At 42.3% G+C, this 144,179-nt stretch overlaps 5 protein-coding genes across 8 annotated transcripts in view; all 5 read left to right on the forward strand.

Annotated features, from left to right (window-relative positions):
* Positions 1–6,107: 6,107 nt before the first annotated feature.
* LOC116880193 (membrane-spanning 4-domains subfamily A member 8-like) lies at positions 6,108–37,075 on the forward strand. The gene is made up of 6 exons (XM_032879055.1): positions 6,108–6,166; positions 8,484–8,536; positions 9,578–9,721; positions 19,072–19,128; positions 28,305–28,424; positions 36,879–37,075. Exons 2-6 carry the CDS (start codon positions 8,528–8,530, stop codon positions 36,966–36,968), a joined length of 420 nt encoding a protein of 139 aa, XP_032734946.1. The 5' UTR covers positions 6,108–6,166; positions 8,484–8,527; the 3' UTR covers positions 36,969–37,075.
* Positions 37,076–39,770: 2,695 nt separating this feature from the next.
* Positions 39,771–87,442, forward strand: LOC116880194 (membrane-spanning 4-domains subfamily A member 12-like). Of its 2 annotated transcripts, XM_032879056.1 has the most exons (7): positions 39,771–40,055; positions 50,246–50,341; positions 52,921–53,064; positions 55,093–55,149; positions 66,151–66,270; positions 70,289–70,409; positions 87,334–87,442. In XM_032879056.1, exons 2-7 carry the CDS (start codon positions 50,297–50,299, stop codon positions 87,375–87,377), a joined length of 531 nt encoding a protein of 176 aa, XP_032734947.1. In that variant the 5' UTR covers positions 39,771–40,055; positions 50,246–50,296; the 3' UTR covers positions 87,378–87,442. The 2 variants fall into 2 exon arrangements, with proteins under 2 accessions (XP_032734947.1, XP_032734948.1); XM_032879057.1 differs by lacking the exon at positions 55,093–55,149.
* Positions 87,443–97,856: 10,414 nt separating this feature from the next.
* Positions 97,857–107,560, forward strand: LOC116880195 (membrane-spanning 4-domains subfamily A member 8-like). The gene is made up of 7 exons (XM_032879059.1): positions 97,857–97,919; positions 98,646–98,868; positions 101,960–102,082; positions 104,422–104,481; positions 105,763–105,900; positions 107,065–107,178; positions 107,360–107,560. The coding sequence occupies exons 2-7, from the start codon at positions 98,650–98,652 to the stop codon at positions 107,462–107,464; spliced, it is 759 nt and encodes a 252-aa protein (XP_032734950.1). The 5' UTR covers positions 97,857–97,919; positions 98,646–98,649; the 3' UTR covers positions 107,465–107,560.
* Positions 107,561–125,341: 17,781 nt separating this feature from the next.
* LOC116880196 (membrane-spanning 4-domains subfamily A member 15) lies at positions 125,342–132,999 on the forward strand. Of its 2 annotated transcripts, XM_032879060.1 has the most exons (6): positions 125,342–125,566; positions 128,331–128,453; positions 129,431–129,487; positions 131,448–131,540; positions 131,883–131,996; positions 132,863–132,999. In XM_032879060.1, the coding sequence occupies exons 1-6, from the start codon at positions 125,342–125,344 to the stop codon at positions 132,977–132,979; spliced, it is 729 nt and encodes a 242-aa protein (XP_032734951.1). In that variant the 3' UTR covers positions 132,980–132,999. The 2 variants fall into 2 exon arrangements, with proteins under 2 accessions (XP_032734951.1, XP_032734952.1); XM_032879061.1 differs by lacking the exon at positions 128,331–128,453.
* Positions 133,000–138,180: 5,181 nt separating this feature from the next.
* MS4A10 (membrane spanning 4-domains A10) overlaps positions 138,181–144,179 on the forward strand; it is a 15,158-nt gene continuing 9,159 nt past the window's right edge. For both annotated transcript variants that reach the window (XM_032879134.1, XM_032879132.1), the window contains exons 1-3: positions 138,181–138,232; positions 142,754–142,954; positions 143,444–143,563. In XM_032879134.1, coding sequence (XP_032735025.1) covers positions 138,197–138,232; positions 142,754–142,954; positions 143,444–143,563 — 357 coding nt within the window. In that variant the 5' untranslated portion in view covers positions 138,181–138,196. The remainder of the gene's footprint in view (positions 138,233–142,753; positions 142,955–143,443; positions 143,564–144,179) is intronic.

Below are 144,179 nucleotides of genomic sequence, written 5' to 3' on the forward strand. Positions count from 1 at the left end.
ACATGAACAGACACTTCTCCAATGAAGACATACAAATCGCTCTCAGACACATGAAAAAAATATTTCTTGTATTTTTGATAACAGTCATTCTAACAGGTATGAGCTGATATCTCATTGTGGTTTTGATAGGCATTTCTTTGATGATTAGTGATATTGAGCACCTTTTCATGTACCTTTGCCAAATTTTGAATTAGATTTTCTTTTTTATTGTTCAGTTGTAAGAGTTCTTTACATATTCTCAATGCAAGTCCCTTATCTGATATATTATTTGCAAATATTTTCTTCCATTAGGTGCGCTGTCTTTTTGTTCTCTTGTTGGTGTCCTTTGCTACATAAAAGTTCTTAATTTGGATGAAGTCAAATTTGTCTTTTTTTTTTCTTTTATCACTTGTGCACTTAGTGTCATATCTAAGAATCTGTTACCCAATTCAAGGTCATGGATATTAGTACTTATGCTTTATTCTAGGCATTTTAGAGTTTTAGCACTACCATTTAGGTCCTTGGTCAATTTTGAATTAACTTTATATATGTTGTGAGATAGGAATCAAACTTCATTCTTTTACATATGGATATCCAGTTTTCCCAGAATTTGTTGAAAAGCCTATACTTTCTTCCATTGAATTGTCTGAATAGCATTGCCAAAAACCATAAATGTAAGCATTTATTTCTGGAATTTCAATTTTGTACCATGGATTTTTATGTCTGTCTTTATGCCAGTATCACACTGTCCTGATTACTGTAGCTTTGTAGTAAGCACTGAAATCAAGAAGACTATGAATCTTTCTTTTTTTCAAAATCACTTAAGCTATTCTGAGTCCCTTGTATTTCCCTAATTTAGGATTGGCTTGTCAGTTTCTACAAGAAATTCAGTTGAGATTTTGATAAGGATTATCAATGTGAGGATTACTATCCTCATAAATAGTAAGTGTTCTGATCCATAATGTATGTATATAAATGCAGTTAATTTTATGTATTGATGTGTTTCCTGCCAGTTTGCTGAACTTATTAGTTTTAATCATTTTTGTGGATTTTTCAGAATTTTCTATCTGTGAACAAAGGTAATTTTACTTCTTTCTTAGTTAATCTGATGCTTTTTATTTGTTTCTATTGCCTAATTTCCCTGGCTAGAACCTTCAGTATGACTTTGAATAGAAGAGGGAAGAATAACCATCCTTGTCATCTTCATCTCTTAAGGAGAAATAATTTAGTCCTTCTCCATTAAGAATGATGTTAGTTGTGGATTTTTCATAGATGACTTTCATCAGGTTAAAGAGTTTTTCTTCTATCCCTATCTTATTTAGTATTTTTGTCATGAATGTTTGTTTGTGTTTGTTTCAAAAGCTTTTTTTATCTGTTATCATCATTTGCTTTTTGTGCTTTATTCAATGAACAAGTGTATTATACTGATTGATTTTTCAGACATCAAACCAACCTTGCATTCCTAGGATAAAACCTGCTTGGTCATAGTATATAATCCTTTCTATATGTTGCTGGATTTGTTTTGTTGAGGATTTGTGTATATATTCATAAGGCATGTTGGTCTTTAGTTTTCTTTTCTTTTCTTTTCTTTTTGTGATGTCTTTGGCCTTAGTATCAGGATAATACTGGCTTTATAGAATGAGTTGGGATATTCTCCCTCCTCTTCATTATTGCTTTATACAATTGTCTTTTAAATAAAATAGGAGAATAAGAGTTAGAAAAATATATATATTTACATTGACTTTACATTTAGTCATCTAATAACCTTTATAAATAGCTTTTTATTTCCTTATGTAGAGTTGACTTAATATCTAGTGTTTTTTCTTTCAGCATGAAGGACTCCCTTTAGTGTTTCTTGTAGGGAAGGTTTGGTAACAATGAGTTCTTTTAGTTTTTATATGCCTGGGAATTTTTAAAGTTACTTTTACTTTTGCTAGATATAGAATTCATTTTGATATTCCTTTTCTTTCAGGAATTTGAGGATACCATTCCATTGTCTGCTGACCTCCATGGTTTATGATAAGTCAGATGTTTTTGTTTGTTTGTTTGCTTGTTTTTAAGATAAATCAGATGTTAATCTTACTGAAAATTTCTTGAACATAACTTGCTTTTCCTCTTGCTATTTTCAAGATTCTCTTTCTGTGATGCCTTTCAACGTTTTGACTTTGATGTGTTTAGATATTGACCCCGTTGAGTTTACTCTACTTGGAATTTCTTGTGCTTCTTGGATTAATATTTTTCATCAAACTTGGGAATTTTTTGGCTATTACCTTTTCAAATATTCTTTATGCCCCTTTCTTTCTCTTTCCTTCTCACTTTCCCATTATGCCTATATTGATATGTTGGATATTATACAGATCACTTAGACTCAGTTCATTTTTCTGTATTATTTTTGTTTCTCCTCATCAGACTGAATAATTTCAATTAACCCAGCATTACGTTTTCTAATTCTTTCTTCTGCCTGCTCAAATTTACTGTTGAGCTTCTCTGGGGAATTTTTCATTTCACTTATTGTACTTTTCCATTCCAGAGTTTCTATTTGGGTCTATTTTTACAATTTCAGTTTCTTTATTGATATTCTCTATTTTGTGAGATGTTGTTCTCAAACTTTTCCTTTTACTCTTTAGATATTGTTTTCTTTAGCTCTTTGAATAAATTCACAATAGCTGATTTAAGTCTTTTCTATTAGACTTATCATCCTCAGGAACACTTTCTATTATTGCCCCCCCCCCCCATTCTATGGCCTGTATTTCCCAGTTTCTTTGTATGTTATAATTTTTTGTTGAAAACTGGACATTCTAAACAATATAATGAGACAACTTGGGAAATCAGCTCTTGAGAGTTTTTATCAGAGTTCTATTATTTGTTGTTGCTGTTGTTCAGTGGCTTTCCAGGGCTAATTTTGTAAAGTCTGTATTTGTCACGTGTAATCATTGAATTTCTGCTTGATTAACTTAGTGCTCAGCTGATGACTGGAGTGAGATATACTTAAGTTGCTTGAGGCTACAGGTTTCCCACTCCTTACTGAAGGGATCTGCAAGTTATCAGAGAATGCCTTCAACATTTTGGGATCTTAAAACTCTGCCTTAGCCTTCACTTCTTATTCACACACAGCCTCAAGGCCATCCAGAGATTGGAGCCTTCTTGGGTCTTTTCTTGGCACTGCATAACCCTGTACATGCATGAGGCTTACTAGATGTCAAGGGATATGTCAGAGCTTTACAGTATCCTAGATTTTCACTTTTAAGTTTTTCATCCAATCTGTATTGCTGATATTATTACTTGTATTGCTTCCAGGTGGCTGGTATTGACAGTTTTTAAAAAGCCACCTATTGGTTTCACAAACACCCTGGAATAGGGCTTTTCTTATTGAACAAGCTCTGGGTCAGGTCAAATAAAGATAAGCACTGTGAATAGAGTTTTTCTAAGGAGGTGACATACTGATCAAATAGTGGCAATTCTATGGGAGGAGGACTTTTGGGAGAATTCTGAATCTGTTTTGCCCTCTCTAATGGCTGTTTGGCTGCTGGTTTTCACAGTCATCATCATTCTGAAACTGTGTTTTTAAAAGCTACCAGGAAGATGAGAGTGGAAACAGGTCAAATTAAAATACAACAAAGGTTATTACCAAAAATCAGACATTTTTCTTGAATAAACACTTCTCAGATTGTTGCAAGTCTTTGATTAATTTCCAGAATTCTGGAAAGTTGATTTTGACAATTTTTTTTCCAGTGTCTTCATTGCTTTTATGGAGAAGCAGATTTTTGCAGGTCCTTACTATGCCATTCCAGAATGCCTTTGACCTTTGACTTTCTTATACAAACTACTTTTGGAGAATGAAATAATTCCTCAAATGAATTTACTCTTTTCAGAAGAATATCAGACAATAAATTAAGGAAAATAATAAGATTAAGAAAGCCATCATTGTGGAATCTCCAATGGTATATAGATCTAAGTAAATATCTCAATAGATTACCCCTGAAACAAATAATATATTATATGTTAATTTTTTAAATTAAAATGAAAATTTTTTAAAAAATTGATGAGCAAATGTGTAGTGGGTAAATTAAGACAGAGCCTAATTGCACTCATCAATTTTTATCACTAAAGCAAGGCAATCAGTCAATCAACTGTCTCCCATGGTGATACAAAGGAAGTACATAGCTCCAGCTATCCAGCATTTTGCCAGAAAATCTGAACCTAAATCTAGTGAAGCCTCTATATATGACTCCTAGTTTATAGGATATATGAAGAATAGAGAAACAAGTTAAATGACACCACATAGAAGCAATTAGATAAATTCAGAATGTGGGAAATTAGAAGAGCCAAATGATCTAGCTACTTTTTTCAGTAAATACACAGCATTTTAAAAAGGAGGAAAACTGAAAGTTTTTAGAAGACTTAAAACATAAAGCAACCAGATGCAGTAAGTAGACCTTATTTGAATAGTGATTCAAACTAACCAACTACAAAAAGACATTTTTAAGACAATCAGTGAATTTCAGTATGAATTAGATATTAGATAAGATTAAGAAACTATTAATTTTATTGGGTTTAATGATGATATTTTCTTTTTAAAAAACTCAACTATTAGAACACACACTGAAATATTTAAAGGTGAAATTATATGTTGCCTGAACCAGAAAAAAATAAACAAGAAGGGTAATTGCTGGAAAACAAGGTTGCAAAGTATAATTGTTGAGGCTGGGTGATGGCTCTGTGAGAGCATCATATTTTTTTCCTACATATTTGAAATTTTCCGTGATAAAATATTAAATGTAAAACTTTCAGTAGTATCTCATCCTTCTCACGGGTAAAGCCAAACTCCTAATAAGGCCCTGTATGATCTGGCTTCCTTTCCTCCCTCCCTCTTCTTGCCACACCATTTTCCTTGAGCAGCATCAGACACTGTCCTGCTGCCTTTCTTTATCCTGGGCACTTTCTCTTCCCAGATATTTACAAGGTTCTCTCCTTCACTTTCTTGGAGCCTTTGATCAAATGTCCTGTTCGTAAGGAGGACTTTTGTGAATGCCCTACTTTACATTTCCATCTATACACATACCCAATTTCCCTCTGTACTTGATTGTTCTCTTTAGCGTGGTCACTTTCACAGTATAAATTTTTCTTATAGATCTTGCTTATTATTGGTTTCCCCCTTCTTAATAAAAGACCCCAACTGGGCACGGTATTTCAACTGTTTTCTTCATTGCTGTATCCCTCGTATTGAGAACAGTGCCTGGCACATACCAATGCACAGTGAAACCTTCTTGAATTAATTAACTGATAAAACACCAAACATAAAGGAATTTGACAAATATTAGTCCCCTCTGCTATTCATAATTAGCCATGTGATGCAAATAATTTAACAATTTAAGCTAGACTTGGTAGTCATTGATTTGTTCCTATCATGTATTGGGACAGTTAAACTGTTAAACTGAGCATAAAAAAATAATCTATCGGGTCCAACATGAAAGTACACACACACACACACACACACACACACACACACTTATTCTATATGTTTCTAACAATGGAATATGTCTGTAAAACAACTTGGTCTTCAATGCTGTATGTGATGAGCCTGTGAGGTACTTGTGCTGATATTATCTACACTTTACAAAAGAATAAACTGAGGACCATAGAAATTGTATGCACCACATCTTACAGAAGATTCTTGGTTGTAGGGGACTTCTGATGCTGAGGCTTCTTCCAAGGAGGGATCTCTGCAGTTAGGGATAGGAACACCGCAGGATCAGTCTGTGGGTAGCTTCAACCACAACCACCAAAGAAAGACAGAGTATGATGTTGACACAACCAATGAGGAACAGCATTGCTGTCATCCCACTACCCCGCCCTCATCATGGGAACTTGCAGCCTTCGTGAAACTGCAGGGATCTCACCACGTTGTGGGCGTCCACGTGGGACTCCTCGCGCAGTGATCCCTGACGCCGAGCTCTCGGCCACAACCGCAGAGTTAGAATCTTGCAACGGAGGACGAGGGCCTCAACCGAGGAAGTAGCGCCAGTCCATATGTCGGAGCTGCAAGACCCTGAATCAAGGACACGGCTCATCCAGATGTCGGAGCAGTAAGGCTCTGAACCAAGGGCAGGGCTCATCCAGATGTTAGAGCTGCAAGAACCTGAACCAAGGTCACCACATGGGATAATACGAACCAAGAAGCCTCCACGTGAGTGTAGGGAGCCTTAGCCAAGTTGTCACTGTTGCTAAGAATAAAACTACCCTAGGGGGCAGGTATTCCAATGACCCCTTAGTCAGAGTGCTTCCCAAACACAGTTGGGAAGAACCCCGATTAATACACTATTCTACTTTCTGTGTATTCCTTTCACTACCCCTTCTTCCATTGTGTGTTTCCAATAACTGACCTGTTTTACACACACAGCATCCTCTCAGATGAAGGTAGGTTGGCTAATTTGCAGGAGAACATAGGGTGTAGTGACTTGGGGATCCCAGGGTCATGGAACAAGTAGTAGCAATACTGACTCCTGCCCTCCACCTTTTGCTCATATTCCCATATTCTTTGTGGCTTAGTAGGAGATGTACACCAGATTTTGCTACAAAAATATATATAAGCATAATATTCTTCATGATAGGAATGATTGATTTTCAAGAACTGTGAGTTAAGAGTTTCTCTGTTTGTGTATCCTTTCCTGGCTGGGTTGGCAAGTATTACTTGGGAGAATCTTTAATCATGATTAAATAAGTAAATTCTTCCTTTGCTCACCTGGAGCAAGCCACAGAGAGTTCTCCATGTGAGAAGCGACTCTTCCGGGAATCACTTTCTGCAATCTTTATGCCCTGCCCATAGAAATTCAGTCTGACCCTCAACATCAAAACCAGAGCTCATTGTCCATACCTAACACCCATATGTCCCGAGGAGCCTGTTCTTTTTTTTTCTTGGATTCCCATGCTCTGGGGAATGACTCTATTTTTTCCAATAAAATTAACTCAATAAATGCCAGAGAATCTATGCTTTAAGGCTGACTTCCCAAACATATGTGACATGACTGATGTAAACAAATCTGTCCACTTATACATAATATGATTGTGTGGTTGATCAATAGATAGAAATTTAATCTTATTGGCAGATGGATTTAGCAAACAACTATCAAGTTCCAACAATTTAAATATACATTGCTAGAGCCAGACATTTCGACACTGTGAGGTTTTACAGCAGCAAAGATGTAAATGGAAGACACTTTAAAAACATGAGTTAAAGCCACATGATAATAATGTCAGTGGCCAAGAATGGATGGCGTACTATGTGGGGAGAAGGAAGTTGAGGCAAATCCTACCCAACTCTAATGTGCCACATAAAAGAATGTTCACTGAGGCCTGAGGGCAACAAGGAGCCAGTGAAAGATTCTGAACAGGTGATTTCCACATTTGATTCTCAGTTTAGAAATGTCTTTTTGGTCTCAGTATAGAGAGTGGACTTAAGGATTTAAGTTCCTCAGCTGTGTCTATTGGATTATTGTTTTGTATTTTTTTTATTCTTTAGCAAGTTGTAGTTAGGGGGGGGGATTTCCAATATCGACCATTAGACAATTGGGGGTCATGAAGCTGCTACAGTTGCATGGAGGGCTCAAGAGAAGCACCTGCTCGAGTTGTAAGGCAGATGCAGGCAGACAAAGCTCAGTCTCCCGCCTGAAAGAGCCATAAAGATGGCAGAAGCCACTACAGTGTTTGATGGGTTGTTGTTTCTAGACACTTCTCATGAGCTGGATTAATTTGGAGGCATGCTAGAATTGCCCACGCTAACCTGTACTAAACTCAAGAGGTGAGTACCATATCTTTGAACATCTTTTTTTTTCTTATTCATTGCTAAATTGTGAAAGCTACCTTTTCAAAGTTGAATCCAAAGAAGTTATATTCCCCAGCCTCCCCTGCAATGGTCATGTGGTCTAGTCTGCAAATCACTTACTCTTGCACTAGAGTTCAGTTTGAAAGAGAACAACAAAATAGACCCTACACCGAGCTTCAATGTTGCCTACACAGATGTTGGCCCAGGAAGGCAGGAAGGTTTGACCATCTGCCATAGAGTGCTGGGGTGGGAAGTAGCAAGGACACCTTTTCTTCAGTCTAAATCAGTGGTTTCCCTCTGGGCATTGGCTTACAAACTTAACTTTACCAGTGATTCTTTGAGCTCACTAATATCTGTTTTGCTTAAACCAGCCAGATTAAATTCTGTTGTCTGCCTCTAAGAATCCTAAGGATTCTCAGAGTGACTTTAAAGTTCATAAATGATGGATAAAATCTAATAGGAGCATTAGAGTTTTTAAGAGGTCATTAGCTATGTTCAAGAGAGCATATCAATGGGTTTATTTTAAATTATTTTAGAGAATTGTTTCATTGTGAAAAATTAGAAATGCAAGAATAAATTTCTCAATAACTTTTAAGTACCTTATTCAACAGTCACTATTTATTCTTTTACATTTTGTTCTAAAAATATGTTCCATTCATTCTATGTTTATGCTATATTTTAGGTCATAAGACATCATCCCACATTGTGTTGAAAGAAGAAACCAGAATGTTGGGGGTAAGGACTAAGTGCTACTTAAGTGGATAAACTACCAGTTTATTGTAAGTTCCAAATATTTTTTAAGAGAAGACAATGACTCCTCTGCCTCAACATCCTAATGAAAGAAAATTGATGGAATGAGTTCCAGCAATCCTACCCCTATAATTTTCTTTTGTCTAGGTATGTTTATGATTTAAAGTAAATCTGACACTGTAGGTCCTAAAGAAGATGATGAGGTTAGGGGTATATTCAAGAGATAATCTATATCACAGAGCTTTGTAGACATTGATCATCTCACAGCATTGCGTTCTTGGCACACTTCTTGTACATTTATCTTGGGGAAGGTGATATTCTGGAGCACTATTCCTACTCCTCCACCCCAACCACACCTAGCATGCTATATCTTTCTCTATCATATACCTTACCTAGTGGGCTCTTGAGTCAGATTAAAAACCAGGGCTGTAAGTTAAATCTGGGTTTAGGAAAGTGCCAAAGACCATTGGGACCAGAATCTTAGGATTCATCAGGCATGGTTGCAAGTGATCCTCTCATGGTGCCAAAAGTCAAAATTGCTAATGGAAGAAAATCACTGTCACATTATCTGGTTGAGGGGAATGGAGATGGTAGAAATGTATCAGAAAAAAGAACTGGCACTGAGCATACAGACAAGAAGAAGAGGCAGAATGGCCTGCAGAGACTACCGTTCTCTCAGAACTAGAGGGTGCTACGTATCTTCATTCATAAATAAGTCCCTAGACACCTTCATTTACTTGAAAGCAACCACACCTCCACAAATTGCTAGGAAATACTCATGAATAACCCCTGTATGAGGTACCTGTAGAGATTCCAAGCACTATTTGGCTGCTACCTTTCTCCATTACCTTGGCTTCTCCCCAGTTTTTGTAATTTCTAGAGCTAAACAGGAGTAGTGGCAAAGACCCCCTATGATTCAGAAACACAGAAGCTGTACTCCACCCATGCCCTTTCTGTCATCCAATTTGTAACTCTCTTGAAATTTTAAATGTCTGGATAACTGATTATGACATTCTTTTCTCACAGGCTGCCCAAGTAATGATTGGTCTGATCCACTGTGTTCTGGGATATTTCTGGATATACTTATATGTCAGAGAATTTGATTCAGTTTCAATAAATTACCTGCCTTTAACGTTGATGTCAGGATACCCATTTGGGGCATTCTTGATTGTGAGTAAATTATCTCACTGATGATCATGCATTCATTTATTCTATGTATTTGTGCCAGTTTCTGCAGCCAGGCAATAATTTAGAGATGCCACATGTGAAAATATACAATTCTTGCTGTCAGGAAACTCATTCTACTAAAGCTATTTTAAGATGATAAATTATTTATTTAAAATTCTTCTATATAAAAATTCTATTTAGTTGAATGAATATTAGGGACAAGGAATGGTAAGTTTCCTCAAAGGGCATTTGAGATAGGTAGTAAATGTTTACTTATAAGACTCATGTTTGCCAATAATATAGGCAAGCTGAGAGCCAGAGCTTAATGGTTGGGGCAATAGAATGGACTTTGAAAGTAGTTTGGCAAAAAGGTAAAGAAAGAGCAGGGGGCTATTGACCCCGGAGGAATTTGGAAGACTTCAAAAAGGATTTCCAAGGGATGTATATTGTCTTATAGCATGGTTTAAAATGTTCCGTCTCCTTCTATTTTCCCACAAACTTCTAAAAAATACCTGCCTATCTCACAGAAATATTTTTCACTCACTTGGCAAATATTCACTACCTCATGGAGGCTAAGCTCTGTTCTAAGTATGTCAGTTACAGTAGTGAACAAAAGAGACCAAGATTCCCTACCCTTGTAAAGTTTGCCTTCTAGCAAATGATAATGTATTAAAAGAAGAAAAGTACTGTGGGAAAAATAATGTAGAGGAGGATAAAAAGGTATAAGGTTGCAATTTTTATATTTTTTATTTTATATTGAATTCAAGCTTCATTGAGAAAAGACATTTGAACAAAGACTTGAAGGAGATGAAGTGAGAAGCCACAAGGGATGTCTGAAGAAAGAGTGTACAAGGAGAGGACCCTAGGCTGAGAGCAAGTATGGACCATTTACTGAACAAATGGCCAGTATGGATGGAGAAAATTGAGCTAAGAGAGATTGGTAGGAAAAGAGGTCAGTTATATGATAGGAAGTATGTTAATCTAAGGACCTGCAGTCATTAGATGTAATATTACTCCAAATAACCCTGAGAGCCATTGCAGGGTGTTGAACAGAGGAATGACATGATCTAACTTAAATATTTAAGAACCATTAAAAGATTGTAAAGGAGCAAAGACTCAAGCAAGGAGCCTTTTAAAAGATCTGATTATAGTTATGCAGGTGAGAGAGTATAGTGGCTCAAACCAGAGAGGTAATACAAGGAAAAGTTAATTCTGGATATATTTTTATATTAGAGCCCCAGAAATTTCCTGATGGCTTGGATATGGGATGTGGGAGGTGGGGGGAATAAAGGACTCTTCAAATTAATGAGTCAAGCAATTAAAAGAATAAATTTATCATCGACTGAGATGGGTAAGTCTCTGAGTTTAAAGGGGGTGGATTTTCACATGTTCAGTTTGGGGCATGTAGGGTTTGAAATCCGTTTTAGGTATCAGAGATGTCTTAGACATTAGAGATACCAAGTGTCCTGCTTATACACATGAGTCTGGAGTTTGGGGAAAAAACTATAAATATAAGGTCATTGGCATACTGATGGTATGCAATGATACAAGATGAAAATTCTAGCAAGAAGTTGTTCTAGCAAGAAGTTATCTTATTTGTGGAGAGGAGGACTATGGCCTACTCAGGCCGTCTGATACTGCGGCATCTCCAGCATTAGGTATTCAGATTGAAGAAGAGGGACAAACAAAGAAAACTGAGGAGTAAAACAGGAGAGTATACTATCCTGGAAGCCAAATGAAGAAGGTAGAGTCAAAGAGGGAGCTGTCAACTCTTAATGACTATAGATAGGTCAAGTTGGATGAGATAAGAGCTAAAATTGCCATTGGCTCTTGCAACATTGAGGTCGTGAGTGATCTTGACAAGAAGAGGTTCATTGTCAGGTGGTGCTAAAAACCTGATTGAAATTATTTTTAAAAAGAATCAGAAGACAGAGCCTAAGTTTAGAAAACTCTTTCATTGAGTTTTCCTGCAAAAAAGAAAAATAATGTGGTGTTAGCTAATGGAGCAAGTGCAGTATATACTTTTGTCCTGATACAGTGATTAACTGAGTCTGTCCTCAGAGTTATGGTGATAATCCAAGAGGAGATTGAGAGCATTGGTCACCCAATGTGGTGAGCCATGCTTGATTTACATATAATTACATGCCCTGTTTTTATGTTACCACACAGTAAGAAAGCTGCCACTAGCTAAGAGTCAAGAGTGAAGACAAGTTCTGTCCAGTCCTTTGATTGTTCAGAGACCCACACTAGAATTTCACTGGACTAAAATTACCCCTGGCCTCAGCTGATTATGTACTCTTTTTATCCCTAGTGTCTTTATTTATTAATTTTTTTTTATTTTTTTATGTTTTCATTTCTTTTTTTATTAACATACAATGTATTATTTGCTTCAGGGGTACAGGTCTGTGAATCATCAATCTTACACAATTCAGAGCACTCACCATAGCACACACCCTCCCTAATGTCCATGACTCAGCCACCTTCTCCTTCCCCCACCCCCCAGCAATCCAGAGTTTATTTCCTGAGATTAATAGTCTCTTACGGTCTGTCTCCCTCTTTAGTTTCATCTTCTTTGTGTTTTCATTTCTTTTGACTATATAACCAGGATGGAATTGCTGTGGTTACTATGTGTTTAAAGACTTGAGGAACCACTAAGCTGTTTTCCACCAGCAACACTGAGATTGAGGCCTGCTGTTTTTCTCCCTTCTCACCAGTGCTTATCATCATTATTTTGATTATAGCCATGCTAATGGGTAGAAAATAGTATCTCCTTTTGATTTTCTCTCTTTGACTATAGGTGTGGAGCATCCTTTCATGTTCATATAGACCATTTATCTGTCTTCTTTTGAGAAGTGTCAATTTAGATTCTTTGCCCTTTAAAAAAAATGGGTTAATTGTCCTATTTATTAATTTTTAAACCTAATGCCTGCATTTATGCAATTTATCTAAATTCAATTTTGAACTAAGGGGGTTTAAATAAATAAAGAGGCAAATGAATAGGTGTGTAATTTTTTTCAACATATTTGAGAGTTATTAGGAAAACATGGACCATAGGTACTTACAGCATCTGGCCATTAACAATGGGAGAATTCGCAGAGGGAAGTGCCCTTGCACTGAGGGTTAAGTCCTTTGCAGGAGCAGTTTCTTTTCCTGGGGACGATCATCCCCCAAGTTTTGATGCTTATTGTCAGCTTCAATGTCACCTTCTCTGAGAGATCATTTTGAAAAACCTCTTCAGATTCAACCCCCAAGGTATCCTCTATCATATCATACCATTTTATTTTCTTCGTATTTTGATAAGACACGAAAGTGTGTGATGGTCAAAGGCCCCATGTTTCTGAGGAAAGAACATGCACGGCTGCCCTCATTACAGACTGTGGATAGTCTTTTTTTAGAAAGGCTGCATGCATACATGCAGTTTATACCAATGGGGGGGGAACCATTCTTGATGTACAACTATGCACAACAACTATCTATTTTAAAATTATTTTTAATCAAGTGTAATTAACATACAGTGTTATATTAGTTTCAGCGCACAATATAATGATTCAACAATTCAATACATTACTCACTGCTTATCACAATAAAGGTACTTTTAGTCCCCGTCACCTATTTCACCCACCCCCCGCCCACCCACCTCCCCTCTGGTAACTACCAGTTCATTCTCTATAGTTAAGAGGTTTTTTTTGTTTGTTTTTCTCGCCTTTCTTCATTTTGTTTTCTTAAATTCCACATCCTTTGTGATGTGAAATCATATGATATTTGTCTTTCTCTGACTGACTTAATTTGCTTAGCATTATGCCCTCTAGATCCACCCATGTTGTTGCATATTGAAAGATTTCACCTTTTGAATGGCTGAGTAATATTCCATTATATGTTACACACCACTTCTTTACCTCAGTCATCTATGGTTGAACACTTGGGTTGCTTCCATATCTTGGCTATTGTGAATATGCTGCAATAAATGTAGGGGTGCATATATCTTTCCAAAGTAGTGTTTTCATATTCTTTGGATAAATTCCCAGTAGTGGTGGAATTATAGGACCATATACTAATTCTACTTTTAATTTTTTGAAGAACCTATGTACTGTCTTCCACAGTGGCTGCACCAGCTTGCGTTTCCATCAACAATGCACAAGCGTTCCTTTTTCTCCACATCTTCACCAATACTTATTGTTTCTTGTGTTTTTTATTTTAGTCTTTCCGATAGGTGTGAGGTTATATCTCATTGTGATTTTGATTTGCATTCCCCTAATGATGAGTGATGTTGAGCATCGTTTCAAGTATATTGGCCATCTGTATTTCCTCTTTGGGACAATATCTGTTCATATCTTCTGCCCATTTTTAATTGGATTACTTGTTTTTTGGTGTTGAGGTGTGTAACTTCTTTATTTATTTTAGATATTAGCTCCTTCTTGGATATATCATTTGCAAATATCTTCTACCATTCAGTAGGCTTTCTTTTTGTTTTATTGATGGTTTCCTTCACTGTGCAAAAGATTTTCAGAAACAACTGTCTTTCCATCCAATACCAGAAAATAATAAGATATTCAGGATAGGTGACTTTGGGGTGTTTCTTACATTTCAGAAATTAACTGCAGATTAAATGCTTTTTAAATGATATTTTCTGTTAATAAAATAGTTTTCACAGTTTGGCGACCGTGGCCATTGCTGCTATAAACATTGGGGTACAAATGTTTATAGCAACAATGGCCACGGTCGCCAAACTGTGGAAAGAACCAAGATGCCCTTCAACAGACGAATGGATAAGGAAGATGTGGTCCATATACACTATGGAGTATTCTGCCTCCATCAGAAAGGATGAATACCCAACTTTTGTAGCAACATGGACAGGACTGGAAGAGATTATGCTGAGTGAAATAAGTCAAACAGAGAAAGTCAATTATCATATGGTTTCACTTATTTGTGGAGCATAACAAATAGCATGGAGGACAAGGAGAGATGGAGAGGAGAAGGAAGTTGAGGGAAATTGGAAGGGGAGGTGAACCATGAGAGACTATGGACTCTGAAAAACAATCTGAGGGTTTTGAAGGGGTGGGGGGTGGGAGGTTGGGGGATCCAGGTGGTGGGTATTGGAGAGGGCACAGATTGCATGGAGCACTGGGTGTGGTGCAAAAACAATGAATACTGTTACGCTGAAAAAATAAAAAATTTAAAAAAATAGTTTTCAATAGCATTCTATTAAACATTCATGTGAGTGGACTCACTATAACAGTGTGTATTTTCTAGTAATAAAAGCTCATGTACTCAACAAGAAGTTTCTTTATTTTTTAGCATGCCAAGCCTTTTATTATGGAAAATTTCAAACATTAAGAAACAGAAGAGTATATTGACCCCTTGGACCTAGTTTAGACAATTATCAGCTCATATTTAGTCTTGCTTCATACATCCTTCCATTCACTTTCCCTGTTTTACTCAGATTATTCTGAAGCAGTTCCTAGACATCACATAATTTTATGTGTAAATATTTCAGCATGCATCTCTGAAAGACAAAGACTCTTAAAAATACAAATAACCTTGCAATGACCTGGATGGAACTAGAGCATATTATGCTAGGTGAAATAAGTCAGTCAGAGAAAGACAAACACCATAAAATTTCATTCATACATGGATTTTAACAAACAAAATAGAGAAACACAGGTGAAGGGAAGGAAAAATAAAATAATATGAAAACAGAGAGGGAAGCAAACCATAAGAGACTGTTAACTATAGGGAAAAAACTGGGGGTTGCTGGAGGGGAGGGGGATGGAAGGATGGGTAATTGGTGATAGGCATGTTATATGCAACTGATGAAACACTGAACTCTCCCTATGAAACTAGTAATTCAGTATGTGTTAACTAAGTTGAATTTAAATTAAAAACTTTTTAGAAATCGACAAGAAGTTCTAATTGAAACCAGTAAAATTGTATCTATCCTCCATGACATAAATCACATTAAAAAATTATTCCTTCCACAGTTTGGCTACCGTGGCCATTGCTGCTATAAACATTGGGGTACAGATGGCCCTTCTTTTCACTACATCTGTATCTTTGGGGTAAATACCCAGTAGTGCAATGGCAGGGTCATAGGGAAGCTCTATTTTTAATTTCTTGAGGAATCTCCACACTGTTTTCCAAAGTGGCTGCATCAACTTGCATTCCCGCCAACAGTGTAAGAGGGTTCCCCTTTCTCCACGTCCCCTCCAACACATGTTGTTTCCTGTCTTGCTAATTTTGGCCATTCTAAGTGGTGTAAGGTGATATCTCAATGTGGTTTTAATTTGAATCTCCCTGATGGCTAGTGATGATGAACATTTTTTCATGTGTCTGATAGCCATTTATATGTCTTCTTCAGAGAAGTGTCTGTTCGTATCTTCTGCCCATTTTTTGATATGATTATCTGTTTTGTGTGTGTTGAGTTTGAGGAGCTCTTTATAGATCCTGGATATCAACCTTTTGTTTGTACTGTCATTTGCAAATATCTTCTCCCATTCCGTGGGTTGCCTCTTTGTTTTCTTGACTGTTTCCTTTGCTGTGCAGAAGCTTTTGATTTTGATAAAGTCCCAAAAGTTTATTTTGGCTTTTGTTTCCTTTGCCTTTGGAGACATATCTTGAAAGAAGTTGCTGTGGCTGATATCGAAGAGGAACATAATCCTATGTTCTCCTCTAGGATTCTGATGGATTCCTGTCTCACATTGAGGTCTTTTATCTATTTTGAGTTTATCTTTGTGTACGGTGTAAGAGAATGGTCGAGTTTCATTCTCCTACATATACCTGTCCAGTTTTCCCAGCACCATTTATTGAAGAGACTGTCTTTTTTCCACTGTATATTTTTTCCTGTTTTGTCAAAGATTATTTGACCATAGAGTTGAGGGTCCATATCTGGGCTCTCTACTCTGTTCCACTGGTCTATGTGTCTGTTTTTATGTCAGTACCATGCTGTCTTGGTGATCACAGCTTTGTAGTAAAGCTTGAAATCAGGTAACGTGATGCCCCCAGTTTTATTTTTGTTTTTCAACATTTCGTTAGCGATTTGGGGTCTCTTCTGGTTCCATACAAATTTCTGGATTATTTGCTCCAGCTCTTTGAAGAATACCGGTGGAATTTTGATTGGAATGGCATTAAAAGTATAGATTGCTCTAGGCAGTATAGACATTTTAACAATATTTATTCTTCCGATCCAAGAGCATGGAATTCAAGTGAAGCATTAGGAGCACTATCTAAATGAAATTATAATGGAAAAAGAAAGAAAGAACCAAAAGAAATAATTGGACAAGTTTCTAAGGAAAAATCATTTATATCCATGTTGTTGTAAATGCTAGAGGGTATGTAATGTGGATAGAACTAGAGTGTGTTTTGCTAAGCAAAATCAGTCAGAGAAAGACAAATAACATATGATTTCACTTATATGTGGAATTTAAGAAACAAAACAGATGAACATAGGGTAAGGTAAGGGAAAATACGTTAAGATTAAAAACAGAGAGAGTCAAACCGTAAGAGACTCTTAACTATATGGAACAAACTGAAGATTGCTGGAGGGCAGGTAGGTGGGCAGATGGGGTAAAAGGGTGATGTTCATTAAGGGGAGCACTTATAGTGAGCACTGGGTATTATATGCAAGTGATGAATCATGAAATTCTACTCCTCAAACTAATACTACACTGTATTTTAACTAGCTTGAATTTTATAAAATCTTGAAAGAAAAAAAATTATTGTACTGGATTTGTTTTGAAGTGCTATTTATTAGATACTGGATTTTAAATAAATGATCTTATTTTTAAAAAATATTCCTTTATTCCATTTTAAATACATGTGTAACATTAACCCAATAATTGTTCCCTCCATCTCTTTAATAGAAAACCATGGATTTATTACTACGTGATTTTTCCAGGGACTACCATAGGACTACAATAGGAATTTTGGTGTTTCAGCCAAATTATTTTCAAACTTCAATTTCTCTTTGGATGAGGAAAAAAAAAGGAAAGAAGAAAGGAAAGGAAAGAAAAAAGAAAAGAGAAAGAAATTAACCCAGGTTCCTCAAGAAAGAGGAGGACTTTTACTGAAAAAACAATCTGAAGGGTTTGAAGAGGTTGGGGGGTGGGAGGTTGGGGGAACCAGGTGGTGGGTATTAGAGAGGGCACGGATTGCATGGAGCACTGGGTGTGGTACAAAAACAATGAATACTGTTATGCTGAAAATAAATTTAAAAAAAAATGAAAAAAAAATATTAGAAACTACTTTACTCTTTGAGGAATCTAAAAAATAATTGGGACAAAAGTGGGGAGAGAGCCCTCTGATATAAAATAGAGAATTTGGCTGGCTTTGACTCCCTGACTCCTGGGAAATTTCTCAAGTGATATGAGTGTCTTGGTTATTCCTGGGCCCCTTGCACCATACCTGAGTGTTCAAGAGCTGGTTGTGCCAGAAAGATCAACCACAGAAACATAATGTAACCCCATAATGAAATTGCAGAAACTGAGGCTCAGGTAGGTTTCCTGGTTGATTATATACATTGATGTGCCAGGAGGGTGATGCGTGCTCAGAACATGGAAGCTTCATGCTTCAGACCATTCTAGACCTCACCCTTGGCATCTCTTCATTCGACTGGTCCTGATGTGTACCTTTTCTGGTAACAGTGTAATTGTAAGTATAGCACTTTCCTGGGTTCTATAAGTCACTCTAGCAAATTCTCAAACCTGAGATGGGTAGTGGAGAACCTTGTATTTGTAGGCAGTTGGTCAGAAATCCAGGTGGTCTGGAAATCCCCAAGCTTATGGCTGGGGTCTGAAGTGAATGCAGTCTTATTGGAATTCCTGTGCCCTTACCCTGTGAAGTCTGAGCTAACTCTGGGTAGTTGGCATTACACTGCATTACACTCGCAAAGTAGAGACCACCAGAACATCACCAGGAGAGTGAAGGAGCTGAAGGACAGGAAACGTTTAGGAATTTTAGAAATTTGGGGATTTTACCTCACACCTCATCAAACCTATTTAAATGGTCTCGTATCCCCATATTAAATATCATTTTGCTTTGAAAAATTAAAAGTCTTCTTATGATTCTGGTTTTAGAAAATTATCTACAAATAACTCATTTAATGTAGTATTACATATACCTTCTCAGCAATCATTGTGGATACTTGGGAAATCCAAAGAAGTGAAAAATATCTAACTTATGAATTATTTTCTAATGTAATAAAGTTGTTATGGATTCTAAATTTAGCAGTAATGAAGTTAACATAATGTTACATTTTATAGACCTTTCATTAAACTTGTTATTAATTAATTAAAAGTTGTCAGAGGAATTTCTTGGGTGATAACAAAGTTGCTTACAGGTGCCTCTTTTTTTTTTCTCAGTTTATCATATCAGGAATTTTTGCAGTAGAAGCAGAGAAGACACGTTCCCCAAAATTGGTAAGAATAATTGAGGCAATTTCAAGGATAAAAATTTAACTTGTCAAAAACAAGGATACCAGTAAGGAGAGGATATCACTGCCTCTTAAATAGTAGAAATTTATTCAAAATACTAAAATGTAAAACATTGCCTTATAATACTTCACAATTTTTTAAATGGATGGACCCCAATATAATTCTTTGCTAATTTCATAAAACATTAAAATAACACAGAATGCATGAAGCAAACCAGGAAATCAGAAGTGAAAATTTAAATAGGCTATGTTATTTTTTTCAAATTAAATATCAAATATAATAGAAAACTTGTAAATGGATACTTTGAAGCAGTGTAAGGGAAAAAATGTGATTAAAACAGTGTTAAGATGTTTTTTTTTTTTTTAATTTTTTTTTTTTTAAGATTTTATTTATTTATTTGCCAGAGAGAGAGAGAGAGAGAGCACAGGCAGACAGAATGGCAGGCAGAGGCAGAGGGAGAAGCAGGCTCCCTGATGAGCAAGGAGCCCGATGTGGGACTCGATCCCAGGACTCTGGGATCATGACCTGAGCCGAAGGCAGCTGCTTAACCAACTGAGCCACCCAGGCGTCCCAAGTGTTAAGATGTTTTAAATGGCTTCTATTTCCCAGATGCCTCACTCAGAGTTTTTCTCTATTACCTCACAACAAACCCTATCAGGGTGGATTATATTATATACCAAGAGTATCAACAACCATCTCTAAAGATAGTTGACTTTCTATGCTTGACTTTTTTCACTTAGCAAAATCCCCTCCAGTCCCATCCATGTTGATGCAAAAGTTGGGTATTCATCCTTTCTGGTAGCTGAGTAATATTCCATTGTATATATGGACCACATCTTCTTTATCCATTCATCTGTTGAAGGGTATTTCAGCTCTTTCCACAGTCTGGCTATCATGAACATTGCTGCTATGAATATTGGGGTTCATGTGGCCCTTCTTTTCTCACTTATTTGTGGAACATAAGGAATAGCATGGAGAACATTGGGAGAAGGAAGGGAAAAATGAAGGGGGGGAATCAGAAGGGGAGATGAACCATGAGAGACTATGGACTCTCAGAAACAAACCAAGGGTTGGGGAGGTGGTTAGCCTGGTGATGGGTATTAAGGAGGGCACGGATTGCATGGAGCACTGGGTGTTGTGTATAATGTAGTGTTCCATGGCTCATTGTTTGTGTATAACAATGAGCCATGGAACACTACATCAAAAACTAATGATGTACTGTATGGTGGCTAACATAATAAAAAAAAAAAACTATCTCTAAAGATCTAGATTTTTAAATTTTTTTTAAATTCCATTTAGTTAACATATACTGTATTATTAGTTTCAGAGGGAGAATTCAGTGATTCATCAGCTGCATATAACACCCAGTGTTCGTTACATCATGTGCCTTCCTTAATGCCCATTACCCAATTACCCTCCAAAACTCCAAAATGGATTACATTATCCATTACATCATATAACATATGTTGCTATAAACATTGGGGTGCATGTGCCCTTCAAATCACTGTTTGTATCCTTTGGATAAATACCCAGTAGTGCAATTGCTGAGCCATAGGGTAGTTCTATTTTTAACTTTTTGAGGAATCTCCATACTGTTTTCCACAGTGACTGCACCAGTTTGCTTCCCCCCCAAAAGTGTAATAGGGTACCCCTTTCTCCACATCCTCACCGACATCTGTTGTTTCCTGACTTATTAATTTTAGCCATTCTCACTGTGGTTTTGATTTGTATTTCCCTGATGTGAAGTGACGTTTAGTGATTTTCCATATGTCTCTTGGCCATTTGGATATCTTCTTTGCAAAAATATCTTTTCATGTCTTCTACCTATTTCTTGATTGGATTATTTGTTTTGGGGGCAGGGAATGTTGAGTTTGATATTTTCTTTACATATCTTGGAAACTAGCCCTTTATCTGATCTGTCATTTGTGAATATCTTCTCCCATTCAGCAGGTTGCCTTTTAGTTTTGTTGACTGTTTTCTTTGCTGTGAAAAAGCTTTTTATCCTGATGAGGTCCTAATACTTCATTTTTGCATTTGTCTCCCTTGCCCTTGGAGAGGTGCCTAGTAAGAAATTGCTGTGGCCGAGGTCAAAAAAGTTGCTGTCTGTGTTCTCCTCTGGGATTTTGATGGATTCTTGTCATTTTGAGTTTATTTTTGTGTATGGTGTAAGAAAGTGGTCCAGCTTCATTCTTCTGCATGTGACTGTCCAATTTTCCCAACACTGTTTCTTGAAGAAATTGTCTTTTCTCCATTGGATATTCTTTCCTGCTTTGTCAAAGATTAGTTGACCATAGAGTTAAGGGTCCATTTGTGTTTTCTCTATTCTGCTCCATTGATCTATGTGTTTGTTTTTGTTCCAGTACCATACTGTATGATGGTCACAGTTTTGTAATACAGCTTGGAAGTCCAGAATTGTGATGCCTCCAGCTTTGGTTTTCTTTTTCCACATTACTTTGGCTATTTGGGGTCTTATCTGGTTTCATACAAATTTTAGGATTGTTTGTTCCAGCCCTGTGAAAAATGCTGGTGGGGACTGCACTGAATGTGTAGATTGCTTTGCGTAGCATAGACATTTTAATGATGTTCATTCTTTCAGTCCATGAGTATGGAATGTTTTTCCATTTCTTTGTGTCTTCCTCAATTTCTTTCATTAGTGTTATATACTTTGGGGTTTTTTTAAGATTTTTATTTACTTATTTGAGAGCGAGAGAGAATAAAAGAGAAAGAGAGAGAGCAGGAGGAGCAGGGAGGGGCAGAGGGAGAGGGATAAGTAAACTCTGCTGAGCAAGGAGCCTGATGCTGGGCTGGATCCTAGGACCTTGGGATCATGACCTGAGCCAACCAACTGAGCCACCGAGGTGCCCCAAATGTTCTCTAGTTTTCAGAGTACAGATCCTTTATCTCTTTGATTGGGTTTATTTCTAGGTATCTTATAGTTTTTGGTGCATTATAAATGGGATCAATTCCTTGATTTCTCTTTCTTTTGTCTCATTATTAGTGTAGAGAAATGCAACTGACTTCTGTGCATTGATTTTATATCCTATGACTTTGCTGAATTCCTCTATCAGTTTTAGCAATTTTTTGGTGGATGCTTTGGGTTTTCTACATAGAGTATCATGTAGTCTTCATAGATTGAAACTTTGAGTTCTTTACTGATTTGGATGCCTTTTATTTATTTTTGTTGTTTCATTGCTTATGCTACAACTTCCAGTACTATGTTGAAGAACAGTGGTGAGAGTGGATGTCCCTGTTGTGTTTTGTGTTTCTGACCTTAGGGGAAAAGCTCTCAGTTTTCCTCCAGTGAGGATGATATTTGCTATAGGTCTCTTGTATATGGCTTTTATGATATTGAGGTATGTTCCCTCTATCCCTACAGGGCAGAGAGCTTTTATCAAGAAAGGATACTGTATTTTGTCAAATGCTTTTTCTGCATTGAGAGGATCATATGGTTCTTGTCCTTTCTTTTATTAATGTGTTGTATTACATTGATTGATTTGCAGATGTTGAACCACCCTTACAGCCGAGGAATAAATACCACTTGGTCGTGGTGAGTAATCCTTTTATTGTACTATTGGATCCTATTAGCTAGTATCTTGGTGAGAATTTTTGCAGCCATGGTCATCAAGGGTATTGGTCTGCAATTCTCCTTTTTAGTGGGGTCTTTATCTGGTTTTGGGATCAAGGTTATGCTGGCCTCATAAGAAGAGTTTGGAAGTTTCCTTCCATTTCTATGTTTTGAAACATTTTCAGAAGAACAGGTATTATTTCTTCTTTAAATGTTTGGTAGAATACCATAGGGAAGTCCTCTGGCCCCAGACTTTTGTTTGTTTGGTTGGAGATTTTTGGCTACTGCTTCAATTTCTTTGCTGGTTATGGGTCTGTTCAATTTTTCTATTTCTTCCTGTTTGGGGTTTTGTAGTTTATAGGTTTCTAGGAATTTACCATTTCTTTCAGATTGACTACTTTTTTGGCTTATAGTTGTTCATAATATTCTCTTAATCGTTTGTATTTCTTTGGTGTTGGTCATGGTCTCTCCTCTTTCATTCATGCTTTTATTTATTTGAGTCGTTTCTCTTTTCTTTTTGATAAGTTTGTCCAGGAGTTTATCAGTCTTATTAATTCTTTCAAAGAACCATCTACTAGTTTCAGTGATCTGTTCTACTGTTCTTTTTTTTTAAATTTCTATATCATTGATTTCTGCTTTAATCTTTATTTATCTTCTCCTGTGGATTTAGGCTTTACTTGCTGTTCTTTTTCCAGCTCCTTTAGGTGTAAGATGAGGTTGTATATTTGAGACTTTTCTTGCTTCTTGAGGAAGGCCTGTCTTGCTATATACTTCTTTCTTAGGACTGTCTTTGCTGCATCCCAAAGATTCTGAACTGTCATGTTTTCATTTTCATTTACTTCCATGTATCTTTAAAATTCTTCTTCAATTTCCTGGTTGACCCATTCATTCTTTAGTAATGTTCTTTAATTTCCATATATTTGTGGTCCTTCCAAATTTTTTCTTGTGGTTGACTTCAATTTTCATAGCATTGTGGTCTGAAACTATGCACGGTATGATGATTTCAATATTTTTGTACTGGTTGAGATCTGATTTGTGACCTAGTATGTGATCTATTCTGGAGAATATTCCATATGCTTTCGAGAAGAATGTGTATTTTGCTGTTTTGTGATGAAATGCTTTGAATATATCTGTTAAGTCCATCTGATCCAGTGTGTCATTCAAAGTCCTTGTTTCCTTGTTGATCTTCTGCTTAGGCGATCTGCCCATTGCTATAAATGGGATCTTAACAGTCCCTGCTATTATTGTATTATTATCAATGTGTTTCTTTAATTTGTTATTAATTGGTTATATATTTGGCTTCTCCCACGTTAGAGGCATAAATATTTACAATTGTTAGATCTTCTTGTTGGACAGACCCTTTTGTTATGATATAGTGTCCTTCTTCATCTCTTATTACAGTCTTTGGTTTGAAATACAGTTTTCTGGTATTTTGGCAAGGATGGCAACTCCAGCTTTGTTTTGATGTCCATTAGCATGATAAATGGCTCTTTACCCCTCACTTTCACTGTGGAGGTATCTTTGGGTCTAAAAGAGTCTCTTATAAGTAACATATTGATGGGTCTTTTATTTTAAATCCATTCTGATACCCTATGTCTTTTGACTAGAACATTTAGTTCCTGTACATTCATAGTAAGTATTGAAAGATACGAATTTAATGACATAGTATTATCTGCAAAATCTCTGTTCCTCTGGATTGTCTCTTAAAGACCTAGATTTAGATGTAGATTGTATGTGATAGAGTTGGACTTTGAACCCAGATAGCTTAGTTCAGAATCCAAAATTGCTTAGAGGATATGGCTGGAGGAACAAATGCTTAAGCTACAAAGGCTGGGGCTAAAAATCAGAAGAGAGAATGTGAGCAGCAGGTCCTGATTTAGGATAAGATAATATGCAAGAATCCCATCAAAGATGGAATTCTCTACATCCACATCTACATCTACATCTATGCAATACTCTACAAATTAATGCATCCTATTTATTTAGACAGATTCACTTAATCTACCCTTTGTTTCTTTTCATTTCTTCTCGCATTTCAACATTTCAGTTTGGAATTCTCTTCCCTCTGGCTGAGAAACTTCCCTTAGTATTATTTCTTTCAACACAAATATCCTGAACAATATATTCTCTCAGCGTTTGTCAGTCTGAAAACAACCTTACACTACTTTTGCTTTGAAAGATTCTTTCACTGCGTATGGATTTTAGATTGACATTTTATTTTATTTCAGTACTTTTTAAATGTCAGTCATTGTGTTCCACCTTCATTCCATCTTTGACATTATGAAGTTTCTGTGAGCCTTAGCTATGCTCCTTTAACATGATGTGTCTGTTTTTCTCACACTACTCTTACAATGTTCCCTTTATCTTCAGTTTCCAACAAATTCACTATGCTGTACCTAGATGTATTTTGCTTTGTATTCATTTTATCTCGGATTAGCCAAAGGTATGTATCTATAAGGACTTGAATCTGAATTGATACTTTTCATCAACTTTGGGAAATTGTTGGCCTTTTGGTCTTCAAATATTGCTTTTGCCAAATTGCCTTCCCCTTCTCTACTTTTGGGACTCCAGCTAAAGGTAGATTAAATATTTTCACTATCCCCACGTTTCTCACAATTTTTTTCCCTTTTCTTTTATTAATTTTTCTCACTCTACTTTTGTTTCATCATTTTCTGTTGCCCTTCCCTCCAGGTCACTGATGCTGTTTAGATCTGTGTCTAATATGCAGTTATGGAGTTTTCTCTTTCAGTTACTATATTCTTCAAATCTAGAGCTTCCATTCAATTCTGTTTTTAGGTTCTAATTCTTCTGTGAAATTCTCTATTTGTTTATCTGTCTGCTCCATTCATTCCTATTTTCTCGAACATATTAATAGTTGTTTTAAAAATTGTATCAATAATCCCAATAACTGAATTATTTATGAGACTATTTCTATTGGATTTTCCTAGTCTTTAAAAAAAAAAAAGTAGGATCCTGTCTTTTAACCTATCTAGTAATTTTTTATTGAGTGCCAGAAATTGTGTATAGAAAAGCATAGCAATGTCAAGTGATGTTCAGTCTTTCCAGAAGGGTTCACCCATTCCTCTCCTCAGCTGATAAACAGGACTGAGGCTGGATGGCAATATGGATAAGAATAGATATGCCTCTCAATCATCTTCTACTTATAGCATAAAGCCCTCCAGGCTTTGCAGTTGAGAACCTGATATGTTTATGAGAAATTGTCCCCTAGAAGTCCTGATCCATGTTTCCACAGCACAATTATGTGGCCAAAAATTCTTCTTTACCTTTCAGATGCTTTCTTATGCAACTTACTGACCAGCAAAACTTCAAAATCTGACTAGCATCTTTTTTTTTTTTTTAAGATTGTATTTACTTATCTGACAGAGAGAACATGCGCACAAGCAGGGGGAGCGATAGACAGAGGGAGAGGGAGAAGCAGACTCCCCAGCTGAGCAGGGAGCTGGACGTGGGGTTTGATCCCAGGACCCTGGAATCATGACCTGAACCTAAGGCAGACGCTGAGTAGCATCTTAATAGAGTAATTGGTCACATAGCTGGCTCATTTCTTTGGCCTTCTATTTCCCACAGAGGCTTCTTTCCTCAATTTTACAATTTTATCTTTCCAGCCTGCAAGAACACCAAAAGCTATGATGATTCCTCTCTACCCGGCAATAACTTTCTGCTCAGGCAAAATCTGAAACCTCAGCCTCTTGCCCTAACAAATGCTCCCAAGGAAAAATTATCTGTAGAACATCTGCTCACCTCTCTGTGGTCTTCTTTCTCAGCATTCTTGGCCCCTTTATATTCTTCAGTGCCTTAGCACTGATGGTTTTCTTATGCTATTACATAGACAAAATACTTGCAGTATTGTATCCTGTTTTTCTAGCTGTTGTCAGAAGGAACATTCATCTGCCATAGCTTTTTCATCATACCAAAAGCAAAAATCTTCTCAATGTTTTGAGGTTCATAAGATATTATTTTCTTGTATTACCAACATTGATTATTTTGTCGTCTCTTTTTCTTAGCCAATCACACTAAAGTTACATTAGGTTTTTTATCTCAAAAAACCACATTTCGGGTTTTTTATGTATGTTTTTTTTTTCTATGGCATTACTTTCTATTTTTGTCTTTATATTTCCTTCTATTTTTATAGCTTCATCAGATTGATGCTTCATCAGATCTGTTGCATCTCTCAAAATTTAATATGTGGTAATTTCAGCATTATTCAGTTAAAATATTTTACAATTTACAATGTTGTTTTTCCCCGAATATTACTTTGTTGTTTGACTAACCAGTGTTTCCTGAAGTTCAATAATTTATTTTTTTGTTCTTAAACTGTTAAATTGAAATTTAGCACAAATACAGAAAAAAATACAAAACATAACTATCTATATCAATGAATTATCAGTAATTCATTGGAAAGTAATTCCAAGGAACTCCTTTTGAAATCAAACGTATCAGAAGCCCCCTTCATGTCTTCTTTCAGAAACTTTACCCTTTCTTCTTCCTAAAGGTAAATGTGACTTACTAAGTTGTGGCATATAAATATAATACAATACAATAGTGACTACATTTCAGTAAGAATGAATAAGACAGTGTTGAATGAATGAAACCAGAAAGATAATAATTAATACACATTGTATTATATGTGTATAATTAATTATATTTAAAATTTTATACAATACATACTGTATAATTTTTTAAAGTTTAAAATTTACCTCATTGCCAGAAATGGAAATTTTTATAGGATTTTAAAATTTTCATTTGGGACATCTGAGTGGCTCAGTCAGTTAAATATCTGACTCTTGATTTCAGCTTAGGTCTTGATCTCAGGGTCATAAGTTCAAGCCCTGTATTGGGCTCTGCACTGGGCATGGGCATACTTTTTTTAAAAAAGTTATTTTACATGTATGGGCTTAAATAATTAATTAATTAATTAATTTTGTTTTTCTATAATGAAGGTATATTGGTTTTTGTTTGTTTCATGTTTTTATTTAAATTTCAGTTAACATATCATTTAATACTCATTTCAGGAATAAAATTTAGTGATTCATCATTTACGTACAACACCCACTGCTCATCATAATTGCCCGGGGTTAAATTTATTTAAAATGTTTTGTCATTGATGATGAAAATAAAGAAAATTGGCAGATTTGTATGTATACATAAATGAATAAGGATTCTATATGATACAAAAACATCATTTTGTAAATTCTAAATTATACAAAGAAGCTGAAAAACACAAAAATAATGTATAGTCTGAAATACAGGTAGAGGGAAATGGTCTAAGGTCTTTGCATTGTCTAGAAAAATATTAAATTACCAATCATTATTATGCTTCAGCATTTAAGAATTTTGTATTATAGGAGTGAATGAAATGCAGGCATGCAACATCAAAAAAAAAAAAAAAACTGAGTTCTATTTGGATCCTGGTAAATTTGGAGAACAGGGAACGCATAGAGTGACGTGAGATTCTGGAAATGTTAGAAATGATAATAAATCGTCCCCTTTAACATACTTGCCAATAAGGCAAACTAACTTCATTCCAACTTGTTTTTTCCACATATAACTAGTTGACATTTTGTATCTATTCCAGTTGAGGTGCACCATAAGGGCAAATACCTACAGTTCTACCCTTGCAATGATTGGCCTATTTCTAATTGGATTTGAAATTACATTCTTTTTAGTGAAAAGAGAAAAAATTGTATGGATCCAGGTAAGTAAAAGATTTATAAATTTTTTTCACAATCAGAGGTTTATACGTTAAGTTTGTTTGTAAATGAGCTAATATTTTGGTTTTGAACAAATGTGGAAGTGGTAGAAATTATTCACATTTGGTATGACCACAAATATGGATTCAAATCACTGAACAGGGCTCTAAACCTATGACCACCAAAAATTCAAGAAATCAAATAAAGGGTATTACATAAAGTAAAATAATTAGTATCTACATTGATAAGATTCAGATGAAGGATACTGGTGAACACAGAAAGACCTTAAATAAGTAGATAACTTTTAAGGATAGATCTGAGATTGATAAGCTCATTGACTCCATGTCTTAGATATCTGTGTCTCCCCAGTGCCTATTACAATGCCTGGAAATTAATAGATGTCTAATAAATGTTAATTGAATGAATGAATGTTCTTTATTAAATATTCCTCTGATGGTATTCCAGGTTAGCATATAAAACATTTCTGAGAACTGATAATCAGAAGTTCTCTAGACACAATAATCAGATAAGTCCCAAGTCCCCTGAATATGCCATAAATTCACCTTTTCCTAACACAGCACTAACCATTTAATTTTTTTTTGTCTTTTTTTTTTAATTTTATTTTTTATGAACATATAATATATTTTCCCCCCCAGGGGTACAGGTCTGTGAATCACCAGGTTTACACACTTCACAGCACTCACCATAGCACATCCCTCCCCAATGTCCATAACCCCACCCCCCACTCCCAACCCCCCTCCCCCCAGCAACCCTCAGTTTGTTTTGTGAGATTAAGAGTCACTTATGGTTTATCTCCCTCCCAATCCCATCTTGCTTCATTTACTCTTCTCCTACCCCCTTAACCCCCCATGTTGCATCTAACTTCCTCATATCAGGGAGATCATATGATAGTTGTTTTTCTCTGATTGACTTATTTCGCTAAGCATGATACCCTCTAGTTCCATCCACGTCGTCGCAAATGGCAAGATTTTATTTCTTTTGATGGCTGAATAGTATTCCATTGTGTATATATACCACATCTTCTTTATCCATTCGTCTGTTGATGGACATCTAGGTTCTTTCCATAGTTTGGCTATAGTGGACATTGCTGCTATAAACATTCGGGTGCATGTGCCCCTTCGGATCACTACGTTTGTATCTTTAGGGTAAATACCCAGCAGTGCAATTGCTGGGTCATAGGGTAGTTCTATTTTCAACATTTTGAGGAACCTCCCATTTAATTTTAAACTAAATATACTGGAAATGTAAGTTAAAATGGAAGAAAGACCAACATACTGATCATCGGCTAAATTTTCATAGGATTCCCAGTTTCTTAAAGTTATGGAAGTATTTGTATTAGTATACTAACTCAGGATTTCAAAGACCTGGTGAAATTAGAACCAAAAAAAGAAGTCTGATTCTTATTCAGCAAATTTTCAAGATGAAAGGATAGTCGGGGCAAATAGTCACAATCCAAAATTTTTCTTATCATAAACATTGTTAGCATTTTTGTCATCTTAGGGCATGATTTACATTTTATGACACCATGTGTATTGTAACCCTTAAAGAATAGGAACAAGTCCTTAAGAAGTCTACCTGGGGCCTATCAGGTGTTTATATTTCTTCTTCAGTGTCCTGCCGACATATATGTCAGTTCAGTACATTCACGGAGGTTCTGTTTTTACAGGTAATAGGAATAAATAAGAACATTTTAAAATATGTGATCGAGCACCTGGCTGATAGGTCTTAGAAGGTACCACTTATATGTGCAAAAGCGCAAAAGATCTGGCGCAAAGCTGTAGAGCATGGTACACTCAGAGGTCAGCCCACCACACCCCCTGGAAGTTCATTATGTTTTACTCATGGTGCCTGAACCCTGTGAAGAAAATTAAAGACAAGAATGTTTGAGGTCTGGTGGCTTTTCATGCTTAAAACTATTATAGAGGTGTTGTAGGAACTGAAACCCGGTAGGGGCAGACAGGGCATAGAAAAACCTCTAGTGTGAGTGGCCAGGTGTTTACCCCAGAAAGCCTTCTTTCACTACTGATACAGGAACATGCCATACAGGAGGCCATAGGGTGTGTTCTCAGTTGCTAGCATCAACATTTGTGCCCAATAGATTCATTTCCAAATGCCAGAAGTCGCAGACTTTGTAAATATGTTTGTTGTTCAGGGCTGCTGCGTCAGACTTGCAAGCTCTGAGGCTAGGAGCAACCGCCAGCTTTCCCTTAGGGCAGACTCATTTGGAAACCACAGGGTCTCCTCTCCTTCTCTCCCAGGAGGCTTCCCTATGAAAACTTGCCCAAAATATCCCCAGCAACCAGCTTTGATTACTGGAAGCTACCAAAACAAGCAACTTTTGTTAGGCACTCTGCACTTATTCTCCTAAAGAAGCCATTCAAATGTTCCAACAAAGAATCAGAAAATATCAGTAACTTACTGACTCTTTCTAGACAAGGAAAGGGCAACAGCTTGTCTAGGTAAAAAGTTTCAGTTTCTTTTCTTTCTCCATAGGCACACAGCTAGGTATTTTTATACTATTTTTGACTGAAGATGTGTATATAATAATATATATAATATATGTAACAAATTATAAATGAATTGCTTACTTTTTAATATTTGATTCTATTCCACATAGGATTTGAAAGCACTTAAATAATATGTATAGAAATGTAATTAAAATAAGTTTAAAATGAGTATTACAGAAATATGTATTAGCCTCCATTACTATAACTGTATAGTATACTCATATATTAGTTTAAACTGTATAAAATTGCTATTAGGCTGTTTCTGATCTACAAAAATGTCAGTTTCATATGGTTAAATCCAATATGTTAGGCTATTTCAACATATGCAATTTGGAACATGCTCATTATGAAACCATTAGGAAAATAATGATGTAAATATGTAGGTTTTAGGATCCTCCGAATTACCAAAATTGAGTCACAGTTTCCGCTCTAAGCTTTCTAATGAGCAAATGCGAAAAGGAAACTCAACCATTACATGATTATAATGACAGAATGGCCAGGCAGAAATGTTTCAGTGTGTCATAGATAAAATGATTCCTAGAAAAGTACTTTGCTCTGAAATCAATTGCTTGTGTAGTGTTTGGTAAAATATGCTGGAGTTCAGTATAATAGACCCTATGTCATGAAGTGGACTAGCAGGTAAGCTTCATGAAGCCTGTAGTGGTGTTTGCCTCAAATAATGCTGCATCCCCAGCATCTGGGACAGGACTTGGTACAAAAGAGGCACTCACTACATGTATGTTAACTATACACTAGCTGTCAACATTCCTACAGCAAAGGCTAGACCAACTTCCATAAAGCTATATCTGATTTTAAAAAAAACTTATAAAAGAATACTAGGGAAAATCTGTAAGAATCATTTCTGTAAAGAACCAAGAAATTGTGAGCCAAGAATGGTTCAGGCTATAAACCTGAGGGTTAATGAGATTGCATACACCAAGAATGAGATACATACAGGCTATAGACCTGAGGGTTAATGAGATTGCATGTATCAAATAGTACTTCATAAATAAATCTTAGGTCATTGGTAAGAATTGGTTATCCCGCCATTCTCAAGTATATGTTATTCTGGAATTACTGAAATGAAGATATTTGTAACAGCATGAGGACTGTAAAAATTAAATAAGCAGATAGTAGGTGTTATAGTCTTTAATCCTATTTGAAAACCAAGATTTTCACACAGGTGAATGGCCAGGCCTCATTCACTCTGAAATAGTTACAGTTATAGCTGAGACTTCTTTTTTTTTTTTTTTAAGTCTACTCCAGAACATAAATCAGGCTCCAAATATTTAACACCATAAATCCTGTTTGAAAATGTTTTAACTGGAATATTTAGGGAAAATTACTTTGCCCAAACCAGTCTTAAGGAAATAAAAACACTCTTTAATTTTTTTTTTTTTTAATTTAAGGGTCATAACTTGCTAGTCATCTCACTGGGAACACTGATTGTTAATTAATCAAGATTAATCAAATTTTAAAAAATTAATCAAAATTTAACTAGAGAGTGCTCATTTCATTAGCACATATACTAAAATGCAGTAACTAAAGAAACTGATACTTAGGAAATGTTATGAGATTATTAAAAAAGAACAATGAATTTGAGGAACATTTAGTCAAATTAATCCTCTTGTTTTAAAATAATTTATATCAAGTATTCCTAGTGGTAGTTGTTTTTTAATACAACTAGTTATCTATGGAGGCCACTCCTACTTTGTAACAATTGAACAATGTCATTTGCATTTAAGAGAGTATCTGTCCTCTGCTCTAGGCAAGTATGCCTGGAGATCTTCCAGAAGGTATTCCAGTTAGAGTATCACTTAAAACCCAAGAGAGACTATATACAGCCCATTTTATGCCAGTCATATCAGATCTTGATTACCTATTTCTCAGAAGATCAATTTCTGCTCATCCTTATCCCCATATTCAAATGAAAATTTTTCATTAGGATCACTAATCATGATAAATATACATGTATAATCCAATTCACAGAGAATGAAAAGAAACCATAAGTAATTCTCTTCAATGTAAGCCCTGATAGAGTGACATGAGAAATACATGTGGAAAACAATTTGGTAGTATTTACCATAAACCAGGTTTCTGGAAATCCACTTTAATCTTCTGAAAGATGGAAAGAGTTATATGGACCAAAACTGTGTAGCAAACTTAAATAAATTGTATTTCCACTTAAATATTATGCAGACACTGAGTATTATAATTATAAAGATTACATATAAATGTAAAATAACCTTTGATTTTAAATGAGATGAATAGAATATACCTTTTACAAGTATAACAGTATTATAGAAACACATGTTGGAGAAAACAGATATCATGAAGCTGGGAGTCTGTTGGAACTCAAATGGAAGACCCCCAAGAGTCCAAGACCAAGAGTGGGGTAAGAGAAGAAGGGGGACCAGGAAGCAAGTTCTGAGCAACTCTAACATTCAGTAATACTAACTTTGTTATTTTTACCATCCCAAGTCCATTTTCCTCTACTCTAAGATAAAAATAACAATACCACCTGCACAAAATGTAGTTGAGTGGACTCAATAACATAACGTATATAAAACATTTAGCACAAATGCCTAGCCATATAGTAAGTGCTCACTAAATGTTTGTTGTTACAATTATTATCATGTAAACAAGTAAGAATCATCACAATTTTATTATTAAGATGGTGGGATATTATAGATAGCTTTCTATTTTCTAAACGGTTTGCAATTTTATATTATCTTCATGATGCTAAAAATTTTAGAAGTATAAAGATCTGTAAGACATGTAGATTTCTTTTCTGTATTTAGCAAAGTGGAATGATGCTTTCTGGGTATTTGTGGCTATTCTCCTTGTTGGAGCTCTTCCTGGCAAATATAGTGAACAGTTGGATGAACCAAGCATTTTATCATGGCAGTAATCTCATATAATGTGAGTATTTAATTTCTCTGATGAATTAGGAAGTACTGTATTGGCTTCTGTTGTGAACCCAGGCTAAAGAGATTAAAGTTTCAATAGTAACTGTTTATAGGGTTGCCTCTACACACTGAATATGAGTTCAAACAGTTTGGACAGCCTATGTCTATGTGCAAATGCAGATAATTCTCTAAAGATAAAATTTTAGGATTAAAGAGCTATATATTCATATCCTCATGAGAAAATACAGTAGGAAATAGATAATTTTCTGGCTCAGGTCTATGTCATTTGAAGGATAATCCTATGGAGATCAATCCATTAGGTCTCCAGCCTCTAGTTATCAAATAAAGTTTAGATCCCTTGGACCTGGGAGCCTTGGAGCAGCAGGAAGATCAAGGATGTTGGGAGGAAGGAGAAATGGGTCATGACACATTGTATTATCAAACACCACTTGTCTTAGAAGAAAACAGTGATGCCCAAGTAATTTTCCAACCATGTCCTGGGAAATAGGCCAACAGCAGCCATGGCATTAAAACTAATTCACAACTGACTGGAAGTGGGTTAACCTTTGATCTGATAGGAGAGAAGGAAAGGAAATAACTAAAATTGGGTGAAGAAATGAGAGAAGTGCAGGGAGCCTCAGGTCAGAGGTGTTTATGGGTGGCTAGAATAGAAGGAGTAAACCCTGGGTTCTCAGCATAACCAAACTCCACCCAAGACCTCTGGAGTTTGAGTGATGCATATTAAAATAACCCAAGAGAAAGGAAAACTTCTCGAAGGGACACTTAGCATATGACTAGAAAAATTATTGACAGTGAGGATAAAAGTTTAAATAACTTAATTTAAAAACCCTCAGTGAAAAAGAGATCTTGGATCTCAAAGCTCCATGGTCTCCGGAATGAAATTCAATCCACACATTCTGAGAAGAGAAAGTATTTTTTTGCTGTGTAAATGAAGATGCAGCCTCCAAACATCAAAGAAAGGGGGAAATAGCTGAGTCCCTACTCAAGAAACAAATGTTAACATCTGAACATTTTTTTCTCTACCTACATTTACCAAATATATCAGGTTAATTCAAAATGGAAATGATTTCATTTTTAAAGTATTAATAACAGAGGAAAATCTAAACAGGGTAAGGAGCTTTATGAGGCTGAATCCTGGTGTCTGGAGGGAATGAATGAGAGGAAATTAGTCTGAGTAGCCACATGTTGTGCTAGTGTACCAGGCTCTCACACTATACATGATTTCTGCCTCAACTAGATTGGGCGGGGGTCAGGGGGAATGGGATGGAGAAAAAGAAAAAAGAATTGAAAAATGTTTAGGATATTGCATCTAAAGAATTCTCTGGTCATTTCAGTTTGAAAGTAGTTTTCAACTCCTTGGCCAGAGAAATCAAGTGATGGGTGATGGTGCTTTTTTTTTTTTAATTAAAATATATTTGACATATAACGTTTTGTAAATTTAGGTGTACAGCATGTTAATTTAATACATTTAGGTACTCTATGACTGCCATTGAAGCAAAAATTAACACCTCTATTTCATATCACATAACTATCATTTCTTTTTTTTGGCTGGAATAATTCAAAGGTAGTCTCGATAATTATTACTCAAACAGCCAAGGACAGAAATCATGCTCTTGCCAAGAGCAAAACGAACAGCATGTACACAGCAACAACAAGTGCCCAAGTCTGCCAGCTAATTTCAGTCTGTGGGTTCCTAAGTCATGACCCTCTGCTGGAAGGTTGACCTTCTGGAAGGAGAGGACCAATAGAGAGTGGAATGAATGGAATGAAAGAATGGAAAGAAAGGAGAAAAGAGTCATCAAGAAAACTTGGAACATGAAACTATGTTTTGTGTATCACTTATAGATATACCATAGCAAATGACAGTGGATAAAATACAGCTTTATGTCGGGCGCCTGGGTGGCTCAGTGGGTTAAGCCTCTGCCTTTGGCTCAGGTCATGATCTCAGGGTCTTGGGATCGAGGCCCACATCGGGCTCTCTGCTCAACGGGGAGCCTGCTTCCTCCTCTTTCTCTCTATGCCTGCCTCTCTGCATACTTGTGATCTCTCTCTCTCTGTTTCAAATAAATAAATAAAATCTTAAAAACAAAATACAGTTTTAGGTCAACCATAACGAAGTAATAACCTACTTCAAATGTATTCTAAATTCTTTCATCACATAGTAACCCATTAAGCATAGGTTTAAATTAGTAAATTTGAATTGTATTAGTTTCACTAGAAAACAAAACATTCATGTTTGTTTAGTTTAGGTGTTCAGTGTTTATGAAGCATTGTCACTACTTTCTAAACTAAAAAAAAAAAAAAGAAAGAAAGAAAGAAAACATCAAAAGCAAATGTGTTATTGATTCCTGAGGGGAGGAAGTAGGATGAGGAGGGTCCTGGATGGTGAGAATATTCCTATTAATATCTCTTCCAAAATACCCACTCAAAATCCTGTGGTCTGACATAGACCGGGCTCTTTGATCAGTTTCTCAGATATGACTTGTCTGCCTAGAGAAGAGATGACTCAAGAAGAGGTGTGATATCTCTCAGAGTCCAAGAATTAATATTCTTATTCAAGAATAACCTGGGAGGGGCACCTGGGTGGCTTAGTCAGTTAAGCGACTGCCTTTGGCTCAGGTCATGATCCCAGTCTCCTGGGATCAAGCCCCATGTTGGGCTCCTTGCTCAGTGAAGTCTACTTCTCCCACTCCCTCTGTGTTCCCTCTCCCTTTTTCTCTCTGTCTCTCACTCTCTCAAAGAAATAAATAAAATTTAAAAAATAACCTAAGAGAAGAGTAGAGAAGAAAATATGCCAAAATGAGGAATGTTTATTTCAACCTGATTGTGTCCTTTCTCTGAGTCCCTGCATATTATGTCTCCACCTACCAAGTCAGAGTAGGTCTTTAACTGGGAAGATTTTGGAAAGTTATTTAGTAGAAAACTTCAATGACATAGATAGAATAAGACCACTTTTTAAAATGCATTAATGATCAATTTACTAATGCTCCACTTTTCTCAGGTTCATGATACAAGAGAATGCTTTTATTACATGTTGAAGAACAGAACCATCATGGCCTCAGCCCAGAACGAAAAATTTAATGGTAAATGAAGGAAGAGCATCATCATTTTGTTCAGGCAACTTTCTAGAAACACATTTTTGTAAAGTTTGTCCCAATGTTTCTTTTTCCCAGTTCTGTAAATAAAGATTAAAATGAATGACTCTGGCTATATTTTCTGTATGGAGGATTTTGAGTATAAAGTGACCTCAGTTTGGATCTGGTTATCTTGAGTTAAGGAATTATTTTACTTCTTTATTTCAAGAAAACCCAAGGGGCCACTGCCCAAGGTGTGCCCTGGACCTTCCCCCAACAGGAGTCCCAAAGTGAAAAGCAGACACATCTGGAAAAGATGCATTTAGAAGACCCCACCAGATTCTGTCCAGAGGAAGAAAGAGAAAGAACAAATACCTTTCAGCAATCAAAACCCTAGGTAGGACCAGAAAGGGGGCTTCCTCCTTCTGCCTCCCCACCCCCAACTCCTGCTTTCACTAATTCTCTCTGTGTCTGTCTCTCTTTTTTAAAAAAAGAATCTGTTTCTTGGTTTGTCTTTCTCTCTCTCTCTCTCTCTCTCTCTATCTGTGTGTGTGTGTGTGTGTGTGTGTGTGTGTTTCTTTTTCCTTTGTTCATTTGTCTTACGAATGAGATCTTGTCATTTGCAATAACATGGGTGGGGCTAGAAAGCATAATGCCAAGTAAAATAAGTCAGTCAGAGAAAAGACAAATACTACATGATTTCACTCATATGGCAAATTTAAAAAATAAAACAAATGACCTTATTCCACTTTTTAAAGGTTAACTTAGTATTCATGAGCCTTTACTCCTTATACAAAGTTTTGAGTTAATTTATCAAGCTTCTCAAAAAATTGAACTGAAATTTTTCATCAAATTAATATATTAATTTTGGAAGAATTGAAATCTGTTTTATATTGAGTTATCCCATCCAAGAGCGTGGAATGTCTCTTCTTTCATTCAGGTCATCTTAATCATTTTCTGTGTCTGTTATTGAAGTTTTAAACTTTTCCTCATAAAGATTTTATATATACTTGTTTAAATTAATCCCTGGAATTTTTATAGCTTTCATTATTATAAATGTTTTTTTTTTCTTACTACATTTTATAGTTGGCTATTAGTGGTGTAGAAAAATGATAATGGTTTTTGTAGGCTGATTTTGGACCTGAAAACCCAGATAAACTATTTTCTTAGCTCTAATAGTCTTTTTGGCAGATACAATTGACTTTTCAAAGTAAATGATCATATCCTTCATATCATATAATCATCTTCATTACAAACTTCACTACTTAATATTCTTTTATTTTAGCGTTGACTAGTTCAATGATAAATAATAACAGTAATAGTGGACATCTTTGGATTCTCCCAAACTTAAAGGGAATAAACCTCAAGTTTCCCCATATTGTATAATGTTTGGTGTAAGTTTAGGTTATATTTTTCATTGTTAAAGAAATTTCCTTTAGACTGCAAACACATGTCTTGGCAAGAGTCTAGAGAACATTCTGGAAATATAGGAATTTATTAGGTCAGCTTCATTGGCAAGGGGTGACTTATCCCTGAGTTAAAATGATGTGCTAGCTCAAGCACCTGGGAATGACTTCCTAGTCTGTCATTTACTAACTGGAGCCTGGCTTGCAGATCAATGGCATTTGATATATTAAAACTTTCTTTGTGTATGTTAGAAGAAGGAATCCAAGATTCAGGAAAATGGGGACATGCAATGAAGCTATTCTATACAACAATCCATCCTAATGACATCCTCTAAGAGGTTCCAGAAGGCACCATCTTCACCAGGGCATTAAGTCATGCACTGGTGAAAAAGCAGCAACATACTGAAGAGTTCTGAGGTGGCTGTCATTCGTAAGCCCAAGACCTCAGTGGGAAATGTAGCAACAGGCTCAAGTACCCTGATCTCAATGGGAATTATGAGATCCCCAAGTGGCAGAGGGCTAATGTTGTCCCTTAACTATCAGAGACACTGTGGGTAAAATTTAAATCCCCTTCCCACACATGTTCCCCAAACTCCTGCCAATACAGATTGTTGCAGTCTTACAAGTTTTCAGTGAACAGACTAACTAAAATCAGAGAGATGAGATTGTTAAGAAGGATGTCATCTTGTGTTTCACACGAGGCTCCTGTGCTGCCATTATTTTTCCTGAGACCAAACTTGGAAGTCTTGCAGGGGTACTTCTTCAGTTTAATAATAAAAGATATATTATGGACATTGGGGGGGGTGCTGTGGTGAGTACTGTGAAGTGTGTAAACCTGGCGATTCACAGACCTGTACCCCTGGGGCTAAAAATACATTATATGTTTATAAAAAAATAAAAAATAAAAATTAGAAGTAAAAAAAAAATGAAAGATCTATGTGTATTCACCACTTATTGGGCATTCACTGTGTGCTAGGGAAGTGCTTTACCTGCATGTATTCATTCTGTCCTTTCTTTTCTTGGAAAATTATGCAATAGGGAGTCTATTCTACCCTAAAACAATCTATACTCTTCCCCCTGGGTGTTCCCAAGTCCGAGGACATAGTATGATGCTGACACAACCAGTTAAAAGTGGTATGCTCTTACCCCACTCACCACCCCGCCCTCATCCGGGGAGCCTGCGCGCTCAGCGGAACTGTGGGGGGTCTCACCACACCCCGGGGGTGCGCGCGGGGCTCTTCGAGCAGCAACCCCTGCAGCCGTTCTCTCGGCCACAACCGCAGCATTGGAACCACACGCACGAGGCAGGGGATGAGAGCCACAACCCAGGAAGCAGTGCCCACCGGGCTCCCAGGGCTGGAAGGCCCCAAACTGAGGGCACCCCTGCAGGATCACTCTCCTCTGGCAGTGCGCCCAGGGCATGACATCCGTATAGGGAGCCTACGCCGGGTTGCCTCTAGGACTCAGACCCGGTCACCCTGAATCAGAGATTGCCAGGCCCTGGCTCCCCGGATGGCCTCATGCTGGGTTCTCCCATCGCTAGGAATGTTTTACTGGTAATAATACTTGAGTTGAGAAGATCCATGCTCATCCTACGCGTTTCAGCCCCATTCAGACGGCTGGGTGGCTTACCAAGCATTGCCTGGGAGAATCTTGTATCACCTGAAGTAAGGAACCGCCTGAGGGAAAGAGGACCTTGTGAGTGACAGCCTCATTACCAACCCAAGCCTGAGTTCTCAGCATCCCCCCAGTTCGGGTTCCTATTTGAAACCGTTTTCTCTTTTTATCCTGATGCTTCAAATCTCCATGTGAAATGGTCTTGAGTTTGGATTTCAGTTATTTTGTATGATCAGTGTTTATTACCTTGGGGTGTGTCTCCAGGGTCCCTAAAGGGAATTTTGTGTATTCACAAAGCTTAGATTGAAGTCATTCTGTTCCAGACTTTCCATCCAAATTTGATAAAAGGCTATGTGGAATGTGAGTTTGCTTTTTAGGACTGCAGTAATAATAATGCAATCATGGCTATATTTATCGTATACTTACTGCATACCATACTTTTCTAATTTCTTCCTCTTTAATATTGACTTCATGAAAAATGAAACAAGTTGGGATTGGGAGGGAGACAAACCATAAGAGACTCTTAAATCTCACAAAACAAACTGAAGTTTGCTGGAGCTGGGTTATGGACATTGGGGAGGGTATATGCTGTGGTGAGTGCTGTGAAGTGTGTAATCCTGATGATTCACAGACCTGTACCCCTGGGGCAAATAATACATTATATGTTAATAAAAATTTTTTTTAAAATACTGACTTCATGAATGGCATAGCCCCTATATCGTATACTGAGAACTATCACCTAAAATACCATGAAATGAAAGCCAATTCAGTTACGTTTGACGAACACGTAGAAATTTGTTTGTATTATACCCTTATTCAATAATCATTGAGCTCCTAAAATGTGCCATATGCTGTGCTTGAAGTCTATAGTTAAAAGATCAGTATGACACAAACACACCAAAATATATATATATATATATATATATATATATATATATATATATATATATATGGCTTATTGATGGGACTGAAACTAATCAGAAAAAGCTGGATTGTTCTTTGAGAAATCCATGTAGTTGCAGATAGCAAGAATTTTTTTTCTTTTTATGACTAAATAATATTCCATTCATATTGCGGTATTGCAGTATTGTGGTATTATGGTATTGTGGTATGTGGTATTGTGGTAAATGTATATACCACATCTTCTTTATCCATTTATCTGCTGAAGGACATTTAGGTTGTTTTTCTACATTAGCTTTTGTGAATAATGCTGAAATGAACGTGGGAGTGCAGATATCTCTTCAAGATAGTGAAGTGGGATGGCTGGATCATGTGGTAGTCCAATTTTTATAATTTTTTTAGGCACTCGCATACTGTTTTCCATAGAGGCTGTACCAGTTCACATTCCAACCAACAGTGCAGAAGAGTTGCCTTTCTCCATTTCCTCACCAACATTTGTTATCTCTTGTCTTTTTGATAAGAGATACCCTAACAAGTGTGGTGTGATATCTCATTGTAGTTTCAATTTGCATTTCCGTGATGGTTAGTGATGTTGAATATCTTTTCATATACCTGTTTGCTGTTTGTGTGTCTTCTTCAGGAAAATATCAGTTCAGGTCTTAGCCTATTTTTAAATTGAGTATTTGTTTTTTTGTTATTGAATTGCAATCTTTCCACATATAGTTTGGATATTAACCCCCTGCTGGATATAGGGTTTCCAAATATTTTCTCTCTTTTTATAGATTATCTTTCATTGATTGTTTCATTTACTGTACAGAAATTTTTGAATTTGATGTAGTCCCACTTGTTTATTTTTGCTTTTGTTGCTTGTGCTTTTGGTGTCAGACCCAAAAATCTCATTGCCAAGACAAACATCAAGGAATATTTTCCCTATGCTTTCATCTGGAAGTTTTGCGATTTGGGGTTTTATGTTTAAACCTTTCATCCATTTTTTTAAAGATTTTATTTATTTATTTGACAGAAAGAGAGAGATCACAAGTAGGCAGAGAGGCAGGCAGAGAGAGAGGGGGAAGCAGGCTCCCCACTGAGCAGAGAGGTCAATGCGGGACTCGATCCCAGGACCCTGGGATCATGACCTGAGCCAAAGGCAGAGACTCAACCCACTGAGCCACCCAGGCGCCCCTTTCATCCATTTTTATTTAATTTTTTTAATATAGTGTAAGATAAGGGTCCAATTTTATTCTTTTATATGTGAATATTTAATTTTCCCAAAACCATTTATTGAGCAGAATATTCTTCTCCTATTGTGTATTCCTTTGTCAAAATTGAATGGATTTATTTCTAGACTCTTTATCCTGTTCTATTCATCTGTGTGTCTGTTTTCATGCCAATACCATAATGTTTTAATTATTATAGTTTTATAATATAATTTGATATCAGGGGCTATGACGTTTAATGTTGGTTTAATGTTGTGTTAACCATTCAGAGACTTCTGTAGGTCCATACAAATTTTAGGATTGTTTTATTCTTTTTCTGTGGAAAAAAAAGTCTTCAGAATTTTTTAAATCATTTTTTTAATTTATTTTCAGCATAACAGTATTCATTGTTTTTGTACCACACCCAGTGCTCCATGCAATCCATGCCCTCTCTAATACCCACCACCTGGTTCCCCCAACCTCCCACCCCGCCACCTCTTCAAACCCTTCAGACTGTTTTTCAGAGTCCATAGTCTCTCATTGTTCACCTCCCCTTCCAATTTCCCCCAACTCCCTTCTCCTAACTCCCCATGTCCTCCATGCTATTTGTTATGCTCCACAAATAAGTGAAACCATATGATAATTGACTCTCTCTGCTTGAGACATAATCAACATAATCTCTTCCAGTCCCGTCCATGTTGATACAAAAGTTGGGTATTCATCCTTTCTGATGGAGACATAATACTCCATAGTGTATATGGACCACATCTTCCTTATCCATTCGTCCGTTGAAGGGCATCTTGGTTCTTTCCACAGTTTGGCGACCATGGCCGTTGCTGCTATAAACATTGGGGTACAGATGGCCCTTCTTTTCACTACATCTGTATCTTTGGGGTAAATACCCAGTAGTGCAATGGCAGGGTCATAGGGAAGCTCTATTTTTAATTTCTTGAGGAATCTCCACACTGTTCTCCAAAGTGGCTGCACCAACTTGCATTCCCACCAACAGTGTAAGAGGGTTCCCCTTTCTCCACATCCCCTCCAATACATGTTGTTTCCTGTCTTGCTAATTTTGGCCATTCTAAGTGGTGTAAGGTGATATCTCAATGTGGTTTTAATTTGAATCTCCCTGATGGCTAGTGAAGATGAACATTTTTTCATGTGTCTGATAGCCATTTGTATGTCTTCATTGGAGAAGTGTCTGTTCATATCTTCTGTCCATTTTTTGATATGATTATCTGTTTTGTGGGTGTTGAGTTTGAGGAGTTCTTTATAGATCCTGGATATCATACTTTTGTCTGTACTGTCACTTGCAAATATCTTCTCCCATTCCGTAGGTTGACTCTTTGTTTTCCTGACTGTTTCCTTTGCTGTGCAGAAGCTTTTGATTTTGATGAAGAGGGAACATTCCTGAACTTCATCAAATCTATCTATGAAAAACCCACAGCAAATATCATCCTCAATAGGAAAAAGCTTGCAGCCTTCCCATTGAGATCAGGAACACGACAAGGATGCCCACTCTCACCACTCTTGTTCAACATAGTATTAGAAGTCCTAGCAACAGCAATCAGACAACAAAGAGAAATAAAAGGTATCCAAATTGACAATGAAGAAGTCAAACTCTCTCTTCACAGATGACATGATTCTTTATATGGAAAACCCAAAAGACTCCACCCCCAAACTACTAGAACTCATACAGCAATTCAGTAACATGGCAGGATACAAAGTCAATGTACAGAAATCAGTGGCTTTCTTATACACTAACAATGAAAATACAGAAAGGGAAATTAGAGAATCGATTCCATTTACTATAGCACCAAGAACCATAAGATACCGGGGAATAAACCTAACCAAAGAGGTGAAAGATCTGTACTCGAGGAACTACAGAACACTCATGAAAGAAATTGAAGAAGACACAAAAAGATGCAAGACCATTCCATGCTCTTGGATCAGAAGAATAAACATTGTTAAAATGTCTATACTGCCTAGAGCAATCTATACTTTTAATGCCATTCCAATCAAAATTCCACCGGTATTCTTCAAAGAGCTGGAGCAAATAATCCAAAAATTTGTATGGAACCAGAAGAGGCCCCGAATCGCTAATGAAATGTTGAAAAACAAAAATAAAACTGGGGGCATCACTTTACCTGATTTCAAGCTTTACTACAAAGCTGTGATCACCAAGACAGCATGGTACTGGCATAAAAACAGACACATAGACCAGTGGAACAGAATAGAGAGCCCAGATATGGATCCTCAACTCTATAGTCAGTTAATCTTCAACAAAACAGGAAAAAAATACACCGTGGAAAAAAGACAGTCTCTTCAATAAATGGTGCTGGGAAAACTGGGCAGCTATATGTAGAAGATGAAACTCGACCATTCTCTTACACCGTACACAAAGATAAACTCAAAATGGATAAAAGACCTCAACGTGAGACAGGAATCCATCAAAATCCTAGAGGAGAACATAGGCAGTAATCTCTTCGATATCAACCACAGCAACTTCTTTCAAGATATGTCTCCAAAGGCAAAGGAAACAAAAGCCAAAATAAACTTTTGGGACTTCATCAAAGTCTTCAGAATTTTAATAGGAATTGCACTGAATCTATAGATTGCTTTGGGCATTACTGAAATTTTAACAACAGTAATTCTTATGATCCATGAATATAAGACATCTTTCCATTTATTCATGTCTTCTTAAAATTCTTTCACCAACATCTTGTACTTTGCTGTATATAGATCTCTCATTTTCTTGGTTAAATTTATTCCTAAATACCTTTTCATGCTATTGTAAGTGGGATTGTTTTATTTTTTTCAGATATTTCATTGTTAGTATATACAAACAACTGATTTTTGTATATTAATTTTTAATCCTCTGATTTTACTGAATTCATTAATCAGCTTAACAGTTTTTTTGATGGAGTCTTTAAAGGCTTCCTATATGTAAGATCGTATCATCTGCAAACAGGGAGGAGACCTCTTCTTCCTTCTAATTTGGATATCTTTTCTTTCTTTTTCTTGCCTAAGTGCTCTGACTAGGACTTCCACTACTATGTTAAATAGAACTGACAGTGTTGGCCACCCACATCTTATTCCTGATCTAAAAAGTTTTCAGCTTTTCACTATTAAGTACATTTGCTATGTGCTTGTCATATGTGGTCTTTATTATGTTGTGATACATTCCTTCCATACCTAATTTGTTGAGAGTTATTATCATGAAAGGATGTTGACTTTTGTCTAATGCTTTTTTGCATCAATTGGGATTTTTTTAATCCTTCATTTTTGTAAATGTGATGTATCACATTTATTGATTTTTTTAATTTAATTTAATTTTTTTCAGTGTTCCAAAATTCATTCTTTATGCATCACACCCAGTGCTCCATGCAATATGTGCCCTCCTTAATACCCACCACCAGGCTCACTCAACCCCCCACCCCTCTCCTCTTCAAAACCCTCAGTTTGTTTCTCAGAGTCCACAGTCTTTTATGGTTTGTCTCCCCCTCCAATTTCCCCCAACTCACTTCTCCTCTCCATCTACCAGTGTCTTCCATATTATTCCTTATGCTCCACAAGTAAGTGAAACCAGATAATTGACTCTCTCTGCTTCACTTATTCCACTCAGCATAATCTCTTCCAGTCCCATCCATGTTGATACAAAAGTTAGGTATTCATCCTTTCCTTTTTTTTTTTTTTTCAATTTCTCTTCAGTGTTCCAGAATTCATTGTTTATGCACCACACCCAGTGCTCCATGCAATATGTGCCCTCCATAATACCCACCACTAGGCTTACCCAAACTCCCACCCTTCTCCCCTCCAAAACCCTCGGTTTGTTTCTCAGAATCCACAGTCTCTCATGGTTCATCTCCCCCTCTCCAATTTCCCCCAACTCACTTCTCCTCTCCATCTCCCCATGTCCTCCATCTTGTTCCTTTATGTTCCACACATAAATGAAACCATATGATAATTGACTCTCTCTGCTTGACTTATTTCACTCAGCATAATGTCTTCCAGTCCCATCCATGTTGATACAAAAGTTGGGTATTCATCCTTTCTGAAGGAGGCATAATACTCATTAGTATATATGGACCATATCTTCTTTATCAATTCCTCCGTTGAAGGGCATCTTCATTCTTTCCACAGTTTGGTGACTGTGGCCATTGCTGCTACGAACACTGGGGTACAGATGGCCCTTCTTTTCACTACATCTGCATCTTTGGGGTAAATACTCAGTAGTGTCACAGTGTAGCTCTATTTTTAATTTCTTAAGGAATCTCCATACTGTTTTCCAAAGTGACTGCACCAACTTGCATTCCCACCAACAGTGTAAGAGGATTCCCATTTCTCCACATCCTCTCCAATTCTTGTTGTTTCCTGTCTTGTTGATTTTGGCCATTCTAACATTTATTGATTTTCATATGTTGTATCATTCTTGCATCCCAGGTATAAATCCCACTTGATCATGGGATGTATTTCTTTTACTGTGCTCTTGAATTTGGTTTGCTAATATTTTGTTGAGAGTTTTCACATGTATGTTCATCAGGGATATTGACCTATAATTTTCTTTTCTTATAGTGTCGTTATCTGGCTCTGGAAATAGGCAAATGAGGGCTCATAGAAAAAGTGTGGAAGACTTCCTCCCTCTTTCATTTTTTTTCAAAAAATTTATGAAGGATTTGTATTCTTTAAATGTTTGGTAAAATCAACCAGTGAAGCTATTTGGTCCTGGACTCTTTTTTTTGGGGGGGGGGGTTGATTACTGATTCAATCTACTTACTCATTAATACTCTATTTGTATTTCCCTCTTCTTCATGATTCAGTCTTGGTAGATTGTCTCTAAGAATTTGCCATTTCAGAGTACTATCTCACGGAGTTACTGAGTAGTCTATATGAGTTAATACATGTATAGAACATAGAAGTACCTGCCCAAGAAAGCACTCTGTCATTTTTAGTTTACCTTTTTCTTTATATTTTCTAGGGTAACAATGGCAGTTTTAACAGATACTGTGTTTTTTTTTTTAATTTTAGTAATCTCTACACCCAGTGTGGAGCTTGAACTCACAACCTCAAGATCGAGAGTCACATGCTCCACCACTGAGTCATCCAAGTGCCCCCAGATACTGTTTTTTTTTAAGATTTTATTTATTTATTTGACAGACAGAGATCATAAGTAAGCAGAGAAGCAGACAGTGAGAGAGAGAGAGAGAGAGAGAGGAAGCAGGCTCCCCGCTGAGCAGAGAACCTGATGTGGGGCTCCATCCCAAGACCTTGGGGTCATCACCTGAGCCAAAGGCAGAGGCTTTAACCCATTGAGCAATCCAGGCACCCCCACCCCAGATACTATTTTTAAACATACTAAGGTTGCAAATAATCTTACCAGACCCAAAAGAAAAATAAATTTTCTCATTCCAAGCAAGGTTGCAGTATATGGGTTGTCAGATCCATGGATTGGTGGTGGAATTTTAGGACCTGGTTCAGCAAACCGAAGTTACTCATATTTGAGCACTGGTCATCAAACTGAATCTTTTTGGAAAGTGAATCTCTGTTACATCACAGGACATTTAGTTCTTTTCCTCTCACATGAAAGAGAAAGGTTTTCAGTTTTGCCTAACCATCACTTCCTACCTACTCCTTTATCCCAACATTACAATATAATGACCTGGCTAACTAGAGTAATTGGAAATGTGTGAATGCCTCCTTAAGCTTTTAGTATAATGGGGTTAACATTGAATAAGTGATGGCAGACTGAGTCTGAACAGTTAATTCTCCTCTGTGGGACATTTGGCTAATTGATCATCTTGAAATGTACTGTGGACCAATCCTTAAATTAATGATTGTTTGCACATAACATTCAGGGCCAATAGCTACCTGTATTTTCTACCTGGGAAATGAATGAAACCTGTGGTTTCAACTAATCAACTCTTGGCTGCCCCTTATACCAAAAATAGCCACCAGTGGACCATAGAGCTTACTCATAATATTTGAGTCCATCTTTCATATTTATTCCTGTAAATATCCATATCTTTATATACTTATTTATCCTTTACAAATGGGTATCCACTTGAAGAAATGAAATACATATATGCATATTTACACTTTCCTACCCCTCAAATCAATGAAAAATAAAATACATCCTAACATGTTCACATTGCATGGGAAGTATAATCACCTTTATTAACACTTCAAATCTTCCCTTTGTGTATCATGATGAATTCATGGCTTTTTGTAGACCGGTCATTTTAAATGGTCATGATTTTAATTCTTTTTTTGGTTATTCGACTTGTCTCAGCTCACCTGGTGAAGGCCCCATTAACCTGGTTTCTTTATCCTTTGTGCACTGTATCTAATATTCTCAACAGCATTCTTGCTTTCTTTCAAGAAGAGGGTGTCCATATACGTTATGCTTTTCTTCAGTAACTACCCTCCTGCTTCCTTGTGAAAGAAAAGACAATTAGAGAACCAAGCATGGACACTAGAGTTACACAGGAGATTTAATAGTGAGGAAAAGCTCTCGTTCTTCTGTTGGGCAAATTTGGGGAACCAAGGTAGAAACCTTTATTTTGGAGGGGTCTGAGTTCACATGTATTCTTATGGTTTGAGACTTTTGACTATCAAAACTCTCTACTCTATTGATTTCATCTAAATTCATAGAATCCAGCCATTTTCCTAAATAAATGAAGAGAGAATAGGAGAGAAATTACATGGAGGGAGTGATTGCTTAAAAAGGGAAGACCAGTCTACAGCCATACCACCCTGAACACGCCCAATCTCATCTGATCTCAGAAGCTAAGCAGGGGTGGGCCTGGTTAGTACTTGGATGGAAAAAAGGGAAGACCAGGGGGTGCCTCGGTGGCTCAGTTGGCTTAGCATCTGCCTTTGGCTCAGGTCATGATCCCCAGGTCCTGGGATAGAGCCCAGTGTCAGCTGCCTGGTCTGTAGGGAGTCTGCTACCCTCCCTCTCTGCCTGCTGCTCCCCTTGCTTGTGCTCTCTCTGTCAAATAAATTAATTCTTGTTTGATGCTATAGGTCAGTTACGGGTATGCCTCCATGTGTCTTCATTCTGGGCTCTACACTAAAGTACAGCAAAATCCTGGGAAATTATGCCCTCACAACAGAGGAAAATGATAGAAATTTACAAGACCTCATCAGGCCTTGGCTCAGGCTTGGCATGTGTCATGTCCCTCACATTAGACCAGTGAAAGCATGGTCCAAGATCACATCCAATATCAGAAAGGTATAGAGACATATTCCTTCCCTGGAGTGGAGGGAGGACACTGAAAGTCACAAAGCAACATGTGAAGGTGTAGAACTCTGTAACAGAGAAAAGGGAAACAATAATTGGGGACAATAATTCTACTGACCATAGCTACTTCACAGAACCATCATCTACCAGTAAGTCCTTGGAGAAAGTTACTAGGCACAACCTCTGGCAATTTTATCAACTTAAGGTACAAAATACAGCCTTTTGTCCCAAGTTTTTTTAGTACCTAGCCATTATTCTGGAACATTATGAAAATTCCCTCTTGACGTACATCCTCTTACACTAGTTTTAACTGAAATAAAGAGGAATTTGTCTTAAAAATGCAGACAGGTGTGGCTTATAGATAGGTCTAAAAAAGCAACTAGAGTCAGAGAAGTGAGAACCATTAGAATCTTTAGGTAATACTCCCTCCATCTCTATACTCCAGGGGTTCCTTCACTCTTCTTTTCAAGTCCAGATTGGGACTACATTGTCTTAGTGCTAAATATAATTTCTTGGGAAGGGAACTATGATTGCCTCAATTACATAAGATGCCTACAACTTTTCCAAGCAACTGTGGCTAACTGAGAGATATTCTTGTGAAGACCAAACATGGCAACCAGGATCCCAAACTTGGGTGACCCTAGGGATTTATGGGAGGAGGTAATTCTTGGAAAAAGTGAAAATAATGAGAGTCGGGCACTTATATCAAAAGATAACTACTCAGTCTCATTTAAAGATCATGATAGCATCATAAAACCTGAGAAGTAGCTCTTGGTTTTTGACAGAAAGTTATTAGGTATGTAACAGAGAGTAATATCAGTAAGTTGACTCAAATCTTCTTTCAAGGAAAGTAGTGGAAAACCAGAGGCTGTAATATAAAGTGTCTTATCTCAAAAATAATCAGTTTAACTTTTCTCTGTATTCCTCTACAGAAAAAGGAGTCCATTCGTTATCTGCAATTTCTATACCATATCTTAATTAAAATGCCAAGAAGTTATACCCTAGGACTGGAGACCAGAGCATTGGGGGTAAGAACTAAATGCTATTTAGGTTAATAAAAGATGAGCATTGCATCTTCCTAACATAAAAGGGAAGGCATTGGCCACATCTACAGTGAACTCCCCAAAAGAAGGAAAGTTGGTGAAAGTATTCTGAGTCGATAGTTAATTGGACACAAATTATGGATCCACAGACTATTTCTGGATAGTTCAATAGCATCACAGTCTACCAAGGGTTTTAACAAATACATTCAGACTGACTATGAATCTCATAGACAATGATAAGGTCCCTTTTCTGCTTTTGTTTGTAAACAGTTTGAAACAAGCTTATAGATCATAAATGAGGTGGTGAGGCTCAGGCAATGGACCCCAAACCAGAAGGGGATGGAGACACTGGGGCTCTGTGGCCAGTGGCCATTTGATAATATTGGGCTCAAAACATGCTCCCCCCTATATTTATCTCTGAGATCATATTCCATATCAATGTTCTCTCTCTCACCTCTCCTAAACCTTAGAATGCTGTACCGTTTTGTATTAACCACTATTATTTGTGGGGGCTTGATGCACACTTCAACATAAGCTAGCAAAACTAAAACTTGTCCTCAGAAAATTCCCAATATAACAAATCTATGATTATGTCCAGCTGGCTGGTAGCTATTTGGTCCATGGCTAGAATGCAAGGCACAACGTCTTACAATAGAGCCTCAAGTAGAGCAGGGGCAGAACACTGGTCTTTTTCTACCTCATCCCCCATCGCCATGGTATTTTACAGATGGATTGCTTTCTCCTTGTCTCTTTCTGTGCCCTGGACAACAGTCATGACAGTGCGTGTGAAAAGGGGTAGGCCAGGGGCGCCTGGGTGGCTCAGTGGGTTAAAGCCTCTGCCTTTGGCTCAGGTCATGATCCCAGGGTCCTGGGATCGAGCCCCGCATCGGGCTTTCTGCTCAGCAGGGAACCTGCTTCCTCCTCTCTCTCTGCCTGCTTCTCTGCCTACTTGTGATCTCTGTCTGTCAAATAAATAAATAAAATCTTAAAAAAAAAAAAAAGAAAAGAAAAGGGGTAGTCCTGTCACTGGCCATCCACAGGCCTACCAGTAAGATCCACCACCTCAGAAAAGATGAAGGGTTTGGGATCTCCTACCGAGTTCCTCCTACTAAGCCCTGCTGAGTCCTCTGCTGAACTCAGAGTAAGTCAGTGGATTCATGGCCCAGAAAGGAGTTGATTCTGAAGACTGTGACAGTAGTGAGCAAGTCCATTTGATCCCATCCCAAATGGCCATCCCCCATGTGCCAGATCAAGGCATGTGTAACCAATAAATGCATGCTTTTGTGTTGTCTCAGTGTAAACTTCAAGGGAGAGGAGTCTTATCACCCAATAACCGCTTCATGTCTCTCTGTGACAATTAATTTTACGTGTCAACTTGCTTGGACCACAGGGTACCTAGATAATTGGTCACATTATTTGGGTGTTTTTGTGAATGTCTTTATTTTATTTTATTTTATTTATTTTTATTGAAGTGCAGCTGACACACAATGCTACATTAGTCCTAAGGGTATAACATAGTGACTGGGCAAGTCTAGACCTCATGCTATTCTCACTACAAATGGAGCTACCACCTGTCACCATGCAACACTGTTATGATACCATACATGGTATTCCCTATGCTGTACCTTTTATTCCTGTCACTTATTCATCCATAACTGGAAGCCTGTATCTCCCATTAGCTTTGCTCCATTTTGCCCATCTTCCCACGCCCTCCTGTGAAGGTGTTTTTGAGAGGAGATTAACATTTAACTCAGAGAACTTGGAGTGAGGCAGACTGTCTTCTATAATGTGGATCTGCCTCATCCAATCAGGCGAAGTCCTGGCTAAAACAAAAAAGACTGACCTTCCCCTGCCTGCTTCAGTAGTTGCAGACACTCTTGCCACTGGTGTGTGTCCATGGCTCTACCCCATCTGGAGAATAAGGCCCGACTCCTACTGGAGAGTCTTTCTTCTTGCTTTTTTGAACAAAGTTTAGGGCTCTGGTCCAGAGTAGAGTTACAAAAGATAGCACAGAGAATGATAGTTGGCAGAGCAAAAGGAAACTGAAGCTCAACTCTCAAGACAAGAGAGGATGAAGAATAAAGGCAAGGTCCAAAAGTACCCTTTTGGGTCAGCGGTAGAGAATGAGAACACACCTGCCATCCAGAGTTGATCTCACAGATCCAACAGTATGAAGGAAAGGGATGTCAAGGCAGAGCCTGAGTGATCCTCAGGGCCAATCACCTTCCTTTGGGTCATGTGTCCTCCTGAACCAAACAGACAAATAGGCCTCTGCTTTTTATTTAACCAGAGCCAACTAGAAAATTAGATATTAAACATCTCTGAAGATGTCAATGAAACAAAAGCAAATATTCCCCCACTTAAATAAATATGGAGACCTCACCATCCATTTGTGGCTGCCCTTTCTTTATCCATCTTCGTTCTTCCCCGACATGTAGTTCTTTCATCGCTGCTTCAGAAGTAACCAGGATAAGCTGGATATGGCCATGACATTTCAGTCACCATATTGTAATCATCCAGATAGATTTTACTTGAGTATTCACGACAGCTCTCTCTTCTCACAGGCTGCGCAAATCATGAACGGAGTGATTTACTATGCTTTGGGGTATCTCTGTTATGCATTATTCCTCCAAGAAGAGAAGAGAGAAAGTACTGGTTATATTCCTGTCATTGTTACACTAGTTCACATATTTTGGTCATCGCCATTTGTGAGTAAACCATGGTGCTATTGATTTTAATTTTTTTTTCTAACTTGTCCAGTAAATTACTCAAGAGATCAAGCAATGGGTAAAGACCTAGTGTCTGAGTCTATGGAGCTCATTTTGATATGGAAACAGCCTTCACAAAATGGTGGGTGGGGGTAGAGAATATATACTTAGGAAAAGTCTTTTTATGTTCATTGCATGCTTTGATGAGTTCCTTGAGAAGGTGAGGTGTGCATGGAGAAGTGATTTTGAGAGCATATGCTTGAAGAGCAGTAAAGACGGTGGCTATCTGGATAACTACAAGGCTTTCTCTTTTTCTTTCCTTCTTTCTTCTTTCTTCTTCCCTTTTTTCTTCCTTTCCTTCTTTCTTCCTTCCTTTCTTTCTTTCTTTTTCTTTTTTTCAGAGTGAAAATCAAAGGCTTGACTGAGCTTAATGTCTGGGGCTATAGTAATATTTTTAGAGCAGTTACATAATGAAAGAGAAAAGAAAAGACATGAGAGGGCAAACAGGAATTTGGAAAAATGAAACCAAGATTTCTGAAGTGGATATTTCAAGTAAGGATATTGTAATAATTCCATAGGCATAGTTGCAGAAGTGCCTAATAGGGACATACCCAATTATAAGACACTACACTCAGGGAAGCCCAAAGCCATGGCTTCCCACAAGTTATTATTTTCTCATAGTTACATCCAATCCAGAAGCAAATAGTCCATCAAAGGTCATTATATTCATAAGCAACATGACGTAGTAACATAACCGATATTCCAAGTGTCCAACTAAACAAAGCTAGAAAGTTAAGAAGAAAACCAAATGTCTCTTTGGGGGAGAAAGGGTTTTATTAGTTCCTTACCAACCCTTTTGCACTCCTCATCCAAAAACAGGGCTTCAGGGAAGAAAAAATTTAAATGTCATAACTTTTTGTGAAAGGGATCTGACACATAGTAGTAAGTATTCTGGATGGAAGACATTTCCTTAGTCTTTCCTACAGTGTGAGTCAGGTTGAGGGCATTTACCAACACTGAGAAATTTCTGGAAAAAATTGTATGTCATAAAGAGAAATGCTTTGAACTGAAAGAGTACAATGAATCATCTGTTATAAGGCACTGAGAAAGGATCCAAGTCCAAGATACAGAAAAGAAGCTAACAGCAGAAATTAGCCCCAAATAGTAATTATTCAGTTTCATACTAATGTGTATTGGGCACCTTCCAAAAGCGCTTTGGGTTTGTTGCCATAGCAACTCCATGATTGCTATTATTGATCCCCATTTTACAAATTAGGCATCTGAGACTTAGAAAATGTATGTAACTTCTACAAAGTGACCCAGACATGAAGTGTCCATGAAAGGGGCTATTTTCCTGGACTGCAAGATTCTCAGTCCCCTTCAGATGAGTTATCTTTTGTTAGTGCTATGGGCAGATGGAAGACAGGTATAAGGTATACCATTGGGGAAAATAATTAAATTCTTGAAATATCAGAAACAATGATTCTTTCCACTGTTGCCAGCTGGGGATGTTAGTGCTCAGGACAGGATGTTTGTGGAAGACAACCTTCATTCTTCAGCATTCTTCAAATGCTTTCCTATTGATGAAATTTTCTTTCTACAGCATTGGGGGGCGGGGAAGTTCCTGCAAGTGAGAGCTGCCCCACTGGCCAGTGGGGGTTACGTTCTAACAATTTACATCATGAGCATAATAAATGACAGTCCAAAGAAGTGATCTACCTACTGGTCATTCCTCATAAAGTCATTGTGAGGTGGTTAAGTCCCATTACCAGCACGAAGGCTCTTTAGTGACCAGAGAGGTTAAAAATGTCTTCTCATCTCTGTAATGCCGGTTAACAGAGAAACAGTGAATCCATTTTGTAGAGCGTCGGCTACTGGTCATCACAGAACTGAAGTAATTAAAACCTCTTTCTTCTGAGAATTCTGTGATACCTCAGATCCCAAGAATGTCATTGGCATTGCGAAAGTGCTTGTGTAGGGGACCATCAACAGGAGTGTGTGTTTACAAATGCCTGTTTCTTTCTCCAGTTCATCGCCTCGGGATCCACCAGCATACAGGCAGAGAAGTATCCCACAAAATACATGGTACGTTGAAATGCTTTGGAGCAATGCCAAAGATAAACAAACAAACAGAAAATCACCCAGCATAAACTGAAGAGAAGAAAATATTACTTCTGAGCCAGCTTTTGCAGGGGGGGAGGATAAAATTTTTCCAGGTGTTTGTATAGGAAAGAAGTCATTTAATTTTTACAGGGAGGCACTCTGATGTGTATTTTAAGAATGGGTGTTGCGGAGGGTGCCGTGTGAAGAACAAGGTTTCTCAGGTGTCAGGTGTGAGGATTTTCATGGAATAAATTATCTCTACAGTCCGATTCCTGCTAATGGAGAAGCTCTGAGTCCTTCAGGTGAAATGAAGTCACATCAAGATAAAACTATATATATTTTTGTTTTTTTTGCCTTATTGTTTTTTTTTTCCAAGAAAACTACTAAATTAAATAATTTTTAAAAAGTCAAAAAAAAATCTATATACTATATAAAAAAAATCTATAATCTATATACTCTCTGAAGGAGTATATATAACCAAACGAAACTGACCTGGGAGTCAGACCTGAACAGGGAGGAATGGCAGATGGGGCCAGTTTAGGATATCTACGTTTCGTTAGGGAAAAGGGCATAGGACAAAATAATGTGTGAAAAGAGAATTGTCTTTGGCAAACCCAGGGCTAGAGAATATCACCAGAATGCAGATCAGGCCTTACTAAAATAACATCCAACAGAGGAGGCACATTCCCCTTTAGAACTTCTCCCACTGTGGTTGGGATCACAGTTCTAGAGGTCCGTTGCCTGAATTCAAATTCTGACTACCCTACTACTGACCGCGTGAACTGGGGCAAGTTCCTTTCTGCTCTGTGTTTCATTTTCCGCCTCTGAAAAACATGGGGCTCCTCCAACCCCCCACCCCCCAACCTCGAAGGATTGTAGGGAGAATTAAAGGAGCCAATAAGCAGCAGCCCTGGCCACACAGTGAGTTCAGTAAGTGTTAGCTCCGCTCACCAAAACCTACCAAGGAGGACAAGGTACTTCAGGGGCTGGAGACAGAAGAAACTAAAGACATATTGTTCCATAATTTAGCGAAATGTCAGCCTACCTTCCCACCACCTTCCAAAGCAGCTTGGTGGCTATAACTATAGGCATCAAGTTTTTATACCTTTTTTTTTTTTGAATGTCTACCACTTTTAACATTGGTTTTTATCCTATGCTTTTTCTAAGCTTTTCAATGTATTTCCAGGGTGTACATGTGACCCAGATGTAACCTGGCATTACTTTTCCCACAGGGATGTAAGTACAAGTTGACCTCAAAGCCCGTGAAGTGCCCTTAGTTAGGATTTTGCAAATCCCTGGAACGAACACTCTCCTGCCTCGGTTTCTGTATTTGTGCATACTGACCCAATTTTGCTCCACAATATCAAAACAAACGACAAAAAAACAAAACAAACCAAAAACCAAGAACCAAAACCAAAAAAAAAAAAAAAGCATGTGTAAACAAAATTGGCCTCTTGCTTGGTTTTCACAAAAACTCACAGAAAGTTTTTTGGGTGTTTGTTCATTTGTTTCTTTTTACTTGAGGGTTAGTGGGATAAGATTATGACTCTATTTTCTAAGTTCTAGCCATGATCTGACTCCTGCTGTGACTCTTTACCCAACCTCTAGCCTTGCTCTGTTTTCTGCCCTCCCTGTCCCTTACCTCACTCCACCTCGAAAAAACAAAAATGAACTCCTCTTCCTGTCTCACATAGAGCACTTGACATCACTCCTCACAGAAACACAGACTTATCTACCTCAGGGATACTTGTCCAGGAATTTCCCAAGCTAACATGTCTCAACTTCACAAGGAGAAATCAAATTGTTATTTATCAAGTCATGAAAAAAATGTTTTGGAAAAACTTTTCTAGTGGCAACACCATATTCTGTCTACTTAGGTGACAAAACGCACCTAACACACCTGATACAAGGTGCTCAAATTCCAATAATTCAAAAGTATTTTCTGAGTTTCAGGCATGTTCTGGGTGTGTAGGGTGTATCGGTGAACACACAGACAAAGATTGATTACCTTCATGGAGCTGATATCCTAACAGGGGACTAAAGACAATAAGCATTACAAATAAGGAAATAATACGGTATGGTTCACAAGGTGAAAGCTAGCATGGGAAAAAAAGAAAAGGTGAAAGGGGCTCCACTGGGGGCTGTATAAGCAAGATTATCCAAGTTAAGTCTTATTAAGTAGGAGGCATTGGAGCAAAGGCTGAGGGAGAAAGTTAGCCATGCAGATAGCTGCTGGAACAGCATTCCCACCAAAGAGGGATCAGCCATCAGAAAAGCCAGAGTGAAAGTATGTCTGGCATGATCTGGTGTGGAAGCCAGTGAGGCTCAGCTGCGGAGCTCAGGATATGGAGCCCTGATCCTGTAGGCCTCTTAGACAGGCTTTCACCCTGAGGAGAACATGGAGAGACTGTGGTATTCTGAGGAGTGATGTGATGAGGGTGTGTCTTGAAAGAATCATTCACCAGGTTAGAGGTGGGGAGGAGATTTCCAGGGCTCTTTCAGTCAGCCAGGGAAAACGGGACAGTGGTTTGGACGGAGTAGACCAAGTGGAGGGGATGGTAGGGTTTGGCTACTGGAAGTGTTGGAAGGTGATGCCAACAGAAGTTCCTGATAGGTGTAGGGTGTGAGAGAAAAAGAGAGGAATCAGGAACTAAAGCAAAGCTTTCGTCTTGAGCAATTGGAAGGATAGAATTGGGAATCTTAGGTATGAAATAATATTTAACATGATGAGACTTGTTAAGGTCTCCAGTGGAGAGCCTAGCAAAGAAGAAAAGACTGAGCCCTAGGGCATTCCATCCTGAAGACTAAGAAGAGGAGAAAATGATATTTTTAGTAGAAAAGTTTCTATGTTTAATGTTACTTCTTAAAGAATATCAATGTTCCTTATATTTTATTCATGTGTATCCTTTTGATTTAAAGCAAAAAAAGAATGTGGGGTATATGTGTTCTGCATGAACATTTTTTTTAATTTTTTTTTAATGAAATGCTTTACATGGCCCCCTCATTCAGGTCCAGATATTTGAGTTCAACAATTTTTCATTTTCTAAAAACATACCTATTCATTTTCATATTAACCTGGAAAAGTCTGTAGTTGCTTGGGTAAATCATATACCACCTTCATCAATTTTGGCTTTTTTAAGTGTACAATTCAGTTTTTTTTAGTATATTCGCAGATATGTTCAACAATCACCACAGTCAACTTTAGAACATTTTCAATACCACAAAAAGTAATCATGCACCATTTAGCTACTGATTCCCATACCACAACCCCCCATTCTCCCCAGGCCAACCACTAGCTTATGTTCTGTCCCTGTAGATTTGCCTATTTCTGGACATTTTATTTAAAAAGCAATCATTAAAAAAAAGGCAATCATAGAATATGTAATTTTTATGAATGGCTTCTTTCACTTAGCCAAATGTTTGCAAGGTTCACCCATATTGTAGTGTATGATATCAGAACTTCATCCTTTCCATGGCTAAATAATATTGCATGGCACAGCTATGCTCTATTTTTTTATCCATTCATTGGTGATGAACATTTTGGTTGATTCCACCTTTAGCCATCATGAACAGTGCTGTTATAAACACTTGTATGCAACATTTTATTTGATATGTTTTTAATTCTTTGTACTGTATAAGTAGGAATGGAATTACAGGGCTGTTTGGAAACTCTGCACAATGGTAGAGGAAATGACAGATGATGTTTCCAAAAGGACTCCACCATTTTATATTCCCACCAACAATGTGTGAGGATTCCTACTTGTCCATATCCTTGTCAACACTTATTATTACCTGACCTCTGACACTAGCCATCCTAGTGGGTCTGAAGGCTACATGTCATGCATCTTTTCATATACTATCGGCCATTCGTATGTCTTCTTTGGAGGAATGTCTGTTCAAATCTTCTGCCCATCTTAAAATTAGTTATTAACCTTTTATTATCATTCAGTCATAAGAGTTTTTATGTAGTCTACATACAAGCCCTTATCAGATATATGATCTGCAAATGTATTTCCATTCTATAGACTGTATTTTCGCTTTCTGAATAGTCCTTTGAAGCACAGAAGCTTTAATTTTGTTGGTCTGAACTTCTCTATTTTTCTTTTGATGTTCTTGCTTTTGATGTCATGTTTAAGAATCCATTGAGGAAACCAAAGACATGAAGATTTATGCCTGTTTTCATATAGACATTTTATAGTTTTACCTCTTATATTTAGGTCTTTGGTCTATTTTGAGTTAATTTTTGTTGATGATGTAATGTAAAGGCCTTCTTTCATTTTTTGCATGTGAATATCCAGTTGTCCCAAAGTCATTTTTGAAAAGACTATTTCTCCCCCATTAAATTGTCTCGGTACACTTGCGAGTTTGTTTCTGGACTTTGAATTCTATTTCATGAGTAAATATGTCTATTCCTAACACAAGTACCACAAAGTTTGGATTACTTTGTAGTACATTTTGAAATCAGAAAGTGGGACATAGGGAGATGGAGAGGAGAAAGGAGTTGAGGGAAATTGGAAGGGGAGGTGAACCATGAGAGACTATGGACTCCGGAAAACAACCTTAGGGTTTTGAAGGGGTGAGGGGTGGGAGGTTGGGGGAGCCAGGTGGTGGGTATTAAGGAGGGCACGTATTGTGTGGAGCACTGGGTGTGGTGCAAAAACAATGAATTCTGTTACGCTGAAAAGAAATTTAAAAAAAAAAAAGAAAGTGGGAGTCCTTCGATTTTTGCTCTTCTTTTTCAAGATTTTCGTTTGCTGTTCTGTTCTCTTTCAATGCCTGTGAATTTTAGGATCAGCTTATCAATTTCTGTAAGGAAAAACAGCTGGGATTCTGATAGAGATCACACTGAATCTGGAAGTCAACTTGGGGAGTATTGATCTTAGCAGTATTAAATCTTCACATCCATATGAACATGGATATTTTTTCATTACTTTTTCACAAATTTTTTTAGTTTTCAGGGTATAAGTTTTGATCTTTATAAATTCAACTTATTCCTAAATAGTTTATTCTTTCTGATGCTATTATAGATGGAATTATTTTCTTAATTTTATTTTAAGATGGTTCATTTCCAGTGTAAGAAATACCATTGATTTTCATACATCAATCTTGTATCCTTTCATTTTGCTGAACTCATTTAGTAGTTCTAATAGTTTTCAGTGTTTTCCTTAGGATGTTCTGTAGAAATGAACATGTAATCTGTGAATAGATCCTTGACCAATCTGGATGACTTTTGTTTCTTTTTGGTCTTTTTTAATTTTTAAATTTTTTATTTCTTTTCAGTGTAACAGTATTCATTGTTTTGTTTTGTTTTGTTTTGTTTTGTTTTCAGCGTAACAGTATTCATTGTTTTTGCACCACACCCAGTGCTCCATGCAATCTGTGCCCTCTCCAATACCCACCACCTGGTTCCCCCAACCTCCCACCCCCTGCCGCTTCAAACCCCTCAGATTGGTTTTCAGAGTCCATAGTCTCTCATGGTTCACCTCCCCTTCCAATTTCCCCCAACTCCCTTCTCCTCTCCTTCTCCCCTTGTCCTCCATGCTATTTGTTATGCTCCACAAATAAGTGAAACCATATGATAATTGACTCTCTCTGCTTGAGACATAATCAACATAATCTCTTCCAGTCCCGTCCATGTTGCTACAAAAGTTGGGTATTCATCCTTTCTGGTGGAGGCATAATACTCCATAGTGTATATGGACCACATCTTCCTTATCCATTCGTCCGTTGAAGAACATCTTGGTTCTTTCCACAGTTTGGCGACTGTGGCCGTTGCTGCTATAAACATTGGGGTACAGATGGCCCTTCTTTTCACTACATCTGTATCTTTGGGGTAAATACCCAGTAGTGCAATTGCAGGGTCATAGGGAAGCTCTATTTTTAATTTCTTGAGGAATCTCCACAGTTCTCCAAAGTGGCTGCACCAACTTGCATTCCCACCAACAGTGTAAGAGGGTTCCCCTTTCTCCACATCCCCTCCAATACATGTTGTTTCCTGTCTTGCTAATTTTGGCCATTCTAAGTGGTGTAAGGTGATATCTCAATGTGGTTTTAATTTGAATCTCCCTGATGGCTAGTGATGATGAACATTTTTTCATATGTCTGATAGCCATTTGTATGTCTTCATTGGAGAAGTGAGTATTCATTGTTTTTGCACCACACCCAGTGCTCCATGCAATCCGTGGCCTCTCCAATACCCACCACCTGGTTCCCCCAACCTCCCACCCTCCACCCCTTCAAAACCCTCAGGTGGTTTTTCAGAGTCCATAGTCTCTCATGGTTCACCTCCCCTTCCAATTTCTCTCAAGTCCCTTCTCCTCTCCATCTCCCCTTGTCCTCCATGCTATTTGTTATGCTCCACAAATAAGTGAAACCATATGATAATTGACTCTCTCTGCTTGACTTATTTCTTTTTATTGCCTAACTTCCCTGACTAGAACCATTAGTACATTGTTGAGTCGAAGTTGTGAGAGCAAACGTTCTTATCTTTTTCTGATCTCAGGAGGAAAGCTTCCAGCGGTATGCAGTAAATAAGCAAACCAATAAGTATGTTCGTTATGGGTGTTTCTTAGATACCCTTCCCAGGTTGAGGAAGATGCCGCCTAGTTCAGTTTCTTGAGTGTTTTAAACATGAAAATGTCTAGGATATTTGTCAAACGCTTTTTCTGCATCTATTGAGATGATCATGCAGTTGCTTTTTATTGTATTGTGGTGTATTACAGTCATTGATTTTTGGAAATTTTTGCCTTCCATTGGAGAAATAAATCTCATTTGGCTATGATGTATGATGCTTTTTATGCATTGCTGGATTAAGTTTGTTAGCATCTTGTTGAAGGATTTTGCATCCATGTTCAAAGAGATATTAGTATACAATTTTGTTGTTGTTGTTGTGATGTCTTGGTCTGCTTATGGTATCAGGGTAATACTGGCCTCTTACAATGAGTGAGGAAGTGCCCCTTTTATTCTACTTTTGGAAGACCTTGTAAAGAATTGATATTAATTCTTCTTTAGATATTTTGTAGAAGAGACCATTGAAGTCATTTAGAACTGGGCTTTTTTTAAAAATTGTATTTATTTATTTGAGAGAAAGGGGGAGCACGAGTGGAAGCAGAGGGAGAAGTAGACTCTCCACTGAGCAGGGAGCCTGATGCTGGGGCTCCATCCCAGGACACTGAGATCATGACCTGAGCTGAAGGCAGACACTTAGCTGACTGAGCTGCCCAGGTGCCACTGGAACTGGGCTTTTTCTTCACAGAAAGTTGTTTTTTTTCTTTTTAAGATTTTATTTATTTATTTGACAGAGAGAGATCACAAGTAGGCAGAGAGGCAGGCAGAGAGAGAGGGGGAAGCAGGCTGTCCGCCGAGCAAAGAGCCCGATGTGGGGCTCGATCCCAGAATCCAGAGATCATGACCTGAGCCGAAAGCAGAGGCCCAACCCACTGAGCCACCCAGGTGCCCCCAGAAAGTTTTTTATTATTATTCCAGATCTCTTGGTTTGTTACGGATCTATTCAGATTTTCCATTTCCTCTTGAGTCAGTTGTAGTGGTTTACCTGTTGCTTAAGAATTTGTCCATTTCATGTGGGTTATCTAACTGTTGCCATTAAATTGTCCCTAGTCAGGCAGACCTTCCTTTACTTGTTTAATCATTTACTTTAGATATATGTTTTTGTAATGACTACTTTGAAATCTTTGTCTAATAAAGATTGCATCTGGCCACTCTCACAGTTTCTGTTACCTGCTTTATTTTTCTGGTGTATGGGTCAAAGTGCTTAGTTGTATACCCACTTCTGTTTCTTTGTCTCGTAAATTTTTTGTTGTTGGAAACTAGGCATTTTAGATAATATATTGTAGCAACTCTGGGCCCTCATTCTCCACCCTACAGCTTGTTTCTCAACTCTGGGCACTCATTCTCCACCCTACAGCTTGTTTTTTATTTTTTTTAAAGATTTTATTTATTTATTTGAGAAAGAGGGAGAGGGAATTGGAGCAGGGGCTGGAGTGGGGGGGCAGAGGGAGAAGCAGGTTCCTGGCTGAGCAGGGAGCCCAATGCAAGTCTTAATCCCAGGTCCCTGGGATAATGACCTGAGCCGAAGGTCAACACTTAACGGCTTAACTGACTGAGCTGCTCAGGTGTCCCTAGGATTTGTTACTGTTATAGATTTTTTTTTTTAAGGCTAGCTGAAATAATTTAGTGGAGTCTATTTTTCCCCTTCACTGTCAAATTGCTTCTCAGGGGTGGGTGCAGCTTTAGGTATACCTGCAGTCCCCCTCGGATGCCTGTTTTTCCCCCAGACAAAATCTCTGAGCCAAAGCTCTGGTGCTAGGATGGGGGTGGGCACAGGTACAATGGAGTGCTTCTTTCTGGGTGACACCCCTACTTTAATAACCGAGGGCTTACAGCTGCCCCAGGTCTCTGTTTGCCTCTCATGCTGTGGAACTCCTACCCCTTAAACAAGGGCAAGGGTGATCATGGTCTAGTACTCTCACTGGCACTGCAACCAAGATCGGCCCTCATCCCACAAGTAGGAGCTAGGCAAAAGAAGGGTCCTCACTGCAACTTGGCATCAGTTGCAAGGAGCTGGAAGCAAGATTAGAAATGCTCACTAGATGACCTGCTCCTCCAAGGGCGAGAACACTAGCCAGCTCTCTGAGTGGGATCTGGTGGGAAAGGACCCTGCAGTAACCCAGAATGGTCTTGCTCACTGGGAAGGGGGAAAGTGGGCATGGCTCTTGGTTTGGATACCACAGACCCCTATGGTTTTGATGGAGCTTTAGTAAATTTTCTTGAATAGGTGTTTCTTCATTTGTCATAGGCCATTAGGACTATTTCCAGAAATTTTAAATGTCAGGGTGTTTTGTTTTTTGGTTTTTGGGTTTTTTTTAAGTAATTTTCACAAGTTTGGTTGAGGAGTTGATCCATGGAGTTCCTCGCCCTGTCATGACAAAGGCAGAATGCATCAAAAATAATGATGTTGTAGATTTAACTCAAACGCTTGACTCATATTTGGAATATAAGAAAGAGCGCAGAGGATCATAGGGGAACGGAGGGAAAACTGAATGGGAAATCATCAGAGAGGGAGACAAACCATGAGAGACTCTTAACTATAGGAATTAAACTGAAGGTTGCTGGAGGGGAGGTAGGTGGAGAGGGTGGGGTAATTGGTGATGGGCATCAAGGAGGCCACGTGATATGATGAGCTCTGTTATATACAACTGATGAATTATTGAGCTCTATATCTGAAACAAATGATGTAATACTATATGTTGGTTACTTGAATTTAAATTTTTTTTAAAAAGGAAAAAATGCTTGATTATTATTTTTTTGGAACATAAATGTCTTTCTCTAGGTGATCCTGGTTCATAAGCCTCTCTGACCTCATAAATGGTCATAGGGAAAGTGTGCAGAGACATTGTAAGTGTGGCTTTGTACTAAGGAGGGGTCCTTCTAGCCTAAACATTCAGCGATATTGTTCTGCACTTCAAAAAGATAAAATTGGAATTCTTAGCACAGCATACTAGAGTCCTCATAATCCATCCTCTGCCCACTCCTCCAACCACACTATATCCAACTCCCCTTCATGCCCTGCGTTCCAGCCACACGGAAAACTTCATTTTCCTGAAGACCTGCTTTCCCATATTTCTGAAGTTTTGCATACACTGTTCTTTCTTCCATGATACATTTTTTCAATTTTGTTCACCACTGTGAATGGAATCTGGCTATATCAAGGAAAGACAGGATCTACTAGAAAGAAGCGAGGTTCGTAGCATCTAGGAGGTGAAGGACCAAGCTTGGAAAATACACAGGATCTGAGAAAGTTCAGAGGCCAGAAACAGAAAGTCCAAAGTACCACAGCTATTTCTTTCAGCAAAGACAGTCTGGCCAGGTTGTTACCTTCACTAGACATCATATTTTCTGTCTAGCATCCAAAGGTCCCACTGCCCCCTCTGCATCACATCCCACCCGCCAGTTCTAGGAATGAATTCCAGTCTGTTTTTCTTCTTTAAGTTACTTGCTCAAGATTCACAACCCTTAGGAGTAACATTTCACTGGCAATGTCCTGACTATGCCTCCTATGGATTGAAGAAAGGGAGGTAGGTTCTTCCTCTTCTGGCCGTTGTAGTAAAGTCTGATAAACTTCTTTTATAAAGACCAAACCTTGATGTAATGAGCTCTGGGCATCACACACAAATAATGAATCATTGAACACTACATCGAAAACTAACAATGTACTATATGTTGGCCAATTGAATTTAAATAAATAAAAACTAAACCAGTGAGGAGAGTACCTGGAATGAAAGGAGGCTGCCTGCTAGACAATCAAAAATGAATTTGCCCACTTAAGTTCTTTCTTTGGTTGACCGGCATCAAATCACCTCCTTCCTCCCATTATTTAAAAAAAAAAAAAATCCTCTTTTAAACATAACTATGCTCTGACACATGCATACAAAACCCATGGAGCCCCTTTCAAAAGAGCAGAATTTCTCTTCACAAGTCATGCAAGTTCCACAGTGCCATTCTGAAGAGAGCGGATGCTATTTTGAAGGCAGTTGGGAACTATGGAAAGGTATTTGGTAGTAAGGTGACCTTATTGGGGTAGGAATGACACTGGCAAATCCTGGACCTGAGGCTAATACATAGCATGACATTTATGAAATTTTATTGAATGAAACTGTCATCTTGTCTCCTCCATTTGATTGTGAGATGCTTGAGTAGAAGCCTGGGTTTACCCCTAGCACAACATTTAGCACGTTGCAGGCACTGTTTATTTGTTTATTTATTTGTTGAATAAACTAAAAAAAAAGGGTTTTTTCCTGTTGGGTTCCAGACAAATTTGAGACAGAGTCCTGATATCAACCACAGTAAGATTCCAGAGAATCAGATAAAAAATTTCCAACTTGAATGCTCTAGAGCAGACAACAGACTGATTGCTTCATCAAAACCTGTTCATACTGCCCATGACCAGTATTCTTTCTTTTACAGCTTATTTATAGCCTTGTTATGAACATCTTAAGTGTCTGCTTTTCTATACTTGGTATAATAATGCTAAGTATTGCCTGTTTCACATATCATGCAGACACCAACGAATATGTTTGGACACATGTAAGTACCAAGTTTAGTAACAACAGGATCCAAGTTTTAGATATAAATGAAAAAACTATGGTAAGTGATGTATGTTGCAGTGGGCAAGGTATGGAAAAGGCAGCCAAATTTGACAATTATCTTTGGTATGGAAATATACAAACAAACTGTGTCTCCTCCAAATTTTTACCATGGGAATATTAAAAAATCACTTTTAGTCCAGCTAAAGAAACACTAGAAGCCTGAGAGAGAGATCAGAACTATCATTATGTGAAGATAAAGTGATAGGATACCTAGAAAACTCCAAAGACTCAGCTAAAAAACCACTGCAACAAAACAGTTTAGGAAAGTAACTGGGTAAAGAAAAATGTAGACAATTAATACATTTTTTTTTTTTTTAGGGAGAGTGGGGTAGAGAGAGAATCTTAAGCAGACTCCATGCCCAGTGCAGGGCCCAAAGTGGGGCTTGATCTCACAACTCTGAGATCATAACCTGAGCTGAAATCAAGAGTTAGATGCTTAACAAACTGAGCCATCCAGGCTTCTAATACATTTTCGTTGTACTAGAAATCACCACTTTAGATGATAAAGTAGGAAAAACAATAAATGCCTAATCAAAATAATAGCAAAGCTATAAAAACATAATGAGGACTGTAAAAAGAACTGAATACTGTTGAGAAACTACATTCTTGAATGCAAATTCATATCATAAAATGGCAAGATTCTGTAAATTAATACATAAATGTGATGCAATTCCACTTAGAATCCCAACACAGGGATTCTGGGTGGCTCAGTTGTTAAGCGTCTGCCTTTGGCTCAGGTCATGATCCCAGGGTCCTGGGTTCGAGCCCCACATCAGGCTCTCTGCTCAGTGGCAGCCTGTTTGTCCCTCTCTCACTCCCCCTGCTTGTGTTCCCTCTCTCACTGTGTCTCTCCCTGTCAAATACATAAATAAAATCTTTAAAAATAATAGAATCCCAACAAAGGTTTGGGAGGGAATGCAATAAAACTATTGTAAAATGTGTATGGATGGGGAAAAGATTGTGGGAAACATGCCAAGAAAGTCTGGAAGCCACACAATGGTTGGGGAGGGACAAACAACTTGCTCAACCAGATATGAAAATATGTGATTAAGCCATTATAAGAAAAATGGTATAGGATGTGAGGGTGATCTAGCTGCGACATCTGTCACCCTATTGATCGCCAGGGTTGATTCGGCTGATCTGGCTGGCTAGGCGGGTGTCCCCTTCCTCCCTCACCGCTCCATGTGCGTCCCTCCCGAAGCTGAGTGCTCGGTTGAAGAGGATGACCTTCCCCAATAGAGGAGAGGACCGTTCTTCCGTCAAGGGTATACGAGTAGCTGCGCTCCCCTGCTAGAACCTCCAAACAAGCTCTCAAGAAAAATGGTATAATATTTATACATGAAAAGAAAAATTGGTCAAAGTACAGAGAGCTGAGAAGTAAATCCTAGTATAGGCAAAAAATATTATTTTTGGGAGATCATTTTACCAGGCAATATGGAAAAGGTGAAACTTGATAAAGTAACATTAAATTGATGAGCTCTCTATTTCAAGTAAAATACTAATGGGCTCCACTTTCCCAATGTGTAAAAAGAAATCACAGATTAAATGAATGAGCATAAATAAATAAATAAGCATTAAAAACCACTGGAAAATGGTATAAAGTATAGAATTAGTACCTCAGTTACAAAAGCAAAAAAAAAAAAAAAAAAAAAAAAAAAGAAAACCAGGAAGTGTTCCTGGGTGGCTCAGTCTGCTAAGTGTCTGCCTTTGCTTGGCTAGGGTCATGATCTCAGGGTCCTGGGCTCCCTGTTCAGTGGGGAGTCTGCTTCTCCTTCTCCCTCTACCCTTCCCCTCCATTTATGTTCTGTCACTTGCTCTCTCTTTCAAGTAAATAAATAAATCTTTTTTAAAAAATTAAATAAGATAATAAATAAAAAAGAAAACCAAAAATTAAAAAGGAAAAAGAAACGCCTTTCATGTCGCAAATATTTACATCTTTCACATGCTACCCGCTGAGATAAGAATAGCCTAAAGAGAGGGAACTCAGCAGGCCCTGAGGACAGAAATCTAAACTGTTGCCCTGTTGGATTTTGAGCTTGCTTGGGGCCTATGACCCTTTTTTCCTCCTTATATCTCCCTTTTGAAATGGAAATATCTATCCTGTGTCTGTCCCATCAGTTACATCTTAGAAGTAGATAGCTCGTTTCCTGGTTTCACAGGTCCACAGATGGAGAAGCATTTTGCCCTGAAATGAACAATTCTATGAGTCTCATCCATAGCTAATTAAGATAATTTAGATGATGAGATTTGGGGCTTTTTGACCTGAGGACATTTAGGTCATTGGAGTTGTCAAAATGGGTCAAAACTCTTGTAGATATCGGGATCAGGTGAATATATTTTGTACATGGGAGGGACATGAATGTGGAGGCGGGGCAGAGACAGACTGTTATGGGTTGAATTGTGTCCCCAAAAAAGATATGTCTTAACCCACAGTACCTCAGAAAGTGATATTATCTGAGAACAGGGTCTCTGCAGGTGGAATTAGTTCAGATGAGGTCATGCAAGAGTAGGGTAGGCCATTGATCCAATATAACAAGTGTCCTTATAAGAAGAAAGAAATCTGGACATAGACATGGAAGGAAGATGGCCATATATTTTTATTTATTTTTTTAAAGATTTTTAGTTATTTATTTGACAGAGATCACAAGTAGGCAGAGAGGCAGACAGAGAGAGAGAGAGGAGGAAGCAGGCTCCCCATCAAGCAGAGAGCCCAATTCAGGACTCGATCCCAGGACCCTGAGATCATGACCTGAGACGAAGGCAGAGGCTTAAACCCACTGAGCCACCCAGGCACCCAAAGATGGCCATATAAACATAGCAGCAGAGGTTATACTAATGCTACTACAAGCCAAGAACACTTGAGGCTACCAGAAGCTGAAAGAGGCAAGGAAGAATCCTCCCCTAAAGGCTTTGGAAAGAGAATTCTCTTGCTAAGACCAATGCACTCTTTTTGGACTTCTACCCTCCAAAACTGTGAGACAATAAATTTCAGTTGTGTTAAGCCACACAGATGTGATGCTTTATTACAGCAGCCCTGGGAAACTAATATGGCAGACCAGTGAATGGCCACCCACTTTTCTCCTTCCATGTTCCAAACCAACTGAGATAAGATACAAGAAATCAAGCAGATGTAGATGAAACCATAAGCTTTATTGTGATTATTATAGTTGGAGAGTAAGTCTTAAATCTTTGACCAAAATGAGCCTGCTGATACCTCCTTCCATGAATTAAACTTATCTACCTAGTTGCAAATAAATGATAGATCTCCAGGTGCTGGAACCAGACAATTCTCAGAATCTGGGGTCATAAAGATGAACAGTTCTGAAAAAAGAACCCAGGAAGGATAAAATCACCAAGGAGATAAATCTCTGCTTCTCAAATGGGGAATTTTAAGTAAGGAGCGCTGAGACACACTAGAAGCCACTCTTAAAGCTGAAACTCCTACTTCAGACCATGGTAGAAACATGGGACAGGAGGGAGATTGGCTCCACCTAATACATGTAATAATGCCTACAACACGGGGGTCAAAAGAAAATAGAACATGAAAATTATATGTGCACTAAATGGAAAAGCATAAAACACAAGTCATGCCATCAGTCTTACCAAAAGAGAAAGTATAAAGAGAGAAAAGATGGGCATTCAGTACCAAATCCTGAAGAATTCCATCCACCCCACAGTACTAAGGTAAGCTCTCTGCTTTTCAGTCTTGTAACATGTAGAAGAGAAATAATAGTATCCAACTTGTAGGGTTGTTGCTAGAAGAAGTACTTAACAGAATGCAAGGTACATGTCAGTACTTCATAAATTCTGTTCTTATGAAAAATACACAAAAGTAATCATGGTTATGTGAGACTGATATGATGAATGATATTTATTCCCTCTTACTAAGTATTATTCTTGTGTAATTTTTAAATGGCTAATTAATATGAGAAATTTTTCTTTTCTTTTTAATTCAGATGGCTGGTAGTATGCTTTTACAATATTTACTCTTCAGCACTATCTCGGAAGTGATCTGTGCATGCATAACTATCAGATGGATTTCAGTAGCATTAAATCATCCAAAATACAATGAAAAGAGTGAGTAATTTTGCTTCTGGAGGGCTGATCGGGATAGAACAGCTTCTGTTAAGAACCCCCTCTTCCAGGAAACATCAAAATCCTAGAGGAGAACACAGGCAGTAACCTCTTTGCCATCATTGTAGCAATTTCTTACTAGATATGTCTCCTGAGGAAAGAGAAACAAAAGCAAAAAATAAACTATTGGGACTTCATCAAGATAAAAAGCTTCTGCACAGAGAAGAAACAATCAATACAACTAAAAGGTAACCTATGGAATGGGAGAAGATGTTTGCAAGCAACATACCTGATAAAGGGTTTGTATCTAAAACATATAAAAACTTATAAAACTCAACACCCAAAAAACAAAAAATCTAGTTAAAAAACGGACAGAAGACATGAATAGATATTTTTCCAAAGACATACAGATGGCCAACAGACACATGAAAAGATGCTCAACATCACTGATTATCAGGGAAATACAAATCCAAACCACAATGAGATAGTACCTTAGACCAGTCAGAATGGCTAAAATTAACAACACAGGAAACAACAGATATTGGCAAGGATGCAGAGAAAGGGGAACACTCTTACACTGTTGGGAGGAATGCAAACTGGCTCATCCACTCTGGAAAACAGTATGGAGTTTCCTCTAAAAGTTAAAAATGGAACTACCCTATGATCCAGCAGCTGCTCTACTAGGAATTTACCCAAAGGATACAAAAGTATTGATTTGAAGGGATACATGCCTCCTGGTGTCTTTCAGATTTGCGTCACCCAGGAGATTAATAAAGGAAATACATAGACTGAAGAGGTTTCACGGGTCATACTAGTAATATGGGGGCACCAAATGCTATAGACTCTGAAGTGCAAATTTAGTTATAAATTTTTGTTTCCAAAGTTTGAGATCTTCATATCCCTTCAGATAATAAAGATTTTAGAGGACCCTGAAGAGATTACTTCTGGAATAGAAACATAAGGCTCTCTAAAAATCTATTCCTCCATTAAATATATATGAGAACACTGGCAAAATTTGCCAAAATTAACATTTCATAACTCTGGAAATTACTCAAAAATTTGCAACAACTCAGGGAGCATTCATGCAGGAAAAAATGGCTGACTCTTGGTAAGAACAGTGAGTTTTGCGATTATAATTTGCCCTGTTCCCATCCATCTCCACAGCAGCTTTTAAATGAAATAAACTTGCAACCACAGTACCTGTGAGAAACACCACCCTAACACCACAAGAGGAGGAAACCTGAGATTGGAGTTCCCCAAAAAAGCCCCATTCCCAGAACATTGTTATTGATTTGTCTGGCAGCTCCCTGGAAATGTCCAATGGCAAGGCCCTCCTTATTGACTTCAGAGCTCAGTAACCGTGAAAAGTTTTTCTGGGATGTTTGTCAGAACAATCAATAGCATTTAACATTGCCTTTGTCTAAAGTCTTGATAACAGTTGGGGAAAACAGGAGATTTACCAAAAAACTTAATAGAAAAAATGAGGAGTAAGAAGTCCACTGGAGACTATGGCAGTACCCAGAAATAAAGAAGGCCATGTGCATATGCAGAGATGTGTGCCTGCCAAAGAAAGACCTATCAATAATCTAATCTCCCACCTCTGGTTGACCTGAAGCTGTCTCCCAGTAGTAAGTGATAGCTAAGGTAGAGTTTCAACCTATCTTCCAAGGCTTTAAAGACTTACTCTAACATACACACACACACACACACACACACACACACAGCTTCTCAGCTAAGACTGAGAGATTTCTTGGTTTAAAACAATTAAGGAAATTATTTTAAATATGCAGTTTTTAACAAAAGAAATAATGAGATATGCAAAGAAACAGAAAGATGTGACCTAAACACTGGGTGGGGGTCGGGGGGGGATAAAAGTTGCATCAAATAAAGCCTAGGTATCGAACTTACTGGGCAGGGGGGACTTTAAATCAGCTATTGTAAGTAAACTCAAAGAACTGAAGAAAACATGTCTAAAAGATCTAAAGGAAAATATGAGAGCAATGTTTCATGAGAAGGAATATAAATAAAGACATAGAAACTATTAAAAAGAATCAAGTAGAAATTCCAAAGCAGAAAAATACATAATAATTAAAACGATAATATCGCTCAAGGAGCTCAACAGAATATTTGATTTGACAGAAGAAATGATCCACAAGCTTAAAGATAGTCAATTGATAGGTCAAAATGCCAAAAGGCAAAGACTAAGAGAAAGTCTTGAAATCAGCCAAAAACAAGGAATTCATCTTGAAAAGGTAATCTTCAGTAAAATTCCTCATCAGAAACCATGGAGGCCAGAAGACAGCAAGTGGGATGACATCTTCAGAGCACTGAAAGAAAAATACCATCAACCAAGAATTGTATAGAATATTATAACAATATTAATAATAAGATAATATTGACAAATTAAAAAATAATTCAAAATAATAAAATAAAAATGTAAAGTGGTATAAAAGAAAAATAATTAAATAAAATGGCATGAAAGAAAACATTCGTGTAACATAAACAAGAGCAATACTGGACAACAGAATAACAAAGACATACCATATAGAAAACTGCAAAATAACAGAGGTAAACCCTATCTTATTTGTAACTACATTAAATGTATATGGATTGGACACTAATCACAAGGCAGAGATTGGCAAAATGGATTTTTAAAATGTATTCGAATTAAATGCTGTATACAAGAGACACACCTTAGATTCAAAGACACAAATAGGTTGAACATAAGTATGGAAAAATACATGCTATATAAACAGAAACGAAAAGAGAGGTGGAACAACTATAATAATGTCAGACAAAACAGACATGACAAAAGTTGTTACTAGACACGAAGGACATTCTTATAATGATTTTTTTTTAAGTTCTGTCCACCAGGAATACATAGCAATTGTAAGCTAATATGCACTAACAAGAGTCCTGAAATACATGAAGCAAAAACTGACAGATTTGACAGGGGAAACACAAAATTTTAAAAACAACAGTTGGCAACTTCAATACCCCGTATTCAATAATTTACAGGAATTGTGCAAAAGGCTATAGGAGAAACTGAATGACACTATTAACCAACTAGACCTAATAGATGTCTGTACAACATTCCACCCAATAACACAGAGCACATGTTCTTTTCAGGTGCACATAGATTATTCTCCAGGATAGACCATATTTTAGGTTGTAAAACAAGTCTCAATGAATTAGAAGAATGGAAATCATACAAAATATTATTATAATGGAATTAAATCAGAAATCAATAAAAGAAGGAAGTTTTAAAATGTCACCAATATGTGGAAATGAAACAACACATTCCTCAATTACCAAAAGGTCAAAGAAGAAATCAAAAGGAAAAATAGAAAACATTTTGAGATGAATAAAACAAATACCAAAGGGGCACATGCACTCAAGATGTTTATAGCAGCAATGTCCACAATAGCCAAACTATGAAAAGAACCTAGATGTCCATCAACAGATGAATGGATAAAGAAGCTGTGAGATATATATATATGTATATATACATGTATACACACACACACACAGGAATACTATGCAGCCATCAAAATAAATCTTGCCATTTGCAACAATGTGGATGGAACCAGAGGGTATTATTTTAGCAAAATAAGCCAATCAGAGAAAGACAATTATCATATGATCTCTCTGATAATGAGGAATTTGAGAGGCAGGGCGGAGAGTTGTGCAGGGTAGGGAAGGAAAAAGTGAAACAAATGGGATCAAGAGGGAGACAAACCATAAGAAACCCTTAATATCACAAAACAAACTGAGGGTTACTGGGGGGTGGGGAAGGTAGGGATAGGGTGGCTGGATTATGGACATTGGGGAGGGTATGTGCTACGGTGAGTGCTGTGAGTGTTGTGTAGGCCTGATGATTCACAGACCTGTACCCCTGGGGCAAATAATACATTATATGTTAATTAAAAAAATATACAACATACCATACTTATTTGATGTATCTAAAGTACTGCTTAGAGGGAAATCTATAACTATAAATACTATATTTTTAAAAAGGATAAAAGTCTCAACTCGAAAACCTAACTTTCCACCTATGGAAACTAGAATGGGGTTGGGGAGATAAGTAAAATAAGTGAAGGGCATGAAAGAATGCAGCTATCATGACAAGCCCTGAGTAATATACAGAATTGTTGAATCACTATATTGTACACTTGAAACTAATATAACACTATGTTAACTATATTGGAATTAAAATTAAATCTTATAAATATTTAAAAACTAAACTAGAAGAGAAGAGAAAACTAAACCCAAAGTGAGAGGAAGAATGGAAATAATCAAGACTGTGATGGAAAAATGAAATAAAGAATATCACAATGACAGAGAAAAACAATTAAAACAAAAGTTGACTCTTTCAAAAGACTCCTATCAAAAGACAAATCTTTAGCTATGCTCAGAAAAGAAAAAAGAGATTTGAAATCAGTTACTGTGGGGTGCCTGAGTGGCTCAGTTGGTTAAGCGACTGCCTTCCGCTCAGGTGATGAACCTGGAGTCCTGGGATAGAGTCCCGCATCAGGGTCTCTGCTCAGCAGAGAGTCTGCTTCTCCCTCTGACCCTCCCCTTCTCATGCTTTCTCTCTCACTCTCAGTCTCTCTCTCTCAAATAAATAAATAAAATCTTTTTTTAAAAAAAGAATTCAGTTACTGAAATCATAAATGAAAGGAGGGATATGACTAACAACCTTACAGAAATAAAACAGACTAAAAGAGGATACTGTGTATAATGATACACCAACAGTTAAACTACATGAAATGGACAAATTCCTACAAACATACAAACTACTGAAACTGTGTCAAGAGGTAATAAAATCTGGCCTCATCAAATGAGTTTGGAAGATTACCTTCCATTTCTATTTTTTGAAACATCTTCAGTAGAATAGGTATTAATTCTTCTTTAAATGTTTGGTAGAATTCTTCCGGGAAGATATCTGACTCTGAACTCTTGTTTTTGGGGATGTTTTTGATTATTGCTTCATTTTCCTTGCTGGTTATTGGTCTGAACCCAAAACCAAAGACCCCATCAAAACGGAGAATTACAGACCAATATCCCTGATGAACATGGATGCCAAAATACTCACCAAGATACTAGCCAATAAGATACAACATTACATTAAAAAGATTATTCACCACGACCAGGTGGGATTTATTCCTGGGATACAAGTGTTGCTCAACATTTGCAAATCAATCAATGTTATAGATCACATTAATGAAAGAAAGACAACAACCATATGATCCTCAACTGATGCAGAAAAAGCATTTGACAAAATATAACATCCTTTCTTGATTAAAACTCTTTAAAGTATAGGCATAGAGGGAACATACTTCGATATCATAAAAGCCATCTACAAAAGCCCACAGTGATATCACTCTCAATAGAGAAAAACTGAGAGCTTCTCCCTTAACGTCAGGAACATGACAAGGATGCCCACTGTCACCACTATTGTTCAACATAGTACTAGAAGTCCTAGCCTCAGCAAGCAGACAACAAAAAGAAATAAAAGGCATTCACATTGGCAAAAAAAAAGTAGTCAAATTCTCACTCTTTGCAGATGACATGATACTTAATACAAAAAACCCAAAAGACTCCACCCCAAAATTGCTAGAACTCATTCAGTAATTCAGCAACATGGCAGGATACAAAATCAATGCACAGAAATCAGTTGCATTTCTATACATTAACAATGTGACTAAAGAAAGAGAAATTAAGGAATTAATCAAATTGCACCAAAAACCATAAGATACCTAGGAATAAACCTAACCAAAGAGGTAAAGGATCTGTAGTCTACAAACTACAGAACACTATGAAAGAAAATTAGGAAGACACAAAGAGAAGGAAAAACATTCCATGTTCATGGATTGGAATCACAAACATTGTTAAAATGTCTATGCTGCCCAGAGCAATCTACACATTCAGTGCAATCCCTATCAAAATACCATCAACACTTTTCACAGAGCTGGAACAAATAATCCTGAAATTTGTATGGAACCAGAAAAAAAAAAAACAAAAACGAATAGCCAAGGGAATGTTGAAAAAGAAAACCAAAGCTGGGGGCATCACAGTGTCTGACTTCAAGTTGTATTACCAAGCTGTAATTATCAAGACAGTATGGTACTGGCACAAAAACAGACACATAGATCAATGGAACAGAATAGAGAGCCCAGAAGTGACCCCTCAACTCTGTGGCCAACTAATCTTCAATAAAGCATGAAAGAACATCCAATGGAAAAAAAGACACTCTCTTTAATAAATAGTACTGGGAAAATTGGACAACCACATGTAGAAGAATGAGACTGGACTGTTCTCATACACCATACACAAAAATAAACTCAAAATGGATGAGAGATCTAAATGTGAGACAGAGAGCAACCTCTTCCACATTGGCTGCAGCAACTTCTTGCAAGATATGTCTCTAAAGGCAAGGAAAACAAAACAAAAATGAACTATTGGGACTTCATCAAGATAAAAAGCTTCTGCACAACAAAGGAAACAACAAAACTAAAAGGCAACCTACAGAATGGGAGAAAGATATTTGCACATGACAAAGGACTGGTATCCAAGATCTATAAAGAACTTCTCAAACTCAACACCCAAAAAAACAAATAATCCAGTCAAGAAGTAAACAGAAGAAATAAGCAGACACTTCTCCAAAGAAAGACATACAAATGGCCAACAGACGCATGATAAAATGCTCAACATCACTCAGCATCAGGGAAACAGAAATCAAAACCACTTGATATACCACCTTACACCAGTTGGAACGGCTAAAATTAACAAGACAGGAACAGCAAATGTTGGTGAGAAAGTGGAGAAAGTAAACCTCTTACACTATTGGTGGGAACGCTTACACCATTGGTGGGAATGAAAGCTGGTACATCCACTCTGGAAAACAGTAGAGAGGTTCCTCAAGAAGCTAAAAACAGAGCTACCCTCTGACCCAGCAATTGCACTATTGGGTATTTACCACAAAGATACAGATGTAATGAAAAGAAGGGGCATGGGCGTCCCAATGTTCATAGCAGCAATGTCCACAATAGCCAAACTGTGGGAGGAGCCAAGATGTCCTTCAACAGATGAATGGATAAAGAAGATGTGGTTCATATATACAATGGAATATTACTCAGCCATCAGAAAAAATGAATACCTACCATTTATATCAACATGGATGGAACTGGAGGAGATTATGCTGAGCAAGATAAGTCAATCAGAGAAAGACAATTATCATATGGTTTCACTCATGTGTGGAAGATAAGTAGTAGAGCAGGGGATCACAAGGGAAGGGAGGGAAAACTGAATGGGAAGAAATCAAAGAGGGAGCCAAACCATGAAAGACTCTTGACACCAGGAAACAAAACAGAGGGTTGTGGAAAGGGAGGTAGGTGGGGGAATGGGGTAACTGGGTGATGGACATTAAGGAGAGCACCTGATGTGACGAGCACTGGGTGTTATACCCAACTAATGAATCATTGAATACTACACCAAAATCTAATGATGTGCTATATGTGGGTTAATTGAATTTGAACTTTTAAAAAAAGTTAATAAAAATCTGAATAGATTCATCACAAGAGTCTGAGTTAATAACCAAAAAATTTCTTGTAAAGAAAAGCCCAGTCCCAGGTGGTTACATTGTAAATTCTACTAAATTGTTTTTAAGAGAGAGAATGTGTTCACATGCCTGCAAGTGGGGTGGGGTGTGGGAAAGGGCAGAGGGAAGGGAGAGAGAGAATCTTAAGCAGTCTCCATCCTCAGTGCAGAGCCCGACATGGAGCTCAGTCTCACAACCCTGAGATCTTGACCTGAGCCAAAACCAAGAGCCGGATGCTTAATTGACTGAGCCACCTAGGCACCCCTATACTAAGTATTTGAAGAATTAACACTGATCTTTTACAAATTGTTCCAGAAGAGAAGAGGAGAGAATACTTCCTAACTCATTCTATGAGGCTAATATTACTCTGATACCAAAAATAGACAAATACATCAAACAAAAGGAGAGTATATGATGTACTGCATGGTGTCTAACATAACATAATTTTTTTTAAAAAAAGAGAAGGGTGTAGACCAGGTTCCATTATGAGTATAAATGTGTATACCTCAAAGAAAAAAATGCTAACAAATGGATTCCAGCAACATAACAAAAGCATCATGCATCATGACTAATTAGGATTTATCTTAAGAATTCAGAGCTGGTTGAACATGAAAATCAAATGTAATATATGCTAAGAAACACCCTGTTGATAAAATAAGAGACCAAAAAAACCCACATGACTATCTCAATAGGCATAGAAAAAGCATATAACAAAATCCAACACCCTTTCATGATTTAAAAAAAAAAATCAACAAACTAGGAATAGAAGGGAATTTCCTCAACCTGAAAAGGAGCATTTAGTTGTGGGGGGGAAAAATCCACAATTAACACCATACTTGATGGAGGGATACCGAATCCTTTTGCTCTAAGTTCTGGAACAAGACAAAGATGTCTGCTTTTGCCTTTTATACTTAACATTGTATTGGAGGTTCTAACCAGGTAAAGTAGGCAATAAAAAGAACTGAAAGTATCTAGTTTGGTTGGTCAAGGAAAAAGTAAAACTAACTCTCTTTGTTGCTAATATGATCTTGTATATATAAAATGCTGAGAAATCCACACACAAAGAAAAATCTAGTAGAACTAATAAACAAGTTCAACAAGTTGGTAGGCTATAAGATTGCTGTATAAGAAAATCAGTTATTGGGGTGCCTGGGTGGCTCAGTGGGTTAAAGCCTCTGCCTTTGGCTCAGGTCATGATCCCATGGTCCTGGGATCCAGCCCTGCATCTGGCTCTCTGCTCAGCAGGGAGCCTGCTTCCCCCTCTCTCTCTCTGCCTGCCTCTCCACCTACTTGTGATCTCTGTCTGTCAAATAAGTAAATAAAAAAAATCTTAAGGAAATCAGTTATCATTTCTATATATGAAAGCATAATTACAATAACATCAAAAAATAAAATGCTTATATAATTTATATTCAGGAATAAACTTAAGAAGAGGAGTGTAGGGGCACCTGGGTGGCTCAGTGGGTTAAGCCTCTGCCTTCGGCTCAGGTCGTGATCCCAGGGTCCTAGGATCAAGCCCCGCTTCAGGCTTTCTGCTCAGCGGGGAGCCTGCTTCCCCCCGCCTCTCTCGCTGCCTGCCTCTCTGCCTACTTGTGATCTCTGTCTGTCAGATTAATAAATAAAAAAATCTAAAAAAAAAAAAAATTAAATTAAAAAAAGAAGAGGAGTGTAAGACCTGTCCAGCACAAACTAGAACACATTATATAAGAAATTAAAGGTTTAAACAAATGGGAAAATCCCATATTCATGGATGAGAAGATTTAATATTAAGATGGCAATACTCCCCAAATTAAATCTGTAATTCAAAATCCCTACCAAATTCTCAGCTGATTTTTATAAGCTTATCTTAATATTCATATGAAAATGGAAAGAACACAAAATAGCCAAACTAATCTTTAAAAAAGAAAACAAACCTCTACACACATATTAAAAAAACCAAAATCTGGAACACTGACAACACCAAATACTGGTGGGAATATGGAGTGACAGCAACTCTCACACATTGCTTTACTAGGAATGAAAAATGGTACAACCACTTTGGAAGGCCGTGTTTTTGATGGTTTCTTACAAAACTAAACATACCACCACACACTCTAGCCATTATGTCCCTTGGTGTTTATCCAAAAAAGTTGAAAACTATGTTCACACAAAACCCTGCACACAGATGTTTACAGAAATTTTATTCATAATTGACAAAACTTAGAAGCAAGAAAAGTGTCCCATCAGTAGGTGAATGGAAAAATAAACTGGTTCATCCAGACAATGAAATAAAATTCAGGGCTAACAATAAATCAGCTATCAAACCATGAAGAGACATGGAGAAACTTCAAATGCATAATACTAAGTGGAAGAAACCAATTTGAAAATTATACATACTGTATGATTCCAACTATACAACATCTGGAAAAGGCAAAACTATGGATATGTTTACTTTCTATGGAGTAAAAAGATGAGCGGTTGCCAAGGAGCAGGGGACATAAACCAACAAAGCACAGAGATTTTTAGTGTGGTGAAAATGCTCTGTATATTTTAATGATGGATATATGTCATTATACATTTGTCCAAACCATAGAATATTCAACACCAAGTGTTAATCCTAACGTAAACTATGCGCTTTGCGTGATTATGATTATATTATCAATGCTGATTAATCCTTGATAACAAATGTACCATTCTGGTGACTTATGTCAATAATGTGTGAGGACAAGGGATATGTGGGAAATCTCTGTACCGTCTTCTCAATTTTGTTGCAAACCTAAAACTGCTCTACAAAAAAAGGGGAAAAAAGGAAAATAAAGTTGGAATACTCATGCTTCTTAATTTCAAAAGTTATTACAAAGCTCTAGTAATCAAGACATTGTGGTACTGTCATAAGGATAGAAGTAAAAATCAGTGCAGTAGAATCAAGAGTCCAGAAATATATCCTGAATAAATCTGAAAAGGAAATTACAAAAACAATTCCACTTACAGTATCATCAGAAATAATAAAATACTTGGGAATTAACTTAATCAAGTAGGTGAAAGATTTATACAATGAAAACTAAAGAAAAAAACTACTGAAAAAATTTAAAAAGACATAAGTAAATGGAAATATATCCCATATTCATGATGGGAAGAATTAATGTTATTAAGTGTCAATGGTACTCAAAGCAATCTATAGATTCAATGCAATCCCTATCAAAACCTCAATGCCGTTTATGCAGAAATAGAAAAACCTATCCTAAAATTCATATGGAATCCCAAGTGAGCCCAAAAAAACAAAACAACCTTAAAACAGAAGAACTGAATCGTGGAACACTATATCAAAAACTAATGATGTACTGTATGGTGACTAACATAACATAATTTTTTTAAAAAGAACAAAGCTGGAAGACTAACACTTCCTCATTTCAAAACTTACTACAAAGCTACAATGATAAAAACAATGTAAGTTTAGTCTTTTCAACAGATAGTACTAGGAAAACTGGGTCTCCACAAGCAAGAGAATGAATTTGGATTCCCTACCTCACACCATATTCAAAAATTAACACAAACTGGATCAAAGGCATAGTTGTAAGACCTAAAATAATAAATCTCTTAGAAGAAAACATAGGGCAAAATTCCATGACATTGGATTTGGCAACGATTTTTTGGATATGATGCCAAAAGCACAGGCAACATAAGTAAAAACAGACAAATTGGACTTCATGAAAATTAAAAATTTTGTGCATCAAAACACAATACCCACAGGTAAAAAGGTAACAACATGGAATCAGATAAATATTTATAAATCATGTATCTGATAAGGGGTTAATATCCAGAATAATAGAGAATAACAGAAATTAACTGTTCAAAATTGGGCAAAGGATTTGAATAGACATCCCTCCAAATAAAATATACAAATAACAAATAGGCAAAAATGCTCAACACCACTATCAGCAGGGAAATGCAGATCAGAGCCATACTGAAAGACCATCTTAAACCCATTAGGATGGCTACTATCAAAAAATTTAAAAAGACTAGAAAATAACAAGTATTAGCTAGAATGTGGAAAAATTAGAACGCTTGTGTGCTCTTGGTGGGAATGTAAAATGATACAGCTGCTATGGAAAACAGCATGGTTATTCCTCAAAAATTTAAAAATAGAATTATCATAGGATCCAGCAATTCCACTTCTGGATATGTACCCCAAAGAATTGAAAGCAGGATCTCAAAGAGGTATTTGTACACCCATGTTTAGAGTAGAATTATTCATAATAGCTAAATTGTGGCAACCCAAGTGCCCATCAGTTTGGATGAATGGACAAGCAAGATGTGGTATATCCCTACAACAGAATATTAGTCTTGAAAAGGAAGAAAATTCTGACATATGCAACAGCATAGATAAACCTTGAGGACGGTATGCTGAATGAAATAAAGCAGTCACAAAAAGGCAAATCCTGTGTGAGTCCATCCTATAGTAGAGAGTAAGAGTGGTCAAAATCCTAGAGACAGAAAAGAGAATGAGGGTTGCCAGGGCTGGAGATAGGGGAGTGGGGAGTCATTGCTTAATGGGTCTAGAGTTTCAGTTTTACAAGATGTAAAGAACTATGAAGATGGATGTGGTGATGGTCACACAACATCCTATGTGTATTTAATACCACTGAACCAGGCACTTAAAAATGGTTACAATGATAAATACTATGTGTATTTTAATACAGTTTTTATAATTGAAAAAAAGTCAACATAATACACTACATAGAATAAATATACTACAATATACTATATAAATATACTAATATATATATATATATATATATATATATATATATATATTATAATATACTACATAGAATAAAGGGTAGAAACGATCACTAAATAGTGATGGAAGGAGCTTGGTTGTAATGACTGATAATCTTATCACCTTACCTATATGGTTTGTCTCAGTTCTTCCAAAATAGGTTATTAAAAAACCCGCATATGGATAAGTCAGCCTAAAAACCAGAGCCAGGAGGGCAGGTTCACAGAATTCCTGTAGCATAGTATTTAGAGGAAAGTGATGGAAAATGAAGCTGGAGAGGCTAATTGAGGCCAGATCCTAATAGGGCTCAACCACCTTACTAAAGAATTTGGAATTTAGCCTGTAAGTACCCTGCGGCTACTGAATGGTTTCTAGCAACAGGGTTTCTTGGTTAGACTTTATGGTCAGATACAGTAGTTCCCCCCTTGTTCATGGTTTTGCTTTGCAAGGTTTTAATTAACCTCCATCATCCATTAACCAGGATGACCTGCCTTCTGATGGATTGTCAGAAAGTCACTGGTAGCCTAACACTACCTCATGATGCCTACTTTGTCCACCTCACTTCATCTCATCACGTAGGCTGTTCCCATTAGAATGCCTTCTGCATATATTCAGAACATTTCATCCCAAAGCAACAGAATACACATTCTTCTCTAGTGCACATGGAACATTCTCCAGAATAGATCACATCCTCGGTCCTAAATCAGGTCTCAACCGGTATCAAAAGATTGGGATCATTCCCTGCATATTTTCAGACCACAATGCTCTGAAGCTAGAACTCAATCACAAGAGGAAATTTGGAAAGAACCCAAATACATGGAGACTAAACAGCATCCTTCTAAAGAATGAATGGGTCAACCAGGAAATTAAAGAAGAATTGAAAAAATTCATGGAAACAAATGATAATGAAAATACAATGGTTCAAAATCTGTGGGACACAACAAAGGCAGTCCTGAGAGGAAAATATATAGCGGTACAAGCCTTTCTCAAGAAACAAGAAAGGTCTCAGGTACACAGCCTAACCCTACACCTAAAGGAGCTAGAGAAAGAACAAGAAAGAAACCCTAAACCCAGCAGGAGGAGAGAAATCATAAAGATCAGAGCAGAAATCAATGAAATAGAAACCAAAAACACAATAGAACAAATCAACGAAACTAGGAGCTGGTTCTTTGAAAGAATTAATAAGATTGATAAACCCCTGGCCAGACTTATCAAAAAGAAAAGAGAAAGGACCCAAATAAATAAAATCATGAATGAAAGAGGAGAGATCACAACTAACACCAAAGAAATACAGACAATTATAAGAACAGATTATGAGCAACTCTATGCCAACAAATTTGACAATCTGGAAGAAATGGATGCATTCCTAGAGACATATAAACTACCACAACTGAACCAGGAAGAAATAGAAAGCCTGAACAGACCCATAACCAGTAAGGAGATTGAAACAGTCATCAAAAATCTCCAAACAAACAAAAGCCTAGGGCCAGACGGCTTCCCGGGGGAATTCTACCAAACATTTAAAGAAGAACTAATTCCTATTCTCCTCAAACTGTTCCAAAAATAGAAATGGAAGGAAAACTTCCAAACTCATTTTATGAGGCCAGCATCACCTTGATCCCAAAACCAGACAAGAATCCCATCAAAAAAGAGAACTACAGACCAATATCCTTGATGAACACAGATGCAAAAATTCTCACCAAAATACTAGCCAATAGGATTCAACAGTACATTAAAAGGATTATTCACCACGACCAAGTGGGATTTATTCCAGGGCTGCAAGGTTGGTTCAACATCCGCAAATCAATCAATGTGATACAACACATTAATAAAAGAAAGAACAAGAACCATATGATACTCTCAATAGATGCTGAAAAAGCATTTGACAAAGTACAGCATCCCTTCCTGATCAAAACTCTTCAAAGTGTAGGGACAGAGGGCACATACCTCAATATTATCAAAGCCATCTATGAAAAACCCATCGCAAATATCATTCTCAATGAAGAAAAACTGAAAGCTTTTCCTCTAAGGTCAGGAACACGGCAGGGATGTCCACTATCACCACTGCTATTCAACATAGTACTAGAAGTCCTAGCCTCAGCAATCAGACAATAAAAAGTAATTAAAGGCATCCAAATCGGCAAAGAAGAAGTCAAACTATCACTCTTCGCAGATGATATGATACTCTATGTGGAAAACCCAAAAGATTCCACTCCAAAACTGCTAGAACTTGTACAGGAATTCAGTAAAGTGTCAGGATATAAAATCAATGCACAGAAATCAGTTGCATTTCTCTACACCAACCACAAGACAGAAGAAAGAGAAATTAAGGAGTCAATCCCATTTACAATTGCACCCAAAACTATAAGATACCTAGGAATAAACCTAACCAAAGAGACTAAGAATCTATACACAGAAAACTATAAAGTACTCATGAAAGAAATTGAGGAAGACACAAAGAAATGGAAAAATGTTCCATGCTCCTGAATTGGAAGAATAAATATTGTGAAAATGTCTATGCTACCTAAAGCAATCTACACATTTAATGCAATTCCTATCAAAGTACCATCCATTTTTTTCAAAGAAATGGAACAAATAATCCTAAAATTTATATGGAACCAGAAAAGACCACGAATAGCCAAAGGAATATTGAAAAAGAAAGCCAAAGTTGGTGGCATCACAATTCCGGACTTCAAGCTCTATTACAAAGCTGTCATCATCAAGACAGCATGGTACTGGCACAAAAACAGACACATAGATCAATGGAACAGAATAGAGAGCCCAGAAATAGACCCTCAACTCTATGGTCAACTAATCTTCGACAAAGCAGGAAAGAATGTCCAATGGAAAAAAGACAGCCTCTTCAATAAATGGTGTTGGGAAAATTGGATAGCCACATGCAGAAAAATGAAATTGGATCATTTCCTTACACCACATACGAAAATAGACTCAAAATGGATGAAGGACCTCAATGTGAGAAAGGAATCCATCAAAATCCTTGAGGAGAACGCAGGCAGCAACCTCTTTGACCTCAGCCGCAACAACATCTTCCTAGGAACATCGCCAAAGGCAAGGGAAGCAAGGGCAAAAATGAACTATTGGGATTTTATCAAGATCAAAAGCTTTTGCACAGCTAAGGAAACAGTTAATAAAACCAAAAGACAACTGACAGAATGGGAGAAGATATTTGCAAACGACATATCAGATAAAGGGCTAGTGTCCAAAATCTATAAAGAACTTAGCAAACTCAACACCCAAAGAACAAATAATCCAATCAAGAAATGGGCAGAAGACATGAACAGACATTTCTGCAAAGAAGACATCCAGATGGCCAACAGACACATGAAAAAGTGCTCCCTATCACTAGGCATCAGGGAAATACAAATCAAAACCACAATGAGATATCACCTCACAGCAGTCAGAATGGCTAAAATTAACAAGTCAGGAAATGACAGATGCTGGCGAGGATGCGGAGAAAGGGGAATCCTCCTACACTGTTGGTGGGAATGCAAGCTGGTGCAACCACTCTGGAAAACAGCAGGGAGGTTCCTCAAAATGTTGAAACTAGAGCTACCCTATGACCCAGCAATTGCACTGCTGGGTATTTACCCTAAAGATACAAACGTAGTGATCCGAAGGGGTACGTGCACCCGAATGTTTATAGCAGCAATGTCTTCAATAGCCAAACTATGGAAAGAACCTAGATGTCCATCAACAGACGAATGGATAAAGAAGAGGTGATATATATACACAATGGAATACTATGCAGCCATCAAAAGAAATGAAATCTTGCCATTTGCGACGATGTGGATGGAACTAGAGGGTATCATGCTTAGCGAAATAAGTCAATCAGAGAAAGACAACTATCATATGATCTCCCTGATATGAGGGAGAGGAGATGCAACATGGGGGGTTAAGGGGGTATGAGAAGAGTAAATGAAGCAAGATGGGATTGGGAGGGAGATAAACCATAAGTGATTCTTAATCTCACAAAACAAACTGAGGGTTGCTGGGGGGAGGGGGGTTGGGGGGTGGGGTTATGGACACTGGGGAGGGTATGTGCTATGGTGAGTGCTGTGAAGTGTGTAAACCTGGCGATTCACAGACCTGTACCCCTGGGGAAAAAAATATATGTTTATAAAAAATAAAATTTAAAAAAAAAAAAAGAATGCCTTCTGCAGCGACTCCCCCAAACCCGGTAGTGGAAGCCTGGCAGCTCTCTGCTCCATGGGTTTGGCTCTTTCTTCTCCTGACCTAGAATATGAAGTAGAGGATCCAAGAGGAATCTTAACAATCACCACAAGCCAGCTGAAGGTCAAAGTCATTTTCTGAGGAGTAATATTTTAGTTTAATGTGGTGGTTGTAATTCACTGAAACACTGATAGGCCAAAGGTCTCTTGCCACTCTACATCTCCCCCAGGACGGAGTGGGTGGTTTCACCTGGTCACGTTCTAGGTTTACATACTTGTTTGTTTGTGTTTTGTTGTGTTTTGTCTTGTTGGGACTCGGTGGCTTGGAACGAGGCTCTTATTTTATGGTATAATAGTGATCGGTCTGCTCTCACCCAGGTTCTTCACTGCTGGAATCCAGCTTCTCCAAAACACCAGCATGACTCCAGTCATGAACAAAACATAAACTGAATTAGTGAAGAATGGTCATTTTTTATCAAGAGGCCTCATGGAAGACATGCTAAGGAAGTCCTTCCTGGTACACCCTCTCCCTACTTCTTCAATAAAGGATGTGCTTTGATCCCAAGTTGATTCTACCCTTTTTCAAAACAATCTGAGTTAACATAGACCAATACAGCCAGTACAGGGGTATCACAGTAATAACTACAAGACTCTTGACTTCCCTGCGCTTTTAATTCCTCACCTGTAAAACAGAAAGAATAGTTCCTAGCCCACAAAGTAGATGCGAATATTAAATTATAATACATCGTTAAAGGACTTAGAATTCTGAGCTCCTAGTTTATGCTACTCCCTCAATAAATTATGATTACTTGTCATTTATTAGCTTTTATCATTTTAACTGTAGCATGATGATGTAGGAGGCTGGATGGAATCTTTGTTTTCCAAGAATTAGTGACCGGAGTCATCCTGTGAAAGCAGAAGATGTACTCAACATTCTAAGTCCAAAAAACCACTTAAGAGCTTGCTGGGCTGCCGTTCTGAGGTCACATTGTGCCCCCCAAAAAGATATGTTGGAGTCCCAGTCCCCAGTACCTCAGAATGTGAACTTATTCAGAAATGGGGTCTTTTGTAGAGCTAATCAAGTTAAAATGAGACCATTAGGGTGGGCCCTATGCTGATGATTGGTGTCCTGAGGGAAAGGAGAGATTTGGACACAGAGGCACACGTACCCACTGGGAAGACAACATGAAGGCTCAGGGAAGCACCATGTGAAAACAGGAGGATTGAAGTGACATGTGCATCTACAAACCCAGAAACGCCAGATTGTTGGGAAATCACCAGAAGCGAGGAAGAGGCAAGGACGGATCCTTTCCTAAAGGTTTCAGTGGGCACATGACCCTGTCAACGTCCTGATTTTGGACAGCCAGATCAGGGAGCCAATAAAGTTCTGTTGTTCTAAGCCACCTGCTTTGTGATACATTGTTACACTAGCCTAGAAAACTAGCACAAGTGTCTTTTCACCATAGTGAGCACCATCTTGGCCACACTCCCCAGAGCGTGTTAGTTTTAGGAAGGTTTATCCTCTGACTTCAGCGTCCCACAGTAGGAGTGTGGCATTTTCAGGGCTCTCCTCTCTGAAGCTGAGGGAGAAGAGAGGAAGCTGTAAGGTTTGTGGTTGTCTATAGGAAGAACCCCATTCCCTGCTGAGAGTCTTTGAGACCTGGATGGAATTGGCCGAGCTGCTCCAGAGCAATGTTAAGAAAAGGCATGGCTATGTGAAGCATGTAGAGGGCCATGGACCAGCCCTGGAGTTCAGAGTACACAAGAGGTAAAAGGAAGGACCCCACCACTGCTGGCAGTCCCTGGCCTTGGGGGCCCTGGAGAGAGAGGAAACCAGAAGCCCCAGGTCTCCCAAAAGTTGCTGCAGCATGGAGAACAATACCAAGCAAAGCACTTCCATAAAATGCTGCCCCTAACATCAGCAGGAAGACGAAGTCAAGTGGCAAGAGAGGTTACCTCCACCTAAAAAAGCCTCTCAGAACTGAATGGCTTGTTGCTGTAGACAGTAGAAGCCTCCATGTACCCACCTAGTTTGAAGACAGAACCTCCAGAAGGAGGACCACATCCTAACATGGGATTCTATGCATACAGAGTAGTGCATGTAGCAAACAGGGAAGACGGTCACCTCTCCATGAGCAGTCGTGGCTCAGTATGTCCTTGGTGTCCACTACCAGTAGAGGAATGACCGGGGGAGTTGGGGGGAGGGCATCTACATCTACCACCTACAAGTGGTAGGAGTCAAAAGACTGGCCCGTCCTCTTTAGGGCAGGGGGCAAACTTGGACGCAGATGTGAAACTGAAGGCTTAAAATCCTCAGTTCTGAGATTCAGAGCTTAAATGAGGATATATTAATTACCACAACTGGAACACTACAATGGCAGGCCCATCCACTGGCCTCCGCTTACTGTGAGAAATCCTCATTGGTTCCAATGTGTGAAACTGAGGGCCCTTTTGGGGTCCCACCGCCTGGCCTTCCCACACCAGCTTCACACTACCTTGCGTGGTCACGATTCTCTGCCCTCTCATGGGTTCTCCTCTCACATGAACAGGTATTCCTAAAAAAAAAAAAAAAAAAAAAAGAATATGTTAGTGAACATAACTGCTACTTTGTGATATGTAACATAACATTTTCCAGCCCATGAATTTCTGCCAGGGGGCCATGGCCAGAGGGGGAATCAGTAACCACATAGGCCTGTTTATTAACATTTCATGTGGGGAGAATTTCAGTGTAATGTTTGCCACTGATCTCAAGGTCGTAAGAATGTGGGCAGAGCCTCTAGACGTTTTAGCTCACATTCTGCACACATTCTAATTATTTTTATTACTACATTTGCATGCTTTACTGCCCCCTCTGATCCCCAGTGGTGTGCACAGTTGAAAGCATTCTTGAGTCTCTGCAGTTTTACAAACTTCCTTTAGCATCTTCCTAAAAACCTAAAAGTGTGTCTTGATTACTGTGAACAAAAAATGTAGTCCAAACCTAGGCTAGACTTTCAGAAGTGTTTTGCTGCCTGTCATGACGGGCATGCTTCCACTCATCTGAAAAAGGCACATGGTAGCCATTCTTCAGCAAAGGAAGTACCATCCCGTAGTGGGATTCCTGTGAAATTGTGAACATGTCATTTGTGGTCACACTGAGGGAAGGAGGTGACAAGTCAATAAAAGCATTTAGAAAAGATATCCAGGAATGCTAGATTATGTTCAGGAAATGTTCAGGAAAGTTCCAGACAATGATGAATTTTCTCTCATGACTTGACTTTTGAATGTTCCACCAGAAATTCATGAAGAAGATAAACTTACTTATAATTATCTAAGCCCAGAACTTAATGAACTACTTTCAGGCTTTATCGTAGGTCACAGTTCCCAGGAATGGAGCTGCCATGTACTTTGCTTGACCCGGGACTTCACCAAGAATGATTAACCATGTAAAGTAATAGAAAAAAAGGCCACATCACCTGCGACACTTAAGTCACCAGTAGGACATACCTGTATCGACCTACATTTCTAACTGTCTCATGCAAACGTGTCACGGAAGAGATCTAAGACAGCTTTAAGACAAAATGAATCAAACTGGAAAAAAAAAACATGAAATACAGGGAGCTAATATAATTTAGTTTAATTTTATTAAAAGCAATAACCAAGGTTGATCTAAAATTGGTTCATATTATGGCCACCTGTGGTGGTAACTTTTATGCGTCCGCTTGAGTGGCCACCAGAGGCCAAATGATGTTTCTCTGGTGAGACATCCCTGCTGGGTATGTTGTAAGGGTGTTTCCAGAAGAGAATGGCATTCGAGTTGATGAACTATGGGAAGCAGACAGCCCTCTCCAATGTGGGTAGGCATTGTCCAATCCACTGAGGGCTTGAGAGGAAACAGGAAGGTTGAATTTGCTCTCTGTCTGACTGACTGAGCTGGGACATGGGACTTCTACCCCTGGCACTCCTGGTCGTCAGGCCTCTGACTCTGAGGCCTTCAAACTACACCCCCAGCTTCCCTGGGGCTCCAGCTTGCAGACAGCAGATGACGGGATTTCTTGGCCTCCACCATCACGTGAGCCAATACCTTATAATCGATCTCTTTAAAAATATGTCTGAAATATAAAGAAATATAGACACATGCTGTGTTTTTCTGGAGAACCCTTATGCATCATCCTATATGCATATTTTAATATTTTATGACACTATTCAAAATCTCTCTGGGGAACGTCCCATATTGAAGTTATGTGTCTGGTTTTCCGGGTTGCTTTTCAATTGCTCCCTGATGCTATCTGCAGGGATCCTTGACCAAAACTTCCACAAAGCCTCTTTTTTTAAAATTTTTATTTATTTTTTCATTTCTTTTCAGTGTTCCAGAGTTCATTGTTTATGCACCATACCCAGTGCTCCATGCAATACGTGCCCTCCCTAATACCCACCACCTGGTTCCCCCAACATCCCAACCTTGTGTTCTAGAACAAGGAAAATTGACTTAGCCCTATATCTCAATATTTAAGTTGAATTTCATGCAATAAAACTGTACTCAATAACTATACACACACACACACACACACGCACACACACTACTGTCACCTGTGTTTGTCTTATTGTATTTTTATTTTTTTTAATTTTTTATTTTTTCAGCATTTTTTATTTTTTATTTTTGCACCACACCCAGTGCTCCATGCAATCCGTGCCCTCTCCAATACCCACCACCTGGTTCCCCCAACCTCCCACCCCCTGCCCCTTCAAAACCCTCAGATTGTTTTTCAGAGTCCATAGTCTCTCATGGTTCACCTTCCCTTCCAATTTCCCTCAACTCTTATAAAGATTTTTTAATTTATTTATTTGGCAGAGAGAGAGCACAAGCAGGCAGAGGGGCAGGCAGAGAGAGAGGGGAAAGCAGGCTCCCTGCTGAGCAGAGAGCCTGACGCAGGACTGGATCCCAGGACCCTGAGATCATGACCTGAGCTGAAGGCAGAGGCTTAACCCACTGAGCCACCCAGGCGCCCATGTCTTCTTTTTTTAAACTTATTATTTTTATGGGTATAAAGTTCTAGCATGTTGTCAATTTGATTTTTATAACTAGGAGAAAGACAGACGCTCATTCATCTGAGTCACCCAGGTGCCTGGAGAGATTTTCTTAGATATTTAGATATTTTTTTTCCTTTTTCTTCTTAGGGGTTTTTTCATTCCTCCACCCTTTTTTATATAGAAGAGCTAAATAGTTTCTCAAAACCAATTGAAATGGAGTTCCAGTGTCTTGAGATACTAAAACCTGTACTCTGCCATGTGCTCCAGGGACGGTCCATCAAACCCTTCAAAGGAAACCTTCTAAAAGAGATGTATCCTTCATCACCCTTCATAAGTCTAACATAACCTTGAAGAACAGGTACATTTTATAATGGTATTGCTTCAGCATTTGAAACTCTAACATTTCTTTGGGGGCGATGGAATCTAGGCCTTTCTTTAAACTTGAGAATTCTAGAAATCTATAAACCTAACTGATTAACCTCTGTATACTTAGGCTCTCTTCGATGTTCTTTTCTTGGAAAATACGCAGGTCCTGCATATATGATGCTTTTGAATCAAAAGACTAAAGTCCCTACTGGCATTCTAGCTACTCTTGGATTCCTCACCCCCAGCTTTCAATCCTTAAGGGCTTTCACTAAAGGGAAAAAATTTGCTCAGACAGTGAAAAAACAATTTTTGATTTTTAGCCAAAGAAAAAATTGAAAAAATATATCCATTACATTTTGTAAATATCATATTCACGTAGTTGCTCTCTTTCCATAAGCCAGGCCTTCTCCAAGAGAGGCAAGTTATCCTGTATTTACTGGGAACCTTGTGTTAATTGGCATGAGTAGAACTCCAAATTCAAAAGTAGAGTCATAGGTATCATGCCTGCCTCCCTTTGGGGGTATACAGGAGACCAAAGATGGAGACAGTCTCCACTTGCCCAATCACATCCATTTTCTGCCCTTAGAGCAGTTAGGTAAATGGTAAGATGAGCTAGAACATTCCAGTGGGATAATTTGAAGACATTTAATACAGGGGATTTCTACAAAATGTGGGTAGGGTATAGAAAGACCACAAGTGACAGGATAATCTCCCAAAGCTGTTAAGATCGAGAGTAAATCCTAATTCTGGAAGCCTGAATAGGCAAGTGAGACGAGTGGTTCTCTAGACCCAAGAGAAGAGAGTCACACAGAGAGGGCCATTGGGACAGTTGTGACCCATGGTCAAGCGACCCACCAGGCCTTGGCAAAGCACAGGGATCACTTGTCTTTTCTCCCCTCCGATTTCCTAACAGAACAGCCTGTGGTTTGAGATCAGTCAGAAGCCAGAGAGCAAGGGTGCCTGTTGATGAAATCCGTATAAATGTTAGTCTCCAGGGACACAACAGAATAGAGAGGGATGGAGAGGAGATCTGGAGAAGTGGGTGAATGATAGCCGGCAGAGCCCTCTGCTCAGCTCTGTACCCTGGGAGGCTGACCTATGTGGACTGCATCGTCTATATTCGCTTGTTCTTGTCCTTCTGATAGTGTTCAGCCAATGAAATTAGAAGTCCAGAGGAAGGGGAAATCAGAGTTCACCCTCCCCTTTTCTGCTTGGTTTTGGCAGTAGCTGTGACAAATTAGGCAGCTCACATCCTTGGCTATAGCTCTTGCTGCCACAGTTACACAGTCCCTGCCTCTTGCCTCTTAAGGCTTTAGGGGAAGTAACAGCTTCCCAAGTGTGTCAACATCCCCTTTTGCTCCCCATAACTATGCCCACATTTCTGTATATAGTCTCTTCATTAATATACAACTGAACACTTTAAGACTGCTGTTTGTTTTCTTTTGGGACCCCATATGGTCCAGCAATGCACAAAAGTATGCACAACGATACACAAAAGATATCAGCATACCCAGAATGGGTAGGATCAGTGTAAGGAGACTGAATCTTTTATTTATTTTTTATTTTTTTAATTCCAGCATACACAGAGAGGGTATATAGATATATTTAGTGTAATTCTATATTCGTTTCAGGGATACAATATAGTAATTCACAAATTCTGTACATTACTTAGTGCTCATTATGATAAGTATACTCTTAATCCCCTTCACCTGTTTCAACCATCTCCCTCCCCTCCCTGGAGCCACCTCCCTTCTGGCAACCACCAGTTCTCTATATTTATATTTGTTCCTTTGTTCTGTGTCTTAAATTCCACATATGAGTGAATTCATATGGGATTTGTCTTTCTCTGACTGACTTATTTCACTTAGTATTATACCCTTCAGATCCTATCCATGTTGTTGCAAATGGCAAGATCTCATTCTTTTTTATGGCTGAGTAATATTCCATTGCATATGTATATACCACATCTTCATCCATTCATCTATGCCTGGACAACTGGGTTGCTTCCATAGTTTGGCTATTGTAAAATAATGCAGCAATAAACATAGAGGTGTATGTATCTTTTCAAATTAGTGTTTTCATATTCTTTTTTTCTTAAGTTTATTTTTTTAAGTAATCTCTATACCCCACGTGGGGTTGAACTTATGACCCTGAGATCAAAAGTCACGCACTCTTCTGACATATCCAGCCAGGTGCCCCAGTGTTCTCATATTCTTTGGGTAAATACCCAGCAGTAGAATTATAAGATCACATGCTAATTCTATTTTTAGTTTTTTGGGGAATCTATGTACTGTCTTCCACAGTGGCTGCACCAGCTTACATTCCCACCAACAGTGCACAAGAGTTCCTTTTTTCTCCACATCTTCACCAATACTTACTGTTTCTTGTGGTTTTTTTTTTTTATTTTAGTCATTCTGACAGGTATGAGGCAGTATCTCATTGTGATTTTGATTTGCATTTCTTTAATGCAGCCATTGAAATGAGCATATGGTCCTTATTCTTTCTCTTGTTGATGTGATGTATCACACTGATTCATTTGCAAATATTCAACCACACTTGCACCTGGAATAAATCCCACTTGAATATGTGAATGATTTTTTACATTATTGTTGGATTCAGTTTGCTAATGTTTTGTTGAGGATTTTTGGATCTATGTTTATCATAGATATTGGCCTGTAGTTCCCTTTTATTGTAGTATCTTTATCTGGTTTTGTGTCAGGGTAAATGCTAGCCTAAAGAGACAATCTTTTAAGGATACTCAGTTCTCTCTAGGTAGATAGGGGAAGGTAATTCATTCACTATCTTTTCCTACCGGGTGATGGATATTAAGGAAGGCACGTGAGGTGATGAGCACTGGGTGTTATATGCAACTAATGTATCATTGAACACTACATCAAAAACTAATGATGTACTATATATTGGCTAATTGAACTAATAAAAATTGATTAATTAATTAATTAATTAAAAATAGAGCTACTCTATGACCCAGTAATAGCCCTACTAGATATTTACCCCAAAGATACAAATGTAGAGATCTTAAGGGGTACCTGCACCCCAATGTTTAAAGAAGCATTGTCCACAATGGCCAAACTATGGAAAGAGCCCGGATGTCCTTCAACAGATAAATGGATGAAGAAGATGTGGTGTATATATTTACAGTGGGATATTACTCAGCCATCAGAAAGGATGAAATCTTACCATTTGCACTGAAGTAGATGAACTGGAGGGTATTATGTTGAGTGAAATAAATCAATCAGAGAAAGACAATTATCACATGGTTTCAATCATATGAAGAATATAAGAAAGAGTGCAGAAGATTATAGGGGAAGGGAGGGAAAAACAGAATGGAAAGAAATCAGAGAAGAAGAAAACCATTAGAGACTCTTAACTATATGAAAGAAACGGGGTTGCTGGAGGAGAGGTGGGTGAGGGGATGGAGTAACTGGGTGATGGGCGTTAAGGAGGGCACATGATGTGATGAGCACTGGGTATTATATGTAACTGATGAATTACTGAACTCTATATCTGAAACTAATGATGTTCTCTATGATAAAAATTTAATTGAAATTAAAAAAGAAAATGTAAAAAGCTGAATCACATACTGCACTATTCATAAAAACAAAATTGATAGTTTGGGGGAAAGAAGCAATTTGGTAGGAAAAATGTACTTTGACACCAAACACTTAACTGTCAGAGGGTAAAATAAAGCCTATTTGGATTATCTAATGAGAGGTGTTTGTTTTTTAATTAAACCATTCAAGTGCTAGAAGAAAACACGGGTGAATTCCTATTTAATCTTAACGTTGGGAAGGCTTTCTAATAAAAAACTCAATTCCATAGGTCATTTTCTTACCTTGTTCTGGCTGCTGTAACAAAAATACTGTAGACTGGGTGGCTTGAACAACATGTATTTATTTCTCATGATTTGGAGACTAGGAAGTCCTATATGAGGCACCTGCAGATTTAGCGTTTGGGAAAACCCACTTTCTGGTTCATAGATGGCCCATCTCACTGTGTGTTTACATGGCAGAGGAGCTAGAGTGCTCTCTGAGGTTATAAGGTACTAATCCCCTACACGACAGGAACAGGAAGTACGAATCCCACTCATGAGGGCTCCACCTAATCACTTCCCAAAGGCCCCGCCTCCAAATATCATCACTTAGGGAGTTACATTTCAATATATGAATTGGAGGACAGGAGAGGGATACAAACATTCCATCTGTAGTGGTAAAAAAAGGGTTGATAAATTTTACTACATATGTTTTTTTAATTTACGTAATTAAAAACCACCATAAACGAAGTCAAAATACAGTTGTCAGACTTGGAGAAAAGATATTCCCAGATGAAGAGTTAATATCCCTGATACATAAAGGACTCTTGAAAATTAAAAGACAAGGTTCCAGAAATCTGATAGAAAAATGGGTAAAGACATGTAGTTCAACTCCATCTACTCTCTCATCCTTATGACTTTCAATGTCTTCTCCCACAAAATGCTCTGCCACTCTCAACCATACCCAAAATATGTCCTCTATCTCTCTCCTCCATCCTTTGCCCTCCATACCCTCTGCCTGCAATAGTGTCCTTTCTGTTGACCATTTTACAAAGTTCTAGCCATCCCATCAACTTAATTTTTTACTCGGTAAGCATCTGGGGGGGGGTTGTTGTTGTTGTTTTAAGATTTTATTTATTTATTTGACAGAGAGAGATCACAAGTAGGCAGAGAAGCAGGCAGAGAGAGAGAGAAGAGGAAGCAGGCTCCCTGCTGAGCAGAGAGCCCGACTCGGGGCTGGATCCCAGGATCCTGAGATCATGACCCTGAGCCGAAGGCAGAGACTTAACCAACTGAGTTACCCAGGCGCCCCTTGATAAACATCTGTTAATGCCTATTATATGCCAGTAGGAAAATAAAGGTGAATGAGATGAGCTATTCCATCAAGATACTCATTGCCAAGCCTGGCAGTTCTTGTTCATTTTGCCTGTGTAATTCACATGATATACACCATGGATAGATCACAGGTTTTTCTGATTTCCTACAGGCTCTGGTGTAGATAAAAGTAGACAAGTTAATTGCAAACCTCATTTCGCATGCTCTGACTCCCTTTTCCCCCTGCAGCTTATTGATTTCAAAATTCCACCTTCTGTTCAAAGTCTTCCCTGTTTTCTTCAAATCCAGCAAATCAGTTTCTCCTCTTCTTTGGGGATCTTTGTTTCTCTAACTGTAGCATTTATGTCATTCTGTCTTATGCTACAGCCATGTCCATTACCCCTGAGTGCCCAGTTCTTTCCTTGTCTCCCAGAGCATCAGACACAACCCTTTCTTCTCCACACAGATACCATTAAACATTTGCCCAATTGAATTGCATTCAGTTGGTTCCTTGGCCAAAACAGAAAGCAAATATAGACAGGGAAGCTGAGCTCTAAGCAGCTGGTGACCTGGCCTCACCTAGGAGAAAGTGAAAAGGACTTTGGCTCTTTCTGAACATATAACCCAACTCAGCCGCATTTGCTCACTCTTTCAGGAAATCAGGTTGCCTACAGCAAAGAATTGGGAACAAGAACAAGAGAGCCTTAGCGGCTGGCAGAGCAAAGTGAGTATATACACTCTAATGGTTTTTATGAAGATTTTTCAGCCAAATGAGACATGATGAATCTGGGTGTGGGGTGCAGGACGTGGTAGGGTTTATTGCACAAACTTTTGTAGGGTCTGCTCCAAAAGAGAAAAGAAATTTTAAAAATCAGACCAGAATTCATAAGTAGCCTAGAAAATTGGCCACCCGGTAAATAAACATGCACTAGCAACAGGACTTCTCCTGAAGAGGAAGATCTCCACCTGACTAATATTTATGTGACTGAGACTTTAAGGAATTCATGTCCAGTCTCCCAGCCTCAGCTTCCTTTTCTAGAAATTGAGAGAATCGGACTCAATGTGCTCCAAGAGCCTCTCCACCTCTGAAGTTTTGTAATCAGATGGTACTACTATGTGCACAGTACCATGCTAGGTACTATGAGAGATTCAAAAATGGGAAAGACACAGAAAAACTTCTGGCAGAGTTTGGCTTCTTTGAGACTTCATTTTCTCGCCTGTAAAGCTGGTCCGGTGTGAGGATGAAAAGATGTGTCTGTAAAGCCCTGACTGCCTGGCACTTCATAATTGTCCCATAACTGGCACATCATAGTATCTCTAAAATGAGCTTAACAAATGGCATTAATAAGTGGGTTAAGTTGCTCAAGTGAGCTACTAGAAGCAAAAGGCCTTTTTCGGTGTAAACATCAGTGCCTGTGTGAGAGACAAGTCTGTCACATTTGTGTTTCAGCAGCATGAATCCGATGGCTTCAGCAGGACCCATGGACAATTCCAGGTTAGCGGTGGCACCCCACAACAGCTATCCTGTGACCCAGCAAGCAATGTGTCACGTGGCCCTGTCTCCAAGCAACCAGCCCCAAGTACACCTACTTCCTGTGAACCCACCAGGTTTGAAGCTACCTGGGAGTGAGCAACTTGTCCAGAGAGCCTTCAAGGAGGCCAAAACCTTAGGAGTAAGTGAGATTTTGCTCTGCAGGGACAGGTCACTGGCTGGCGTTAGATGGGGGCCAGGGGCGGGAGGGGCTTGGAAATACAGAAACTCCAAATCCAGCAAGCAGGGTTGGAGCTGACCCAGGCTTGCTAAACTCGGGTCTACCAGAAATCTCAGCTGTGCAACATCACCAGGGTCTCAGTATGGGGCCTTGGATTCTCTGCCTTAGGCATTTTAAGAAAGAGGAAGAAAGGTAACAACAACCAAAAAAGCAGTAAACTTGAATGTTGGTCCTTTTTTTAAAATTCTATTTATATTAAATCATTAGAATAGCCAAATCCATATAAAGAGAAAGTAGATTAACAGTTGGGGATGGCTATGCCAAGGTGAGACTGAATGGGGGAAGGATGAGAGGTAAAGGGCATGGGTTTACCTTTCTTTATTCTTTATTTATATTCAATTTAGTTAACATATACTGTATTATTGGTTTCAGGGGTAGAGTTTAGACATTCATCAGTTGCATATAACACCCAGTGCTCATTACATCACCTGCCTCCTTTATGCCTATCACTCAACTATCCCTTCCCCCAACCCATTCCCCCTCCAGCAACCCTCAGTTCGTTCCCTAGAGTTAAGCATCTCTTATGGTTTGCCTCCCTCTCTATTTTCATCTTATTTTATTTTTTTCCTTCCCTTCCCCTGTAGTCATCTGTTTTGAATGTTGGTCCTTTTGCCAGTGTCCACGTTGATTCATGTGGCCTCTGGAAAAAAGTGGGCATACCAAGCTCTTTATGTCTGAAATTTGAAAACTTCACTATTGTATGTTGATCTATTTTTATTGATTTTGAAGGGAGTTCTCTGTGCCTCCTGGACCAAATGTCTGTTTCCTTCCCCAGATTGCAAAAGTTCTCAGCTATGATTTCCCATAAGATAGCTTCTGCCCCTCTCTCTCCTCGTTCTCTGGGACACCAATAATTCTAATATTGTTTTACTTTGTGGTATCGCTGATTTATCGAAGCCTCCATCATGGTCCATTAGTTGTTTTTCTCTCTTTTCCTCAGCTTCCTTCCTTTCCATTATTTTGTCTTCTATGTCACTGACTCTCTCCTGCCTCATTTACCTAGCTGTTAGAACATCCATTTTAGACTGCATCTCAGTTAAAGCATTTTTAATTTTGGCCTGATACTTCTGCACTAAGAGATTCTCTAGTGTCTTTCATGCTTTTTTCAAGCCCAGATAGTAACTTTATTGTCATTATACTGAATTCTAGTTCTGACATTTTACTTATATCCATGTCGATTAGATCTATGACAGAGTATTACCTCTGATTCTTCCTTTTGTTGTGAATTTCTCCCTCTAGTCATTTTGTCCAGAAAAGAATAAATGAACAAGAGAACAAAATTAAAAATATCACAACAACCCCAGCAAAATACACACTAGACAAATCTGAAGAGGTCAGAAACCAAGAAAGAAAAGAAAAAAGATGGGGGAGAGAAATATAACCTCACAGCTGGACAAAACAGGGTGATCTACTTGGTCCTGAGTGTATTTTGGTCTGTTTGTTAGAAGACACTAAATCCCAAACTTGTGAAGAAAGCAAAACTGATATAGCTACAAAAAATAAAATTGAATACAGTGAAAGGAAGCCAAAAATGAAGAATATATCTATAAAATTAAATGTAGGCATGAAAATTATAGAAATACCTAAAAACAAAGAGTCAATAGAATAAGAATCTAGTTGAAAAAGGAAAAAAAAGAAAAAAGGAAAAGAATATTTTAAACTGAAAGACTAAAGACTCCTGAGATAAAAACCTCAAATTCTATATACTATTTTCCCCTAGGACAAGAGTTTCTTAGTCCTGTGTGTTCTGTAAACTTGGTATTCACCTGAGATTCTGCTTGTCTTCTGGGGGAGGTACCCATTGCACTGATTCTTGGGTGTCTTTGCTTGGGCAGAGTTGTCCCATCCCTTGCCAGGGAGCCAGGCTCATTGTAAGCAGCTGGGGGTTGCTCTATGTGACTTTTCTTCCCTTAAGGTTTTTCATGCCATTTTAGAGGATGGAAAAAAAATGGTGGTGCCCCAAACTCTAGCCCTGGAGCTAAATGATCACTGTCCCCACTCTCCAGGGCACACTTAGGGGAAAGCAGTCAATCCCTTTTGTGTGTGCCAAACTCCATAGACTCCTACAGGGCACACCTACACCAATCCTCCAATGGGAGGAAGGGGGTCTCACTAAGGCCCTGCTACCTTCTGGGCCCCTGCTCCAGGAGCAGTTGCCTGGTCATGGCAGGGTCTCCCAGAAGTTGTTGCTTGCTGGGCCCTGGCTTGGAGAGCAGTCACCCAATCATGTCGTGGCTCAAGATCTATGGCAACACTGAGCTCAGAGACCACTCATGGGCTCACTGATTGTAGCCAGGCTCCCACTCCAGTGCTTGGGAACTCTGCTGCTCTTGGGTACCCCCAGTCTTTCTGTAACCCTGGAGATCCTGAGACCACATGGTCCCACCTAGGATTCTGCCCCACTTCACCACCTGAGCACCTTTCAGGTAGTGATGTCCCTTACAAGAGCAGACTTCTGGAAGTTCTGATCTCGTGCTCCACTGCAATATCACTTTCCCATAGCCAACTTACACAGGTTCTCTCCTCCTGTCATTTAATCTTCCAATATATCCCCTCAGATTCACTTCTCCACACCTCCTACCTTGCAAAAAGTGGTTGCTTTTCTATTTGTAGAATTGAAGCAATTCTTTTCTTAGATCTCAGGTTGAATTCACGGGTGTTCAGAATGATTTGATAGATATCTAGCTGAATTCAAGGTAGATGAAATGCAAGTCCCCCACTCTTCTGCCATCTTCCCTCTCCCTGCCAGGACCATCTTGTGGTATTGTTATATACACTTGTAAAGAATAAAGGAAAGTTATACACCAAAATGTAAGGGGGATGTTTTCTCTGAATATAAGGTAATTATGGATATCTTATTTCATTTTTATATCTTTCATATGACTTTTTAGACTAGGAAAATATAAGATTTATTAAAATAAAAAGGAGGTACAAAGGGGAGAGAGGATCCCACCCCAGAAACGAAGGCTTCAGATTTTGGCTCTCCTGACAGGCTGCCCAGATCCTTATTGGCCTGATACACATCGGCCTTGGCTCCGTCATGGTCACCGTCGTCTCTGGGGGCTACACAGCTATCTCACTCTTTGGAGGCTTTCCCTTCTGGGGAGGCATCTGGGTAAGTAATGGGTCACCCCACCAGGTGAGTGAATTCCCAGAAAGTGCCAACACACTCAGGGCCATCTTGTCAATTTGTGTGGCTTGTACTCCAGAGCAGGTTCCCAGTCAAGAGAACAAGCAAGGTGTGAAGCTGGCCCAGGCCTTGCTTACCAGGCATGTTAGTTTGCTAGAGCTGCTGTGACCAACAGCACAGATTAGGTGGCCTACCCAACAGAAGTGCATTCTCTCACAGTTCGGGGGCTGAAAGTCTAAGATCAAGGTGTCGCCAGGGTTGTTTCTTCTGAGGCCTCTCTCCTTGGCTTGCAGACAACCGCCTTCTCCCTCTGTCTTCATGTGGTTTCAGTGTATCTGTGTCCTAATGCCCTCTTCACATGAAAACACCACTCATATTGATTTAGGGCCACCCTATTGATCTCACAGAGAATTAGTCACATCTTTAAAGGCCCCATCACAAAACATAGTCACATTCTGAAATACTGGCGGGTTAGGACTTCAACAGATTAATTCTGAGAGGACACAATTCAGCCATAACACCAAGTGACAGCCCAACAAGGTGTCATTCACCCAGAGTGGGCACATTTTCTAATTGGTTCACCCCAGGGGTCAGGGAACTTTCTTCTCATTCATCAACCCAGGGGTGGCACCTTTTTCCAATTCATACAACAGTGCCAATGTGTAAAAGGATGTATTGGTAATAATCTTCAAGTGTTGTTCAGCATAGGCCCACAGCCTGAGCTCCAGGAGAAGAACACTTCCACCAATGGCTGAGAGTGACTACTGAGACACAGAACAGTCATTAAACAAGGGGGACTCAACCTGGAGTCCACAGATGGGCTTCAGAGTCTTCATTCTGGCAAAATATTTGGTATGCTAGATGTGTATTTTTTTTCCTGGAAAAGTCCATAGCTTTCATCAGATTCTCAGGGTGACCTATGACCCCATAAAATGTTAAAAACCACAGATCCTTTCTCTTCTCCAATTTACTGTCTGTTTGATTCTTTTGCATTCTCCCTTAGTGTCCTCTAAGCTACACACGTGCGCGCACTCTCTCTCTCTCTCTCTCTCCTTCCTTCTCCTCCCTCTCCTCCCTCCCACGTCCTTTTTCTCTCTGTTGTTACATAGTCTTTGTCTCTGGACTCACATACCTATCTGTGATTCAAATACAACTTTTCTCATAAATAGCAAAACTCCAGAGTAACCTAGATAAGGAAAGTCCCCTCTTATCCCATGACATTTAAATCATTTAAATAAAAGAGCCTAATGTTATCCCCCACCCCGTACCAACAAAGCACCTGCAAAATGGCAAGGCTCATGTTCTTGGGAGGATCTTTCTCTGAGTACCTGCTCTTTCTTGTTTCCATCTGGGTCTCATTTACTGAGGCTGTGATCCTCTTCTGCTGTGCATGGACCCAGAGTTGGAACTCAGCCCCTATTCCTCTCCCCCCGTGCTGCATCTGTATAACCCATTTTCATGGAGTTTGGGGCAATGGAGAGGCTAACACCATGGCCACAGAATGGCTTGCTATTGAGCATTAGATGCAACTGAGTACTGTTGCCCAGACATCTTCATTTCTGCCAGCTTGACCAGCTCTCATGACCATCCCCCCTCCTTATATCTGCAGGCAGTTTTGATCCTGGTTGCTGTTTTGACTCCAGGACTATGTATTCCCTAAAGATCATTAATGTCCTCTTCCAAAACAAAGACCCATCTCCTCTGGCATCTTAAAAGGACCCGAAGGGACCTCAGAAGGCCAGCCCCTTGTTCCCTTACCTCCTTATCAAGTCTCTATATACTGAGGGGTTTAAGAATGAGATTTATTTTCCCACATACAGGAAAAAATAGCATTCCCTTTAAAAGTCATAAGAAGCTAGAGTAACTTTTCATTGTAAAACTGTTTCCACCCCATGACACATGCATCTACCTTAAGTGGGAGGGTATGTGGGGTAAGGGTTAAGAACATAGGGTCTGGGGATGCCTGGGTGGGTCAGTTGTTTAGGTGTCTGCCTTCAACTCAGGTCATGATCTCAGCGTCCTGGGATCCAGCCCTGAGGTGGGCTCTCTGCTCAGCAGGGAGTCTGCCTCTCCTTCCCCTTCCTGTCCTTCCTTCCCTCCCTCCCTCCATTCCTTCTTTCCTCCCTCCCTCCCTCCCCTCTTTCCTTCCTTCCTCCATCCATCCCTCCCTCCCTTCCTTCCTTCCTTCCTCTCTCCATGTTGACTTGAAGGCCCCAGCACAGGAACCTAGTATGTATGAGAGAATGTGTGTGACCAGAATCCTGGGAGCTGGAAGATGGGATGCAATCTGGGGCATCTTTCTAAAACCCCCTCTTCTGTACCAGTTCATTGTTTCAGGATCCCTCTCGGTGTCAGCAGAAAATCAGCCACAATCTTCTTGCCTGGTAAGTCACCTCCTGACACAGGCTCTGCCAGCAGAGGCCTACAGGAGACACCCTCTGGGGAAAAGAAGGTTAACACACAATCCCTCCCTCATCCCTACATCTAACCAGACTCAGGGCACTGATACACGTGCTCACTCATACTCACAGGCAGGACTACAAAAACCTGGCCAGAGTCATGATAGGAAGGAGCCCAGAGGATTCTGGGGAGGGAAGGGCAACACAGCCACCTGAATTAAGGTAGAGACAGAACAGTGTCCCTAAGAGGTGCCTACAGGAGGGGACACAAAGCTCCTAGGGGTCCCGGCTCCACTCCAGCAGAGCAGGCACTGATAGGGCCTGTGGCACACAGAGTAGGCCTCCAGCCATTCCTGCAGGGAAGCCAGGGGAAGCTCAACTACCTGCTTCCCGAAGAAATCCAGCCAAGTGAGCTCTGCTAATCACAGAACCAAGGTCCCCTAGGCACAGACCAAGAAAGTACCTTTGTTTCTCTCACAAGCAGGTTGTCTAGGGTGAACGGCCTCAGGATGGCCAGGTCCTTCTATCACATGAGATCTATCTGAAAATCTCCAAAGGGAAGCTCTAAATTCTGGGCATGTCCTTCTGCACATGGCCCAGAATCACAGAGTATCAGAGCCTGTCATATCCCAAGACACAGGGGCTGAGCATCCTATCTGTCTCATATGGGATAAGCAGGTTGAGTGTTTCCCAAAGATTTGTCCTAGGGACAATTGTCCCATGCAACACTCTGTGAAAATGAGTAGGTAAATTGGGGAAAGCTCTATTTAGTAGTCCCCTCTCTGGAAGATCCATGATCCTGGGGTATCTGGGTGGCTCAGCCTTCAGCTCAGGTCATGATCCCGGAGTCCCAGGATCAAGTCCCACATCAGGCTCCCTGCTCGGCAGGGAGTATGCTTCTCCCTCTGACCCACCCCCATCCTTGTGTTCCCTCTCTCTCTCTCTCAAATAATAAATAAAATAAATAAATAAATAAATAATAAACAAAATAAAAATAAATAAATAAGTAAAAATGAAATTTTTAAAAAGATCCATAATCCTTATTAAAGGCTCTGACAAGTCCTGCAGCAAAGACCTATTTAACTTAGTTCAGCCCAGCTTTTTTCCAACATTAATTTACCTGCACACTTTTTTGTACAAAACAACTCTTTCCTTGCTACAGAACTGAAGTTCTAGGGATTCACATTAAGAAGCACTTGTTGAGTCTCTATTCATCTCAGCTACAATAATTTTCCTCTCCTACCCTGACCCCTGTGTCTTCTTCAGCTGAATGGCAGCTTGGGCTTGAACATCATCAGTGCAATCTGTTCTGTGGTTGGAATCATACTCTTCATCACAGATCTGAGTCTCATCTCATCCTATAACTACTCTGTCTCTTATCCCCACGATTACACCTGGGGTGTGGTGAGTACCCCTCTAAACCAATGTTCCTTTGAGTTCCGAGTTAGCTACGTTTACCGAATTATTAGAAGGCCCAAAACCAAACTTCTTCACCTAGCACTGGAGAAAGAAATCAGAACAGAGTGTAAAGTCCCTGACCTATGGCTTCATTGCTGTGTTACTTTAAGCATGTGACTTTTCTTAGTCTTAGTTTCTACCTTTATAAAACAGTACCTACCTATGACATTATTGGCAAAATGAAATGCAATTAGAACACGCAGATGCCTCCCACTGCACCCCTGCTTGTGACTGTGGACAAGGGGTCAGCAAAGTTTTTTGTAAAGGTTCAGAGAATAAATATTTAAGGCTTTGCAGGCCCTCTGGTTTCTGTTACAACTACTCATCCCTATCCTGTAGTGGGAGAGCAGCCATCGGAAATAGGTATCTGCCTTCGACTCCAGCCCTGAGTTGGATCCCAGTGAGTATATGCAGTGAGCATGGCGGTTTTCTGATAAATCTTTATTTACGAAAATAAGCAGCAGCCAGGATTTGGCCCATGGACAATATTGTACCAACTTATGCTCACCCGTAGAAATACAATGTGATCTGCATGTCTGAGTTTAAATATTCTAGTCACCACCTTAAAAAAAAAGAAGAAGCAAGTGAAATTAATTTTAATAATATATCTTATTTAACCCAATATATCCAAAATGTCATTTCAACACGTAATCCGTGTTTTAAAAAAATGGTCAGTTTGATATTTTGCATTTGGAGTACTCGATCTTTGAAATCCTGTGTGTCACGCACATCTCACTTTGGGACTAACCACCTCCCAAATGCCCAACAGCTACACGAGACTCGTGACCCTGGGACTGACAAGAGAGCACAGCACAGACAAGTCCTTGTCCACTCGGTCCCTCCAACTGCCTGGCAACCCATCCTCTCCTTCCCAGTCACGTGACGGAGATGTTTTCCTAAAGGATGACTACCCTTCCCCTTAGAGGAGTACCAGTAGTATTAAAGTAACAATTCTTTTACCAACACACTTGACCCTCACAAAAACCTGGTGAGACGAGGTTAGGGGACTTCCTCAAAGCCATAGGGACAGCCCACCGTGGAGCCACACTTGGAGCCAGACCTTGGACGCCTAAACTAGCCCTCCTAACAACCTACTCCCTGTGGTTCCAGAGCCCTGGCGTGGCTATTTCCAGTGTGCTGCTCATCTTCTGCCTCCTGGAGTTCTGTATAACCTGTGTTTCTTCCCACTTTGGCTGCCAACTGGTCTGCTCTCAACGCAACTACGTGAGTCCAAAGGCTCCTCAGTGGGCGGGAAGGTGCCCCAAAGAGAGTGGAGTCTAGAGGGATCGCCGTGCTTCCCCTTCCTGCCCAGGAGCAGAAGTCTCGAAGGGTGTAAAGGCCTCCTTGCCTGCCTGGTCCTTCTTACACCCTTACTAAGGCACCTCCTTGCACCTGTGTTTTCCAGGTGGGCGTGGTCCTCCCGAATGTCTATGTGGCAAACCCAGGGGTCATCCCAGAACCAGTGAACTCGCCACCGACTTCTTCCAACCAGTTCCAGGGCTCCAGATAAGCAAAGCCAAAGCTTCTAGAAGCATCTTTCAAAGAGACAGAAAGAAGACTTCCCCTTTCTGGACTTCTGAAACCCAGGATCCTCCTTCCTTGACAATCTAAGGGAAATGTTTCTCCACCTGCGTGCATCTTGACTTCATTCAACTCAGCATGGAAAAGCTTGCATTTCCTCTATTAAAAAGGAGACAGAAGGAGGTTGGGGGAGCCAGGTGGTGGGTATTATGGAGGGCACGTATTGCATGGAGCACTGGGTGTGGCGCATAAACAATGAATTCTGTTACTCTGAAAAGAAATAAAAAATTTTAAAAAAGGAGACAGAAATTTAAAGTGGCTTTTAACAAAGAGATCCTCCCTAGGGCATTTGCACCTGGGGTTTTGTGTGCTTACACGTGTGAGCTCATGGGTTGGAAGACCCAATGTGTAGACAACCCAACCTTCCTTCTCTCAATCATTCGTTCATTGATTAAATATGTACTGAGCCATGAGAGACTATGGACTCTGAAAAACAATCTGAGGGTTTTGAAGGGGCAGGGGGTGGGGGGTTGGGGGAGCCAGGTGGTGGGTATTATGGAGGCACGGATTGCATGGAGCACTGGGTGTGGTACATAAACAATGAATTCTGTTACGTTGAAAAGAAATTTTAAAAAATGTACTGAGAATTTGATGTGTTCTAGGAAGGTTAACAGTGGAGAACACAACAAATTCCCTGACTTCAAGGAACTTTTGGCCTCATAGGACAATTAGGCAAGCAATTTTCTCTAACACAGGGCAGAATGTGGGGACTCACAGAGAGAGAACAGAAAAGGATATGATTTATTCTAATGGTGATGGGGAAAGTAGAGAACAACCTTGGTTAAGGAAGCAATATTTGAGTGCGGCATTAAAGGGGGTTTTTTAGTGCAATAAGGAACCATCCTGTTGGAGATATCTTGGGAGACAGTGATTCATCCACTAACAGGATTAATCCTATATGCTGTTACCACTGATGTAGCAGTATTTGTGAATACACATGGTCTTAAAAGAAGGTATCTTCTCAAGTTATGAAGCTAATATATCTTTATTTATAAAAGGATAGAGACTAATTCAAAGAGAAATGACTATGTCTATAATTTCTAGATCTACCCACATTAATTTAAATATTGTTATACATGATGGAAACTGGCTTCAAGAAGGTTATATGATGGCAACAATCTCTGACATCCAGGTGCCATCTAATTTCCCTTCGCTACAGAAGCCCTGCAAGGATTCCTTGTTGTTGTTATCACTAAATGCAGACATGATTTTACTCATGTAAATATGTTTAGCCTCTGACTTTATCCAAGAAGTTTCTTCTAAATGGCTTGCTGTTTAGAGTCCCATCTCCTGCATCTGCATCGTCTCTGATCGGCAATCCTCTGGATGCCCATCAGCTGGTCGGGTATGGCTGAGGTTCCAAGACCACAGGTGAGTTTTCATTTGCTAGAACTGAATAGGTCTTAGGAAATCATGGATAATAAAAACGTAATGTGGGATATGTAGTACCCTGGTTTTAGACCAGCCCTTCACTCATCTGTTCTGTAAGCTGAGATATTCATATGTTGGGCTCCCCAAAATGGACAGGCCTAGTGGGACCACTCTTGGTAGTTAGAGGGACAGAGCAAGTCTGGCCTTATTTCCACCCTCTTCCTTACTACTTCTTCTCACTGCCCCCATCTGATTCCATACCTTCTCACTTCACAGAACTCAAACCCTCAACTACAATGTCCCACTTGGTGTTCAGAGTCTCCTTCCTGACTTGTCCAACCTGTGAGTTAGCTCAGACACTCCTGATGAGTCCCACGTCCTATCACATGGGTCATCTGGGAGACTGTAACTGTTCACACACCTGGTGTTTCTCTGGATAGATGGCATCTGCCACCTGCCACCTGAAATCACTCTGGGCTTGTTGCAATAGACTACCTTTCCTATCCTACCACCTGCCCTGTTAGTCCTGGGTGCTAGACCCGTCATTCCAGATGGCCCCTTCACCAGCCTGAAGAACAGCTCACTGCCTCCTGTGGGCAGCAACTGTTGTCCTTGCTCTGCGCCATTCCACAAACTATTCATCCGCACAACTCCACTCACTCCCAGCCTCCCTAGAACAGTGGAGCATAGACACTGGAAGAGACCTTGGAGAGTTAGCACCATCAGCCCAGCCAGGAGCACAAATAGGACTAGAACTAATACTCCAGATGGCCCATCCAAGGCTCCTTGCAGAAGCAGGGACACATCATAGGACAAAAGGGTGATTACAGTCACCTATAATCTGACCCCTGAGCTGCCACCACACTCCTGGCTTTCTCTCCCAACTCCCCAACCAGTGACAATTTTGCCGTCACCAGATTCACCAATACCCTCCAGTAGCTCTGTTTCCATGCTCATCCTATTTGCCCTCTGTAGGATTTAACCCAACAAACCACTCCCTCCTTAAAACACTAGGCTAGTTCTGCACTGGCTTCTCCAGATGCTCTCCTCATTCTCCCTTGTGAGTTCCTCTCTCTCCCCTTGGGCCTCGAGCACTGCTCTCTAATAAGGCACTACACTTGGCCCCTTTTCTCAGCTCAGGTACTCAAGCTCATCTCCTGGGAACTTGAGTTTCTAATCTCGAGGGAGATGGAGAGTTAAATGTGCTAATCCATGAAGAAAGGGCTATAAAGTGTTTATACTGCTTTCCAGTCAGGCCTTGAGTCCCAGGGCTTGTCATTCCCTGGTTGGGGAATTCTTATGAAAAAGATCATTCAATGTCCTAGTTGACATGCCTGCCCCATCTCCTCCTTTGGCAAGTTCAATGGCCACTTGCACAGGGAAGCTGTCTTAGGTTCCCATGGCCATGAGCATCCAAGGAAAGACAGGCCTGTGGTGGGAGCAAGAGGGATGTGTACAATGTGACGTGGCAGTGGTGATGCTCAGGGTTTAACCTTGAGGACTTTTTTTTTTTTTTGACTGAAAAAAATCTGATTTTTGTATTACAGTTGGAAAAAAAAATAGAAGTGTAGCTATGTGTCCCAGTAGCAACTTCTCACTTGCAACATTTACAGCTCCCCTCAATGACCCAAATAATTTTGGGACATTCCACTGGGGAGGGATGCTCAGTCTTTGGAAGGTACATTACAATGTCAGTAGGTGTGTCATGACAAGGAAAGACCTGTTCCCCCAGGACCCCAGCCCCAGTGTCATGCTAACGTCCATACTTTCCTGACTTTTCCTTCCCAGGACTCTTGCTACCCACAGTTTACACCATTCATATGGGGTCAGTCTTCCTGGGTACAGACTGAACATCTTCAGCAGCTCCTAGCTCTCTTGCCAGGCTCATGATAAGACTTATCACAGAGCAGCTGTCACCGAACACTTCCTAGAATGAAAAGTATCCTCTTGCCTCTGGGACTAATCCTTTACATACCCACTCAATCAGCCTGTGATAGGAAGTACCTACTTTATGCCAGGTGCTGTCCCATTCTGCACAGTGATGAAAGGAGCAGATGTAGTTCCTGCCCTTCTGGAGAGCACATGCCTGAGTGCATGACAGGCAAATCACATGGTCAGTTAAGTGATGGGGATGCAAATATGGTGTTCATCTAGACATTACTGGGGAAGGGGAAGAGGGCAGGTCCTGAATAGAAGTCCCCTCTAAAGAGGAGATGTGAAGAATAAACATAACTAGCCACACGGAAAGCAAAGTCAAAACCAATCCAGGCAGAGAGAAGAAGCCATGCAAAGCCCGTGCGGGAAGGAGCCTGGCGCGTCCAGGAAACTGGAAAGAAAGCCAGGGCAGCTGGAATCCAGTGAAGGAGATGGAGAGTGTCTCAAGAAGGAGCTGGAAAAGCAGGCAGAGACCATAGAGGCCACTGGGTTTCATTCTAGGGCTAAAAGTCATTGGGTGGCTTTATGCAGGAGAGTGATATAATCCAACTTATAGTTTGAAAGCTCATTCTGCCTGCTTTGTAGGGAAGGGATAGGAGAAGGGTGAAGGCAGGAAGCAGGGGGTCCTTGAGGAGATTTAGTCATAGTGTAGGACAGGGGCTGGCCAACTAAGGCCTATGGGTGGACCATTTCTGGCCCACCACTTGTTTTTGTGAATGAAGTTTTACTGGATTACAGCCAGGCCCATTTGTTCACTGGTTGTTTCTGTGCTACAACAGCAAGTTTCAGTAGCATGACAGAGACCATACAGCCTGCAAAGCCTAAACTATTTACTATCTGGTCCTTTGCAGAAAAGTGTGCTGACCCTAGAGATAGAAAAGAAAGGAGGAGGGGGGAGGGGGAAGGGGGGGAGGGGGAGGAGAAACAGATATTGTCCTTTGTGGGCCAGAATCATGATGTTCCAAACTATTCACTCATGGTGGGAAAGAATTGGCTATGACCCACTTACCTTCTCTTGCCCTTGGTAATCAGACTCTCCCAGTGAAATCAATTAAGGTGGGAGCCGTGAGAGCATGACCACAATTAGGGGAATGTCCCCATTAACAATCCATTGAATGCCTGGACTAGGTAGTGACAGTGGAGACAAAGAAGCAGGCCTGGGACACGGCTTGGTGGGGAGATCTCTAGGGTTCATGGACTGTGTGGGGTGAGTGAAAGAAGGGGGGTAAATTGAGGGCAATGCCAAGGTTTCTTCCTTAAGTAACTGGGTAAACAGCCATTTACTGGAATGGGGAAGGCTGGCATCAGAAAAAGTTTCAGGAGGAAACCCCAATTTCAGTAATATTGTCCTCAGCACTTATAGGAGCATACCATTCGAGAGGTGGCCAAGAACTTAAAGATAACCTCTCTTTGACACTGGACTATCCTCTGTCACTGCCCCCCATGTATAATATTGGCATCACCGGCATCACCGGGGAGCCCACTGGCCCTTCCCCAGACCTGCTTACTGAGGAGCGCTGAGGGCGGGGTCAAGAAGTCCGTGTTGAAGCAAGCCTGCCATGTGATTCTAATGCTCAGTCAAGTTTGCGATTCTCCACAGATTCTTCTTAAGTGATTTTTCCTTCTCATCTTATATGGTGCCGTACGTTACTCTGCTGTCTCCAAAAGCAGCCCGCAGCCCACACCACCCTTAGACAACTTTATTAAGAAGCCCTGCCAAAGAATGAACATGTGTAAGTTAGATAAGGTGCTCCCTGAGTTATCACCTAGAAGATAAAAGGGTGACCCTTGGAGCTGAATACAGAGTGCTGGATAAGACTCGGTCCCAGCCCATCCGTTTCTTACCAAAGCCTCCCACAGGCCCAGGTCCCTCACACTCACTTGGCTTCCCCTACTTCCCATGCAGGTGAGGTTATGTCAACTACACTTTTTTTAATTATTATGTTATCTTAGTCACCATACGGTACATCGTTAGTTTTTGATGTAATGTTCCGTGATTCATTATTTGCGTACAACACCCAGTGCTCGTTACAGCTCGTGCCCTCCTTGATACCCATTAATGGCTAACCCATCCCCTCTGAAACCTTCAGATTTTTCCTGGAGTTCATAGTCTCGCATGGTTCGTCTCCCCCTCTGATTTCGAGCCCCTTCAGTTTTCCCTTCCTTCCCCTAATGTCCTCTAGGCAATTCTTTATGTTTCATATATGAGTGACACCATATGATAATTGTCTTTCTCAGCTTAATTTATTTCACTCAGCTTAATCCCCTCCAGTTCCATCCATGTTGATACAAATGGTCGGTATTCTTCCTTTCTGGGGGCTGAGTCATATTCCATTGTGTATATGGACCACATCTTCCTTATCCATTCGTCTGTTGAAGGGAATCTCAGCTTCTTCCACAGTCTGGCTATTGTGGACATTGTTGCTATGAACATCGGGGTGCAGGTGCCCTTTTTTTTTTCACTACATCTATATCTTTACATCTGTAAATACCCAGTAGTGCAATTGCTGGGTCATAGGGTAGCTCTATTTTTAACTTTTTGACAAACTTCCATACTATTTTCCAAAGTGGCTGCCCCAGCTTGCATTCCCACCAACAGTGTAAGAGGGTTCCCCTTTCTCCACATCCTCTCCAACATTTGTTGTTTCCTGCTTTGTTAATGACACTTTTTAAAAAGATTTTATTTATGTATTTATTTGTCAGAGAGGGAACAAGCAGAGGGACCAGCAGGGGGAGAGGGAGAACAATGCGGGGCTCCATCCCAGGACCCTGGGATCATGACCTGAGCCGAAGGCAGGTGTTTAACCGACGGGGCCACCCAGACACCCTCTAATATATTTATTAAACTTAGATCAGGAACCAGGATTGAGTCATTAGAAAGAGACTGGACAAATGCCAGGGAAAGAAGGCAGGAGCAACAAGATTAGACTTTGTCTAGGTAAGAGGCCAATAAAACTCTATAAAGACTGCCCCCAAGGTCAGTCCAAAGGCTGTCAGAAGTCGTTTACCATCACAGAATACCCCCCACTCTCCGCCACTTAACACAGCACAGGGACGTAGGCGCTCAGCAACTGGAAATGCCACGCGTTGCTAAGGGGAATGTAAATGGCACAGCTGCTCTGGAAAACAGCCTCTTCGATCGTTACAAAGTTACACGGATGCTTACTCTGTCACTCGGCCATCTCTCTCCTGGGTGTTTATCCTAGAGAACGTGAGATTTGTTTTCCTGTTAAAACCTGTACACACATGTTCATAGCGGCTCTATTTGGAAGACCCAAAAACTGGAAATGAGGCAAATGGGCTTCCTTGGGGGAACCCTGGAGGTTCTGGGCCACGTCCCTTCAGTGGAACACCTCTCAGCAAGGAAAAGGAGCAAGCTACAGACACACACACCTTGGGTCTCAAAAGCATATCATGAGCGGAAACCGCCTGTCCGAAGGGGTGCATCCTGTAGGAGTCCATTTATACGATGTTCTGGAAGTGACGAGATTACAGATGGAGAACAGATGGGTGGTTGTCCGGCATTAGGGTGGGAAAGAGGCTGTGAGGGGTAAGGGGCAACATGCGGGAGCTTCTTCGTGGCAATGGGACAGCTCTGTGTCCTGATCGTGGTGACGGGGACAGGAATCCACACATGGGATCCAATTACATGCAACAATACACCCCCCCCAAAATGGGGCTAAACACTGGGAAAGCAGAAATAGTCAAAAGGAGCCCGTCTTCTGATATGAAGCAAATTTTGAGTTAGAAACACAAAAGCATATTTTATTTTTCTCCTTCTAACAAGAACAAACAGCTCTTTCCACTGAAAACACACTAGAAACAGTAAGGACTCAACTTGATAAATACCCGTGAGGCCCAGACTTTAGTCTCTAAACATTTCCTGCTAAAAAGAGGGAGGGCTCCTTGGAGAACAGACTAAGTGTAGAAACACATTGTGCCAGGAAGAGGAAACCCCCAGCGGCCGCAGGGCTCCGCTCAGAAGGACGCGGGAGCTGGTTTAAAGGCGCTTCCACTGGCCAAAAAAGCTCATCAAGAATAAGGACGCAGCCGTCAGAATCACAAAACAATGCCCGAGCTGAGCTGAAACTCGTGGCCTCATCATGGTATTTTTTTAAACACCAGTCACCTTTAGAAGTTGCCAAAAGCCACACCTGCTATTCTAAAAACTGGCAACTAAGAGAGAATCGAGCGTTTGAGAAAGGAAAGGCAAGGACAGGAATCTCTCTGCTCTGTCCACAGCAGCCCAGGCATGAAGGTAAACGGGACAGCCACGGGGGTGACAGCAGGGAGCCATGGGAAGGAACAAGCTGGGGCTTCGTGCTGGCTCAGTCTGGACTCTCCATTTTCCCTGCAGTTTCTAGTTCTCAGAGGGTCTGTGTGTTTGGTCCCTGGCCTCTGGTTGCTGATGTGAGTCGGGAAAAGGCCACTGTAAAGCCACGATGGCTTCCGTCGGCTGTCCTCAGGACAGGATTGCATGGACAGACAGCACTGAAACCTCAGGGCAGACCACAAGGCACATGTGCCTTTGCTCACAGGTCTACGGGTCGGCTGGGCAGGTCTCCTGACCGGATCTGAGCTTGGCCGGACTCTCACATGCATTTGTGTCCAGCTGAGGGTCAGCAAGATGGCCATGCCCGCCTCGGCAACACCATGTCCCATGCGACTGGACCCTCAGTGGGGCCCATAGGACTGACTGGGCTCTGCTCCATACGTCTAGTCCTCCGACAGGCTAGCCTGGACATGTCCTGTGGCCATTGCAGATTTCCAGGACAGAAGGGAGGCCGTCAAGCCTCCTGAGGCCTCGGGTCAGACCAGACACAAGGCTGCTTCCGCCTCATTCTGCTGCCAAAGGATGTCCCCAGGCAGCCCAGACTCAAGAACCTGGGGACACGGACTCCAGATCCGGAACAGCTATGGGTCCATGAAGAGGTAGAGAATGGGGGCCGTTTTTCAGTCAACCTGCCACCCGGTTCTGTCCCTGGTTTCCGTGAGGGCCAGCGCCGGCCAGGCCCCTCCGACCCCTTCCCGCACCAGCCTGGGCCCACAAGTCCTGGGTCACCTTCCTGACTTTGCGGAGGCCGCTGGAGCGACAGTGGGGCAAACCTGAATCCAGAGACTGAGGCACAGAGACTCTCTGTGCGTGCGCCACCTGAGTATTACTCTTTGTGCACACACACACACACACACACACACACACTCGTGCTCACACACATCCAGGGACTCACACGCATTCATACACTCACACCCACATTCAGACGCAGTCCCTTCCGCCATCCACTTGCACACATCACGTGCGCTCACGCTTACACACGTACACTCACGTGCCACACAAGCTCCTGCTCACACATTCATACACATTCACACACATGTTTCTGACACACTCACACATACGTACCTCACACACACCCACTGTGCTCTCATTGACACGTCGTCATGCACCTGGCTTCACACTCACACTCGCATGCCTACACCTGCACACACACTCACACTCACATTCACACACACTGCCCCCTGCTGTTGCAACGCTGTGCAGCGGGCCCCTCTTCTCCAATGTCAGACAAGTTCAGTGGAAAGTCAGGCAGCCTCCTGGTTACTATCGGAGGGTCCCTCCTTGGCCGCAGGAAGGTGAAGGCCAGTGTGGATCCCACTCACAGCTCTGGTACTAACTCTGGGACCCTAACAGCCCGCTTGCTTCTCTGGGCCTCAGTTTCCCCTTCTGCACGCTGAAGGAAGGAACCCAAACCCCACACCATGCCCAGGCAATCCTCCAGCAGCCATCTCAGCCCCACCAGAGGGCCTGATGGGTGGAGGCCTGAGAGCCAGGAGGGGCTTGCAAACTTCCCAGAGGCGGCAGCTCCCTGCAGAGCGGATTTCCAAGCCCCACACAAGTAGGAAGGCTTTCACATGAATATGTGTGAACTCAGGAGATGCAGCAGAGGCAGCGGGGAGCAAGCGGCGCCGGAACGGCAGCCGAAGCAGCCCGGTGAGTACCCACTGCCCTTCTAGTCCCTGGGGCGTACTGGGAAAGGGGGCAAGGGCATCAGATCTGGCAGGGATGGAGACCCTGGACCAAGAATGCTGTGACCTGGGGGTCTTGCCCCACCTGGCACTGAGAGCAGGGAGGACAGCTTCCAGGGCCTCCCACTGAGATGCACCTGCTGGCTCAGGACCCACCAGTGGTAGGGAAAGAAGGGGCATCTGTCTTCATTCCTCAAAGTGTGTCTGCGATGACTCGGGTATCCCTTAGAGGCCCTAGGACCCTAATCATCCTCCCAGGGGAATGGAATCCTCCTTTCCACCCGGACCCTGACCCCAAGTAGGGCAGAAAGGTGATTCCAACCCAGGTATAGTCACCCTGCCCTCCTGCTTCTCCCAGGGAAAGAGACAGACATGCAGAGATACTGAGCTAGAAAGGGGCTGCGGGGCAAATATTGTCTGGACCCTTGTTCATAGATGGGGAAAGGAGGGCCCAGCATTGGGAAGGGGCTGCCCTGGCCTGCAGGCCCTCAGTGAGGTGTGGGCAGCAGAGTGGGTCCCTGCTGAGGGCATGGGCCGGTCGGGAGGGTGTGGGGATCGGGGAAGGGGGCCTGCCTTACTCCATCCTGTGTGGTGCATCTGTTGGCATCCTTTGCAGGCCAGTGGGGCAGGTCTGAGCCGCCCTGGAGGGCTGGGATTGGAGGAGCCGGGATGGCCTCCTGGCAGCCCAGGGTCCCAGGGTGAGACTTAGAAGGAGTACATTCCTGCCTGGTGAACAGTGGCGGGGTCAGGAAGCATGACTGGTAGACAGGGGAAGGGGACGGGGCATCCCTGAAAGCCTACAGCACCTCACTCGCCACCAACATTACAGTCACCCACTCGACAGATGGGGCACTAGGTCGTGCAGCTGATTAAGCTTGTAGGTGCTCGGATGGATTCTTCCCATGCTAACCCTGGGACCTATGATCTTAACCACTAAGCAAAGCTCCCTCCTCCCAGTTACGTTTCATCCAAGATATCCTCCTTAGAGCCTCTCTCCTCGAGCTGGTAACTCCTCCCCATGCTGTTCCAACTGTGAATGAGCAAAACTGCTTCTGGCTCCTTGTGAATAAAGATGATACCCCAAGATGCTCACAAGACAAGTCCTGGCTGCCTGAGGGCATAAGGTCCATGAGTTAGTGCAGTCAAAGACCAGGGGTCCTCGGGTCAATCCCCGGGAAGCTGGTGCAGTCAGTGCCCTGGGGCTCGCTGAGGCCACCTGGGAATCGGGGCAGTCCCGTGGCTTTCCTGGCTGCTCTCAGGTGAAACAAACAACCCCAATTTACCCACCCGAGTGGTCCATCCTGTGTCATGTCACAACTAGATTTAGGGGACACTGGCCCTCAGACCAGCATGGAGCAGGGAAGAAGAGGACTTGGTGGGCCTCCCCTGCTGGTCGCACCAGCTTCCCCTCCTCTAGCCTCCCCCCAGCTGGGCAACTGTGGTTTCTGGTTAATGGGAAGGAGATGAGAGGCCCAGGAGACAGACACCTGACTGCCATTCCAGTGAGCTGGCTTCACCCGCCTTGAGGCCGCCAATGTTCAGACCCATTTTCTGCAGGGTTTTTTTATGATATCTATGGAGACACCCCCATCTTCTGGGAGACTCCCACAGCTCCATCCTCAGGTCCCAAATGCAGGGGATGCCTACCAGCCTCCCTGAAGCCAGCTCCCTGTCTTGTTTTGCAAATAGCGATGTGTCCCCTCTTTTACACACACAATGCCCAGATCATTCTCAATGTTTTCTCCCAAACTCTCTCCCAAACTCTCTCTCAATCTCCACTCCCAACCCCGCAGAGGAGGGTGTCAAGTCACGTAATAGATTCTCAGTCCCCTGCTTTGCAAGCTCCCCCCTCAACCAGGGCCATCTGTGGCACAGTTCACCCTAGCATCATCTCAGGTTTTGTTGGTTTTTTTTTAAGATTTATTTATTGGGGCACCTGGGTGGCTCGGTGGGTTAAAGCCTCTGCCTTCAGCTCAGGTCATGATCCCAGGGTCCTGGGATCAAGTCCTGCATTGGGCTATCTGTTTGGTGGGGAGCCTGCTTCCCCATCTCTCTCTGCCTGCCTCTCTGCCTACTGTGATCTCTGTCTGTCAAATAAATAAACAAAATCTTAAAAAAAAAAAAAAAGATTTATTTATTTTAGAGAGGAGGAAGGGCAGAGGGAGAGAATCTTCAAGCAGACACCCTGCTGAGCACGTCTGACACAGGGCTCAATCCCACGACCCATGAGTTCATGACCTGAGTCAAAACCAAGAGTCTGACGTTCAACTGACTGCAATGACCAGGCGCCCCCCAGCTGAGACCCCTGTTTTAACATTTTTGACAAGTATGCTCAAGGGCAAGATCCACAGCCTGTCCTACTCTATCACACTGCTATTTCTTTCTTTTTTTCCCTTAATTTTACTTAGTTAACATACAGTGCAGTATTGGTTTCTGGAGCGGAAGTCAGTGATTCATCACTTACACACAACATCCGCTGCTCATTCCGACAAGCCCTCCTTAATCCCCATCCCACATCTGGCCCATCCCCCACCATCTCCCTCCATGAACCCTCAGTTTGTCCTCCTTCTTGAGCCTCTTACAGCTTGTTTCCCTCTCTCCTTTCTTTCTTTTCTTCCCTCCCATATGTTCATCAGTTTTCTTTCTTAAATTCCACATATGCATGAGATCATATGCTATTTGTCTTTCTCTGACTGAATTATTTCACTTAGCATAATACACTGCGGCTCTATCCATGTCATTGCAAATGGCAAGATTTCCTTTTTGATGGCCGAGTAATATTCCATTGTGTGTGTATATATATACACACCACGTCTCCTTTATCCACTCATCAGTCAATGGACATTTGGGCTTTCTCCATGGTTTGGTTATTGTTGATAATGTTGCTATAAACATCGGGGTGCATGTACCCCTTTGGATATGTATTTTTTGCATCCTTTGGGTAAATACCTAGTAGAGCAATTGCTGGATCATAGGGTAGCTCTATTTTTAACTTTTTGAGGAAGTTCCAATCTGTTCTCCAGAGTGGTTTCACCAGTTTGCATTCTCACCAACAGCAAGAGGGTTCCCCTTTTCTCCACATCCTCGCCCACACCTATTGTTTCTTGTGTTAATTTTAGCCATTCTGACAGGTGTGAGGTGGCATCTCATTATGGTTTTGGTTTGTATTTCCCTGACAATCAGTGATATTGAGCATCTTTTCATGGGTCTGTTGGCGATCTGGATGTCTTCTTTGGAGAAGTGTCTGTTCATGTCTTCTACCCATTTCTTAAACTGGATTATTTCTTTTTTAGGTGTTGAGTTGGTAAGTTCTTATAGATTTTGGACACTAACTCTTTATCAGATATGTTGTTTGCAAATATCTTCTCCCATTCCATAGGCTTTCAGTTTTGTTGATTGTTTCCTTTGCTATGCAGAAGTTCTATCTTGATGAAGTCCCTATAGTTCTTTTTGCCTCTGTTTCCCTTGCTTCCGGCAATGTCTCTAATAAGTTGCTGCCGCCAAGGTCAAATAGGTTTTTGTCCATTTTCTCCCCTAGGATTTTAATGGTTTCTTGTCTCACATTTAGGTAGTTCATTCATTTTGGATTTATTTTTGTGTGTGGTGTGAGAAAGTGGTCCAGTTTCATTCTTCTGCATGTCGCTGTCCAGTTGTCCCAACACCATTTGTCAAAGAAACTGTCTTTTTTCCACTGGATATTTTTTCCTGCTTTGTCAAAGATTAGTTGACCACAGGGTTGAGGGTCCGTGTCTGGGCTCTCTATTCTGTTCCACTGATCTATGTGTCTGTTTTTGTGCCAGTACCATGCTGTCTTAATGATTATAGCTTCATAATACAGCTTGAAATCCAGAATTGTGATGCCTCCAGCTTTGTTTTTCTTTTTCCAAATTGCTTTGGCTACTGAGGCTCTTTTGTGGTTCCATACGGATTTAAGGATTTCACACTGCTACTTCTGACCCTCACTTTATGATCTGCGAAAAGGGCTGAATAACACCTACCTCACAGGGCTATTGTAAGGGTCCGTAGTTCCCATAAAGATGACAGAAACTGTAAAGTGTGGTGCGTAAGAGAGAAGCCAAGTCTACCTCCACTCATTTAGCCATTCATAACATGCCTATCGCTGGTGTCTGGAGCCTTCTGCATCTGTCACAGGCAGCCATTCCACTGGTGGGTGCCCTGTGAACTCCTGGAAGCGGGGGACCATGACTTCCCTTTTTTTCCACCTGCCTGACCCTGGTTCACACACATTAGTGTTTAGGTCAAACTGGCTGATTGGTTGTTAAGGGAGAAAAAAAGAGAGTTCTCCTTCTGAGCATCACAGAACCAAGTGGCAAGGGCCAGGTGGTCCCCAGAATGTGAGAGAGGGGTGGTCCCAGCCCTAGGGTGCAGAGGGGCTGTCTCAGCTGCAGGGGCGAGTCGAGAGGGGAGATTGTGAGCCTTGGGGACTATGTCACACTTTCGTGCTCGGGGCTGCCACCCAGCCAGCCTCAGCAGCAGAGAGCCTATTTTTGTAGGTGTTTTCTCTTCTCGGGAGGAGGGCGAGGTCTCGGTTTCAGCGCGTTCTCACCTCCTGCCCAAGAGAGATGTTGCTAATTCCAGCTGCTTCCTTCTAGGGCTGCTCGGTGCCCAGGACGGACCCCAGGGAAGGCTCAGCAACTTGCCCAACCCGCCCTGGGTGTCGGCAGTTTTCGGCCGTCCCCTGAGACATGACAATGCTACAGGCAAAGCAGCGAGGTTTTCACCAAGTTGCACTTGTTCTACTGAAATCCTTTGTCCTTTTACTCTAAAACTTCATCCCTCTTTCCCCCCGGGTGTTACATGTCCTTTCTGGTTGCCGGTGAGAACATGAGTGATCACTTTAAATGAACTGCCTCGAGGAGGCAGAAAGTCAGCAGGCTCATTCAGTTGTTTGTTTCTAAGATGCTGTTCTGGGGACTCGGGACGTTTTAGCATCCTTAGTCCCAGGAGTGGGGCACAAGCGCCAGCCTCCTCCCTCTAACAAAGGCAGGGTTCAAACCCAGGAGTGAGTGAGGTCCTTAAAGTCAGCAGGAATCCAGGACCTAACCAGTTCTTCCACTGAGGTGCTGTGTGACTGTGAGAGACAACCTCACCCTCTCTGAAGCTCCATTTCCTCATCTGTAAGTACAGCTAATAGCCCAGGCCTATCTCTCCCTATGAGTGAGAAGAGGGCTTCAACGTCCAGGGTTTGCACCCCACTCGGCAAGGACCTGTGGGACAGGAGGGTCCTCCCCCACTCAGACTCCCTGTCTTCCTGCTGTCTCACTCCCTCTCCAATTTCCTTGGACTCCCAGGCCACAACATCATTGCTAGTGTCCTCAGCAACTGTGTCTGCTTCCCAGATATGTCTGGCCAGGCGGGGGAGGCCAGTGCGTGGGGAAGAGAAGGAGACTGATGCAGAGAAAGAGAACAACGACTGTCCTCGGGTGAGGGAGGAGACAATAGGAAAGCAGCACCTCTAAGGACTGTCTAAGGTCTGTAACCTCCTTGGGGACATCCCTGATTTCCTCAGTCAGGTCAGATCCGTGGCCCCTCGCTCCGCAGACCTCTCCCTTGAGAGATGCAGGGAGGGCAGCACGTCGGTCTTAATTCACCTCCGTATTCTCACTTGGTGCTCATCATGGTTGCTCAGTAATTGTCTTTTGGCCTGAATGGCAAACTTCCCTTGCTTCTCTTATTCGCCTCTAGGCTCCTGGAGGACATGGACTCTGTGTCTGACCCCTATTTACGTTCATTTGGGGAAAGGGTCATGGTCAGGAGCAGCTCGATTATGCTGCTGTCCGAACAGCTCTGTGACCTCATCCGGGGAGGGTTTATCTCCTCCTCGGGTTCCTGTGCCCTGGGAGCTCTTCTCCCCCCATGGTCCTCACTTAGAGAGCCGGGCAGATGGAGCAGACTCTGCCCAGGACATTGTGAGTCACTATGACAAAGAGAAAAAGAGCCCTGCGGGGTCCAGGTTCTCTGATAGCTCAATGCCTCTACCCAGAAGCCGTGTATTTCCTTCCAACCACATTTATTCTGCAAAACCAAGTCACGTGGCCAACACAAACATTAAGGCACCAGGGTGGAAGAGCTGGGACCCCTGGGGCGGCAACAGGGACAGGGGCAGGCTGTGGAGATGGGCTAACTTGGACATGAACCCTGGCTCCATCAACCAGCAGCTGGGTCACCCCCAGCAATCCCTCCGCTGCTCAGTCTCCCTTGTCTCACCCACAAAATGAACCTTCAGGAATTATCCTTGTAAGAATAAGAAATAACATATTTGAAGTGCCTGGAAAAGAGTAAGTCCTCAAAAAAAAAAAAAAAAAAAAAAAAGCAAGTCTGTTACAGGCTCTTGTTAACATGGTGCCTGGCAGCGTGAAGCAGAGTGGGGTTCAGTGACTGCAATTTGGTTTAGAAAGTTCCAGAAAAGTTCATGTTGAGATAGGATCATGGCAGCATTGCTTTGAAACTGGAGCCCTAAAGGGACCCCCCCCACACACCCCCAGCACTTCGCCAGCTTTCAAGACTTTCTCACCCATGTTTGTGTTTCACCTCGTCCTACAACTGAGGCAGGCGCTCAGCCATCACTGTCATCGTTTTCTAGGAACGTAGACTGGCTCAGTGCAGTTTCGCATCCTGCCTGAAACCATGGCAAATAATCCATATAAGCAATATTTGAGGCTGTAGCCAAAATTTACCAAGTGTTTCCTATGCCGAGCACCCTGCCTGGCAGTGTTCCAAGAACAGGGTCGGCGAACGGCAGCCCAGGGATCCGAGGCAGCCCACCTGTTGTCCCTGTAACCGCAGCCGGATAGGCACGGCTGTACCGCCGGGGGTGTTACCTGTGTCTGCTTCCAGCTGCTGTCGAAGGCTCACGGTCGCAACAGAAGAGCCCGGTATCTACCACCCGACTCTTCACAGACGCAGTTTGCCAGCCCCGTTACAGTTTGCATGTCTAGGAATAATCATTTTGGTGTGAGTCCCTAGAAATGAGAGCCCCGACAGAGTAGGCACTTTATGGGGAAGTCCCAGAATAACCCGTGGGCAGATCCGTCCTCCACACTGCACGCCCTCCCTCCTCCCAGGCTGCAGGGGCAGGGAGGAACCCCTTCAAAATGACACCTGCCTTCTGTCACTCCCTAAACGCCAGCCAATTTTTACCCCATGTTCCTGCAGCTGAGTCCTGGGCGATGCCTCCAGTTGTGGAAAACCTGTGGAACAGCCTGTGGGTGGCCTTGGCTCTGTTTCTTTGCAGCAAGTCAACACTCTGTCCACAAATGTAGGTCAGACACAGTACAACTAAATGGCTCAGGGGCTCCCCAGAAGATGTACATGTTGCAAGCTTCATCACCCCAGAACAGGCGGGCTTGAGCCCTCGTCAGCTGAGAGCCTTTGCAGAACCACAGAGAATTTGCTGTGCGGTCTGCGAGCTGACTCTCCCTGGAGAAGAGGGTGTGACAGCTGTCAGAACACAGGGGATGTGCATGGTAAAACAGTTAAAAATTGAACCACCCATCATGACTGTTCTATACACATTACTTTTAAGAAAACATTTTAGGCAAGTAGCATTACAACAAATCGCACTCAAAGGCTGGCTTTTATCAAGTGTGCATGCATTATTTCGATTTAATTCACGCCAAGCCCTGTGAGACTGGTAGCAGTGTCCTTATCCCCACTTCATAAGTAAGGAAACTGAGGCAAGGGGGAGGTGGTCATCTTGTCCCATCTCGCAGTAGCAAGAGGGGCCAGGATTCAAATCCTGATGTCCGTCTCCACAGATGACACTAAACCCATTAATGCCAATGGGAGCACTGACTTTTTCAAGTTCACTGTCTGATCTGGCAGGTTCATTCATCCTTCTTTGGTGTCCTAGTAAGCTCATCTTCTGATAGCTGGGTGCTTTTGCCCAAAGTGTTTGCTGGGGCCAGCCACACACAGTGCTCCCATAATCCATGCATTTCCCAGATACATTAATAGCAACTGTTTGGGTGGCCAAAGAGAAAGCCTCCAGAGCCGGAAATGACCCACGGGCATTATGGACACGAGCTCCCCAGCCGGGGCTGAGGGACAGGAGACGGCAGGTGAGTTCCAACCTGTGGGTGAAGAGGGCTGTGCTGCCTCAGCTCTGCCTCACACTGGCTGTGTGTTCTTGGTCAAGTCACTTGCCCTCTCTGGAGAAAGGAGGTAGTTTAAGTATGTGCTCCCCCTGAAGGTCCTTTCCACGTAATAAAGCCCAGAGATTAAGATCGGGGCTTCTGGGGCCTTGGCCTTGCCTCACCTAGAGGCCCGTGATCTAGGACGTCCTTCACTTCTCGGAGTGAAGCTCCATGAACGATGGTCAGAAATGTGGGTGCCGTCCTCAGGGATGGCAGTGACGGGGGCTACACAGGCATGCTGTTTATAAACTAAAAGGCCCCATGTGAGTGTGTGAGCAGCAGCAGCATCATCTGACCTTTGTCTCCCAGGCCCTCCGAGCACCATGTCTGCCACTCCGGCCAGCAACGGGGTGTTTGTCGTCATCCCGCCCAGCAATGCCAGCGGCCTCCGCCAGCCCCCAGCCAACCTGCCCACCTCCCTGTGCCAGCCTCCCGGGGTCCTGCAGTTTGAGGAGCCGCCGCTGGGGGCGCAGACGCCAAGGGCCACTCAGCAGCCCGACCTGCGGCCCGTGGAGACATTCCTGACCGGAGAGCCCAAAGCTTTAGGGGTGAGAAGAGCCTCCCCAGATCACCTGAGGCATGGGTGTGTGCAGGGGTGCTGGGAAGGGGGGTAGAGTTCCAGCACGGGAACATTCACGTGCACCTTGGAGAGGGGCAGGCAGTCCCTAAGTGCTTAGTGAGGGCTTGAGCATTCAGCTGCGTACCAGACCTACAGACCCATTCCCCGTGGGGCTCGCAGAGGGCACTCCAGCAGACAAAGCACTAAGATGACCCAAAAGAGGGTAATGAGGTTGAACATGATGGATGTGGGAAGGGCAACACTAGCAAGGAAGGACTGACAGGTCTCCACGGGGAGGTAATATTTAGGTTAAAACCTGGATGCTGAAAGCCAAGGGTAGATGGGGGCGGGGGGGGCTCAGCAGGTGGAGGAACACCTAGGGCAAAGGCCCTGAGGTGGGAATGCGTGTGGCTTGTTCTAGGACAAAATGGAAGGGTAACACAGCTGGAATGTAATAAGCAAAGGAAGGAGGGAGGTGAGATGAAGCTGGAGTGGTGGGCAGAGGCCAGCTCCTGCAGGTTCATGAAAGAGGTCCCAGGAGGTCTTTGCCAACCTCAGATGGCTGAGATATTGGTTTCTGGGCGGGAAGAAAATATCAAATAGACAGGTAGACAGACAGATAGACATATTCATCCTCATACATACATATATAGGGTCTTCTATTTGTTCCTTGGCCTCAGTTTCTCCAAATGGAAGATGGTGATGATGGTGATGATGATGGTGATGATGATGGTGGTGATGATGGTGATGATGATGGTGATGATGATGGTGGTGATGATGGTGATGATGATGGTAATGGTGATGATGGTGATGGTGATGATGATGATGATGGTGGTGATGATGGTGATGATGATGGTGGTGATGATGGTGATGATGATGGTGATGATGATGATGGTGATGATGATGGTGATGATGGTGGTGGTGATGGTGATGATGATGGTGGTGATGGTGATGATGGTGATGATAATGGTGGTGATGATGATGGTGATGATGATGGTGGTGATGATGATGGTGGTGATGATGATGGTGATGATGGTGGTGATGATGACAGTGGTGAGGACAGCTATCATCTCTTGGGCACCCCCAAGAGGGGCACCCACAGCACCATGGAATGTGCACACACTGGCTGCTTACATCTCATCACCATCTTGTGAGACAGGGACCACCATTCCCACTGGAGAGATTAGGAAACAGAGACTGGTCAAGGCCCATGGCCACACATCCATCCTGTACCTCAGGATGGCCTGACTGTGCAGTTCCACTTTCAGTCCCCCGCTCTGCAGCACTCAGGAGCTCTGCTTGAACACACTGGAATTCAAGATTCCACACTAAAGGCTACACTGTGTCCACTGGTGCATGAAGAGACTAGAGACAGTGAACAGAGATGGGGTCATCAGTCACTGGAGTCCTGAGCCTCAGAGCAGTCCTGGGAAGCCATGATTGCCAAAGGGATTTGACAAGATACATAGAAACTGCTGGAAAACACAGAAAGGGAAACTATAAATAGGTGCTTGGGGGAGACACCCAGTAGAGGAACAGCATCTCAAAGGTTGGCTGGCCTGCCACTCCATCGCTGGGACACCACGGGCAAGTTACTGAACATCTCAGGTTCAGTCTTGGTGTCCTCATCTCCAAGTCAGAATAATAATACCTACTTCATCATGTTAGGATTAAAGGAGATGCACATTGCTCAGTGTAGACAGGCATACGGGCAGAGGCAACCGGCGTTCCGTGAGCAGGGCTCGCAGTGGTGGGGGTGTCCAGAAGCAGGAGGGGAGCGGAGCTGGCCACATAAGCAAGCTGGAAAGAAGGAGGACATGCAGCTCGAAAGAGAATGGGAGAGAAGATGCAAGGTGGCCATGCCCATAAATATCCAATTTTGGGGCACTCATGTTAGAAAGACATGGCTCTTTCCCCATGACCCCAAGAAAATGATTCCAGCCGTTTACAGTCACAACTGCCTGGACAGGGACCACCATGGCTTGAGTGGTGGTAAGCAGTCCCACTGAGGGGGTTCTGTTAAGAAGTTAGGTGCTGGAAAGAGCTCCTGGGTTGAGCGGAGACTGAATATGGGGGCCTCTGATGTGCCCACCCGGTTCTAGAATTCATTCCTTACCAAAAACACAAGAAAAAACACAGGGCAGAGCTTATCAGAAGCACACATGCCCCCTTCCTTGGGAAAACCGTTCTACTTATGGGAGTGGATCTGTGGGGTGCTGGCAAACCACCTGGAAAAGAAAATCCCTCCCCGATGTCAGCCCTGGTCCGAGGCAGCTCGGCTCACAGCAGGCTGGCATGGATCAGGGATGATGCCCAACTGAGAGAGCCGCTCAAGGACAGGTTCGCTGCAGGCCGCGGGGGGCGGCGGGGGGGCAGGTGGGGGACGGTGAGGTCCTCGGCGCAGGGACTGCTGTGCCATTGAAATGAGAGCTGAGAAAACTTCGGTAGCAACACAGAGCGTCCCTGGGATCCATGGTCAGAGCACAAAGCAGGGGCCGACTCAGAGAAACATGGAAATGGGAGGGGGAAGGCGGGGGTGGTCTCGCGGATGTACGAGCTGGCTTTCCCTCTTAAAACAGCCTTTTAGGGTTACTCTGAGGAGGTCTCCTCAAAAGAGCAGAATCGGGGTTTTATTTCCCCGGGGCTGGGAGAATCCGGGGGCGCGCAGGGCTCTGCACGTTCTCCCCGCGGCCGGCAGAGGGCGGTGTGGAGCCGGCCCGCCTGCCCGGCTGAGCCGCGTCCCGCTCCCGCAGACCGTCCAGATCCTCATCGGCCTCATCCACCTGGGCTTCGGCAGCGTGCTGCTCATGGTCCGCCGCGGCCACGCGGGGATGCTCTTCATCGAAGGCGGCGTCCCCTTCTGGGGAGGAGCCTGCGTGAGTGCCGGAGCCACCTGGGGCCCATCTCTCCCCTCTGCGCCCGCCCGCTTCCGTTCTTTTGGGCACAGGCCACCCTGGCACAGAGAAGGCTCCCAAAAAGGGTGGGATGCAGGGGATGAGGGCAGGGATAAAGGATCCTAACCACCTGTATTATCTGGATACTAAACTCACCGCACATCCAAACCCCAGCCTGCAGAAACCTTCAACTTCCCTCATGGACCCCAGCACCCCAAGAGCTCTGTCCACTGGGATGTGACCAGCTCTGGAGCCCCGCCCCCAGTCCATTCATCTGCCCGTTCCACCGGCCAGCCTGGCCAGCAAACCCCCCCCCACCCCCCCCACCCGCCTCATCCCCTGCAGCAGAATCCGGAAGCACATGGTTCTTGGTAAATCTCCAACATCCAGAGAGCACTTCAGTGTTCACACAGCCCCGTCTGCACCTGCGTCACCCACCTGCGTCTCCCAGCTGCCCCGGGAGACCACAGGCTTGGGCGTGAGGCCAGTGGGGTCCGAATCCCAGCTCCACGGCCACTGCGTGTCACCATGGAGTCCCTCAGGCAAGTTAGGTAGTCTCCAGCCTCAGTTTCCTCATCTAAAAGGCAAAGTCCTGGCCCCACCTACCCCAGAGTTTGAGGAAATCAAAGCTAATGCATGTGGGAACTAGTTCCCAAGACTTGATTCTGCCGCAAACGGGGACTCTCATTTTGTAAGAGTTCTGCCTTCAGAAAGAGAGCCAGATTTGTGTGACCTATGAGTGATGTCATTGAAAACATGCACCTTGCCGGCTATGGCCCCAGTTCCCTGGACGGGCCCCCCAGTAACCAGGGGACACCCTTACAGAGAGATCCTTGGAGGCAGGGCAGGTGACAGCCAATAGGCTGCTGTCATCTCCCTGGTCTCAACCGAGCCTAGGCATGATGTGGCCTGCCCAGTGTCCTGGCCACAGCCTCACCAGGATTCTCTTCCCCACACAGTTTGTCATCTCTGGGTCACTCTCAGTGGCAGCTGAGAAGAGCCACACCAGCTACCTGGTAAGTCTGAACGGGGGCCCCGGGGCCACGACTGATTCTCCTCTACTCTGACCTCCTGGCCATTCACTCATCCAACAAACGTTCCCTGGGGGCCTGCTGAGCGTCAGGCACAGGAGGACACCCAACACAGGACAGGAGGAACCAAGACACAATTTGCAATACAGGGCAGAAAGTGAGGGTCCGCAGACCGAGCACTTGTGGTCATTAAGAGAAAGATCCAAAATGTCTCTTGGAAGAGGAGATGGCTAATCTGGGCCTTGGTGGATAGGGAGGACTTAGAAATAGGGAGGGACAAGCACAAGAAGGCAAGGAGGAGTCATGGGCAGGGTTGCTGAGGAAACCATGTGGAGCTCCGTGTGAGCAGGGCAGAGGTCTCAGAAAGCAAGAGGAGAGATGCACTGGGTCCACGTGGTGGAGGCTCAGACCCCTCTGTGGGCAGTGGGAGGCAATGTGGGCTTTGAAGGGGAGCACATCCAGCATGCTCCAGGCTCAGAGAACACAGCAGTGAAGGTCAAGTTCCTGCCCTCCTGGACCTTACACTCCAGGGTCTGGTAAAACACCCAAAGCCAAGCAACAAAGTAGTTAGGGAGTGTGCAAAGTGCCACAAGGAAAGCACACGGGGTAACGTGACAGTCATTCCACTCCTCAAGGACAGTTTGGGTTCCCAGGACAGGTGCCACCAAGCTCGCTATTCAGAGCGGGACAGTCACAGAAGACCCTGGGAACCAGCATCGCAGGCAAGAAGACAGCATGGGGAGGGCATGGGGACAGAAGGAGCCAGGGCAGATTACAGGGATGAAGGCAGCAGAGAGGGAGGACACAGCCAAGAGGGGGAAGGGAGGGAAAGGAGTCTGGGCCTAGAGGGACTTTGGAATTTTTTAAGGGACACTGTTTAAGGGAGTCCACTGAGAATGGAAGTGGAGATTCCTTGTCCTACTTGCATTCTTGGGAGCTGTGCAGTGCTGGGCACTGAGTGGAGAACGGATCAGACCCGGGCAGGACTGGAACTCGGGACCGCCCCCCAAGCTGTGAAGTCCAGGAGTGCAGGGACCTGACTTGTCCCCATGCTCACAGCTCCTGGGACAATGCCTGGCTCCTGCAGGTGCTTTGTAGTGCTTTGTGGGCTCTGGTCTCCATGACCTCCTTGATGTCACTTAAAAAAAGAAAAGAACAAGAGAGGAAAGGAGAGAAGAGAAAAGAAAAGAAAAGAAAAGAAAAGGGAAAAAGGAAAGAAGAGAAAAAGAAAAAGAGGATCAGAGATCTTAGAACCTGAGTGGGTCCCACAGTCCCAGCCCCCCGACCCACAGGTGGTCCCCAAATTAAGGCCAGGGCTGTTTAGTCACAGGTTCCCACTACTGGGTCAAAAGAGCGTTGGGTTCTGGCTGCGAAGAGAGGATGAGCCCTGAGTGGTCGCTCGGACCACCCAGAGAGCCACTTGCCCTGAAGCCCTGCGCCTCCACGTGAGGGTCTGTCCTGCCTTCACTTCAGGGCCCTCCGCACCTACCCTTTGTCTGTCCCTTGCCCAGTGCCCCCGAGGGCCTGCAGCACCTTGCTCTACCCATCCCCACTCAGTACGTCATGGAAATGACCCCATCACCTCTCCCAACTGGCCCTCAGTGTCCATAGCAGAGAGCCTCTGTGACTCTAGCCCCCAGGGCAGTTGCTCCTGCAGGGTGCTGGGCCCCAGGGGGTAGACACAGTGAGGATGGGCCAGGAGCCTGCGAGGCAGACCACGCCCAGAGAGGCCACGGAGGGAATCTGCCCTCTCTGGCAGCTTCCAAGATGACAGAGGTAAGGGAGGCTGCAGGGCTGTCCCCAGAGGCCCCAGGGGAGAAGGGAGCAGTGACAGGGGTCAGGAAGCACACCTCGCACATGGCTGGGTGGCCCCTGAGCCCTGGTGGGGGAGGGAGGGCGGCCGCCTCCTTCCTTTCTCCATTCTCCTCCTGTCTCCCTCCTGCAGGTGAGGAGCAGCCTGGGGACCAACATTCTGAGTGCCATGGCGGCCTTTGCGGGGACAGCCATTCTGCTCATGGATTTTGGTGTCACTAACTGGGTGTGTTGTCAGATGCCCCCAGAAATGGGAACACTCAGAGCCTGTTAGAGCCACATCCAGGAGGTGGGGTAGGCAGAGTGTGCAGTGCAGACAGCCCCGAGGACCTGGGTGTGGGCAGGGCTTGTCAGTCCTGATAGATCTCATGTGGATATTGACCCCCTGACCTACCCAAAGATTGGGCCCCGCGGGCACGGAGTGGCAGCCCAGTAGAGGGAAGGGGAGGGCACGGGGCAGGCAGCAGGTGTCCTGGCTCCAGCTCTGCCAGCCCTGGCTGTGTGACCTCGAGCGAGTTACTGTCCCTCTAGAGCACTGGGCTTGCCTTGACTGTGGGTGTGTCCCCAGGATGTGGGCAGGGGCTATCTGGCCGTGCTTACCATCTTCACCATCCTCGAGTTCTTCATCGCGGTCATTGCCACCCACTTTGGGTGCCAAGCCACCCGTGCTCAAGCCAACACGGTGAGTACATCCCACCGCCTTCCTCCCCCACCCACCCAGCGTCCACCACAACAGGGACCTCGGAAGAAGGCTGCTGGCTGGGAAGCCTCCTCTTCCAGCCTCTTGCTTCTTCCCTCGGTCTAGCAATTAGGAGGGACTGCGCTGCGACCCGCTCCCCACCCTCTTACATCAGGGACCCCCGTGAAGTCTTTGAGGAAGCTATTCTCCTCGAGGCCACAGGGGGGCGCCAGCACCAAGAAGCCGGAGGCTCTGCGAGGTGGGGGCGTAGGGGACCAGGGCAGTGCTGCGCATGGAGGGGTGGGACCTTCCAGGAGTTCACAGGCCTTGAAGCCGACTCCGGGGGAAATTAGCTTAGTTTCCCCAAATCTGGAGGACAGTGAGGACAGAAAGGAGGCGGAGGAGGACATTGAGGAGTAAAGGCGGCCTCAGGCGGGAAATGAGGGCCATAGGGCGTGGGTGCTGCTCGGGAGGTGGCTTTTTGCAAACTGGAGGTGAGGCCACCGCAATACTTTGTGTGGAGGAGTGCGTGCGCCCAGGGAGCGAAACCAGTCCTGCGGGGTTCGCCTTGAACCTTGAACCCCCAAGACAGAGCCAGGGCAGTGGAAGCCCAGGGAGAAAGAACGCCAGACCTTTAGGTCCTAGAGAAATGAGACTTGTGTCTGTTTTGTTCACTGCTGTACTTGCAACGCCTGGGCCATAATTGGCCCCCGTATATATTTTTGAAATATTAGTCAAACCGGCCAAGTCATCTACGCAATTCACGACGAGGGCGCTGTTCTCAGGATGCCCACAGGGGGGCACTGTTGTAACACCGCCCGGAGGCGCCAGCGCCCTCCAAGACTGTCGAGGTTCTCTTTTCTTTGCAGCCTGTGATTTTCCTGCCCAGCGCCTTCAGCGCTGACTTCAACATCCCCAGCCCCGCAGCCTCTCCGCCCCCCGCCTATGACAATGTGGCCTATATGCCCAAGGAGTCATCCGAGTAGAGGTCACTCCGCGGGTTGGAAGCCAGCCTGTGGGCCCAGCCTCCCCAGCCCCAACCGCGTTAATCTAGGGGCACCCCATCCCCCAACCCTATCCTCACATTGTGGCACCCAAGTGAAACATTCCATAGGGACGTCTGTCCCAGACATCTCTCTCGGTGGCTTCTTTCCTAAAAGAACTAGTTGATGTCAAGGGTGTGTGTCCCTTAGCTCCCTGGGTCCTGCCGCCCTTCTGGAAATGTCCCGCACCTGCTGCTCTGTTTTCCTCTCTGCTCATTGGGAGGCAGCTCCGGCCCCATTGTCAGACAGGTTCAATGGCTGCCTCAGGCCTTGGGAAGATCATTCAGCTCAGGAGCCCAGAATCCTCCAGGAAAGTGTACTGAGTCCAGGTGCTGAGGCCACACAACTGGCCATGGCCTGACCTCCGGTGTCCAGGCCCCAAGAACAGCTCTGTGCTGTGTCATTTGCCTCTGTGCCATGGGCCTCAGTTTTCCTGGGAACTCAAGCATTAACTAGATGGCATTTAAGGCCCTTCCAGCTCCCCAGGGCTCCCCAAAGTCCTGTTCTAAGTCAGGCACTATGCCTCCCCCCACCACGCCCCTGCCCCGTGCCCCCTGGAAAAGCTCATTTTCCATATCTATACAATGGAGTCGGTATTGGCTTCAGCCCTCCCCACCTCCCAGGATTGGGGAGGTTTTGGGGGACAGCTGAAGCCAGCCCTGGGGCACCCTAGTCAGCATCTGCAGGTGCACAGACACAGCAGTCCCCCTCCCCCTGGCCTGGGGGGCAGAGCTGCCCCTGCAGGTTACCATCAGCTGGGCTGGGTCTGAGGCAAAGGTGGCTCCTTTGCCGATGTCAGAGGTACTGGTGGACGGTCGTCTCCTCCGCACCACAGAGGGAAATAAACAGTGTGGCCTACAGTTTGAGCTGGTCTCATGGCAATGACTTTCCTTTTAACCTCAGGGGTTTTGAAGGCTTGTCCCATATTTATCAGAAGACCTGGGTCCCATTGTCACAGAATGGAGGCATCTCTGGGAGCTGGGGTCTGTGAGGTGTGATCCTGGCACTTGGTCTCTCCCCCCTCGAGCCCAAACAAGCAGGCATCCATAACCCCATTCTATAGCTGAGGACACAGGAGCTTGAAGAAGTCTAATCAGGTGCCCAAAGCCACTGAGTTCATAAGAGGCGATGCTGGGATTTGAACTCAGTTCCAGTTAACATCAGAGTCCATGTCTCACCACATGGCTCCCCAGGTCCAAACCCAAGTATTTTCCACCAACCCCTTCTCCTCCTTCCTCCTGCTTCCTTATCTCAAAGACTGGGATGGGGCTGCGTTTCTCAACAGCCCACGTCTTCATCTAACAAACTCCTGCTCCTCCTTCAAAACCCTATTTTATTTTATTTTGCCCCTTGTGTGAGGTCTTCCCAAAGGCAGGTAGTTGGCTAGCGCCATTCAGCCATCTGCCCACTTTAAGGAAGCTCTGGTCCCCAGGTCATGTGGGTAGAGTGACAGTGGGATTCCATACAGCTACGGCTCTCAGAAGCAGTAGACGAGATTGGAGGACTTGGATCCAAGAGTTTTGCCAATTAAATTTTGTGAGTGTGAAAATGGAGCGTGTTCCACTCCCTCCCAGCTTCAAAGATCTGTTTTGACCCTGGAAAGCCCTTCCACGAGGGCTTCTTTCTCTCTTGATGGAGTCTGCTTCCTCTCTTTCTGCTCACTCTGCCAAAATCTCTCTCTCCAGGGCTGCTGTCATTGACCTCAATCTCACCAAGATCAATGGGCTTTTAAAAAGCCTTGTATGAACACTAACAGCTCCATCTACCCCTCAAGTTCACCGGCCCTGGACTCCTCGATGCCCTCCACACTCTTCAGCAGGTCCTTATGGAGCGTCCGCTGGGTGTCCGGGCGGTGGGGACGCTGGGCATGAGCCAAAGTCCTTGCTCTCATGGAGCTTCTGTTGGCCATCTGTCACCACTCCAGCAGCTCCCAAATCTGCCTCCCACCCGAACTTCTGTGAGCCAGCTTCAGCACCTACTCTTATGTCCCACTGAAAAGGAGCTTTCAGCCTCTGTTCCAACTCAAACCACTCTCCCTCCTATGTTCCCTGTGTCCATCGGTGCCCAAGGAGAATCCGAGGGCTGTTCTAGGTCCCCAACCCTCAACCTCCCATATAATCACCCTCACTGATTCTCCTTGCTCTTCTCCACTCGATCCACTCTCTCCAATCTCCTCCCAGCACCTTTGGACCACTGTCACTTATCACCTGTGTTGTGACATCAGCCTGCTGACCTAGCCTATGTCCCCAGCTGTTAGCTGGACCAGGCCATCTCAAGGCTAGGTAAGAGCCAGGGGGAATTATCTCAGGACCAGGAGCCATAGTGTTACTGCTTTGCCACTTGGGGCTCTCCTTTGCCCCAAGGCTAAAGTCCAGCTGTGCCGCAACGTTTACAAAGCCCGCCTTGTAACAGAGACAGAGACAGAGTCTGCTTACGTCTCTTCTCTCATCCTCCCATCCTCCTGCACTTGACCCTGAGCCATGCTGAGCCTGGAGAATCCTTCTCCCTGGAGTGCAGTCCCCTGCCTGCCCTCCATTCTCCAGTCTGTCCCACTGAATTCCCAGCTGCCTTCAGATCTCAGTGTAGATGCCACTTCCTCTAGGAAGCCCTCCCTATCCTCACCCTTCCCCCTCCTGTCTAGTGAGGTGGCCTCTGCTGGGCTGTTCCCATACCCCCAGTCCAGGGTCCTGTCCCCTCTCCACCACATCTCCTCTCCCTGACATCTTTCCCGCTGGACTCTCTCAGTTTCCTGTTGCTGAGGTAACAAAGGACTACAAACTTAGTGTTTTCAACAACACATTTATCACCTTGCAGTTCTGGGGGTCGGAAGTCTTAAAATCAGGGTATTGACAGGACCACATTCCTGGGGGTAGCTCTAGGGGGAAACCTGTTTCCTTGCTTTTCCAGCCTAAGGGACAGCGGCATCCATTGGCTTGTGACCCTGTCCTCCCTCCTCCAAGCCAGCAACCCCGCCCCTTCGGGGCACTCTCACTGACTCTGCTCCCTCTGCCTCCCTCAGGGAGGGACCCTGTGATCATACGGGGGCCACCGGGTAGGCCAGGATAATCTCACCCTCTCAGTGAATTGCATCTGCCCAGTCTTTCGACTGTGGAAGGTGACAAGACACAGGTTCCAGGGCTAAGACCATGCACATCGCTGGGGACCATTATTCTGCCTGTCAGCATCCGAGCTCCTCAGCACCAGGCCAGTCTCTCCTCCACTCCCGGACCTCCACACAGTCCTGTGCTTGGCCCACCCTAAGTGCTCAGGAAAGTGTCTGTGAGTGAGGGAGTCCGTTCATGAGCAAGGGCGCAGGGTGCGTGAGTGCGTGCGTGTGCGTGTTATATGCTGTACGGGACTGAGGGGCAGGCAAAGCAGAAGCCTCTAACCCAGTGAAAAGCCACGACTTTTGGAAAAATGTTCATCCCACGATTCAGGAACTGAAGGTGTGGGGGGATGAATAGGGCAGAGCACCTGCTGACAGGTGCGCACACCACGGGAGGTCACAGGGCACGGGCCCGCCTGGAGACTGCAGGAGGGCGGGTGTGCTGCCAGGACCAGCGGGCCTCCCAGAGCTGCCGATGGCCCAGCCCCACCACTCTCAGAAAGGTTGCCCAGCCTGGCAGGCCCGAGAGAAGGTGAGTGACCTTGCAGTGGGCGTGACAACAAAGTGAACGGAGGGCAGGCTGCTCTCCACACGGCTGTGTGTATGACCCGGGGCAGGGATGACTACCGGGTGTGAGGGACCCCTCGTGAGGGCGTGGTAACGAGCATACTTACACACAGCACCAGACATAGGCCAGGCACCGCTGTAAGCAATTTAATAATCTAACTCATGGAACCCTCTGGCAACTCCCCGCAAGAGGTAAAGTTATCCCCACTTTGCAGAAGGGAAAACCGAGGCCGAGAGGTCAAATAATGCACCGTAGTTCTCACAGCTACAAAGTGATAATATCAAGGTTTGAACTCGGGCCCCCTGGGCCCGGTGTCGGCCCCGAAGCGCTTGGCTGTGCTCACTAAGGGGACGTTGGCAGGCGGCCATCGGGAGCGGCCACTGGACTCTGCCTCCCAGCCCTGCCCCGGCATAGCGCCATGGAAGGAGAAGCCAGATGGGATAGGACCCTGGGCGGGAGACCCCAGAGCTGCGTCCTCGGGATCTGTGCACCCTGAGAGTGCAGTGGCATACTCAGGGGCAGAGCGAGGACGGGTGTCTGGGCCCCACCCAAATGGCTGATACAGTTTGTGGGCCTGGATCCTGAGTCACACAGAACAGCCGTAACCAGAGGCTCCTGAGACCATCAGAGACACTTGGACACTGACCCGATATTTGAAGCCTGGGAGGTAGCAGAGGCTGGGCGGAAGTTTCTGGGCCACACAGGGGTAGTTATGCAGAAACACAGTGCACCCTCCCGAGCGTCAGGGCACCCCCCGGGGAGGGGGCACCAAAATTCCTTACGCTTTGTTTAGTTGTGACATATGATCATAGTCTTTTTTTTTTTTAAGATTTTATTTATTTGACAGAGAGAGAAAGCAGAGGGAGAGGGAGAAGCAGGCCCCCTGCTGAGCAGGGAGCCCAACTCCAGGCTCCATCCCAGGACCTTGGAAGCCGATGGCAGCAACTTAACCAACTGAGCCACCCAGGCATCCCTGATCATAGTCTTTTTAAAGGGTCCTTATCTTTTAGAAATAAATACGAGAATGTTTACAAACCATGGGATGCCAGGGTATGGCTCCCTGATAGGGGAGGGGTGGGAGCTGACCCGCAAGGTCCCCTGCATGCCCTTGACCCCTGCAGCCGGGGATGTACGTGGTGTTCACTGGGCCATTCTACTTCTGGAAATGTCTGAAAGGATCCAAAGTTAGAAAGATATTTTAAAAGGTGCAACCCAGGACTCTATGAAGGATTTGCAGTCATCTTCACACTCTCCGTCCCGCACTGGAAACAGATGCAATTGTCAACAGATGTGGTTTGTTGAAGGAAATTTCTAGCTATAAAGAGAGTGCAAAGAGTTCCACCTGCCTGGGCTTGGGGGGTGGGGAAGATGCCACCTGCTGGGCGGGGCCAGGAGGGAAAAGATCCAAAGTCTAACATTAAAGGATGTTCTGATCCTCTGGTGACCTGTCTGTGGGGCTGACGTCGATCGATCGGGGGAGCAGAGCATGGCCGGAAGCCCCGAGGAGAAGTCCCAGGGCCAGGTGAGTGGTTCCCCCACACCAGGAACACGGAGGGGAATGTATTTGGTCAGATTCTGTCATAGCAGAGCCCGAGATGAGGATCTTGGGCAACTGGTTTATGAGGGGGTGCTCCAGAAAGAAGAGTGAAAAGCAGGACGGGGGCGTGGAGCAAGCCGAGGACGGAGGTGGTTTCTGTCAACTGCTAGCTTCAGCCTGATCCTACTGTCAGTCGGTGCTCAGGAGCACATGCTCGGTCCCTCTTTAAGCCAGGGGGCTGTCCTTTCATGCCCCATGCCAGTCCATTGACTGCAGGCTGGAGGGGAGGGGCTGTAATTAAGCCCCCATCCCCAAGGAGGGAGCAGTTACAGCCCTTAGCACCAAGGATTGCAGTGGCCGGCAACGGACGCCCCCCACCCCCAGGGAATAGGAAATGGGGGCACCAAGAGCATCTACCCCAGCGAGGAACTCCCCACCTAGAGCCCTCCTGCTGCCAGCTGGGAGGGGTCACAGCGATGTCCGTTCCAATCCCAGAATTTCACACGCACACGCTTAGGAGGAAGCAGAGTCCCAAAGAGGGGAAAGGAATTGCCCAGGACCACTCAGGGCCAGTACTAGAGTCCAATCCTCCTGACTCTACCCTAGAGCAAGGCCTCTGTTTCCTGCTGGCCCCGGGGGTGTGGGGGGTGGGGGGAGGACCTTCCCCTGTTTTCTAACTGATGGCCATTAGGGATGGCCCCCAACCTCCCACTGGCCCCTTGTCACATGGTGTGACTCAGTAGCTCTCAATTCTGGCCTGTCTCTGCTTGATACACATGCACACACACACACATGCACACATGTATACGCATATGCATGCACACTGGTGTGTGCACGAATACACACACACACACAGGCGTGCATGCATATACAGACATGTACACGCGCGCACACACCCTGAGAAGCTGCCCGGTCCTCTAGGCCTCTCCAGCACAGACTGATCAGGGCCTCAGGTTTTCCGTCTGCTCGACTACAACCTCCCATTGTCAGATCTCACTCGCTGCTGCTTGGGTCCCTGTGGTGTTCAGCTCAGACTCCAGGGGTGACTCTCAGACCAGCCAGTGCACTTGGTACACTCAGTCCTCTCCCACCCTTGCCACACCTTTCCCCCTTCCCCAGGAGCCCTCAGCTGTCGAACCCCTTCCCCCATGACCACGCTTGAGGACGATGAGGATAGGATGGGTCAAGTCTCTCTTTTTTTTTTTTTTTAATTTATTAGAGAGAGAGTGGGAGAGAGAGAGAGAGCATGAGCCAGGGGAGGGACAGAGAAGCAGACTCCCCGCTGAGCAGGGAGGGAGCCCAATGTGGAGCTTGATCCCAAGACTCGGGGATCATGGCCTGAGCTACTTAACCAACTGAGCCACCCAGGTGCCCAGGACGGGTCAAGTCTTAAAAGAGAAATGGATGAGGACCAAAGGGAGACTGGGTGGCAGGATTGCAGGCATGGGGCAGGCTGATGTTTGCTGAGCATTTGCTGTCCGCCAGGCCCTGCACATTGCGGACATTATTCCATTTGATCCTTGTAACACTCACCCTCTCCCCTGCCCCCGGGAGAGGCACAAGCTCCCCACCCCCCAGGTGACAAGGAGATAGTGAGAGGTCATTAACCTGCCCAAGGTCCAGTCTCCAGGGAACACAGCCAGTATCTGAGCCAGCCTTGCCCATACCCCGCGCTCACAATGTGATCCCCTCTGCCTGGAGCCAGAGGGGGCTCCCCAGCTCTGTCCCTGCTGGCCCTGCCTTCCAGGGACTGAAGGACCAAAGGGAAGCTGGGCCCTGGCTGTGTCCCCTGGGGATGTCAGGCTGGCTAGGCCTGAGGGTCCTGAGCTGGCTGAGGGGCGGGGGAGAGGCCAAGGCTAAGAGCGGAGGGTCCGCCGACCTCTGCCCCACACAGCCCTGCATGGGGGTTGGGGAGGAACGGAGGGCGGGTGGGGGGCAACAGGGCGTAAGTCTTCTAAGGCCTTGAAGTTCATGCCTCCCTCTGGAGGTGGGAAGCTCAGGGCAGACTGGCTGCCCCTCTGGTTCTCTGAGTCCCTCCCTCCACACCCCTCCTTTCTGGTGGCCTGCCCCAGGAGACAGTTGTTTAAAGTTGGATGTGGCCCCTGAGACCACAGTCTAATCCTTACCCCCACTGCGATCTGCACAGGAGAAAACCAGTGCGAGGTCAAAACACCTCCAGAACCAGAAGTTTGTTAGTTTAAGGCCACTTTGCCCCAAAGTGTTCCCCACAGAACAACTGTGGAATCAACGGCCTTTGAGAAAAAAGCTTCCACAGCCAGTTAAGTTTGGGAAATGCCCTTAAGATTAAAATAAAGTACTCCAGGGGCGCCTGGGTGGCTCAGTGGATTAAGCCTCTGCCTTCGGCTCAAGTCATGATCTCAGAGTCCTGGGATCAAGCCCTGCATCAGGCTCTCTGCTCAGTGGGGAGTCTGCTTCCCCCTCTCTCTTTCTGCCTGCCTCTCTGCCTACTTGTGATACCTCTCCCACTCTCTCTCTCTCTTTCTCTCTCTCTCTGTCAAATAAATAAATAAAATCTTTAAAAATAAAAAAATAAAAATAAAATAGAGTACCCTCTGCAGGAATTCTCAGGAACCTGACCATGCTAAAGAAGGGGGAAGCCGGAATCCAGGGTTTCCCAAACTTACTTGACCAAAGAACTCCTCTGCTGCAGATCTGTTGGGGCCAGTGTTCCATGGAACACACTTCAAGAAAGCTTACTCCGCATTCTTGAATATGGCTCTCAAGTGGATATTTGAACCCTTCCCCTGTCCCATTCTGGAAAGTGAAATCCCCGGTGCGAGGCACACCTCCAGTGGCCGAGTGATCACTACCTCCCTGGACAACTTATTCCATCCAAGACCCCTCTGCTAACAAGTCTTTCTTCTTTTGTGCTTCCCGGGGGCCGGGGGGTGGGGGGCGTGTGGCCCAGGCTCAGGTCCATGCTCTGTCCTCCCAGGGACACCAGAGAAGTCTAGTTGTGGCGGTGACTACTTGGCCAGGCTCTGCCTCCAGCTGCATCCATCAGTCCATCCGGCTATGTCAGAGGGACCCTGAAGAGTTGGGAATTAAGAGGACAGCCGGGTCAGGTCACAGAAGAGAGAGTCATGCTCAATGTGCGTCTGCCCTCAGCTGCTGGAGTCCCCCTCCCTCCCCACCAAGTCGGGACTGTCACTACAGACCGGTGGAGACGTTTATCAGAGGGCCCAGCAGCCTGGCCGACCACACACAGTCCCAAATCCCAGCCCCTTTCTGGCTGTGTGACTTTGGTCAAGGCCCTGGACCTCCCTGAGCCTCTACTTCCTCTTCCATAGAATGGAGCCAATTCCCAGGGATTGAGGGAGGTCAGCCTAGCACAGAGCCAGTGCTCTCCAGCCATGAGGCCCCATCAGGCCCTTTGGCCCTTGGACTCTGCCCCTTCCTTTCCTCCCTGTCTGGGATTTAACTATCCAGGCTGCCTGTCCCTCCCAGGTTCCCAAAGCTCTTTCCCACACTACTGTCACCACCTCCATGCAGGAAAACTGCAAAATGGGGGTATTCAAATGGGACCTCCTGAATTCATACAGTTGGAATTAGAAGTGAGGGGAATGCACCCCCTTTTTTACCAGAAAGAGTAAGAACGGCCCACTCACTTTGCTCATGATCCCCATCCCCATGGAGAACTGTCTCCTACCTCGATTTCCATGAACCGGCTCCCCGATCCTCCCAAGCCCATCCCACCTCGGTTCTCCTGGGAAAGGTCCACTTTTCTCGATGGGTCACCGGGCAGTCTCCAGGCCCTCTGTGCCTCAGCTCAGTGTAAGAAATAGTGGCCAGGCCCCTCAGCAAGTGGGACTTTCAGTCCCCAGCAAAGTTTTCCCGCAAGCTCTTTCTCACGCCTGTTAAAACTCCCAGAACATTTCCTTTCACTCACAGAGGCAGCAGTGCCTGGAGGGCGGAAGCCCACACTCTGAAGCAGGTCTGCCAGGTTTGAGTCCCAGCCCAGACATTTCCTGGCTGGGTGACCTTGGGCAAGTAGCTTAACCTCTCTGGGCCTCATTTTTGCAAAATGGAAGCAAGCACAGTATTTACCTCAGAGGTTTGGGAGGAGGATAACATGAGATAATGCAAGTAAAATGCTTGTCCCACTGCCAAGAACAGAGAGAATGCGTATAAACGTTGACTCATTGGTAAATATGGACTTCCTGGATCAATGCCGGCTCATAAGCCACAGAAGTTGCCCAAACCTGGGAGGCACCATCATCACCAGTTAGGGGGTGTTCTGTCTTGCAATGGCTGGGAAGTTCGTCTGACCCTTTTTTCTACGCCAGACAGAACGAGATCCCCCCAGTGCCACAGAGGCCTCGAGGGGCCCAGAAGCCAGGTTATTCTAGGTCAAATCCAGTTCAGGGGTTACTGGACAGGGCAGCCTGTTCTGGGAGGCCCTGGCTCAGGGTCACTGAGTCTCACCCAGGCTTGAGCCCCGGGAACGGGATGGGCTCTGACCCAGCCTCTCTCCTTCGCCTGCAGCCAATGTCCTTGGTCCCCGCCCTGACAGCAGAAGCCTATGGAGCCGCTGAAGTGATTCCCAGGCCGGAAGTGGGAGAGCTCCCACCATGGCAGGCCCAGGGTCCCACCCAGCCTGGCCAGATGAGCCTGCCTGGCTTCCCACTGCCCGCCTGGTACCAGCAGCAGACCAGGAAGAGAAATAGCCTTCTCAAGCTGCTGGGTGTGAGTGCCCACTTCCTGGGACCCCCGTGGGGGTAGTGAGTGCCCATTTCCTGGCACACTGGTGAGGGTAGGCAGGGAGAGGGAGTGCTGGGGAGCCCTGAGGGGAGAGAGGGAGGCCTCCAGGTGCCCTACTCAACACTCCTGCTAGAACTGAAAAAGCCCTGAGGGCTGGGAGGGGCTGTCTACACCCGCACCAGCACTGGCACGGTGTGGCTCAGAGGAAGGCCTCAACAGAAGTCCCTCCCCTTCTCGCCTTTTCCCTCCCCCAAACTGCCCCCACCTACCCCAGCCCCCCACCCCAGGACTACAGGGGGAGGGACAATCACTCCATTCCCATGATTCCTATCGCCTTTCCAAGGAGTCAGCCCTTCCTTGCAGACCCACCAGGGTCCCTCGGAAGGGGTGAAGTGGCCCCGGCCCGGCCAGCTGGCGTCGGGCACTGGGGCCCAGTCCCCCGACGGTGGCGTCCCATCCCCTTCCCGCCCCCAGGCCTTCCACGTTGTCCTTGCTCTGCTGCACTTGCTCTTCGGGAGCTGCCTGGTCTCCACGGTCAAGGGTCTTCACCTGGTGGTGCTGAAGTCGTGGTATCCATTCTGGGGGGCTGCCTCTGTGAGTCGGTGCCCAAACGTGGGCGGGATGTGGGGGTCAGCAGGCAGGCCCGGGGGACCCTGGCTTTTGCGGCCAGCTGCTGGTGGGTCAGAAGGAGCGACTAGGAGGGAAGCCCCTTTCTCCAGTCCCCTGCCTCTGCTTCTGTGTCCTCAGTGCTGCCCAGGAGACCCCTTCAGATTTGCATCCCAGGGGAACACTCCTGGGCTCTCTGCCCACCCCCCTAATCCAGTAGGTGCCTCCAGCAGATGGAGGGCGAGCATGGGGGTGGAGGGGGGTGGCCAGGCTGCCTGAAGATCCAGCAACCTGTCCCTGGTGCCTGAGGCTCTGTCAGGCTGAGTCTGCGGGAACACAAGCCTGTGATGGGTGCCTCCTGTCCTCCCAAGGCCACCATCCAGGAGGGGAGATGAGGGGAGACCAGAGCACATGCTGTTTCCCGAAGGCACCCAAGGCATCCTCCCCAACCCTGGGTCCCCCCCGGAATCCTGCATACACACGGAGTCCCAGCTCCCACAGCGCCCTCTTGGGCAGGTGTCCTGATCCACCCCCGCCCCGCCCCGTCCCCCAACTGGCCCCAGCTCTGGGTTTTCAGTGCTCAGTCATGGGACTGTCCCCACGT

This window comes from Lontra canadensis, unplaced genomic scaffold, assembly GCF_010015895.1.
Source record: "Lontra canadensis isolate GAN:19392208 unplaced genomic scaffold, GSC_riverotter_1.0 scaffold66, whole genome shotgun sequence".
Taxonomy (NCBI): Eukaryota; Metazoa; Chordata; class Mammalia; order Carnivora; family Mustelidae; genus Lontra; species Lontra canadensis.

What these genes read in the sequence shown, in the direction of transcription:
- LOC116880194 (XM_032879056.1), top strand. Translation starts at nt 50,297, where the DNA reads ATGCCAAGAAGTTATACCCTAGGACTGGAGACCAGAGCATTGGGG. An exon ending in ACGAATATGTTTGGACACAT is followed by an intron (nt 66,271 to 70,288) that starts GTAAGTACCAAG and finishes TTTTTAATTCAG; the next exon opens with ATGGCTGGTAGTATGCTTTT. An exon ending in TCCAAAATACAATGAAAAGA is followed by an intron (nt 70,410 to 87,333) that starts GTGAGTAATTTT and finishes GCTCTCACCCAG; the next exon opens with GTTCTTCACTGCTGGAATCC.
- LOC116880193 (XM_032879055.1), top strand. An exon ending in CATTTGGGGCATTCTTGATT is followed by an intron (nt 9,722 to 19,071) that starts GTGAGTAAATTA and finishes TTTTTTTCTCAG; the next exon opens with TTTATCATATCAGGAATTTT. An exon ending in AGACACGTTCCCCAAAATTG is followed by an intron (nt 19,129 to 28,304) that starts GTAAGAATAATT and finishes TATCTATTCCAG; the next exon opens with TTGAGGTGCACCATAAGGGC.
- LOC116880196 (XM_032879060.1), top strand. Translation starts at nt 125,342, where the DNA reads ATGTCTGCCACTCCGGCCAGCAACGGGGTGTTTGTCGTCATCCCGCCC. An exon ending in ATTTTGGTGTCACTAACTGG is followed by an intron (nt 131,541 to 131,882) that starts GTGTGTTGTCAG and finishes GTGTGTCCCCAG; the next exon opens with GATGTGGGCAGGGGCTATCT. An exon ending in CCCGTGCTCAAGCCAACACG is followed by an intron (nt 131,997 to 132,862) that starts GTGAGTACATCC and finishes TTTTCTTTGCAG; the next exon opens with CCTGTGATTTTCCTGCCCAG.
- LOC116880195 (XM_032879059.1), top strand. Translation starts at nt 98,650, where the DNA reads ATGAATCCGATGGCTTCAGCAGGACCCATGGACAATTCCAGGTTAGCG. An exon ending in AGGAGGCCAAAACCTTAGGA is followed by an intron (nt 98,869 to 101,959) that starts GTAAGTGAGATT and finishes CTCTCCTGACAG; the next exon opens with GCTGCCCAGATCCTTATTGG. An exon ending in TCTGCTCTCAACGCAACTAC is followed by an intron (nt 107,179 to 107,359) that starts GTGAGTCCAAAG and finishes TGTGTTTTCCAG; the next exon opens with GTGGGCGTGGTCCTCCCGAA.